This window comes from Oncorhynchus gorbuscha, linkage group LG10 (assembly GCF_021184085.1).
Source record: "Oncorhynchus gorbuscha isolate QuinsamMale2020 ecotype Even-year linkage group LG10, OgorEven_v1.0, whole genome shotgun sequence".
Taxonomy (NCBI): Eukaryota; Metazoa; Chordata; class Actinopteri; order Salmoniformes; family Salmonidae; genus Oncorhynchus; species Oncorhynchus gorbuscha.
Genome location: NC_060182.1, coordinates 39,793,247 through 39,937,425, shown reverse-complemented (window position 1 = coordinate 39,937,425; position 144,179 = coordinate 39,793,247). Strand labels below are relative to the sequence as shown.

Genomic DNA, 144,179 nt, shown 5'->3' with positions numbered 1-144,179 from the left:
AGCTCGGACTTCAATACTATAGCACCCTCTAAGCTCACGGCCCTGGGACTGAACTCTTCCCTACAGAACTGGGTCCTAGACTTTCAGACGAGCCGCCCCGAGGTGACGGAGGTAATGTTGCCGAGCTTCGACACTGATTCCCATCACTAGGATCCCACAAGGGTGCGTCCTCGGTCCCCTCCTGTACACCCACGACTGAGTGGCCTCACACAGTTCCAACGTCGTCATCAGCGAACTTGATGACACGACAGTAGTAGGCCTGATTACCAACAACGACGGGACAGCCTACAGGGAGCAGGTAGACTGCCTGCCCTCCAGGACACCACCACCAAGAGGATCATTTGGGATCTTGTCGCACTAAGAATGAGTCAGTGATTGGGGTTGTTATGTTTAACATGTAACAAGGTCATATTAGGATACTAAACTGAAACGGATGAAGACACCTACAATAAGGTATTTCTACCGTTTTGATGTCAATGACTGTCAAAACAGTCTATTTATTACACTCAAATAAATCACTCTAATTTGTGATCCAGATTCAATTTGACAGCAAATTACGAGTACTCATTTCATATGTACACTACCATACAAAAGTTTGACGTCACTTAGAAATGTCCTTCAATTTGAAAGAAAAACACTTTTTTTGTCCATTAAAAGAACATTGTTAATGTTGTAAATGACTATTGTAGCTGGAAACGGCAGAATTATTATGGAATATCTACATAGGCGTACAGAGGCCCATTATCAGCAACCATCACTCCTGTGTTCCAATGGCACATTGCGTTAGCCTTTGAATTTATAAACTTGGATTAGCTAATTGATCATTAGAAAACCCTTTTGTAATTATGTTAGCACAGCTGAAAACTGTTGTTCTGATTAAAGAAGCAATAAAACTGGCCTTCTTTAGACTAGTTGAGTATCAGCATTTGTGGGTTTGATTACATGCTCAAAATGGCCAGAAACAAAGAACTTTCTTCTGAAACTCGTCTTCTGAGAAATTAGTGCTATTCAATGCGAGAAATTGCAATGAAACTGAAGATCTCGTACAACGCTGTGTACTACTCCCCTCACAGAACAGCACAAACTGGCTCTTATCAGAATAGAAAGACGAGTGGGAGGACCGGTGCACAACTGAGCAAGAGGACAAGTACATTAGAGTGTCTAGTTTGAGAAACAGACGCCTCACAAGTCCTCAACTGGCAGGTACATTAAATAGTACCCGCAAAACACCAGTCTCAAAATCAACAGTGAAGAGGCGATTCCGGGATGTTGGCCTTCTAGGCAGAGTTTCTCTGTCCAGTGTCTGTGTTTTTTCGCCCATCTTAATAATTTATTTTTATTGGCCATCTGAGATGTGGCTTTTTCTTTGCAACTCTGCCTAGAAGGCCAGCATCCCGGAGTAGCCTCTTCACTGTTGACGTTGAGACTGGTGACGTTGAGACTGGTGTTTTGCGGGTACTATTTAATGAACCTGCCAGTTGAGGACTTGTGAAGCATCTGTTTCTCAAACTAGGCACTAATGTACTTGTCCTCTTGCTCAGTTGTGCACCAGGGCCTCCCACTCCTCTTTCTATTCTGGTTAGTGCCAGTTTGCGCTGTTCTGTGAAGGGAGTAGTACAACGCGTGTGCGAGATCTTCAGAAGAAAGTTATTCGTTTCTGGTAATTTTGAGCCGGTGAAACAAACCCACAAACGCTGATGCTCCAGATACTCAACTAGTTCTTTAAATCAGAACAACAGTTTTCAGCTGTACTAACATAATTGCAAAAGGATCAATTAGCCTTTTAAAATTATAAACTAGGATTAGCTGTAACGGTTTTCTAGGTGTGAAGGAGAGTCGGACTAAAATGCAGCGTGTAGATTGCGATCCATGTTTAATAAACAAACGTAACACGAATCTAAATACAAACACTACAAAACAATAAACGTAACGAAAACCGAAACAGCCTAATACTGGTGCACATACACACAGAACAAGGACATCAAGACACTAAGGACAATCACCCACGAAACACACAAAGAATATGGCTGCCTAAATATGGTTCCCAATCAGAGACAACGATAAAAACCTGCCTCTGATTGAGAACCACTTCAGACAGCCATAGACCTAACTAGAACACCCCACTAAGCTACAATCCCAATACATACACACTACATACAAAAACCCATGTCACACCCTGGCCTGACCAAATAACTGAAGATAAACACAAAATACTTCGACCAGGGCGTGACATTAGCTAACGCAACGTGCCATTGGAACACAGTAGTGATGGTTGCAGATAATGGGTCTCTGTACGCCTATCTAGATATTCCATTAAAAATATATATATTTTTTTTTAAACAAAAAATTCTGCCGTTTCCAGCTACAATAGTCATTTACAACATGAACAATGTCTATACTGTATTTCTGATCAAATTGATGTTATTTTAAAACAGACAAAAAGGTGATCTTCTTTCAAAAACAAGGACATTTCAAAGTGACCCCAAACTTTGACTGTAGTGTATATTACTGTATTTTATTCTACTGTATTTTAGTCAATGCCACTCTGACATTGCTCATCTTAATAATGATAGATTTCTTAATTCCATTATTTTACTTTGATATGTATTGTTAGATACTTTGTGTGTATTGTTAGATACTACTGCACTGTTGGAGCGAGGAACACCAGCATTTCGCTACATCCGCAATAACATATGCGTACGTGACCAATAAAATTGTATTTCAGGTGAACGCTCTAATAAATATAGCGGATTTTGCTGCACTCGCATTTCTTATTTACTACTGATTTATGAACCTCAAATAAACCTATAACTAATAGTATAAACTACTTATAAACCCTTATTCCTTCCATAAGTCAATGTTGGTTATCAGACAAAATTAACAATATCTCTACAGGCCTACTGTATATGGAGGCTTTGTACACATAGACGAGAGAGACGAGAGAGAGAGAGTTCTATTGTAAATCAGCATTAAATAAAAAAGCAGAGTTCTTCTCTCAATACCCATTAGAAGCTGAGGAATGCGCTCAGTCAGTCTGGCCCACTTTGTAAGATTTGTCATAATATTTGCTCAAGAAATACCTGAGAGGTGAAAGCCTTTTCACACATCTGTCTGAGGAGGTCACAGGAAGCTACTGTATGTCTGTATCCGTGTTACTAGCCAGTCTGGAGGAAGTACCCTGCCCTGTATTCACTCACACATTCAAGCATCTCAGAGTAGGAGAGGTGATCTAGGATCAGGTTCCCAATGTCCATATACAGTGGGGCAAAAAAGTATTTAGTCAGCCATCAATTGTGCAAGTTCTCCCACTTAAAAAGATGAGAGAGGCCTGTAATGTTCATCATAGGTACACTTCAACCATGACAGACAAAATGAGAAAATAAAATCCAGAAAATCACACTTTAGGATTTTTTATGAATTTATTTGCAAATTATGGTGGAAAATAAGTATTTGGACAAACAAGCAAGATTTCTGGCTCTCACAGACCTGTAACTTCTTCTTTAAGAGGCTCCTCTGTCCTCCACTCGTTGCCTGTATTAATGGCACCTGTTTGAACTTGTTATCTTGTTATCAATATAAAAGACACCTGTCCACAACCTCAAACAGTCACACTCCAAACTCCACTATGGCCAAGACCAAAGAGCTGTCAAAGAACACCAGAAACAAAATTGTAGACCTTCACCAGGCTGGAAAGACTGAATCTGCAATAGGTAAGCAGCTTGGTTTGAAGAAATCAACTGTGGGAGCAATTATTAGGAAATGGAAGACATACAAGACCACTGATAATCTCCCTCGATCTGGAGCTCCACGCAAGATCTCAACCCGTGGGGTCAAAATGATCACAAGAACAGTGAGCAAAAATCCCAGAACCACACGTGGGGACCTACTGAATGACCTGCAGAGAGCTGGGACCAAAGTAACAAAGCCTACCATCAGTAACACACTACGCTGCCAGGGACTCAAATCCTGCAGTGCCAGACGTGTCCCCCTGCTGAAGCCAGTATATGTCCAGGCCCGTCTGAAGTTGGCTAGAGAGCATTTGGATGATCCAGAAGAAGATTGGGAGAATTTCATCTGACCATATGACACCAAAATATAACTTTTTGGTAAAAACTCAACTTGTCGTGTTTGGAGGACAAAGAATGCTGAGTTGCATCCAAAGAACACCATACCTACTGTGAAGCATGGGGGTGGAAACATCATGCTTTGGGGCTGTTTTTCTGCAAAGGGACCAGGACGACTGATCCGTGTAAAAGAAAGAATGAATGGGGCCATGTATCGTGAGATTTTGAGTGAAAACCTCCTTCCATCAGCAAGGGCATTGAAGATTAAGCGTGGCTGGTTCTTTCAGCATGACAATGATCCCAAACACACCGCCCGGGCAACGAAGGAGTAGCTTCGTAAGAAGCATTTCAAGGTCCTGGAGTGGCCTAGCCAGTCTCTAGATCTCAACCCCATAGAAAATCTTTGGAGGGAGTTGAAAGTCTGTGTTGCACAGCAACAGCCTCAAAACATCACTGCTCTAGAGGAGATCTGCATGGAGGAATGGGCCAAAATACCATTAACAGTGTGTGAAAACCTTGTGAAGACTTACAGAGAATGTTTGACCTCTGTTATTGCCAACAAAGGGTATATAACAAAGTATTGAGATTAACTTTTGTTATTGACCAAATACTTATTTTCCACCATAATTTGCAAATAAATTCATTAAAAATCCTACAATGTGATTTTCTGGATTTTTTTTCTCATTTTGTATGTCATAGTTGAAGTGTACCTATGATGAAATTTACAGGCCTCTCATCTTTTTAAGTGGGAGAACTTGCACAATTGGTGGCTGACTAAATACTTTTTTGCCCCACTGTAACAATATTTATTATGATCTAAAATGTTAAACTGATCCTAGATCAGCAAGCACTCTCAAATGCCTTATGAGTAGGATGTTAACGAGGCCTAACAATTCATTGATATCGTGGTTTGTCAGTGCTGTATTTATTTTACATACATTTATATGCATAAGGCACATTTGAGGCAATTACCAATTCAGCACAGATAAAAGTTATTCTCTTCACACTCTGCTGGTGAATGTCAATGAGGTGGCAGAGGGCAGGATGAGACGAAACTAGTCAGCGTCGTTGCTCAGATCACAGTGTGTGTGTGTGTGTGTGTGTGTGTGTGTGTGTGTGTGTGTGTGTGTGTGTGTGTGTGTGTGTGTGTGTGTGTGTGTGTGTGTGTGTGTGTGTGTGTGTGTGTGTGTGTGTGTGTGTGTGTGTGTGTGTGTGTGTGTGTGTGTGTGTGTGTGTGTGTGTGTGTGTGTGTGTGTGTGTGTGTGGTGATAAAGAAGAGGTAGAGAACAAGAGAGAGAGTGCCAGAGCGACAGAAAATAAACAAACTGGAGACAGCATAAAATGCCAGAAGGAGACCACAGCAGAGTATGGGACATTAGAGTGGGAGTTGTTCGTGTCACCACTATTTCATGAGCAGTGCAGGCAGGCATACGACGGAGGCCTTCAGACACCAAGCCCAGCTGGGGGACACCAAATTACGGGCCCACTTTAACTCCCTCCCTTATACTGCCATCCCTGGCCATGTCTCCCTCAATACGCCCATCCCTCCATAACCAACAAATCAAAACCAGACCCTCATAGCACATTCCAGCACCTTTTAATTGATTTCATGTGTAGGATTCTCGCATGTGTAGGGCCCCCCCCCCCAAATCTCAGAGAAGAGCATATGCTTTTGAAGAAGAGGAGCATGGAGTCTTTCTTGGAAGAGACCTAAGGGGCATGCGTTGAAATTTGGAAGAATGAAGGTAGTTAGGGTTTTGCTAAGAGGCTGACAAGTTTATCATCAGTGGAGGGGGTTTAGAACTTCCAGGGTGCAGTATCTGTATGCCACCCATAATCCTGCTGGTAAAATCTCTCTAAGGCAGCAGCTACGGTTTCAAGCTTGTCCTGGTTTTACAACTCAGAAGAGTGTGCCGTGATGCCAAAGAACACTTGCAATTGTCCCCTAAATCAGTGCTCGACTTGGGCAGGAGCTCACCGGAGCAGAGTACCGGCACCTCAAATCTTCTACTGATGGAGCTCCTGTTCCTCTTATAGAATATTAGCTGAAAAGTATTGTGGAGCTAAATATAAAACAATACCGGCACCCAAAGTGAGTACCGGAACCTATTTCAGTCCAAGTCGAGCACTGTCCCTAACTATACAGAACACAACAGACAGCTCAAAAGGTTTACTAACTGAGTACACTCAAAATGTTCAAAACACTTCCACATGTTCTAGCACTGAACTAACCAAAGTGGAACAGCAGCCTTTTATCCTTCCCATTCCCCAGTGGGTCGTTTCCCCGGGCCTGGCGATAGTGATTGGATTATATTACATGCTGTTAAAAAGGTAAGAGCCCAAATGGGAATCTGAAATGAATGGAATCAAATGTATGAGTCATACACACACACACACACAGTCAAAAGTTTGGACACACCTACTCATTTAAGGGTTTTTCTTTATTTTGACTATTTTCTACATTGTAGAATAATTGTGAAAACATCAAAACTATGAAATAACACATGGAATAATGTAGTAACCAAGAAAAGTGTTAAACCAAAATACATTTTAGATTCTTCAAATAGCCACCCTTTGCCTTGATGACAGCTTTGTATTGATGACAGCTTTGCAGCTCTTGGCATTCTCTCAACCAGCTTTGAGGTAGACGCCTAGAATGCATTTCAATTAACAGGTGTGCCATCTTAACAGTTGTGTTGTGACAAGGTAGGGGTGGTACACAGAAGATAACCCTGGTTAGAGCCAGAACAAGAATAGACTGACGAGTTTCAGAAGAAAGGTCTTTGTTTCTAGCCACTGAGCCTGTAATCGAAACCACAAATGCTGATGCTCCAGGTCCTCAACTAGTCTAAAGGCCAGTTTTATTGCTTCTTTAAACATCAGAAGAGTTTTTAGCTGCGCTAACACAATTGCAAAAGCCTTTTTTTAAATGATTAATTGGATTAGCTAACAATGTGCCATTGGAACACAGAAGTGATGGTTGCTGATAATGGGCCTCCCCATGCCTATGCAGTTATTCCATTAAAAATCATCTGTTTCCAGCTACAATAGTAATTTACAAGGTCAACAATGTCTACACTGTATTTCTGATCAATTTGATGTTATTTTAAAAATTGGGAGAAAAAGTGTTTTTCTTTCAAAAACAAGGCCATTTCTAAGTGAACGGTAGTGTGTGTGTCACCCCTAATATATATGAATATATATTAGGGGTGACAGAGAGGTGGAGGGCTCTGCGGGAAAGAGAGTTAAACCAGGGCTGTTTCCCATCACATATTCATTCTCTCCAACCCACCTCACTTTCTGTTATATGGAATTTGGAACTTCCACAGAGTTCAACACAGTTCCAATAACCGAAAGAACAAACCAACCACTAGTATGTAATGACACCCTGGAGGTCAATTTGAAATCATTTCTCTGATGCTCAGTTTAACAGCAATATTACAAAGCAAGAATTCCCCGCTTTGAAAGTAACAATTAAAACCAAACTAGGACCATAAGAAAGAATGAAGAGAAAGAGGGTAGAGAAGCTAGTTGTTATTCCTGGAGTTTCTGTGGTTCATTAAATATACAGTGGGACTTGGCACAAAAAAAATTGCGCAAGAGATTTAAGGAGGTAGTTCGTTAAACAATGGGATGTTATAGATAGATGTGTGCCAAATAAAATATTTGTTAAACTGTCTAGTTTGTTTCCAGATTTCTATGAAATCTGACCTATAATTTATTTACAATATTAGTTAAATAAATTGTTATCCTTCCCCCCAAAAAATGTAATTAAGTATGTTAAAAGCAGCTTATTTGTATTGGAATGGAGGACTGGTAGACTGCTGATTGGCCAGCTCATCCTCCTCAGGAGGATGACATCATCCTCTGAGGAAATGGCAAACATTTCTGAAACGGCCCGTTTGAAAATAAAGTTTGAGGTGGGGTTTTTGAAGTGTTGTGTCTCCAATTTATGCTTTGGACCACATATGATTATAGGACGAGTCCACATTATTATGAGAATATGATCTTTTATAAAGTGAGATTTTCACAGGACAGTTACTTTAACACTTTATATAAAGCTGCTGTTATACCTGTGTAGTAACACTATCGCTGTGTTCGTGTAAAAGTTGCAGTTACAACACAGGTTTGGAGCAACAATGTAGAGTGGAAGGGAACAATGGTAGGGCCCTATAAAATCGGTTGTATTTTTAAACTGATTCCATTTAGTTTTTCGGGATTTTCGTTTTTCCCCAATTGGTTCAGGGTTTCTCTCATAAAATCACACTTTTTTAACAGAAATAAAATAATAAAATGGTTGTTCCAAGTCCACAACAATGCCTAAAACACATCTAGGAGACCACTTTTGAGGACTGGGAATAATCTAAAAGAAATTGATTTTGGGGTGGAGATACCCTTTAATTAAAGTGCGCACCAGCTGTAACTGTAACTGTAGCACTCATGTGATTGCATTGTTCGCAAAACAAATGGCCACTGAATTTATGCAAATAATCCTGATATCATTCTGCCAGGTATGGGGCGGCAGGGTAGCCTAGTGGTTAGAGCATTGGACTAGTAACCGGAAGGTTGCAAGTTCAAACCCCCGAGCTGACAAGGTACAAAGTTTGCCGTTCTGCCCCTGAACAGGCAGTTAACTCACTGTTCCTAGGCCGTCATTGAAAATAAGAATTTGTTCTTAACTGACTTGCCTAGTAAAATAAAAAGGTAGGCATTTTAATTGAGAAGCTCAGGCACACAGGTAACGTAGTGGTTAGAGCATAGGATTAGCAATTTTGAAAGGTCGATAGTTCGAATCCCGGTGCCGACAAGGTGAAAAGTCTGCCAATGTGCCCGTGAACAAGGCACTTAACCGTAATTGCTCCAGGTTTGCTGTTGATAATGGCCGTGACCCCACCCTCCGAGGAGAGTTGGGCTATGCAAAAAAAAATATCTAATTCACAAGTGTATTAATACCCACTTGTACACGTGTGAAATAGGACAAATATAAGCACCCGCCAAATTATTATTACACACACACACACAACCTCGGTCCCAACTTATTCAATGGAGGCTCTGTGCAGTGCCCATCCAACAGGAACAGCCATTTAGCTTTGTGCTAAAGGAGCAACTGGCCATGCAGTTTGACTGCAGCTTACTTTAAGCATTAACCAGCTTACTGTTCTCACACAATATCCATGGGTCATTGAAGGCCATTCTAATCCCCAAGTCATTTTCTAAGTGGTTAAACATGCATACAACAGCTGAACTGTGAGGGCCAGGCAGTCCTCTCGTACCCTGGCTGGCTCCTCTCCCTTTTTGTACCATCAGCACAACAAAGGGGTCTGGGGCTGAACTCTGACGTAACATGATGAGCTGCTGCACGCTGTCACAGGGGGGGAGGGGGGGGTTGATAGACATAGAGAGGAGCCTATAGCGATTACGAGTTGCTGTCAACTCACTCTCTCCAGCAGCCTCTGCTCTCTGATGGTGAATGTGCAGCAGGCTACACCTCACTACACTGCCTTCCACAGATTCAGCTGGTAAAAAAAAAACAGAACACGGGAGCCACAAAATGAATCAACGCTGGACCACAAATTGACTGAGGCCTTCATTCATTGCAGCTCTACGAAAGCCATAAAATAAAATAAAACTCAATGCTTGGCTTACTCTTTACTTCTGAAACCAAGACAGAAAACAAAGACTGGGGGAGGAATTTGGCTATATAGTAAACGTTGTATGAAAATGTTTGACGAAAACAAGACAACTTATTTCAGTTCAAAGGATTCCCACTATATTCAAGGTTTAATGAGGTTGAATGATTTCACCGGATCTCTGCTAGTCCAAAACACTCATTAGAAACACATCAAAGTTGTGGAGGCTGAGCGGTGTGTGTGTGTGTGCCTGGCTCAATAATAGGCAAGAATGAACGATAAATCATTATTTGCGCCTTTCAAAAATACCCAAGGGCAGGAGGACTAAAATTGTAAATATAAATATGACAACAATAAAACGACACCCCAAAAATTGCAAGCTCAATAATACACACAACAACAAAAACAAGGTTATCAAGGCAGTTAAAATGAAGACGATTCGGAATTGGTAGATTAAAAGAAGAAGAAAAAGAGAGCTAGACCAAGGTTTCAAACTATAGGCTGAATCCTAGTCTGAAAAGGGGAGTTTTACGATTGTTTTTGAAGGTTTGGATGGGGTCAGATTCGCAGAGTCAGAGGCTGGAAGGCTGAGGGTGGGGTAGATGTGTAGCATGACAGAGAGACAGAAGTCAGCCAAGCCATACAGGGATTTGTAGGTGAGGGAAAAGGATTTTGAAGTTGATTGGAAGCCAGTGGGGTTGTAGGAGTGTGGCGTAATGTGCTCCCGGGGCTTGGTGTAGTTGAGGAGTCTCAGAGCTGTTTTGGATATGCTGAAGTTTGTTGAGGGAACTGAGCATTGCAATAGTTCAGGCTTGAGGTAATGAAGGCACGTAGAAGGGTTGGTAAGGGACGGGCGGAGTCTTATGTTTTACAGATGGAAAAAGGCAGATTTTGTGATGTTTTAATGTACGTATCAAAGGAGAGTGTGGAATTGAGGACGACCCCCAGATTATTCAGATAGACAGGACAGAGAGCAGAGGTCAAAGATAAAGTCAAACTGCTCCACCTTCTTCGGGAGACATCTTGGCGACCACCAACATGGTCTCTGAGCTTCAGAAAGCTGGAGCTCATTCATGATTGTATTTCTTTTAGACAGCTGGAGTGAACAGGTGTGTCATCAGTGTAACAGTGGAATTGTTGACCGTGTTAATGATGTAGATAATAAAAAGGAGAATCCCCTAGGACTAACCTTGGGGGACCGCTGGCAGACAGGAGCACGGGTGGATTTGAAGTGCCCCAGGGTCACCAAATGCTGCCTGTCCGACAGGTAGGACCTGAACCGGGCCAGGGGCTGTCCAACAGGTAGGACCTGAACCGGGCCAGGGGCTGTCCGGCAGGTAGACCTGAACCGGGCCAGGGCTGTCCGACAGGTAGACCTGAACCGGGCCAGGGCTGTCCGACAGGTAGGACCTGAACCGGGCCAGGGCTGTCCGACAGGTAGGACCTGAACCGGGCCAGGGCTGTCCGACAGGTAGACCTGAACCGGGCCAGGGCTGTCCGACAGGTAGACCTGAACCGGGCCAGGGCTGTCCGACAGGTAGACCTGAACCGGGCCAGGGCTGTCCGACAGGTAGATCTGAACCGGGCCAGGGCTGTCCGACAGGTAGACCTGAACCGGGCCAGGGCTGTCCGACAGGTAGACCTGAACCGGGCCAGGGCTGTCCGACAGGTAGGACCTGAATCGGGCCAGGGCTGTCCGACAGGTAGACCTGAACCGGGCCAGGGCTGTCCGACAGGTAGGACCTGAACCGGGCCAGGGCTGTCCGACAGGTAGACCTGAACCGGGCCAGGGCTGTCCGACAGGTAGACCTGAACCGGGCCAGGGCTGTCCGACAGGTAGACCTGAACCGGGCCAGGGCTGTCCGACAGGTAGACCTGAACCGGGCCAGGGCTGTCCGACAGGTAGACCTGAACCGGGCCAGGGCTGTCCGACAGGTAGGACCTGAACCGGGCCAGGGCTGTCCGACAGGTAGACCTGAACCGGGCCAGGGCTGTCCGACAGGTAGGACCTGAACCGGGCCAGGGCTGTCCGACAGGTAGACCTGAACCGGGCCAGGGCTGTCCGACAGGTAGACCTGAACCGGGCCAGGGCTGTCCGACAGGTAGACCTGAACCGGGCCAAACAGTGTCAAAAGGCAACTGGTAAGTCCAGTAGAATGAGGAGGATGAGATTTCCAGGCAGCAGCTAGTAATAGATCATTGACCACTTTGACCAGAGCCGTTTCTGGGCTTTAAATTGGCCCCAAAGCCTGATTGAAGATGCTCAAAGAGGTCATGAAAGTCCATGTGCTGCTGGAGTTGGGAAGCTACAGCATGCGCAATGACTTTAGCCACAAATGTAAGGTTGGACATGGGTTGGTAGTTGTTGAGGTTAGCTGGGTCAAGTCCTTGTTTTGTTTTTTTGTAACCAAAATGTGCCAGCGCAAATGGGACACACTGACAATGTCAACCATGAGGGGAGAAAGCACAAGACAGGTCTTGACTAGGGTGGTGGGCATAGGATCAAGTGAGCAGGTTAAGGCTTTGGTGAGTAGACCAGAGATGAACGCAGCAGCAACAGGGGAGAAGGCAGAGAGGGAAGAAAGGATTGCTACCATTTATCCATTACTCATTCAATAGCCAAGCATGCTCGAAAGTAAATAAACCAGTAGCCTATTTAAAATATTTCACAGTATGGGTAGGCTACAGTATTGCTGTGTGATAGGAGCACGACATTCTAAACTTTAATCTCAGAGCCTATAACAAGGCAGTAGAAACAATCATGTATTGATGAACAAAATATTGAACGACAACTCGTCTTTTGTGGGCGGTCGCATTCACTTTTAAATTGTGTGAATAGACATTTCATCTTGCAGAATGCGCACTGTAAAAGATTAAAACATTCTGCCCAAACCTCTACAGAACAAATGAGGGGGTTTCTGTTACCATAAAAAGTTGGGGGTTGTAACCGCGGGGTTGTAACGCTCGTTCACGAGCGCACAAATACAGTATGTCTCGGATTTATCAATGAAAACATGCGTATATGTTGCGTGTGACAGTTTGATAAATCCCAATGATCTGTTGCACATGCAAATCCTACAAGCTCCATGTACGCATGGTAGATAAATGAGGTCCCGGATACTGAGCACAGAAGTCAGCTGAAGCAGTGAGGAGTGAGTCGTTAGGTAGTAGAGTGTTGATCGTGGAGAAGAGAGCTCTCTTTACAGATAATGCATTAATGAGCTGCAATGCGATGTCATTTCAACGTGGCAAATCGGGTCATATTGGGTAGATACGTTGATCTTTGAGATTGCATCCCATTTTCACCCACTCAAAAAGACAGCCAAAAGTTGAATTCCCAATGTGTTATCACTATATGCTTTCAAACCATCTAAAAGCACAACCCAATTCCAAAGGAAAATCTGTCAGATTTTTGCTTTAGTTATCAGTATGACATTTTTGGCCTATACGGACATCCAATATTTTCCTTGACAAAAAACTGATGCCGAAAACAGATATTTACCATTTTAGAGTCCTTTTAAGCATTCTGGTACAGTTAAATAGTTAACACACACACACATCGGTCTAAGGCACTGCAAGAGGCGTCACTAGTCCCTGGTTCGAATCCAAGCTGTATCACATCCGGCCGCAATTGGGAGTCCCATAGGGCCGCGCACAATTGGCCCAGCACTGTCCAAGTTTGGCCTGGGTAGGCCGTCATTGTAAATAAGCATTTGTTCTTAACGGACTTGCCTCGTTTTAAAAAAAGGTCACACACACCAAAAAGTTATTTTGTTGGGATTTACGTATGTCCCCATTACCAGTAAAACATAATCAAAACCTATTTCTTTCACTTACTTGCTGTGCTGTTTCGTTGTTCATTTCTTCAGTCGTTTCATTCTCAACCAGGATTTCTATGGAACGCCGTTTGGGTCTTTGCGTGTCAAAAAAGATACTATTTAACGTGTCAAATAAGCTTTTTGACCAATCAGGACCTGAAAGACTGCACATCACATAAAAAAATGGATGAACACGTAAAAGTATTAAGTAGTTATTACACATTACACTATCACTACGATTCATCGATACGTATGATAGATGCTGGTAAAGTTCTCACGCGTACCTACAGTGCTGGTCATTTTTTTAAAAGCTAGCTAGCTCATGGATGCAAACAATGTTCTTCCCCATAAACATTGCAAAATGACAATCTGTTTCAGTAGCTATAGTTAGCTAGCTAACGACATAGCTAGGTGTCATCATCTAAAATAACCCATCTATGTGAAGCTAGCCACAATAGTGACTTTGCGGTTAGGCTTCAAAATAAAAGTATGGCAAAATTCTACTATGTATTAATTTGCATCACTGTCAATGACATACTGTCATTTTTAAGGCAAACCACAAATTCCACTATTGTGCCTAATCTTTATTGCGGCTAGCTTCACAACACATAACCCGGTCCGTTCGAGCCGGACTAGCCAGATGAAGCTAGCTGGCTGCTTATAACTTTAGCTTTGGGCAACAGGGTTAAGTAGCTTGCCAGCTATTTATTTTCATGGACCGAAATTTAATTTCGGTCTGTGAAAATGTGTAAACACATTGTTAGTGGCCGGTATTTGCAGACTTTTTTTGTACAGCTTTGACATTGCTACTGTATCCTTTTTGACCCGGTCGCATTCCGCTTCGCTCCACAGGTAGTATCACATTTTCATTTCATTTCATTACAGTACAACGGTTTGATTTGTTTGATCGTAGCTAGCTACATAGCTAGCTACATAGCCGTCTTTGTATCAAAGATAATTGTGTAGTCTAGAGCGATTTTCTAGGTTAGCTAGCCAGCTATTGTCGTTCTTTTAACGCAACGTAACGTAATCAACACTGCTAGCTAGCCAGCTAGCCCCCGAATAGCAGCACTGTAGAAACTATTACACTCAACGGAACGACTTGATTAGTGTAGTGTCAACAACGCAGCCACTGCCAGCTAGCCTACAAAGTCAACAACGCAGCCACTGCCAGCTAGCCTACTTCAGCAGTACTGTATCATTTTAATCATTTTAGTCAATAAGATTCTTGCTACGTAAGCTTAACTTTCTGAACATTCGAGACGTGTAGTCCACTTGTCATTCCAATCTCCTTTGCATTAGCGTAGCCTCTTCTGTAGCCTGTCAACTATGTGTCTGTCTATCCCTGTTCTCTCCTCTCTGCACAGACCTTACAAACGCTCCAAACCGCGTGGCCGCGGCCACCCTAATCTGGTGGTCCCAGCGCGCACGACCCACGTGGAGTTCCAGGTCTCCGGTAGCCTCTGGAACTGCCGATCTGCGGCCAACAAGGCAGAGTTCATCTCAGCCTATGCCTCCCTCCAGTCCCACGACTTCTTGGCACTGACAGAAACATGGATCACCACAGATAACACTGCTACTCCTACTGCTCTCTCTTCGTCCGCCCACGTGCTCTCGCACACCCCGAGAGCTTCTGGTCAGCGGGGTGGTGGCACCGGGATCCTCATCTCTACCAAGTGGTCATTCTCTCTTTCTCCCCTTACCCATCTGTCTATCGCCTCCTTTGAATTCCATGCTGTCACAGTTACCAGCCCTTTCAAGCTTAACATCCTTATCATTTATCGCCCTCCAGGTTCCCTCGGAGAGTTCATCAATGAGCTTGATGCCTTGATAAGCTCCTTTCCTGAGGACGGCTCACCTCTCACAGTTCTGGGCGACTTTAACCTCCCCACGTCTACCTTTGACTCATTCCTCTCTGCCTCCTTCTTTCCACTCCTCTCCTCTTTTGACCTCACCCTCTCACCTTCCCCCCCTACTCACAAGGCAGGCAATACGCTCGACCTTATCTTTACTAGATGCTGTTCTTCCACTAACCTCATTGCAACTCCCCTCAAAGTCTCCGACCACTACCTTGTATCCTTTTCCCTCTCGCTCTCATCCAACATTTCCCACACTGCCCCTACTCGGATGGTATCGCGCCGTCCCAACCTTCGCTCTCTCTCCCCCGCTACTCTCTCCTCTTCCATCCTATCATCTCTTCCCTCTGCTCAAACCTTCTCCAACCTATCTCCTGATTCTGCCTCCTCAACCCTCCTCTCCTCCCTTTCTGCATCCCTTGACTCTCTATGTCCCCTATCCTCCAGGCCGGCTCGCTCCTCCCCTCCCGCTCCGTGGCTCGACGACTCATTGCGAGCTCACAGAAGAGGGCTCCGGGCAGCCGAGCGGAAATGGAGGAAAACTCGCCTCCCTGCGGACCTGGCATCCTTTCACTCCCTCCTCTCTACATTTTCCTCCTCTGTCTCTGCTGCTAAAGCCACTTTCTACCACTCTAAATTCCAAGCATCTGCCTCTAACCCTAAGAAGCTCTTTGCCACCTTCTCCTCCCTCCTGAATCCTCCCCCCCCCCTCCCTCCCTGCAGATGACTTCGTCAACCATTTTGAAAAGAAGGTCGATGACATCCGATCCTCGTTTGCTAAGTCAAACGACACCGCTGGTTCTGCTCACACTGCCCTACCCTGTGCTCTGACCTCTTTCTCCCCTCTCTCTCCAGATGAAATCTCGCGTCTTGTGACGGCCGGCCGCCCAACAACCTGCCCGCTTGACCCTATCCCCTCCTCTCTTCTCCAGACCATTTCCGGAGACCTTCTCCCTTACCTTACCTCGCTCATCAACTCATCCCTGACCGCTGGCTACGTCCCTTCCGTCTTCAAGAGAGCGAGAGTTGCACCCCTTCTGAAAAAACCTACACTCGATCCCTCCGATGACAACAACTACAGACCAGTATCCCTTCTTTCTTTTCTCTCCAAAACTCTTGAACGTGCCGTCCTTGGCCAGCTCTCCCGCTATCTCTCTCAGAATGACCTTCTTGATCCAAATCAGTCAGGTTTCAAGACTAGTCATTCAACTGAGACTGCTCTTCTCTGTATCACGGAGGCGCTCCGCACTGCTAAAGCTAACTCTCTCTCCTCTGCTCTCATCCTTCTAGACCTATCGGCTGCCTTCGATACTGTGAACCATCAGATCCTCCTCTCCACCCTCTCCGAGTTGGGCATCTCCGGCGCGGCCCACGCTTGGATTGCGTCCTACCTGACAGGTCGCTCCTACCAGGTGGCGTGGCGAGAATCTGTCTCCTCACCACGCGCTCTCACCACTGGTGTCCCCCAGGGCTCTGTTCTAGGCCCTCTCCTTTTCTCGCTATACACCAAGTCACTTGGCTCTGTCATAACCTCACATGGTCTCTCCTATCATTGCTATGCAGACGACACACAATTAATCTTCTCCTTTCCCCCTTCTGATGACCAGGTGGCAAATCGCATCTCTGCATGTCTGGCAGACATATCAGTGTGGATGACGGATCACCACCTCAAGCTGAACCGGAGCAAGACGGAGCTGCTCTTCCTCCCGGGGAAGGACTGCCCGTTCCATGATCTCGCCATCACGGTTGACAACTCCATTGTGTCCTCCTCCCAGAGCGCTAAGAACCTTGGCGTGATCCTGGACAACACCCTGTCGTTCTCAACTAACATCAAGGCGGTGGCCCGTTCCTGTAGGTTCATGCTCTACAACATCCGCAGAGTACGACCCTGCCTCACACAGGAAGCGGCGCAGGTCCTAATCCAGGCACTTGTCATCTCCCGTCTGGATTACTGCAACTCGCTGTTGGCTGGGCTCCCTGCCTGTGCCATTAAACCCCTACAACTCATCCAGAACGCCGCAGCCCGTCTGGTGTTCAACCTTCCCAAGTTCTCTCACGTCACCCCGCTCCTCCGCTCTCTCCACTGGCTTTCAGTTGAAGCTCGCATCCGCTACAAGACCATGGTGCTTGCCTACGGAGCTGTGAGGGGAACGGCACCTCAGTACCTCCAGGCTCTGATCAGGCCCTGCACCCAAACAAGGGCACTGCGTTCATCCACCTCTGGCCTGCTCGCCTCCCTACCACTGAGGAAGTACAGTTCCCGCTCAGCCCAGTCAAAACTGTTCGCTGCTCTGGCCCCCCCAATGGTGGAACAAACTCCCTCACGACGCCAGGACAGCGGAGTCAATCACCACCTTCCGGAGACACCTGAAACCCCACCTCTTTAAGGAATACCTAGGATAGGATAAAGTAATCCTTCTCACCCCCCCCCCTTAAAAGATTTAGATGCACTATTGTAAAGTGGCTGTTCCACTGGATGTCATAAGGTGAATGCACCAATTTGTAAGTCGCTCTGGATAAGAGCGTCTGCTAAATGACTTAAATGTAATGTAATGTTAAATGTTGACACAAAGACCCAAACGGCACGCCACAGTATGTATGTTGTAGAGCTAATAGCAGTGACACTATTACTGCGTAACAACGGGAGGGCAACATCTGAAAAATAGTGCACTTGTGTACCGGTGCTCGACCAGTCGGCGAAAGCCAACATCACCCACGACAGTTAACAGTTGATTGTCACGGGCAATGAAATCCATTATATGGCTTTAATGGATTTTGCCTTTGAGTGGTCTCACTGAAATGTGGTTACTCTTTCAAATGACTACTCGACTTGTTGACTGCTCGATCCACACAGCAGACATTGTGGGCTAGTTTAGGAATGCTGTGTTGGACGTATAGCTCAACATTTTACGTGGCGTCATTACGTCATGTACCAACGTTATATAGGTATGCACGTCCGCTTTGACAATGGTTTTGCAACTCGCCGTTAAATTAGACATCGCCCGATACCGATGTTGGCATTTTTAGCTATTATCGTCCGATTCCGATATGTTCACCGATATATCGTGCATCCCTACTTATCACTGGGATTTCAACCATTTAAAATGCAATTTGAATACAGTTTGATTTAATCCTATTATTCAACTTTTATTTTGGGTTGAGATGGGAGACGTGAATCCAACATATTTATTATTAACTTGTAGATTCTATATACTGTCTATTTTTAGTTGAATCCTGTGTTGAATTTAAACAATAGCTGTTGATGACGTCCCAAATTCTATATACAATAGGCATAAATAGCAGTGGTATGAAGTACTTAAGTAAAAATAAGTACAACTTAAGAAGCTTTTATGGGTATCTGTACCTTAAATCGTTATATTTGACAACTTTTACATCACTATATTCCTAAAGAAAATAATATACTTTTTACTCCAAGTACTTGTCACATTTACAATGCTTAGCAGGACAGGAAAATGGTCCAATTCACACATTAACAAGAGAATATCCCTGGTATTCCCTAATGCCTATGATCTGGCTGACTCACATTCTACAAACAAAGCATGTATTAGTATGAGTGTTGGAGTCTGCCACTGGCTATCCATACATTCATATAACAAGAAAATGATTGCTTAATAGAAAGAATTTGAAATTATTTATAACTTTAGTATATTTACTTTTGATCAGTGATGAGCGAGAGCGAGAGATTCAAGTAGTATTTTACTGGGTGACTTGTACCTTTTCTATAAAAGTATCTTTGCTTTTAGTCAAGTATGACAACTGGGTACTTTTTCCACCACTGCTAAATAGCAACATTGATAATGTATATGATTTGTTTGCTCTGTTGAACCTAACCTTTGGAATGACTTCAATAGCAACGGTGAATCTATTAAGTGGATATTTATCAACCAATCCTTCTCACGACAGTACATTGGTAATAGTCAGTGACAAATATTAAAGCGAAGCAGGGCTGGGAGACTGAAGGGATCGCTGTAGATAGAAACTCTCCAGTAGGACGTGCTATCCAGCCTATATATTACGTTGAAGATCTGACGTCGTTTCAAAGGCACAAAATCAACATTTATACAAGGTTTGTCTATGTTGAAAATCGGTCACCAGGTTTGAATAATCCTGTGGTGGAAACATTACCCTCAAAACAACAGTTTACAATGTATTTTCCACATCACAATGCGTTGACAAATTGCGTTGAAACAACATTGATTTAACCAGTTTGTGGTTAGTGGTCAAAGACTTTCTTGGTGACACAAGGCTGACAAAGTGATCAAGTTGTCACGGACAGTGTAGCCTTTGCTGAGCAAACAAGTCAAACAAACGCCCAGTCAAGGATAACTAAAGAAAAAGCTGAGCAACTGTGTGAAGTCCATACGGCCCACCACCTCCTTAAAGATCTCAGTACCGGGAGAGTGGTTCATTCTCATCCTAATGTATGCCATATGCATAGCCAATCAAGCCAATGGCTGTGGTTGCGTCCCAAATGGCACCGTATTCACTATTCACCAGAGGGATCTGGTCAAAAGTAGTGCACTAGATAGAGGAGAGGGTGCCATTTAGGACGCATGGGGATCTGAGTTCAATAGCTGTGACTAACAGAAGCAGACAAGTCTGACACATGGCAGTAGTCCATGAAATTGGAATCTTTATCACCACACATCAGTTGCCTCTCTCTCGCTCTCCTCTCTCCTCCTGGCCAGGTGTGAAAGCAGGCAGCAGAGTGGAGGAGATTGAACAGGAGGCCCCAATCGATTCTCCAGTCGAGCGCAAAACACACACAGCCATGGAACAGCCTTGGAATAGCCCATGTGTTTCTGGAGGTGGAACCAAGACTTTAAGACTGGAAGAGTGCTCAGTGTAACGGCCGTTCTGCCTCGCTGAGCCTCACTGGTCGTCCCCAGGCGTCGGGTGAAAAGTTCACCATCAGGAGATAGAAAAACAACAAATCTTTAGTCACAAAGCCAGGATTCACACGTTTGCGTCGGATGTCAGGCAAACGTTGCAACCAGTTGCGACATTTGAAGAGCTCGGTTTACTCCTTGGGCACCATTTGAACAAACAGAGAGCAATGGTCAATCTAAGCGCCGGCGTTATAGGTTCGGGGGTGTGTCAAATAGTTTAGCTATTTTCACAAGCACAATTATTGGCGCAGTTGCTGGCATTGGCGCGAAAAGGGCTGTGTTTTGATGAATACACAAGTTGCGGGTGTGTCGAGGCTTGGCACCTCTGCAAGGCAGACTGTGCTCCATGGTTAAATGTGTGTTTGCTTTAGGTTGTGTATTTACGGGTTTTTATATAATCAAATCCAACGTTATGGAAAGGGAAAGACCTAGTCAGTTAAACAGCTTACAGAAACAAACATGTAGACTATCCCATCATTGCTAAATATGTTAACTAGAACCTGTTGGTAGTCCACATTGTTCTGAGTAAATGCATGGCTTCAATGTGGAAATATGCATACTGTAGCATTCACCCTGATATAGGGGCTAGGCCTTACAGTAAATTGCATTATGGCTGAGCATGGTCATGCTAAATGTTGTCAATGAGCAAGATTAAAATTCATTATTGATAAGGCCTAAAAACACAGCGAATAATTCTAATCAAAACGTGTTTTAAATGGGCTGTCTGAATACACTTACCGGCACCATAATTGCATCCTGTGGGCATATAATATTAAAACAACGCCGACTATGAAGGGTTTTACGCATATCCAAAACTTTTCACAACAGCTGGACAAAAGATCCAATATGAAGAGAAAGGGAGAATGTTCACTGCGCCCAAATATGTTTAATATACATATCGAACCCATTTTACAGATCACATTCACACTTCTCCTGAAGTTGCTTTGCATGCGTGCCACGGACATCCTCACGTACATTCTCACCATTAAATCAGGACAGTGAATAATTCGAATAAGTTTGGTTTTAATAAATTGCAACCATTCAATTCCAACCACAATAAGTAGATGTAAAACGTAATGACAAAAATCACCAGCATAAAAAAAGACAACGCATTGTGGTTGAACCGGCCTTCGTTATCATAGGCCTATGGTAAGGGTAGTCTACGGAGGGCTTGAGTTTTTTAAAAAAATATGAAAACGGAAAACATAATTGTTACAAGAAAACCATATCTAAATACGAGGTTCACCGGGTTATCTCGCTTCATGATAGGCATGGATACATGTAGCCTCCATCACGGAGGGGGTTTTATGCCCCTCCAAAGCATGCCTAAAATAATGTTGGCCTGCCTACAATACATAGATGAAAAGGGAACGTCAACTCACTGTTATGCGCCGCTCAAACTTGATATTTGAATAAAGCTTTGGTGATTAAGATTGATTTCCAAGCCGTCTCACGAACTTTATCGACGGTTTTACTTGATTACTGTACATTGAGCAGGACAAAAATAAAAACAGCCTTTATTGAGAGAAGAGGCCATGCTTGGATTTTTGTCAACTAAAACGGGGGAAAAAACTAAGTTTCTAAATCGTACGAATACAGGCACCATGGGCAGTGTGCGTCACAGCTAAAAAACAGTTGTTGGTTGGTCTTATATATCCCCACCAAGCGCTGCCTGAAATTAGCCCTTTGGGTCATTGTTTTAAATGACACACCTCATATTTCCACCGCAAACATGCTAATGTTAAGACAGGTAAATTGCCAAAAGCCGACAAAATAGAGCCCCTTGTGTGAAAATCATGTAAAAGACATAAGCATTGGATTAAGGGATCTTTAAACCTGGGACTAAGCGAGTGTTTACACCTGCACATTCTAAAGTGGGTTAGCACCGACTTTTCGGGGCTAGCCAATCACAGAGTTATTACACTGTTACCTAATTTGAATATTCTACTCCATAAAACATGACATTTGGTTTCAGGTAGCTCTGGTCTTGGGCTAAGAACAGCCCAGGGCTAAGAACAATGCCGTGTGAAAGGGCCTATCGTTTCTATAACCTAAAGGGAAAACCAAGGCATCTTCCTTGTCCTCCCTTCCACATCAACACCCACACGCCCCCCCTCCATTATGTTCAATAAACCAATCTGCTCCTTTCAGGGTCTTATGGGAGCTAAATGCAGAAAACACCAATTACAACACACCCCTGCTATTCACCATCAACAAACACTCTTTCATCTAGCGAGCCTCACGCCTTCGTACAGGGAGAAAACCACACTGAACCATTCATGCTAATCTGTGCATGCGTCTCTAATGGCACCCTATTTCCCTATGGGGCCTGGTCATATATAGGGAGTAGGATGCCATTTGGGACACACGCTGCCTCTAGCCTCCAGTCTGTGCTCGGGCTAAATCTATGATGCTTTACAGGAAGAGGGAGGAAAGAAAAATGGATTTTATACAGTTATTGTCAAGGCTCCCACTATCGCCACATTGTTATTTCGGTTTAGGTTAAACCTGCATTGTCTCCCGCTAAGAAGTATTAGTAGACACCCACCACCATAACCCTGCATTTACTACAGTCTATTCAAAGGCTAAACTGCTGCCTTGTGAAAACATGGGAGACCTGTTTGCATCTTAATTCCAAAAGACACTGCTCCATTTCCCACCCCCTTTTACATAACTAAGATACATGGCTTTTTCACAAATCTCATTCCCGAACAAAAAATAAAATGATAGAATTTGGTGTGCCACCTGAGAGTGCGCTATAGCGGACTACCTAAAAGCTTCATGTTAGGCCAGGATGTTCTAGAATGTTCCTGGCAGATGTTTCCAGTGGACGCTCTGAGTGTTCAGACAGTTATGCCACGCCCAGTTATTTTTGCAACGCTCGCGCACGCACCGCGACCGATGTGGTCAGCATATTAGGGTTAGAACCAGGCCCCAGGTTCTGGAATTCACCCTCTCTTCCCCTCCAGACCCACAGACAAAGATCCAAAAGAAAATGACCCCTGATGATCATAGGGGGTCATTTACTTAGGACCCTTTGTTGTTCATCTTTTTTTTACTAGACACTAGTATGATCCTGGAGATAATAGGATGTTAAGTGGAGATGTCCCTTTAAAAAGGGTCAGGTAAACAGAGTCTCACACTCCACCTCCTGACCCATCTCCACAGTTCACGTAAGTCTGCTCAGTATCATTGGGGCATAGAAATGTACTTGGAAGCAAGACGGGTAGATTTGTGGGAGGCTAGATATGTAGGAGGTAACATGTGCACATTATCTCTAATGGTAACATACAGCCGTGGCAAGTCGGTGCAGTTTTTGATGAGGGAGGAAGATATATATATATTTTTTTTAATGAGCATGGCCTTTATTTCTATTAGAGCATGTTGGATGACTGTCATTCATATTCCATTCACCCAGTTCAATGTAATGTCGATAGGTTTAGGCTACTACATGATACTCAAATTTTCCCTATAACAACCATGAGGTTGCTACAACGTAGGCGCACACAGGTCGAGAGAACAATTTAGGCGCACACAGGTCGAGAGAACAATTTGAGGTGACAGACAGTGACACATTCAATACCGCTTTGATTGGAGCTCTGATAAGTTGGAGGACATCCTCCGGGAAGTTGTGATAATTCATGTGTAAGTCTATGGAAGGGGGTGAGAACCATGAGCCTCCTAGGTTTTGTATTGACGTCAACGTACCCAGAGGAAAACGGAAGCTAGCTGTCCTCCAGCTACACCATGGTGCTACCCTACAGAGTGCAGCTGAGGCTTCTGTAGACCTTCATTGCTAAACAGTCTGTTTTAATCAATAAATTGGGTGACGTGAATATATTTTGGATAGTTTTATTTACAAAGGAGCCTCCAGAGTATCTCTTACAGTAACATACACTGAGTGTACAAAACATTTCCATAACTGACTAGGTGAATCCTGGTGAAAGCTAAGATCCCTTATTGATATCCCTTGTTAAATCCACTTCAAAATCAGTGTAGATGAAGGGAATGAGTCCATTCAAAGATGGATTTTATTGGGGCCTTGAAACAATTGAGACATGGATTGTGTGTGTGTGCCATTCAGCGGGTGAATGGGCAAGACAAAGGATTTAAGTGCCTTTGAACAGGGTTTGATAGTAGGTGCCAGGCACACCGGTTTGAGTGTGTCAAGAACTGCAATGCTGCTGGGTTTTTCACATTCAACTGTTTCCCTTGTGTATCAAGGATGGTCCACCACCCCGAAGGACATCCAGCCAACTTGAGACAACTGTGGGAAGCATTATTGAGTCAACATGGGCCAGCATCCCTTGGGAACGCTTTCGATACCTTGTAGAGTCCATGCCCCGACGAATCAAGGCTGTTCTGAGGGCAAAAGGGGGTATAATTCAATATCAGGAAGGTGTTCTCAATGTTTTGTACACTTAGTCACAAGTCATGCCGTTCATCGAGTGGGGTTAAAATGATCCTGAACCTGTATTTGTAGGAGGCAGAAGCATCATGTGTATCTATTCCTGTAACACGAGTCATTTTGACGGTCAGTTGCTCTGTGTTATTAAATCACTTCTAAGCAAGAGTGGTGGTAAAATGATCCAGATAATTGCTGATGAGAACATTATACTGCACACCATCTTAACCCTTAATTACATTTTAGTTAATGCATTGTAAAGGTATTGCATTTGCTACTTTTACAGCATTCACATGCATGTGATCACCAGGTCACCCCACATTTCTGGTTTGGCATCTTTTAGAGGATCCTGACTCAAAGATCAACAAAGCTGATATACGATCCAGACAGCCGTTTAAAATGTGCAGCTACGGATAAATAAACTATCGAGCTAGGAAAGGACAGTCCTGGAACAGAACAGAGCAGGGGATGGCCTTGCCCTCTGAACTTGGCCTGTCCAACCCCCTCAACCCCTAAATCATGCTGGGGACAGCCAGCGGAGCCCAGTGGTGATGCTGATGAATGCACATGTTTCAGCTCAAGTGGCTGACCCCTGCCCTCTAGCATAGCAGCATCACTCTCTCTCACACACACACACACACACACACACACACACACACACACACACACACACACACACACACACACACACACACACACACACACACACACACACACACACACACACACACACACACACACACACACACACACACACACACACACACATCCCCTCCCTCCTCTTCCCTGGCCTCTAACATAGCAGCATCCAGTCAAACACACACTCACTTATCCCTTTCCTACCCTGGTCTTGCATCTGAACATCTGTGACATGGTTCTTTGTGCTAACAGCACGAGATCAGGTTCCTGTACCTTTTACGGTCCACTGTTTCTCAACACTGGTCATACTGTACATAGTGTTACCCATTCTGTACTGTACTGCTCTGTCCAATGTTTCCCATCACTGGTGATTGAGTCAGAAAGGTTGGGAAACAAAGGAAACAAAATGTTACTCAGATGTCATGAGGAGGAGGGTCTATACTTCAGCTGGTTTGATTCCTGCTGGTAACGTTTGTTTTGTTTTTATCCTCTGTGTGAGTGAGGAGTCAGCTCCTCCCCCCATAGTCACATCCCATACACTGTGGATTAATGGTCTCACTCTGTCCAGATGTTTCCCAGAGCTTGGGAGGTGGGAGGCTAAGACCCGGGAGAGTAGACCTATCTATGCTCGCTCACACGGGGTTCTTTAACAACCTCAAAAATGGTCCGTATCCCAGGACATGTCAAAAATAAAATAAATAAGGAGCCCCCTTATTGCCCCTTTATTGTTAGATCTGGGCTGAAATGTTTCTGGAATGTTCATTCTTTAAAGGTCCAGTGTAGTCAAAATTCAGTTTTGCCTGTATTTTATATTGTACAACATTGTAACACTGTAGAAGTGTGAAATAATTTGATCAGTGTAATTTCCTTATATTTGCTGGTTGACAACACCATCTACACAGGACCTTCTAATCAGCAGGTTTGTTATGGGCGGGAGTTTAATATTTCCATGGTGATATCTCCATGCAGTAAATTGGTTAATTGACCAATAAAGTGAGTTTGAAACCGCTCTGCAAATAACAGATAGATTTCAGTTTTATCCTACCCACTCAGACCACACAGACAGTCCTAGCAAAATTCTTGCTCCAGAAAAGCTTTTTTTGCCTATTTTAATGCTCATTCTTTTTCGTGCATATACACATCACCATACACGTGGTCTGCGGTTGTGAAGCCAGTTGGACGTACTGCCTAATTCTCTGAAAATACATTGGAGGCGGTTTATGGTGGAGAAATGAACAAAATTCACTGGCAACAGCTCTGGTGGACATTCCTGCATTCATCATGCCAATTGCACGCTCCCTCAACACTTGATACATCTGTGGCATTGTGTTGTGTGACAAAACTGCACATTTTAGAATGTCCTTTTATTGTCACCAGCACGAGGTGCACCTGTGTAATGATCATGCTATTTAATCAGCATCTTGATATGTCACACCTGTCAGGTGGATGGATTACCTTAGCAAAGGAGACAATCTAACAGGGATTTAAACCAATTGTGTGCGTATGGAACATTTCAGCATTCGGTGGTCCCGTTCAGTCAGCTTGTGTGTCTAACTACGTCGCGGTGGAGCAGTTGTGGCTCCTAAACATTACCACTTCACAATGACAGCGCTTACAGATGACTGGGGCAGCTCTAGCAGGGCAGACATTTGACAAACTGGCTTCTTGGAAAGGTGGCATCCTATGACAGTGCCACGTTGAAAGTCACTGAGCTCTTCAGTATGGGCCATTCTACTGCCAATGTTTGTCTATGGAGATTGCATGGCCGTGTGCTCGATTTTATACACCCGTCAGCAATGGGTGTGGCTGAAATGGCCAAATCCACTCATTTGAACGGGTGTCCACATACCTTTGACCATGTGGATGTAAAACAAACAAAAAAGTCTACCTGTTGGTTGCCTGTTGTCACTTCTTCTCATTTCGCTACCCCCCCCCCCCCCCCCATTGCATTAGTGAACTCTCACTCCACATTGATCCACTTTGCGGGTTTGATTGTCAATCAACATGGTACAAATGTGAAGGCTACCGGTTGGCTTCTGGTATTTTTATGGGGCGCATGTCATAAAAACTACATTGAAAAGTTTGTTGTTTTATTAAATTAATCATTTCAAATGTCATGGTGTATCCTTCTTGTACGTAGCAATGTCACATGGATATTTTTATTTACATTTAGAAAAAGCCATTTCAGTGTCAAAAATAGGCCTATGTTTTACACACACAAAAAAATGGAATACTCACACACAATACTCGGTGTTCGAATAATAACATCTGTTCGGATATTCATAACCATGCACATCCCTATTCCAGTCCAGACCCAAAATCAACATCCGTGGACATTGAAATCAAGGCCGGTCCATACCACACCAAAAAAAAAGATGGCCAGCCCAGACAGGACCAAAAAAAGACATTGGCGTCAGTCCGTGCATAGTGGGTTCATTCCATTTCATTCAAGTTAACCATGTCAGTGACACTACAAATGATGGTCTACTTGACACTTTCTATTGCCAAGACATTGCCAGATGTTACAAATCATTGGCTACAATGTTCTAGCTCTGAAAGTGCATGGCCACAGACAGAATCATTGTTGCAAGGACGTACTGTAGCCAGTCATTATTCTCAAACTAGCGAAGAGTCCAACGCAGTCCTGAGAAGCACATGAGGATTTTAGGATGGCAATACATTGCAACATTATTTAATTCAGTTCTCTATAGGCTACCTGACTGTCATCAATTTTAGTATCTGTTGTGATTCATGTAGTCGCCCCCCCCCCAGACATAAAATTCGCTGCATGTCGGGACAAGTCACGACAACAGCCTACCTAGGTATAAAGATCACAACTGAAAAACCAAACACAGTTGTTTTTACTGCTTGCAGCTCAAAACAAACATGAAAACGTATATATCACCACAGTGATTCTGTTTGAACTATACCTTCTAAGGTGTAGCCTGGTCACTGCTAAAATCCTTAGTTTACAGCAGCCTGGTCTCAGAGTAGACGTAACGTAGTACATGTAAATCTGGGACACTAAAATGTGTATGATGTTACGTTTGGTACGGTTACATAAGATAGAAGTTAACCCTTTGACACATACCAACACACTGGTGTGTTCATTTTACAGTGGTCCCTGCAGCTCTACGCTCAAACCGGTGTGATTAGAACGCTTATTTAAAACGTCCAGTTTCGATTGATGCAACAGTCAGCGTTTGAGCTGGACACACTTTTTTTTCACAGAAACATTTTGCACAAACACAGATCTTACAATGTTACGTCCTGAATGTGACCAGTTAATTTTTTTAGATGCAATGTTCAGACCTTCACAGAAGTAGCGACAGCATAGCACAATCATCCAAATCCAAAAAATGTGGGCTACATTAGTGCACGCGCTAACTGAGGAAACATTGACATAACACAAGTGGTCATATTTAGCCAACTCTAGCTCACCATTGATCGAAATAGTTTTGTAAAACACTTTCTAAAAGTCAGAAGTACTTCGACGATGGGTAGTTTGTGCACACTGCCATGTTTGTTTTTTTCGTGTCAACCAAAGATTAGGAGACAAGATGAGTTTGGTCTGTTTGTAGTAAGCATGCTAAAGGGATTGTGTCACCTACCATCGTTCCCTTCCCGGAAATCTACAAGAAAGATGAGTGAACCATCCGTTCACCTCATTTTGTCATAAGAACAGAAAATAAAGGCACTGACTTTGATAGGAATGCACACATGTTCAAAGAAAGTTATTGTTTGTAGGCAAAACAACAATGAAAGCAATGCGAGTGCCAGACAGAACATGTGCCAGGGGGAAAGGTTTCTACAAGACTGGGCCAATGTCTGCATACTTGATCTGGGGAAGTGCTTGGGCTCTCGTTGAAGAGAGAAGTTTGTCCAACTCAGTAAAGCCTCAAATATAAATTGTCTGCTACAGTGAAATGGGCTACTTCTATGTAAATGAATGAGGAGGCGGAACATGCCTCAAATAAAACTTGGGTTAACTGTCCTGTTGCACAACAATTACATCGGAACAGTTGAGTGCACTGTGACCTCACAGGCTCAATATTTTATTTTTATTTTTTTAATCACGCTGGGGCAACGTTAGAGCTATTTGGAACTCAATTGTGAAAAGATATTTAGGCAAATACGAAAGGAAGGTGGTTGGTTGGGGTGGATCGTGGGTGTATAACGGCCGTGTGTTCAAATCTCATCACGGACAACTTTTCAACTACTTACTACTTTTTAGCTACTCTGCAACTACTTAGCTAACCCTTCCCCTAATGTTAACCTAACTCCTAACCTTAACCTAGCTAACTTTAACTAGCTAATGTTAGATTTAGCCACCTAGGTAACATTAATCACAACAAATTGGAATTCGTAACATAAGTTTTGAGAATTTGTAACATATTGTAGGTTTTACAAATTTGTAACAATGCATGAATTGCACATTCATAACATACCATACAAATTGCGTAACATCACACGAAATGGATGATCCACAAATGAATACATATCTTAATAAATGTGTATATCGGATTTATGTAGAGAATAATACGAAATGCTCTGAGAGCAGGTTGCAGCCAGACCAACAGCCATCGATTCTGAACCATAAAGGATTCACACATAGAAGGCTACCGTTTAGAACCTGCAAATGATACAAATGTTGGAGGATTCCATAGCGGAGAAATCGGTGAAAAGCAGAGGCATGTTGATCGGGTCCGTATAGCCTACTTATCGAATCAAGGTAGTGTGCTGCTGTGTCGGTCTAGCCTACCTAGAATTGGGGGAAAGCAGGCCTTTCACTGATGTGCTGAGATACCATAATAGCCTTGTTCTACCTGCTGAATGACCTTTACAACATTGAACGACCACCTTCTCCATGAGCATGACAACAACAGAACATGAACAAAGGGCATATTAAATCTGAAACATTTGTGGGGCTACATCTGGGAATGGGAGTAAAACAGAGTAGCGGGCAGCACAACACTGAAGTCAATGTAGCCATGCACCGCTTTGAATCCCCGCTGATTAAAGCCAAAAAAAAACAAGCCATATGAAACTCAACATCTGTGGACGAGCAGTTGTCTTTGTCATGTCAACAACACCCTAAAAGAAGCATGTATGCTAGGCTACAGCAGGTGGTTATGAAATGAGCAATTGCCAAAAGGTGGGCAAGCTAGATCGCCTTTAGGCTGTCACACAAACATGGCACCTCCTAGGTTGATTAGCTTAGCTAGAAGGAAAAGCCCATGGCTCATATCGATCACATCGAGTCTGAAGCCTATTGGTTTTATGAAGGCAAATAGGCTAGCCCACCGTGTGGTGAATAGGCCTACACTGTATAGGCCCTATGTTGCTAAGTGGACATGCAGTTTCACAAAGCCATAGGCTAGAACACTAGAATGTCACTTACCATCAATAGCTCCTGTAGGAGACAGGATCTCCAAACCGAGTAGAAATCCCACGAAGAACAACCTCATTGCTAACACATTTGCATCACTTCTGTAGAAAATAATGGATAGAAAGGTCGATGGAATTCTAAAATCAAAGAATCTATTCAAACACCTCATCCGAACCCCGGAACGGTCCGGTGCGATTGTCCGTTCTCTTTACGCCCTGCAACCACGTACTACGAATAGCAAAGGTAGCTTCACAGTCAGCGGTATGGATAAAACTGCAGAAACAGGGGGGGGAGGCTTGTTACAGCCTAGTTGAAGCTAAGGGTTGTGCTCATGCACAGTCATGTATATTTCTTATATATACATTTCAGCATGCATAATCCATATAAACCCACACACTATTTTTCAAATTAAAATCTATTGTGAACACAATGTGGCTTCAACATTCCTTTAGAAAACGTCCAACTAGTTCTCAAGGTCCTCAGATCTTCGTCACTGCAGCATTGTTGAAAATATCCCATGCCATGAACCAAAAACTAAAAGCGCCTTTTTATTTGGGAGCTCCACTGCCTGTGTTGCTGGTGGTTACAACACGTTGACTGGATGGTGACTCTGAAGCACCAACACACACAGCCCTCTCGAACCAGATGACATCACCAATTAAATTCATTTGGAAATCGCGAAAACTACGAAGCAAGCTCCCTCTGAACAAAGGTTTTCTCCCGAATTTCAACGCTTTTCAAAGCATGAAGCTGGCGACCCTACACCGGCCATGTTGGCGCATGAATAGTTGTGCTCTGCGGTTTTCATTTGACACACATAAAATAATAATAGGCATCAACTTGCAAACAAGTGGACACTCTCAAATGTATCTATCTATTACTTTAGTAACAGGTCAGAAATATTTTAACACATATAAAATACAAAATTTAAGAATGCCACCTGGGTCTTGCAACATTGTAAAAGTGTTCCCCTGAGCTTTTTGCACGTGTGAAGTAACTGAGTAGAAATACTTTGAAGTACTAGGCTACTTAAGTAGTTTTGGGGGGTATTTGTACTTTACTATTTATATTTTTCGCAAATACTCTATACTCCTAAATAAAATATACGAAACAAAAATGTAAAAGCAGTTAGAGTTTTTATAAGTAAATCAGTCAATTGAAATAAATCCATTAGGCCCTAATCTATGGATTTCACATGACTGGGCAGGGGCGCAGCCAATCAGAAGGAGTTTTTCCCCATAAAAGGGCTTTATTACAGACAGAAGTAGGCATTGGCTTCGGCAACAGGTCTGGTGGACATTTCTGCCGTCATCATGCCAATTGCACGCTCCCTCAAATTTGAGACATCTGTTGCATTGTGTTGTGTGATGAAACATTTTAGTGTCCTTTTATTGTCCCCAGCACAAGGTGCACCTGTGTAATGATCATGCTTTTTAATCAGCTTCTAGATATACCACACCTGTCAGGTGGATGGATTATCTTGGCAAAGGAGAAATGCTGACTAACAGGGATGGAAAACAAATTTGTGCGACAGTAGGGATGACATGTTATATTGATAGGTGTATGTATTAGACCATATTGCTGTCCTGCCTGAGCATTCGAAATGTAACGAGTACTTTTGGGTGTCAGGGAAAATGTATGGAGTAAAAGTACATACACTGAACAAAAATATGTAAAGTGTTAGTCCCATGTTTCACGAGCTGAAATAAAAGATTCCAGAAATGTTCTGCTGCTGGTCTTCCATTTTTACTTGAGTCCTTTACTTTTCCCACCACTGACACACAGCTGCTCTCAAAGGTTATGTTGTACACAATCTCTGATAATTGTGCATGGTAGAACTCTCCAGAATCGTAAACTTAGGCTACTATGTTACCATACTGAAAGATGAGATGCATCCAGGCCAGGGGTTGGCGAGTGGAAGGATGTTGTTCTATTTTCTAAACTGTTCGTTGAATTTTCTATTCTATGACATCCAACTCAAGAGAACATTTCTGACTCGGACCCACTCCAAGTGCATTTCTCAGGAGAGAACCCCCTCTGGTGGTAGATGAAGGACATAGCAGATCATTTCGAGTAAGCACCATCTGTTCATCTCAATAGTGTAACGTGCTGAACAATAACTTTAATACCCAAACATTTGCACTGGCTTCAGACAAAAGCACCAAAGTTAATGAAACATAACCAAAACTACAGTACTCTTCAAAAATTTACTCTGGACTCAGACAGAAAATCTGACATCATGGTCAAATCATTTCTGATATATGGATTCCCATCCATCTATGAATGTCAGCTGACTTCACAGTGCTTTATAAAAAAATATATACATTTTCTTCCCAAAGCAGCAGAGTTGTATTCTGGTTTCCAAGGATGTGTACCAAACGCTTCAAGGTCCTTCACTGAGGACCTGAAATGGTCCCACCACACTGACACCATGGGGAAGAAACCCCAACAACACTTCTACAACCTATGGAGGCTTGTGTGCTGCTGCTCAGCCATGGAAACCCATTTCATGAAGCTCCCGACAAGCAGGTCTTGTGCTGACGTTGCTTCCAGAGGCAGATTGGAACTCGGTAGTGAGTGTTGCAACCGAGGACAGATGATTTTTTACACGCATCAGCACTCGGTGGTCCTGTTCTGTAAGCTTGTGTGGCCTACCACTTTGTGGCTGAGCCGTTGTTGCTCAAAGACGTTTCTACTTCACAATAACAGCACATACAGTTGACCGGGGCAGCTCTAGCAGGGCAGAAATTTGACGAACTGACTTGTTGGATAGGTGGCATCCTATGACGGTGACACGGTGAAAGTCACTGAGCTCTTCAGTACGGGCCTTTCTACTGTCAATGTTTGTCTATGGAGATTGCATGGCTGTGTACTAGGTTCTATACACCTGTCAGCAATGGGTGTGACTGAAATAGCCGAATCCATTCATTTGAAGGGTGTCCACATACTTTTGTATATATAGTGTATATTTTGGCGTATACAGTTGAAGTCGGAAGTTTACATACACCTTAGCCAACTACATTTAACCTCAGTTTTTCACAAGCCCTGACATTTAGTCGAAGTAAAAATTCCCTGTCTTAGGTCAGTTAAAATCACCACTTTATTTTAAGAATGTGAAATGTCAGAATAATTATTTGTTACAGCTTTTATTTCTTTCATCACATTCCCAGTGGGTCAGAAGTTTACATACACTCAATTAGTATTTGGTAGCATTGCCTTTAAATTGTTTATCTTAGGCCAAACGTCTCGGGTAGCCTTCCACAACATTTCCCACAAAAAAATTGGGTGAATTTTGGCCCATTCCTCCTGGCAGAGCTGGTGTATCTGAGTCAGGTTTGTAGGCCTCCTTGCTCGTACACACACTTTTTCAGTTCTGCCCACAAATAATCTATAGGATTGAGGTCAGGGCTTTGTGATGGCCACTCCAATACCTTGACTTTGTTGTCCTTAAGCCATTTTGTTACAACTTTGGAAGTATGCTTTGGGGTCATTCTCCATTAGGAAGACCCATTTGCGACCAAGCTTTAACTTCCTGACTAATGTCTTGAGATGTTGCTTCAATATACCCGCATCATTTTCCTCCCTCATGATGCCATCCATTTTGTGAAGTGCACCAGTCCCTCCTGCAGCAAAGCACCCCCACAACATGATGCTGCCACCCCCCGCGCTTCACGGTTGGGATGGTGTTCTTCGGCTTGCAAGCATCCCCCTTTTTCCTCCAAACATAATGATGGTCATTATGGCCAAACACTTCTATTTTTGTTTCATCAGACCAGAGGACATTTCTCCAAAAATATCTTTGTCCACATGTGCAGTTGAAAACAGTAGTCTGGCTTTTTTATGATGGTTTAGGAGCACTGGCTTCTTCCTTGCTGAGCGGCCTTTCAGGTTATGTCAATATAGGACTCGTTTTACTGTGGATATAGATACTGTTGTACCCGTTTCCTCCAGCATCTTGACAAGGTCCTTTGCTGCTGTTCTGGGATTGATTTGCACTTTTCGAACCAAAGTACATTCATCTCTAGGAGACAGAATGCGTCTCCTTCCTGAGCGATATGATGGCTGCATGGCCATACATGGTGTTTATACTTGCATACTATTGTTTGTACAGATGAACGGGGTTCCTTCAGGTGTTTGAAAATTGTTCCCAAGGATGAACCAGACTTGTGGAGGTCTGAAGCCATGACATCATTTTCTGGAATTTTCCAAGCTTTTTAAAGGCACAATAAAATTAGTATATGTAAACTTCAGACCCACTGGAATTGTGATAACAGTGAGTTATAAGTGAAATAATCTGTCTGTAAACAATTGTTGGAAAAATGACTTGTGTCATGCACAAAGTCGATGTCCTAACCGACTTGCCAACAATAAATTTGTGGAGTGGTTGAAAAACAAGTTTTAATGACTCCAACCTAATTGTATGTAAACTTCCGACTTCAACTGTATTGAATTTGTTATTTGGATTGTCAACTGAATTCATTCTGATATTCGTGGTTTTCTTGTTTTTATTATTATTGTTATTGTTGGTGTACTTGGTTGACATTTTTGCTGCACTGTTAGGAGCTAATAACGCAAGCATTTCGCTGCACCCGCTATAACATTTGCTGAACTGTGTATGAGACCAATCAACTTTTATTTGAAATGGCAATCCATTCTCGGTATAGTGCACTCCCCATGGGCCCTGGTCAAAAGCAGTGCACTACACAGGGAAGAGGACGCCAGTTGGGGAGCAGACAAGGCTTGAGGCAATAGAGGAAGTTGGTTTCCATCTGGTGTAGTGAGCCAATGACAATGTCTAAGTCCCCCTCAGAGAGAGAGAGTAAGAGATCTGAAGCTGGCTAAGATAACTAGCCATAACAGAACAAGATTGCTGAGCTTAGTTGGGCCCACCATACTGTGCCTGTAGTCATTACTGAACTCTATCTCTCGCTTTCAGTCTCTCTCTTACAGGCTCTCTCTCAGTCTACTTTGAAGACTGATACTCCAACAATCTGAGTGACTGAGTTGAAAATAAAATGATAACTGCTCCAACTTCCTACACAGTATACTATGTCGTGAGTATGACTGTCCCGGGCAGTGGATTCCAATCGAAAGCATGTAGACGGTGTGTCAAGACATGTGGATGTAGCAAAGTTCGGGCCATTCATAATCCATTATCATGGCCTTAGAAAACATACAGGGATTTGGCCTGGTTTCCAAGGCCTGGAGCGAGAGGGGAAGTCAGAATCCAAACAGAGATCCTGTCTAGATCCCCCCCTCTGAGAGAATCTCTATGTCCCAAATGGCACGCTATTCCCTATATAGTGTACTCGTTTCGTCAAAGGTAGTGCACTATGTAGGGAGTCATTTGAAAGGGAGACAATGTAAGGCTGGGTTAGGCTCCTACTGCTATAAGAAGTAAGCAACTTTTTACAAAATGGAGAGGAGGGATTTGGAGGGAATCTCTGTCTGAGTTCACTGTGTCCCTTACCAGACTTACTAAGTCTGTCATATTGAGACGACAACAGTACTATATTTACCTTACCAGTGATACCTAGGGCTGTTAAGAATACATGTGCTGTACGTAAAACCCAGTGAGGCAGACAAGGGGCAGACCATCAGATCTAAAACACATATTTTGCATGCCTCTACTCTTGACTTCTGCGTACAGGAGTTGACCTGGTTTGTTGCCATAATCAAACTTCAATATCAGCAAACTATCTCAAAAAAGTTCTCGGCACAAAAAAAGTTAATTATATTGTGATGATATGCCTTCTGATGGATTTTAGATAGAGAGCTTATGGTCAGTTGATTTTAGCGTGAAAACACCAACATCATGTAGACTGCAGAAACTCTACTTCTCTAGTAACCCTTCCAGACCTGCAGAGGGCGCTGAACACTTCACATGGTGTAAATGGAATGAACGCTCACTATAGTATAGATTTTCAACGGATATCAAACATCAAGATATGTGGGATCAATTATTATTGATGACAAATGATTATCAACACATATTTAGGGGTCTTTAATATGTTTACTTCTGTTATTTAATCTAAGAGCACAATAGCCATTTAATCATTGTAATAATATACTAATAACATGGAGATTCATTTTAAAAGTGGGATGAACATTTTATAGAAGTAACGGCTGCAGCTTTCATTCGTGACGTTTGCGCTTACTCTCACCGACAAAAGGCTGCATGGTGTGTTTGGTGCAGAAGTGTTCCAACGCATTGATTGGTAGGAAACTAGATTCAGCCACAGTACGTTTTTTTTTTGTCTGAGCAGATAGTTTGGTGGCTCGAACATAATTATAATACATTTTACACTGCAAATTGACCACAACAAAGCCCAAAAAGAGATTGTATTTGAAAATGACAATCATTCCATACTTTGATTACATTGAGACACAATCACATTTGTCTATTTTTTTTATTTGTGGGAATACTTGGTCTCCTAAATGAAACTTTGTTTTTGCTGAATTCACGGTGATTTTTACATTTAAGTCATTTAGCAGACGCTCTTATCCAGAGCGACTTACAAATTGGTGCATTCACCTTATGACATCCAGTGGGACAGTCACTTAACAATAGTGCATCTAAAACTTAGGGGGGTGGGGTGAGAGGGATTACTTAACCTATCCTAGGTATTCCTTAAAGAGGTGGGGTTTCAGGTGTCTCCGGAAGGTGGTGATTGACTCCGCTGTCCTTTTGGGGGGCCAAAATAAAATAGCCGGGGCCACCTGTTACCAACCCCTGCCATAGATGTTTGTTAAGAGACAGAAGTACAGAATGGCAGAATGTGAGGTATGTGGAGAATCTGTGAAAAACAGTGTCTGGGTATCCCTCGACTCCAGCAGAATGTCCAGACAATCACACCTCAGCCCTTAGCTGAGAATAAACAAGCTTGGGAAGCTGAAGTGAATCAACCTCACTACAAAGCAACATATCTGAATGCCTTTTATATTTAGTTTAGCATATACTTGAATTCATTTTATAATCCTGTTTAGTTGTTATCCTGTTTAGTTGTTTGTTCTGTTAATACAAATAACCGACAATGATCATTTTTCACAGTTCAACCTGATAATCCCCCTAGAAGTCAGTGCTGGCATTGTGAAGCTGGCATGGACACAGCATGTGTGGGAGACAGTTTGAGAGAGTGCCAAGGTAAACAGTGCCTGACCACATGTTCTCCCAGGCAAGGCAATCTGGCTCCTTTCCAGACTGCACATCTGCAGCAGTGCACAGTCAATCCCCCTGCTTAACTGACCCGGCCAAGGAGAGGGGACAGGGGAGGGCATGAGAGGAGAGAGTCTAGGGGTGGAAGGGAAGAGAAGGAGTAGAGGGGGAAGGGATGGAGACTAGGCCAGGGGGAAGGAGGGGAGGGGGGAGAGGGAGGGAGTCTATTGGGGGAGTAAAGAGGGAAAAGTAGCAGAGGAGGAGGTGAGGAGGGGCATTTTCCCAGACAGAAAGAACCTGCTTCCGTATCACAGACAGAGAACCCCCCCGACAACCCCTACAGAACCCAGCCCAGGTGAAATGACAAGAGAAGTAGGTCTAACTGCTGATATATGGGACAATTGAACAGATGAGAGACAACACAGGTGGAAAAACCTGTCTTCGAGATAAGATAAGCTAACTTGCCATCTAAATGAAATGTGAATCCATGGACCCATATGCTGACAGTATGGGATTGATGGAGGTCAGTGTCACACAGCGATTGAGATGTGTCCACACATTCGCAATGGTGTAAAAAAAAAACATTATACCAGCTGCTGAATAGTGTCCCACTACTGGAGCTGTGTCAACATTACCCAACTGCATCGGCTCTCAGCCTTGGAATAAGAGGGATTGTTGTTGCATAAAATAAATGATGTTCTCTGTCACACATGTCCAGCTTCCGCTAGTACGCTGTGCTTCCATCTACAGTATGCTTGCAAGGAAACATACAAGAACATGTGCTTGCCTGTACACAAATCCTGGGCCTTGAATGAATTGGAGACAGTTATAGTGTGCGTGCCTGTTCAATAAGCCTGTCCCCTCCTGTCTCAGCCTCCAGTATTTATGCTGCAGTAGTTTGTGTTGGGGGGCTAGGGTCAGTTTGTTATATCTGGAGTACTTCTCCTGTCCTATTCGGTGTCCTGTGTGAATCTAAGTGTGCATTCTCAAATTCTCTTCTTCTTTCTTTCTCTCTCTCGGAGGACCTGAGCCCTAGGACCATGCCCCAGGACTACCTGACATGATGACTCCTTGCTGTCCCCAGTCCACCTGGCCATTCTGCTGCTCCAGTTTCAACTGACCTGAGCCCTAGGACCATGCCCCAGGACTACCTGACATGATGACTCCTTGCTGTCCCTAGTCCACCTGGCCATGCTGCTGCTCCAGTTTCAACTGTTCTGCCTTACTATTATTCGACCATGCAGGTCATTTATGAACATTTGAACATCTTGGCCATGTTCTGTTATAATCTCCACCCGGCACAGCCAGAAGAGGACGGGCCACCCCACATATGCTCTCTCTAATTCTCTCTTTCTTTCTCTCTCTCGGAGGACCTGAGCCCTAGGACCGTGCCCCAGGACTACCTGACATGATGACTCCTTGCTGTCCCCGGTCCACCTGACTATGCAGCTGCTCCAGTTTCAACTGTTCTGCCTTGTTATTATTCGACCATGCTGGTCATTTATGAACATTTGAACATCTTGGCCATGTTCTGTTATAATCTCCACCCGGCACAGCCAGAAGAGGACTGGCCACCCCACATAGCCTGGTTCCTCTCTAGGTTTCTTCCTAGGTTTTGGCCTTTCTAGGGAGTTTTTCCTAGCCACCGTGCTTCTACACCTGCATTGCTTGCTGTTTGGGGTTTTAGGCTGGGTTTCTGTACAGCACTTTGAGATATCAGCTGATGTACGAAGGGCTATATAAACAAATTGGATTTGATTTGATTTAAGAAGAATGACTTCTCAAGCCATTTTGTGACAGTCCGTGTGAGTGTGTACTTCTGTCTGAAGTCCATTGGTATTATCAGATAGATTAGTGGTTCGGGTCATCGGGCTTGCTTCCTAACACTATACTACAGCTTAATTAATATAATAATAATAATAATATAATAATAATATATGCCATTTAGCAGACGCTTTTATCCAAAGCGACTTACAGTCATGTGTGCATACATTCTACGTATGGGTGGTCCCGGGGATCGAACCCACTACCCTGGCGTTACAAGCGCCATGCTCTACCAACTGAGCTACACAGTAATTGACCCATATCTCATTTATTGCAATATTACCTGAGCTCGTACATATGGTTCCAATCTCTATGCGTTACTCATCACACAAAATACATTTGCAAGACGAGCCACCCCCTCTAACTACTTGGCTCCATCTGCTCATCTGTTTAAGAACCTCATTATATTGTCTCTATCTACATTGTTAAAATACTCCAATTATGCACTTTCATCTTCAAATGTACATACCTCCCAGACAGCCTACCTAAACCTTTCAATGGAGTCTGCCAGGATCATTCCCAAATCCATGCATACAACACAAGACACTGCGAAATCCTTCACCCTCTCCACCTCACATAGTCAATTCTTGTCATGCAGGTGAAAGAGGACCCAAACGCGACTTAACAGAAACAGAGTTTATTAAAGTCCAAAACGGAATAACAGAAATCCTCTAGACTTGTAGAGGGGAAACAACTGGAGAAGCGGCCACAGACTGCAGGTCGCTTCGGGTAGGCGCAGGCCGTAGTCGACTGAGACACCTGCTCACACGCAGCATCTGATGAAGGCACAAAACACGACAGGACAGGGTGATACACAATCACGGCAAAAACACGACAGGACAGGGCGAAACTCAATCACAGCATGGTGAATACAATACAAGGAACCGACGGGACAGGAACGGATCACAAAGGAATAAATAGGGAATCTAATCAGGGGAAAGGATCGGGAACAGGTGTGGGAAGACTAAATGATGATTAGGGGAATAGGAACAGCTGGGAGCAGGAACGGAACGACAGAGAGAAGAGAGAGCGAGAGAGTGAGAGAGGGAGGGGGAGAGAGAGGGATAGAAGGAGGGAAAGAACCAAACAAGACCAGCAGAGGGAAACGAATAGCATGGGGAGCACAGGGACAAGACATGACAATAAATGACAAACATGACAGTACCCCCCACTCACCGAGCGCCTCCTGGCGCACTCGAGGAGGAATCCTGGCGGCAACGGAGGAAATCATCGATGAGCGAACGGTCCAGCACGTCCCGAGACGGAACCCAACTCCTCTCCTCAGGACCGTAACCCTCCCAATCCACTAGGTATTGGTGACCCCGTCCCCGAGAACGCATGTCCATAATCTTATGTACCTTGTAAATAGGTGCGCTCTCGACAAGGACGGGAGGGGGGAGGGAAGACGAACGGGGGTGCGAAGAAAAGGCTTAACACAGGAGACATGGAAGACAGGATGGACGCGACGAAGGTGTCGCGGAAGAAGCAGTCGCACAGCGACAGGATTGACGACCTGGGAGACACGGAACGGACCAATGAACCGCGGAGTCAACTTACGAGAAGCTGTCGTAAGAGGAAGGTTGCGAGTGGAAAGCCACACTCTCTGGCCGCAACAATACCTTGGACTCTTAATCCTGCGTTTATTGGCGGCTCTCACCGTCTGTGCCCTGTAACGGCAAAGTGCAGACCTCACCCTCCTCCAGGTGCGCTCACAACGTTGGACAAACGCTTGAGCGGAGGGAACGCTGGACTCGGCAAGCTGGGATGAGAACAGAGGAGGCTGGTAACCCAGACTACTCTGAAACGGAGATAACCCGGTAGCAGACGAAGGAAGCGAATTGTGAGCGTATTCTGCCCAGGGGAGCTGTTCTGCCCAAGACGCAGGGTTTCTGAAAGAAAGGCTGCGTAGTATGCGACCAATCGTCTGATTGGCCCTCTCTGCTTGACCGTTAGACTGGGGATGAAACCCGGAAGAGAGACTGACGGACGCACCAATCAAACGACAGAACTCCCTCCAAAACTGTGACGTGAATTGCGGACCTCTGTCTGAAACGGCGTCTAACGGGAGGCCATGAATTCTGAATACATTCTCAATAATGATTTGTGCCGTCTCCTTAGCGGAAGGAAGTTTAGCGAGGGGAATGAAATGTGCCGCCTTAGAGAACCTATCGACAACCGTCAGAATCACAGTCTTCCCCGCAGACAAAGGCAGACCGGTAATGAAGTCTAAGGCAATGTGAGACCATGGTCGAGAAGGAATGGGGAGCGGTCTGAGACGACCGGCAGGAGGAGAGTTACCCGACTTAGTCTGCGCGCAGTCCGAACAAGCAGCCACGAAACGGCGCGTGTCACGCTCCTGAGTCGGCCACCAAAAGCGCTGGCGAATAGACGCAAGAGTGCCTCGAACACCGGGATGACCAGCTAACTTGGCAGAGTGAGCCCACTGAAGAACAGCCAGACGAGTGGAAACAGGAACGAAAAGGAGGTTACTAGGACAAGCGCGCGGCGACGCAGTGTGCGTGAGTGCTTGCTTAACCTGTCTTTCAATTCCCCAGACTGTTAACCCGACAACACGCCCATAAGGAAGAATCCCCTCGGGATCAGTAGAAGCCACAGAAGAACTAAACAGACGGGATAAGGCATCAGGCTTGGTGTTCTTGCTACCCGGACGGTAAGAAATCACAAACTCGAAACGAGCGAAAAACAACGCCCAACGAGCTTGACGGGCATTAAGTCGTTTGGCAGAACGGATGTACTCAAGGTTCTTATGGTCTGTCCAAACGACAAAAGGAACGGTCGCCCTCCAACCACTGTCGCCATTCGCCTAGGGCTAAGCGGATGGCGAGCAGTTCACGGTTACCCACATCATAGTTGCGCTCAGATGGCGACAGGCGATGAGAAAAATAAGCGCAAGGATGAACCTTATCGTCAGACTGGAAGCGCTGGGATAGGATGGCTCCCACGCCTACCTCTGAAGCGTCAACCTCGACAATGAATTGTCTAGTGACGTCAGGAGTAACGAGGATAGGAGCGGACGTAAAACGTTCTTTTAGAAGATCAAAAGCTCCCTGGGCGGAACCGGACCACTTAAAACACGTCTTGACAGAAGTAAGAGCTGTGAGAGGGGCAGCAACTTGACCGAAATTACGAATGAAACGCCGATAGAAATTAGCGAAACCTAAAAAGCGCTGCAACTCGACACGTGACCTTGGAACGGGCCAATCACTGACAGCTTGGACCTTAGCGGAATCCATCTGAATGCCTTCAGCGGAAATAACGGAACCGAGAAAAGTAATGGAGGAGACATGAAAAGAGCACTTCTCAGCCTTTACGTAGAGACAATTCTCTAAAAGGCGCTGTAGAACACGTCGAACGTGCTGAACATGAATCTCGAGTGACGGAGAAAAAATCAGGATATCGTCAAGATAGACAAACACAAAAATGTTCAGCATGTCTCTCAGAACATCATTAACTAATGCCTGAAAAACAGCTGGCGCATTGGCGAGACCGAACGGCAGAACCCGGTACTCAAAATGCCCTAACGGAGTGTTAAACGCCGTTTTCCACTCGTCCCCCTCTCTGATGCGCACGAGATGGTAAGCGTTACGAAGGTCCAACTTAGTAAAGCACCTGGCTCCCTGCAGAATCTCGAAGGCTGATGACATAAGGGGAAGCGGATAACGATTCTTAACCGTTATGTCATTCAGCCCTCGATAATCCACGCAGGGGCGCAGAGTACCGTCCTTCTTTTTAACAAAAAGAACCCCGCCCCGGCCGGAGAAGAAGAAGGCACTATGGTACCGGCGTCAAGAGACACAGACAAATAATCCTCGAGAGCCTTACGTTCGGGAGCCGACAGAGAGTATAGTCTACCTCGAGGAGGAGTGGTCCCCGGAAGGAGATCAATACTACAATCATACGACCGGTGAGGAGGAAGGGAGTTGGCTCGGGACCGACTGAAGACCGTGCGCAGATCATGATATTCCTCCGGCACTCCTGTCAAATCGCCAGGTTCCTCCTGAGAAGTAGGGACAGAAGAAATGGGAGGGATGGCAGACATTAAACACTTCACATGACAAGAAACGTTCCAGGATAGGATAGAATTACTAGACCAATTAATAGAAGGATTATGACATACAAGCCAGGGATGACCCAAAACAACAGGTGTAAACGGTGAACGGAAAATCAAAAAAGAAATAGTCTCACTGTGGTTACCAGATACTGTGAGAGTTAAAGGTAGTGTCTCAAATTTGATACTGGGAAGATGACTACCATCTAAGGCAAACATGGGCGTAGGCCTGTCTAACGGTCTGAAAGGAATGTTATGTTTCCGAGCCCATGCTTCGTCCATGAAACAACCCTCAGCCCCAGAGTCAATCAAAGCACTGCATGTAGCACCCGAACCGGTCCAGCGTAGATGGACCGACATAGTAGTACAAGATCTAGATGAAGGGACCTGAGTAGTAGCGCTCACCAGTAGCCCTCCGCTTACTGATGGGCTCTGGCCTCTTACTGGACATGAATTAACAAAATGTCCAGCAACTCCGCAATAGAGGCACAGGCGGTTGGTGATCCTCCGTTCCCTCTCCTTATTCGAGATGCGAATCCCTCCCAGCTGCATGGGCTCAGTCTCAAAGCCAGAGGAGGGAGATGGTTGCGATGCGGAGCAGGGAAACACCGTTGATGCGAGCTCTCCTCCACGAGCCCGGTGACGAAGATCTACCCGTCGTTCTATGCGGATGGCGAGAGCAATCAAAGAGTCCACATCTGAAGGAACCTCCCGGGAGAGAATCTCATCCTTAACCACTGCGTGGAGTCCCTCCAGAAAACGAGCGAGCAGCGCCGGCTCGTTCCACTCACTAGAGGCAGCAAGAGTGCGAAACTCAATGGAATAATCCGTTATGGACCGTTCACCTTGGCATAAGGAAGCCAGGGCCCTAGAAGCCTCCCCACCAAAAACTGAACGGTCAAAAACCCGAATCATCTCCTCTTTAAAGTTCTGGAATTGGTTAGAGCAATCAGCCCTTGCCTCCCAGATAGCTGTGCCCCATTCTCGAGCCCGGCCAGTAAGGAGTGAAATGACGTAAGCAACCCGAGCTCTCTCTCTAGAGTATGTGTGGGGTTGGAGAGAGAACACAATCTCACACTGCGTGAGAAAGGAGCGGCACTCAGTGGGCTGCCCGGAGTAGCAAGGTGGGTTATTAACCCTAGGTTCTGGAGGCTCGGCAGGCCAGGGAGTAACAGGTGGCACGAGACGTAGACTCTGGAACTGTCCAGAGAGGTCGGAAACCTGAGCGGCCAGGTTCTCCACGGCATGGCGAGCAGCAGACAATTCCTGCTCGTGTCTGCCGAGCATGGCTCCTTGGATCTCGACGGCAGTGTAACGAGCGTCTGAAGTCGCTGGGTCCATTCCTTGGTCGGTTCCTTCTGTCATGCAGGTGAAAGAGGACCCAAACGCGACTTAACAGAAACAGAGTTTATTAAAGTCCAAAACGGAATAACAGAAATCCTCTAGACTTGTAGAGGGGAAACAACTGGAGAAGCGGCCACAGACTGCAGGTCGCTTCGGGTAGGCGCAGGCCGTAGTCGACTGAGACACCTGCTCACACGCAGCATCTGATGAAGGCACAAAACACGACAGGACAGGGTGATACACAATCACGGCAAAAACACGACAGGACAGGGCGAAACTCAATCACAGCATGGTGAATACAATACAAGGAACCGACGGGACAGGAACGGATCACAAAGGAATAAATAGGGAATCTAATCAGGGGAAAGGATCGGGAACAGGTGTGGGAAGACTAAATGATGATTAGGGGAATAGGAACAGCTGGGAGCAGGAACGGAACGACAGAGAGAAGAGAGAGCGAGAGAGTGAGAGAGGGAGGGGGAGAGAGAGGGATAGAAGGAGGGAAAGAACCAAACAAGACCAGCAGAGGGAAACGAATAGCATGGGGAGCACAGGGACAAGACATGACAATAAATGACAAACATGACAATTCTCTAGCAGATACAGAGGTTCCATTCTTTGTAATTTTTATCTTCATATTGCCAAAACATCATCAGTCCCCTAAATAACTTAAAGCGTAGACTAGGGGTCAGCCTGATGAACCAAACTACCAAGTACTCCCCTCCGTGTAGCCTAGCTGTTACTATCACGTTTCAGGTAAGACCCAAATGCAGACTGTGTTGAAGTAAAAAATGTTTATTACAACAACAGGGGCAGGCAAACGCCAGGTCAAGGCAGGCAGGGGTCGATAATCCAGAGTAGTGGCAAAGGCACAGGCTTAGGGTCAGGTCAGATCAGATCAGACAGAGTGGTCAAACAGGCGAGCTCAGAGTCAGGACAGAAAAGGGTGAAAACCAGGAGAGCGAGAAAAAGAGAGATTGGCGAAAAGCAGGAGCTGAGACAAAACGCTGGTTGACTTGACAAACAGGACGAACTGGCAACAGACAAACAGAGAACACAGGCATAAGTACCCAGGGGATAATGGGGAAGATGGGTGACACCTGGAGGGGGGTAGAGACAAGCAAAAGGACAGTTGAAACAGATCTGGGCGTGACAGTTACACTCATATACACACACATGCACACACAAACATTATCAAACATATGTTTTTATAATAATTTTCTAGAGGGAGGATCAGCTTTAATATTGCAAATAGATTGTGGCTTCTATCAATGTAATATATAATAATAATATATGCCATTTAGCAGACGCTTTTATCCAAAGCGACTTACAATCATGTGTGCATACATTCTATGTATGGGTGGTCCCGGGGATCGAACCCACTACCCTGGCGTTACAAGCGTTACAAGCGCCATGCTCTACCAACTGAGCTACAGAACCCACCTGCACATTTCCAATCCGCCATATACATATGTTTTATAAATACAGTGTATATATATATATATATATATATATATATTATTATTATTAATTTGATTTATATATATACACTACCGGTCAAACGTTTTAGAACACCAACTCATTCAAGGGTTTTTATTTATTTTTACTATTTTCTATATTGTATAATAATAGTGAAGACATCAAATATATGAAATAACACATATGGAATCATGTAGTAACCAAAAAGGTGTTAAACAAATCAAAATATGTTTTATATTTGAGATTCTTTAAATTTCCACCCTTTGACGTGATGACAGCTTTGCACACTCTCGGCATTCTCTCAACCAGCTTCATGAGGTAATGACCTGGAATGCATTTCAATTAACAGGTGTGCCTTCTTAAAAGTTCATTTGTGGAATTTCTTTCTGTCTTAATGTGTTTGAGCCAATCAGTTATGTTGTGACAAGGTAGGGGGGTATACAGAAGATAGCCCTATTTGGTAAATCTCAAATAAGCAAAGAGAAACGACAGTCCATCATTACTTTAAGACATGAAGGTCAGTCAATACGGAACATTTCTTCAAGTGCAGTCGCAAAAACCATCGAGCACTATGATTAATCTGGCTCTCATGAGGACCGCCACATGAAAGGAAGACCCAGAGTTACTTCTGCTGTAGAGGATAAGTTCATTAGAGTTACCAGCCTTAGAAATTGCAGCCCAAATAAATGTTTCACAGAGTTCAAGTAACAGACACATCTCAATAGCAACTGTTCAGAGGAGACTGTGTGAATCAGACCTTCATGGTCGAATAGCTGCAAAGAAACCACTACTAAAGGACACCAATAATAAGAAGAGACTTGCTTGGACCAAGAAACACGAGCAATGAACATTAGACAAGTGGAAATGTGTCCTTTTGTCTGGAGACCAAATTGGAGATTTTTGGTTCCAACTGCCATGTCTTTGTGAGATGCGGTGTTGGTGAACGGATGATCTCCGCATGTGCATTTCCCACCTTTAAGCATGGAGGAGGAGGTGTTATGATGTGGGGGTGCTTTGCTGGAGACAATGTCTGTTATTTATTTAGAACACTTAACCAGCTTGGCTACCACAGCATTCTGCAGTGATACGCCATCCTATCTAGCTTGGGCTTAGTGGAACTATCATTTGATTTTCAACAGGACAATGACCCAACACACTTCCAGGTTGTGTAAGGGCTATTTTACCAGTAAGGAGAGTGATGGAGTGCAGACGACCTGGCCTCCACAATCCCCCGACCTCAACCAAGTTGAGTGGTTTGGGATGAGTTGGACCGCAGAGTGAAGGAAATCCAACAAGTGCTCAGCGTATGAGGGAACTCCTTCAAGGCTGTTGGAAAAGCATTCCAGGTGAAGCTGCTTCAGAGAATGCCAAGAGTGTGCAAAGTTGTCATCAATGCAAAGGGTGGCTATTAGAAGAATCTCAAATATAAAATATATTTAGATTTGTTTAACAGTTTTTGTGTTACTACAGGATTTCATATGTGTTGTTTCATAGTTTTGATGTCTTCACTATTATTCTACAATGTCAAATAAAATAAATAAATAAATAAAAACTCTTGAATGAGTAGGTGTTCTAAAACTTTTGACCGGTAGTGTATATATATATATATATTTTACCCTACCACCCCTCCCCTAATTGGAGTAAACTAATGGACAACAACACTTAGGCTTCTACTTCCAGCTTATACATACTGAATACTATTTACGGCCACATTATATTTTATGTTAGTTTTCGTTAGTTTATTTTTAGTCCCATCATTCAGCTACCCTCAACGTCTCCCATCTATCTCTGAACACCATCCAGTCCCGTCATTCAGCTACCCTCAGACCATCCCATCTATCTCTGAACACCATCCAGTCCCATCATTCAGTTACCCTCAACCCCTCCCATCTATCTCTGAACACCATCCAGTCCAATCATTCAGCTACCCTCAACCCCTCCCATCTATCTCTGAACACCATCCAGTCCCATCATTCAGCTACCCTCTGACCATCCCATCTATCTCTGAACACCATCCAGTCCCATCATTCAGCTACCCTCAGACCATCCCATCTATCTCTGAACACCATCCAGTCCCATCATTCAGCTACCCTCAGACCATCCCATCTATCTCTGAACACCATCCAGTCCCATCATTCAGCTACCCTCAGACCATCCCATCTATCTCTGAACACCATCCAGTCCCATCATTCAGCTACCCTCAGACCATCCCATCTATCTCTGAACACCATCCAGTCCCATCATTCAGCTACCCTCAGACCATCCCATCTATCTCTGAACACCATCCAGTCCCATCATTCACCTACCCTCAGACCATCCCATCTATCTCTGAACACCATCCAGTTCCATCATTCAGCTACCCTCAGACCATCCCATCTATCTCTGAACACCATCCAGTCCCATCATTCAGCTACCCTCAGACCATCCCATCTATCTCTGAACACCATCCAGTCCCATCATTCAGCTACCCTCAGACCATCCCATCTATCTCTGAACACCATCCAGTCCCATCATTCAGCTACCATCAGCTGTGATGTTTCACAAAAGTTCTGAACCTTTCTATTCTCATAGTTTCTACAGATCGTAAATGAAATTTAAACAACTTTGCGAAGAGTATAATTATACTATTGATTGGTTGATTATGACTTTTCATATCACTCAGCAGTGCTACTTGCAGAGTTAACTCCGGGTAAATGTTGCAATTCTTCAGCCACTCCGAAACCTGTGACCAAAAACAAGCTACATATGGACAGTACCAAAACAATATAATGATTATGTCTCTTCGCAGAAAGGTCTGCAGAACTGGGATGGTTGTATATACAGTGCATTCGAAAAGTATTCAGACCCCTTGACTTTTTCCTCATTGTGTTACGTTACAGTCTTATTCTAAAATGGATTAAATAGTATTTTCCCCCTCATCAATCTATGCACAATACCCCATAATGACAATACAAAAACAGTTTTTTAGACATTTTTGTACATTTATTAAAAATAAAAAACTGAAATATCACATTTACATAAGTATTCAGACCCTTTACTCAGTACTTCCTTGAAGCACCTTTGGAAGCGATTACAGCCTCGAGTCTCCTTGGGTATGACGCTACAATCTTGGCACACCTGTATTTGGGGAGTTTCTCCCATTGTTCTCTGCATATTCTTTCAAACTCTGTCAGGTTGGATGGGGAGTGTTGCTGCACAGCTATTTTCAGGTCTCTCCAGAGATGTTTGATCGGGTTCAAGTCCGGGCTCTGGCTGGGCCACTCAAGGACATTCAGAGACTTGACCCGAAACCACTCCTGTGTTGTCTTGGCTGTGTGCTTTGTTGTCCTGTTTGGAGGTGAACCTTCGCCCCAGTCTGAGGTCCTGAGCGCCCTGGAGCAGGTTTTTATCAAGGATCTCTCTGTGGTTTTCTCTGTTAATCTTTCCCTTGATCCTGACTAGTCTCCCGTTCCCTGCCGCTGAAAAACATCCCCACAGGATGATGCTGCCACCACCATGCTTCACCGTGGGGATGGTGCCAGGTTTCCTCCAGACGTGACGCTTGGCATTCAGGCAGAAGAGTTCAATCTTGGTTTCATCAAATCAGAGCATCTTGTTTCTCATTGACTGAGAGTCCTTTAGGTTCCTTTTTGGCAAACTCCAAGTGGGCTGTCATGTGCCTTTTACTGAGGAGTGGCTTCACTGGTCACTCTACCATAAAGGCCTGATAGGTGGAGTGATGCAGTGATGGTTGCCTTCTGGAAGGTTCTCCCATCTCCACAGAGGAACTCTGGAGCTCTGTCAGAGTGATCATGGGTTCTTGATCACCTCCCTGACAAAGGCCCTTCTCCCCCTGATTGCTGAGTTTGGCAGGGTGACCAGCTCTAGGAAGAGTCTTGGTGGTTCCAAACTTCTTCCATTTAAGAACAATGGAGTACACTCTGTTCTTGGGGACCTTCAATGCTGCAGACATTTTTTGCTACCCTTCCCCGGATATGTGCCTCAACACAATCCTGTCCCGGAGCTCTACGGACAATTCCTTCGAACGCATGGCTTGGTTTTTGCTCTGACATGCACTGTCAACTGTGCACTGTCATCTGTGGGACCTTATATAGACAGGTGTGTGCCCAATCAGTGTCCAATCAATTATATTTACCACAGGTGGACTCCAATTAAGTTTTTGAAACATCTCAAGGATGATCAATGGAAAAAGAATGCACCTGAGCTCAATTTCAAGTCTCATAGCAAAGGGTCTGAGTACTTATGTAAATAAGGTATTTGTGTTTTTTAAATTTTTATACATTTGCAAACATTTCTAAAAACATGTTTTCGCTTTGTCAATATGGGGTGTTGTGTGTAGATTGACGAGGAACAACATTAATTTAATCAATTTTAGAATAAGGCTGTAAGGTAACGAAATGTTGAAAAAAGGAAGGGGCCTCAACACTTTCCAAATGCACTTTACATCAAAAATCTCTTCCCAACTCTTCAGCAATCTGTATGGCACAGGTGTCCATTTTTTGGTCATTAAACGAAACTGGTATTCTTTTTTATTTATCACAATTTTCCTCAAAAATTTTTGTCTTCAATGCAGGGCCAACAGACAAGTTCCTTACTTTCTCCCCCTTCCTCCTTCCTCTTCCATTTTTTAGGTAATGCTGCGATTAGTTGGTTGTGTTTATTTAAAAAAAAATGTTTTACCTTTATTTATACAGGTTTTTCTCATTGAGATAATATCTCTTTTTCAAGAGAGACCTGGTCCAATAGCAGCAGGGGGAACAACGTTTCATTGTGTATTTGTGTTGTGTATTTGTTTTAAATATATATATATTTATATATATTTATATTAATCAATTAGTATATTTGTGTTTAAGCATAATATTTGTTGTAATATTTCTTTCTGTCTTTTCTGGTGGATTAAACTGAAATTGCAACTAACTTTCAATGGCTTATTTTGAAAATAATGCTTTCATTTTTGTACTATCTGCCCTCCGAATTCATATCAACTATATAAATAGGCCATTTTAATTTTGTCTGGCTTGCCATTACAAATTAAATGGAATATATTTTCCTCATATAATTAACAAAAAACAATTAGTTAGGTGTAGGCAGGACCGTAAGCAAATAGGTAAGGTTGATTTTTCCACAAATAGACAGGTATTTTCCTTTCCATGGTAGCAAGATTTTAGCTATTTTTGCTAACTTTCTAAATCTATTGTAGTGAGAACCTTTCTTTCTTTCAGGATATGAAAACTGGGTATGTCCACTTCACCGTCAGACCATTTTATTGGTAAATTGCAGTTATGTAAAAGTAGTATTTTTTTAGTGATCCAATACATCATATAGAATTTAATTTGGCTGTAATCCAGAGAGATTGGAAAAAATATCTAGATCCTCTATGAGTTTATAGTTTGCTCAGAATTGTGGATTTAAAAGAAAGCAGGAATCAATAGCGTCCAATGACACCTTTGCTTATAAGCGTTGGATTTCAAGCTCTTGATATTGTTGTTGGTTCTCATTTTAATAGCTAACATTTATATGGCCATAATAAAGAAACATGTCAATAGTGGACAACCTTGTTTTACTCCTTTCTAAGAAGTAGCCATTATTTACTATTTTATACGTAGGGTTACCATACATAACTTTAACCCATTGTATAAGAGATTTTCCAAAATTGAAATATTCTAGGCATTTATATATAAATTCCAGTAGTACTTTATCAAAAGTCTTTTCAAAGTCAGTTATGAATACCAGGCCTGGTTTCCCAGATGTTTCATAGTGTTCTATTGTTTAGAGTGACCTTTGATTATCCCTGGTGCAAGGTGCACCTGTGTAATGATCATGCTGTTTAATCACTTCCTTGATATGCCACAACTGTCAGGCGGATGGATTATTTTAGTAGAGGAGAAATGTTCACTAACAGGGATATTAACACATTTGTGGACATTCGAGAGAAATGAACTTTTTGTGCGTATTGAACATTTCTGGGATATTTTATTTCAGCTCATGAAACATGGAACCAACACTTTACATGTTGCACTTATATTTTTGTTCAGTGTATGTAATCTCCTGAGCTGCTTCCCTAGGCTGCCTTTCAGGCACTAGGTTGCCTTTCAGGCACTAGGCTGCCTTTCAGGCACTTTCAGGCACTGTAGCTATAGCCTAGTTAAGGGTGTGTGTGTTTGTGTGAATCTGGTACCTACCAGGGTATCTAGCCTTGTAAAGGGAGTATGTGCATGTTATCACAGATAGGTAATTACTTAGCTGGCAAAGCTGACCTCAGGAATGTAGACTTCTCCCTTCCCCCTAACCCCGCCCTTACCCCTCCCGCTACACCCCTCCCCCTCTGCCCTTGTCTCCCGTGTCTCTCTTCCCCCGGAACTCATTCACCTTTACCTTCCCCCCTGCACTCTTTCACCTTTCCCTTCCCTCCACCCTACACTGGCATCCCCCTACCTCCTTTCTATTACACTCACCCCCTTCCTTCCCTCGCTTCCTCCCTCAACCCCTCCTTGACGGCACACCCCCTCTCCCTTGAGGCTCAAAGTTCATCCCAACGCTTTCACAGAATTCTTAGATTACCTGTAATCTTCTTCTTTTTTAAGGAAAGGGAGAAAAAAAACCTGTCGGTACAAGGCTGAATGGAATGGAATTATCCGTGTTTTGGTCATAGCAAAAATTGTATATCGAGGGATGAATGTAAAAAGTACACCATTGCACAACACAACAGTTTTCCCCAAAGACTGAAAAGCATATCTGGGGAATCTGTTTTCGTCTGCTTTTCACCAATTGAGGAATTTGACGACCTCAGTCACTGCAGCTCGGCTCCTTTCCTGACTACTTCTTTCCCGTTACTTGTGATGAGGAGAGTTCTGCTGAAGTCCCAGGCTTGCCTCCCAAATGGAACCCTATTCTTTACATAGTACACTACTTTTGACCAGAGCCATATAGGTCCTATAAAGGGAATAGAGTGGCGTTTGAAATTCAGAGAGGTTGGAAAAAGGCTTTATGCTGGCTCTGACGCATACTGACTGAGTCACTCTACAAACTGTCCTTGAGCAGAGGGAAACACACTCCTTCTTGCCAGGACTGAAACATCAACAGAGCCGGGCATAGGCTCTGCCAGATTGAACACTAGCCCTCCCAATCAGGATGGCTTAAAATACATTTTTTTCAATATAAAATGAAATAAATGATTTTGACTTGTTGTTTGTATTGCCTCCTTACTAATCATACATGTTGAAAAATGCAGTAGGAGGTTCCAGGGATATAACTGGCTATATCGTAATTATATGGTACAACTTATTGCAATAGCCATAGATATGGATCATTGTTATATTGTTTGTGGTAATAACAATAGCGGCAGGCTACATACATTGTAGTCTACTTACAACTGTTACAGTCTACCTGTCCCCATGAAAACGAAAGAATATACTCTCAAAAGGATAATGTTGATTTAAATGCAGGCCACTTGCACCCAGCCAATAATAACATTTCCTAATTTTGGTTTCAGTCACTTTAGTCACACGGTCCTGGCTCAAGACGGAAACAAATGATCACACTGATGATGACATCTGGATGAAATCCCACGCGCCTTATATTCTGTATATCAAGGAGACGAGAGCTTGTTTCTGTGTGCTGACTAGCCTAAGCTGGCATTTAAACGAGGTTTAAACGGTCATTTTGTGACTGTTCGGTGTATTTCTCTATCAGAAAGAACACTAGTAGTTGTATCTGTCATGTGCATTCATGAGTTATGCTGTTGTGTGTTTATTATCTAATATGAATGCCACAACCAAAGTTCCCCCTGGGAACAATAAAGGTATTCTATGTTTTACTCTATTCTATTCTGTGCACATTCATACTACTATGTGGCCGAGAGTACGCTTTTGCATACACACGTTGTGCACACTTGAGGGCTAATCAGGGTAGATACACAAGGAGTCAAGGCAGAGGGTTGAGGGACTGTGTTGCCAAGCAACTTGCAGTTGATTATAACAATACTTGTGCCATTACATGATAATACGAGCCATCCCAGGACATCAGTTGTCCTGATAATGACTAGGTTTTGAGATCATCCATGACCCACTGCCATACTTTTTTTTTTTACAGATGGTGTAATGCCATGTACCTTTACCAACATATTGGGCCATGGTCAAGGTTAGGCCATGGTCAATGTTATAACATTAGTCTATTAGTCCCTATGTTAGATGTGATTAATGATGTGTATTAATCATTGATCATGTTATTGAAGACTATACAAGCTGCAAAAAGCCTTTATAAAATGCCAATAAAAGTGAAATGTGTGTCCAGACTTTCATAGGAAATAGTAACATGTCCAAAGTCATACGTGTTCATTGTCTGGTGGTTTCCAGGTTTACAAAATAGCCTACATGGAAAAAGGAACACAGAAACGCGCGCTTTTTTTTTTTTTTAAAGCAAAGTCACATAGAAGGCTACACAATACCAGTGGCTGGGAGCTGGGAGAGCGCTAGTCAAATCACAACCCCAGTCAGATTCTAAACTGAATTTCCCTGTCTGACGTCAGCTGACTGCCTGCCTTGGCTGTGCTCTTCGCTCCAGACATAGTGCTGCTGCTGAAAAAAATGCTGCTCTCTGTGCCGCCGAGGACAGGATTCAACCCATACAACGGCTACACTAACAGAACCAGTAAAAAGGTAAAGCGCTGCTGTATTTTACTCCATCTGAATAATGTGCTATATGTTATATGTAGGCTATATGCCGGTCTCATTCCTCCTGGATTGTTTCTGGCAGTTAGGTTGCCTGGCTATTAAGCTGCAGTGTCCTTGAAAGTGGACCATTTATGCTACAAAATAACTATAGGCTATTTTGTCGATTTTAAATAGCTTGTAACTCTTGTCTATCCCCCAAACAAGATTTGGAAGAGATAATAGAATAGAATACCGGTATAATGCATGGATTTATTGTAGGCTATGCGTCGGGGTGAACGTTAGTGCTCTTCCTCGCTCTGGTCATTGGCACAGAGAAAGTCAATGTACGGATTAAACTTGCGCGGCGAATAGCCTAGATCATTTTTGCGTTCGTTCTCGGGTTTATCCCAATGTCTAATTGTTAACTGAACGACCAATTGTTGGATGTGTCAAATACATTTTTCACCGTGATGAGAGTAAGATCTCTCTTTGAGTAGACCGTAACGTAAGTTAACCAAATAAGTTTATTTAGTGTAAAGATTTACACCACCCCTTGAAATCCAACCTGGTCTCAGAGTATTTCGTATTATTCTTTATGTAAATTCGAGATACGCCAATTAAAGGTAAAGGGAAAGGAAACTGAATGTATTCACCTGGAATTAGTATGATATATTATGTTTCGTATAATATGTATTAATTTGTGGCTGTCCATAACTAATTTTGTATGTTATGTTATGAATTTGCAAAACGTATGATATGTTAGCAAGGTGGCTAGGTGGCGAACATTAGCTAGCTGGATAATGTTAGTTAGACTAGGGGTTAGGCGTTAGGTTTAGGAGTTAGGTTAAAGAGTTAAGGTTAGGGGTAGGGTAAGGGTTAGCTAAAAATTTTAGGGTTAGGGTTAGCTAACATGCTAAGTAGTTGCAAAGTAGCTAAAAAGTTATAAGTAGTCAAAAAGTTACTAATTAGCTCAAACGCTAAAGTTGTCTGTGTTGAGATTCGTACTCACCTTTGGGTTCCTAGATGTTTGCTTTATACGCCTATCCGTCCACCCCAATGTGCGTAACCATACCAAACATAATACATCATACTAATTTGCATGTCCCGGATTCACATTTACTATGTTACGTGTAGTCTATGAGACCAGGCTGTGAACCCCTATATTGTCCGATGGCTGGTAACATTGGTCAATATAAAACAGTGATTTATAGATATGAAAATATGAATATGCACTGCTGTACATAGTGTAGCCTATTGAAATTGTTCAATTCAATATGCTGATTATTATTTAACATATTTGTAACAACCTAACGGTTTGTAATGATAAATGATATTTTGGGGAAGTTGATAAGATTTTTTTATTTTAAGATGAACATCCAGAAAAAAGGAAAAATATAATGATGAAGTTGAATATGGAGTGTTGGATTGGGTGAGATATTACGGGAATTGAAATTAAGAAACGATAAAGCATATATTTTTTTCAAATGTAGCCTAATTGTAAAATTATACATTTTAATAAAACAATTTGTGATCCTAGTTTTGATCCTGATGCTTTCACATTATGGATGGGGGAAAAATGCATCTTTCTTTTGTCAAAAGCATATTCTATTATTCTGCATTGTGAATCTTGGTGTTGACTTGGTGCAACATTGCTAAAATACGCATTGGTAGTGTTCAACTTTCCTGAAACATAACCCTAGCTCCCACCTCCCAGGGCTGTGTTATTCCTTTCCCTGCGTCATGGTTTGCAGGAATTTAGATTGCTCAGATTAATGGCCTGGAATTCCTGGAATTCTGCATGCATCCCAGATGGCACCCTATTCCCTATACAGTGCACTACTCTGCCTTCAAACAATGTGCTCGTGTCAGGATAGAAGGGGTGTCTGCTACTCTGCTTTTGCAAACTCATGCCTTTTTTTTTGCTCATCGTGAGAGCTCAAACGTCACTCTGAGGGAAAACATGTAAACCCAAGGTCAAGTGGTAAACCCTGCTTTTTTATACCAGGAAAAAAAGGGTGGAGGAAAGAGAGGGATTAAGATTTCTTTCTTTCTTTCTTCTGCTTTCAATTACGCACCCCTCCCTTACCCTCCTCTCTTCCCTCCCCCATTTTCTTCCTTTTTTCCCTCTCACATACCTTGATTTCTTTGGTTGTTAGGGGTTCAGTTCCTGTGGACAAGGGAGCCACCAGACCTTTCCTCTGTATAGAGTAAAGTGAGCCACTTTTCTCAAACCCAATGTGTTTGTCTTATTCATCAGATTGCTCTGTCTTCATTTTCTCTTTCTTCAATGTCTTTTCTGCATATCTGAAAAAAAAAAAAAAAACGGTTTCGTTTTTTGTTGTTGTACTTTTGAGTGTAGAGTTGGATCGACTCAGAGAGGGAAGAATGAAGACCCACCTGCCGTCTCTATGTTGTTGAAGAGTTGGTGAGGTTGCAGGTTGAAGTAGAAGCACCAGAAGAGTGCCATCGTTGTGTTTCCCCCCCCAGAACCTTTTCTGCACACTGTGGCAGAATACAGTACCAGGCATCAAACACAGAAAGCTTATACTTTCAGAAACCTGATCTTTTGTACCGTGCCTTTGAAAATCTCTTGTGTCAAGCAGGTAGGCCTTTACTTATTTAGACAGATAAAACGTGTATTTATTTTCGCAGAAAGGGAGTGTCATACAATGTGTGATGTGTTTTTGTTGACAGATTTTGAAAATGTGTTTATGGAGAACTGAGTATAACTAGAACTGGGATCATTTCAGTGGGAGATCAAGTTTTTTTCTCTCTCCTTGGATCTTCTCCTCAAAAAGCTTTCCTTGCTTCCCTGTGACGATTTGAGAAGGAGGCAAGGAGGGTGGATGTGAGGAATCGAGGAACATATTTTTGAGACTCCAGCTGTGGCCTGAGGTGCGGGAGCAAAACTCTGTCGCTTGCTGTGTACAGTAACATACTGTACATTGTGGAAACATACATCCAATAACCTCCAGGGCTAATACTTACAGTGCTGTAGTTCAGTGAGAGAGAAAGGACCAGCTCAGAGCTATCACCCACACTTAAAATGTCTCTTAAATAAGTCCTATTGTGTACTGGTAAAGAATGGAAAGACTGCACTCAGATGGGATATTATCTATATCACCGTATTACAATACATTCTAAAGGCTCTACGTGCTTATAATGATATATAGAGCATTGTATATTTAGGTAATAAAGTGTAAACCATGTGATTTTAAAAGTAAGGTTTTCCTAGCCTGGTGTTGCATCCAGTCTGCTTGTGCTATAAGCCAACTCCTCTCTATGTTCGATGCCTAAGATGTTTGGCTTGCCAATGGTAGAAGTGTCGCCTACAGCACATACAAACAGTATGGGGCAAGACTAGGAGTTTCCCAGTACTCACTCTGTCATATTTAAAGGAAAACTCCACCCAAAAACAATATTTTGATATTTGTCTCATTAGTCCATTGTTGATTTTTTTATTGTATTTATTTTAATTGAACCTTTATTTAACGAGGCAAGTCAGTTACGAACAAATTCTTATTTACAATGACGGCCAACTCCGGCCAAAGCCTAACCCGGACGACGCTGGGCCAATTGTGCGCCGCTCTATGGGACTCCCAATCATGGCCGGTTGTGATACAGCCTGGAATCGAACCAGGGTCTGTAGTGATGCCTCTAGCACTAAGATGCAGTGCCTTAGACCGCTGCGCCATGCAAAACATTTTGGGACTATATCAACAATGGACTAATGAAACAAATACTAAAAGATAGTTCTCGAGTGGAGTTTTCCTCTAAGCCTTCTTTGTCTTGAGAGACACATTCTTTAGTCTGTGTTCCGGTACTAATGAGGCTTTTAGGAATGTGGAGAACGTGAAAATGGCCGTAGAAAAGAAACCCCCTCTGTCTTACCCCCAATTCTGAGGGTAACTAACTAACACAAACATTTGTTTATGGCGTGGGAATGTAAAGAAATCATTTAACTCCACATTCTAATGCTGCTGCTGTCTGTAAGGAGCAGGGTGAACAAACATGTAGGAGGCTGTGTGTTTACAGTAGGGGAACAGGACAGGAAGGACTTCCATCAGATGCCAGTGTGGGTCAAACTCAGTGCAGTGATCAAGAGTGCATATAAGAGCACACATTGTTCACACAATGCTGCAAAACCAACCTACCGGTAGCTACCGAATGGTAATGACACAAGATTTGTGATTCTGAAGCATGTTCAGAAACAAATGAAAGATGGACTACACACACTGACTGCACACATTGCAGCACATTAGCTTCCCCTATGTATATTTGGGATGTACCTAGTTACAGCTAGTGTATGCACCTATACATCATGGAAATTCCACAAATTAATTTATTCATACCAATGCTATTAATCATGCACTGTGTTTTGTTTGTTCTTTATCCAACCAGGTGAATCCCATTGAGATATCAATCTCTTTTTCATGGGAGCCCTTCTGTACTGTTTGGTAGAACAGAACACCTGGAGCTGGCAGGCAGGCCGCAGACAGGCAGGCAGCAGGCAGGCAGACAGACAGACAGGCAGGCCGCAGACAGGCAGGCAGGCAGGCCGCAGACAGGCAGGCAGGCAGGCCGCAGGCAGACAGGCAGGCAGAGAGGCAGGCAGGCAGGCCGCAGACAGGCAGACAGCAGGCAGGCAGGCCGCAGGCAGACAGGCAGGCAGGAAGGCCGCAGATAGACAGGGAGGCAGACAGGCAGATAGACAGAGACAGACAGCAAACAGACAGACAGGCAGGCACAGATGGGAGCCTGGTGGGTGTGGATCCATCTCATTCTCTGGTTCTCTGCCATCTTCCTTGTCTCAGAACGAGCAGAGCAGAGCATCCTTAATGAGACAGTACCTTCTGACTGGAGAGCACATGAGAGGGATTAGCGCCTTCCGCTAGCAAGCTCCCCAATTATCTCCCCAATTAGATAGGCTTCAATGGCCCAGGCCCCATCCATCCATCCCCATTCATCCATCCATCACATAGATCCAGACAGGTCTCGTCCAACAGCATACAGCTCTATTTAGCACCAGTGCCAGGCTCCATCCTCTATCAAGCAGCACACCAATCCTTTAGCCAGGCCCAGGCCACATCTATCCAGCTCCATCATCCACCCAACACACAAATCCAGACAGGCCTTTTCTAGACCTAGGCCCCATCCAGCATACATATTATATCTACCACCAGGCTTCATACAGCTCCATTCTGTACCATACAGATTCTATAGCCACACCCAGACCCAGCTCCATCCATTCACCAGCCACATACAGATCCGAGTACTCAGGCAGGTGCATCCCTCCTGATAGGGTTTACATGCAGGCTGGTATGCTGGGAGTGAAGGCAAGAGCTAGCCATAGGGAGAGGTTGCGGTTGTGGGAAAACAAACAATGTGCTGCCCTGCTACTGATGCTGAAAAGAGGCAGATTAGAGGTGTAGAATGGGTATGGTGAATGAATGGGCTCTGTGAGAGTAACAACAGTGATTAATGACAGGGTGGTAAAACTCCTATGGAGGGGTTCAAGGCTGCGTGCTGCTGGGTGTTGTGAAGGCCATGATGAATGCAGAACTGTGGAAAAACAGACAGAATGGTATAGCAGTAGAGCAGTGGTTTGGGAAGGATGTAAATTGTTAGAGAGAGAGGAGGGGGAGGAGGAGGAGGAGGAGGGGAAAGAAGAAGAAGAGGAACTGTTTCATTAGAGCGGGTTACCAATCACACTTGCAGGAAACAATGGGCCAGCTAGTTGGACACCATTAGGTCAGCACTGGAGCAGAGTGGGAGGTGACTACTGAGGGCTGGAATCAAACTCATTCGGGCTACTTTAGAGACACTAGGCGCTTTCCAGTATTTGCTGTGTCTAATATGCTCTCATTTTCGACCGAGCTGACCACATCGATTCACAGGGGGACTGTTATAGGTTAAAACAGTAACTGATTTCCCCTCCAAAGCGGTGTCAGCTCAGTATTGATATAAATTGAGTTGTGGCTGTAGCAGCCCTGCAGAGTGCCGACTCGACTGAAATGTGATTCATGCGAGGAGTCCTCTGTCTAGAAGTGTATCCATGGTCTGGTGTTTATAGGTCATGATGGTAATGTTTTATGTTATTACTGCCCCCATTAGCAGACCATAGTAGCCTTACACTGAAAGCCTATCTTGCAGACAGTTAAGTACACTGAAATCCTATCTAGCTGACAGTTAAGTACACTGAAATCCTATCTAGGAGGCAGTGTAGTGAAATAACCAAATTGCTATTGATTTCGCAGCCCTGGCCCCGGATTTGTCGGGTACTATATTGACATGTTGCCCTTTGCTTAACCACCCACTGTAACAGGTTATCCTGCTAATTGTTTCCTGAATAGATTTTTGCAGATTAGGTTACACTCTAGTTAAATATAAATCGGTGGATCATGAACAGCCTGGAGAGTTGACTGATAACAGCCCAGATGTGATCTAATGGACGTGCCTATTCAGGACTGTCGAGGAGTGTAGCATTTTACAGTGACAGATTGGGGTTCAAATCTTGGTTTCCTGCACATTTTAGCCAAAGCCTATAGGCATAATGTCTCACGCAAGGTTAGCCTACTCATCATGCAAATAGGTTTTTACCAAACCATCTCACCCATAATCAAATCTTGCATACATGCTAGCCAGCGACTGCCCAATGTAATCATATCCTGTTTCTGATGTCATATCCTGTCTCTGCCTCGCTCCAGCCGACGTATGTGTCTTCCAGCCACCAGATGGCTCTACCCAGCCCCAACCACACCACCACCAGCAGCAGCAGTAACGGCAGCCTCAGCGCAGAGCAGCTGAGCAAAACGAACCTCTACATCCGCGGCCTCCACCCGGGAACCACAGACCAGGACCTGGTCAAACTGTGTCAGCCGTGAGTAACTCATGAACAAATCACTCCGCCAACACACGTCTCAGTGAATCTATGGCTCTGTGTAAAATGAACGAACTGTGGTGGAAGAGAATAGTGAGAGAGATGAAATTGTGTTAATGGGGATAGACAGGGCCTGAAATAATGCTTGAGCTGAAAAGGGCAAGCAGCGGGTGCACCTTTCACAAGTGTCTCACCAGTCAGTGGCCTGTGGACAGATCAACTGGACGTTTCAGGCAGGCACAACTGAGGGCAGACTTTCCAACAGCTAGCTTACTAAGCACGTTTTGTCTCTCTCCCTGGCGCTTCCTCTCTGTATGATGGTATTGTCATCACCAGAGAATGGGCTCACTCAGCTTCCAGTGGTCTGAGTGGTTGGTATCTCCACATTCAATTAAATCATATGATTACAGCATTTCCAATATGCATTAGACACACTGCAGTGATAAGCAGAACTGTCATGCCAGAGCCACTTGGTCTGTGTCTGTTCGATCTTCCATGAAACACCAAATGAAAAAGCCCGTTGGGTGAAGATGAAGGAGTTGGCTGCCCATCATTGAATACTAGAGCCTGAGGAGAAACGAAACAGTAGAACGAGTGAGACGTCAAGATAGATGCTGAGGGAAGGAAGGAGGAAGAGGAGGGGGAGGGAGAGGGGAGGAGAGATTAAATGGGGAGAAAGTGAATGAAGGAGAGAGAGAGAGTGTGGGAAGTAAGAGAGGGTGAGGAAGGGAATCAGATGGAGAGAAAGCGAGAGAGAAGGCAAGAGGGAGGGGGGAGGAGAGAAGCAAGAGTGAATGAGGCCTGCTATTTTCCAGCTGTCTGGAAGATATGGCTCATACGAGGCTGCCCAAACCCACAGGAAACCCTGAGCCCAGGGGAAAGGGAAATACAAACAAGGCCAGTGGCATGAAGAGGGGGATGGAGAGAGACAGCGGGAGAGAGGGGGGGTGGAGGGAGAGGGGGAATTAGGCGGAGGAATGTTGGGAGTTAAGGTTTTCTGTGTGAGGTGGTATGTGGGTAGTTCTGCTGTTACAGAGTAGATACAATCACTGCATTTGCTTGTGAGTAGAGGAGGGCATTAAACAAGGCGTACGGTTTTGCATACCATTGTTGAGATGAAAATGTGCGTTTGTTAAAAATAGGCAATAAGAATGGATGGCGCTATGCAAGGTCTACTCTACTCTCCACTGAGTGTACAAAACATTAGGAACACTTGCTGTTTCCATGACATAGACTGACCAGATGAATCCAGGTGAAAGTTATGATCCCTTATTGATGTCACTTGTTAAATCCACTTCAATCAGTGTAGCTGAAGGGGAGGAGACAGGCTAAAGAAGGACTTATAAGCCTGGAGACATTTGAGGCATGGATTGTGTATGTGTGCCATTCAGTGGGTGAATGGGCAAGACAAGATATTTATGTGCATTTGAACAGGGTATGGTAGCAGGTGCCAGGCGCACCGGTTTGTGTCAAGAACTGCAACGCTGCTGGTTGACGCTCAACAGTTTCCTGCGTGTATCAAGAATGGTCCACCACCCCGAGGACATCTAGCCAACTTGACACAACCGTGGGAAGCATTGGAGTCAACATGGGCCAGCATCCCTGTGGAACCCTTTCGTCACCGTGTAGAGTCCATGCCCCGGCGACTGTTCTGAAGGCAAAGGGGGTACAACTCAATATTAGGAACGTGTTCCTAATGTTTTGTCCACTCAGTGTATGTAACTATAGAGAGCTTGGAAATACAGGGAAGAACATGAATAAAGTGACTAAGTGAAAACCACAGGGAACATAAATTTGACATAACTAACTAACTAACTGCCAGTTGCTCCATGTGAGGCGAGGAGCTTTGAGCACTGATGGGGGTATCACATCTGGGTTCAATAGTATGTTAAGTCCTTTAAATACTTACTCTGTGCTTGATTAGGCTTTCCTGGTGCAATTGAATCAATGGATGAGTTTCATAAATACCAACCTTGCTCATCCGGCTCACAACTGACATGCTTAATCAAACGCTCAAATTATTTGAAGGAAAACAAATACCATTTGAACCCAGGCCTGGGGGTTATGGAAGGGAGGTTGTTCTGCCTCCTAGCCCCAGCAGCGCACCCTCTTTGGGTGGCTGGTTCTGGCCTGGCTCTAGCTGACTATGGGTGCAATGCTAGACACTGTACTCTCTGCTCTCTGCTCTCTCACACATGACAGAGTCTCCTGCCCCTCCAAGCTCCCTCTCTCCACACCATATAGCCACAGGGTTAGACCTCCCAGCTGAATGCACTAGTAGATGGGCATCTCTCCATTGCACAATTAAGGAGGCCAGCAAATACTGTACTGTACACAACTAGTACCCTGGAGGAGAGAGAGAGCTTGTAGCAATCTTTCCCTCATGCAGTATTCTATGGGGATATCCATAGTTAAACTAAGGAGGCCTGCAAATGCGATAGAACAGAGAGCTAGTAGCAACCAGTTTCCCCCATGCAATTGTCCTATTCTAGGGATTGCTTTTCATTTGCACACAGAACAGTACTATGCATAAATAATGTTACTAGAAAACAGTGGATATGTTATGCCAAAGCACAATGTATTTGTTGGCATAATGTATTTGACGGCATAATGTATTTGATGGCATAATGTATTTGATGGCATAATGTATTTGATGGCATAATGTATTTGACGGCATAATGTATTTGACGGCATAATGTATTTGTTGGCATAATGTATTTGACGGCATAATGTATTTGATGGCATAATGTATTTGACGGCATAATGTATTTGATGGCATAATGTATTTGATGGCATAATGTATTTGATGGCATAATGTATTTGACGGCATAATGTATTTGATGGCATAATGTATTTGACGGCATAATGTATTTGACGGCATAATGTATTTGACGGCATAATGTATTTGAAGGCATAATGTATTTGTAATGGCATAATGTATTTGACGGCATAATGTATTTGACGGCATAATGTATTTGATGGCATAATGTATTTGACGGCATAATGTATTTGACGGCATAATGTATTTGATGGCATAATGTATTTGACGGCATAATGTATTTGACGGCATAATGTATTTGATGGCATAATGTATTTGACGGCATAATGTATTTGATGGCATAATGTATTTGACGGCATAATGTATTTGATGGCATAATGTATTTGACGGCATCCTGCATAGATCAGCAAACGTAACATGAAACACTAATGTTACATTAGAGGTCATATGGGACAAGTTTGCTTTAGAGCATATTGACTGTATGGCGGAGAATGTCCTTTAGCTAATTCAAATCTCTAAAGTTGTTTGGAATTGTAGTCACCAGTGTAATATATGCAGAATAGCTTCATTTCCTGTTAGGTTTTAGTAGCCTGTTTTTGGAAGATGCCAGTTGGAGGAACATGTAATAGAATGAGCAGGGGACACCTGTCCGGTCTGTCTCTGTTAGTAGGTTGAGAAACCATGAGAGGATTTTCAAAACAACACCCTTAAACAAGTGTGTGATGTTCATGTGCTGTAGTAAAACAAAAAGTTCAAGGGCAGCCCTTACTCCTTTGTTTCGGGGGGGGGGGTATGAGGCTCAGAGATGAGGCTCTGTTCTGGGCGTTGTGTTAGCTAACAGAGTGTGAGAGAAAGTGTTGCTGTGGATCCCAGCCAGCCAGCCAGCCATGCAGGGTTGCTTGTACAGCACAGAACAGCACAGCCAAGGCAAGGAGAGTGAGATCAGGTTACAGAACATACACATGCCTTAGAGAGATCCAGGGAGCTGATATCCTGCTTCTGCAGTGTTGGTGCAGAAACAGGGGAGATTGTAAAGCTAGGTCTACAGTACAAATAATTAATAGATGGCAATGTACAAGCCCAATATGTTCCTCCTGGAACAAAGATGATAAAGCCAAGACTTTACATACACATATACAGTGAGCTCCAAAAGTATTGGGACAGTGAAAAAATGTTTTCAACATTTTTCTTTTTTTTGGGGGGCGGGGATTTGTAATGATACAATGACTATGAGGTTAATAAAGTGTAGACTGTCAGATTTAATTTGAGGGTATTTCCATATCGAGTGAACCGTTGAGAAATTACAGCACTTTTTTTTACACCGTCCCTGTCACGGATCCCTCCGGAACTTTCATCCCGCACACCTGTCCCCTATTATCACTGATTAGTACTTGTATAAGTGTGTTCTTGGTTTACCATTGATTATGGTTACAATGTCCGTTGGTTTGTGTGAGTACCTGTGCTGTGTGTTTTGGCTTTCATGCCATTGTGGATTGCGCAGATAATTACTAATCATTGTGCGCTTGTGTTATTTATTCGAGGTACTCCTCACTCTTTTGTTTGGTTTTCAACCCTGTGTTTGTGTGGTGTTTGTTTGGTCTTTGTCCCCGTGCCTTTACACGGCACGCCGTAATTTGGGTATAATAACAAAAAAAACTATTAAGCATTCCTGCGCCTGTCTCCCGACCCTTCATACTAGTTTTTTGGTACCAAAAGTATTGGGACAAATTCACTTATGCATATTAAAGTAGTACAAAGTTTAGTATTTGGTCCCATATTCCTAGCACGCAATGATTAGATCAAGCTTGTGACTCTACAAACTTGTTGAATGCATTTCCTGTTTGTTTTGGTTGTGTTTCAGATTATTTTGTGCCCAATAGAAATGAATGGCAAATAATGTCATTGTATCAGTTTAAATCCAAAGTGCTGGAGTACAGAGCCAAAACCACAAATGTTTCACTGTCCCAATACTTTTGGAGATCACTATTTCCAACTACAACAACATAATTAGCAATCATGCATTGGGTCATTTGTTATAAGCTAGGTCTATAATATGCATTAATAGACAGCATGTACAGCCCCTATATGTTCCTCCTGGAAAGAAGATAATTAAGTCAGATGAGTAAGATAGAAATGTACGGCTGCCAGGGAAACAGAGATCGTATTGGTATATTTATGTTTAGTACTACACAGTGTGTAATGTAGTATTGCTTATCTACAATCTCAGGAAATACAACCGTACACCAACACTCCATTTCAGTGTGTTCCGCCTTGTGATGACACTGTTGCTTGGTCCCCAGAAACCCTGACCATCCATCCACCTTTGTGTTTTCCAGGTATGGGAAAATTATGTCCACTAAAGCCATCCTGGACAAGACCACCAACAAATGCAAAGGTGAGGAGAGATACACCCACCCAAACACACTCACACCTACAGTACACGCAGATGTATATCACATGACTTGCAGACATCCCAGAGAGCCTCGGTCTGTTTATTCTCAACGGGTGTTTTCGTGATGTGACCCAGAACGTGGGCAGCGTCGCATTGGTTACATGCAGGAACTCCACATCTGGCCACAGTAGAAGGCTAGACTATATTCTCCTAAACCTGCCTCCACCACAGAGGTTCTGTTCTGCAGCGTTATCCTAAACCTGCCTCCACCACAGAGGTTCTGTTCTGTAGCGTTATCCTAAACCTGCCTCCACCACAGAGGTTCTGTTCTGTAGTGTTATCCTAAACCTGCCTCCACCACAGAGGTTCTGTTCTGTAGCGTTATCCTAAACCTGCCTCCACCACAGAGGTTCTGTTCTGTAGCGTTATCCTAAACCTGCCTCCACCACAGAGGTTCTGTTCTGTAGCGTTATCCTAAACCTGCCTCCACCACAGAGGTTCTGTTCTGTAGTGTTATCCTAAACCTGCCTCCACCACAGAGGTTCTGTTCTGTAGTGTTATCCTAAACCTGTCCACAGTGCAGTAGTGGAGAGATTATGTTCTGTCATATTATCCTTAACCTGTCTGCTGTTTCAGCCCCATTCAATGCTTACCTGCACAGGACCTGCATGATTTGAGGTGTCATGGCCATAGGTAGATACTGTATCTCTCTCTATGTTCATGCCTAAGGACAGGTGGTTTTCATTATCATGTTACCTGGTAAGGAATAACCCTGGTCCCTAGTTACAGTCTATAGTTTTACTTTTTTCCTGGTCAGGTCACATAGTCCTAGTCAGAAAACTCCCTGCCCTAGGCCTGTTGCCATAGTATGTACTTCTCAGTGTCACAACTCAAAGTATATTTGTCTGTCGTTGTCCCTGCAGGCTATGGCTTTGTTGACTTTGACAGTCCGTCCGCGGCACAGAAAGCAGTGACAGCACTGAAAGCTGGTGGAGTCCAGGCTCAGATGGCTAAGGTAAGATGTCTACTCTCTCTCTCTTTCTCTCTAGCTCCCTCTGTTTCTATATCGCTCCCCCCTTTCTGAGAGCAGAGCTCTCCTTGTTGTGGTTGTTCTTTGGTCTTTGTGTGGTGACCCTTGAGAGAGTAAGTAGTGTGTTGACCAATTAAGCCCATCGGTGTGTGTATGTGTGCCTGCGCTTGCCTGCGTGTGTGTCTTACAGAGGTGCTCAGGGAGTGTGTCCCAGGCAGGCAGCTCCTGCTCCCTCAGCAACCTGTACAAAGGGCTAGCCTGTTCTCCCTGGTGGAGGGAGGCAGGAGGCTGAGTCACTGTCTGAGCAGCTCTCTCCCCAGCCTCCCCAGCCCAGTACCAGGGCCCAATGCCCAGCCACGAGCCTTGTCACACCGGCTGGCCTCTCGGCAAACTCTCAAACCACACATTTGGCATCTGCAAACACTCACACACAGACTGCTCTAACCTCAGGCCCGCACCATCTCTGACACACTCTAAACGTACACTTGGCAACTACAGACACACATACAGTCCGTCCATGGCACAGAAACACACACACAGCCCACAGGATCAGAACGAGGCAGATGCGAATTTCACCAGAAATGACTCACAACACATTTGGCAACCACGCACGCACAAACTGCTCCAACCTCAGCCCCACACCATTTCTGACACACACTTAACTTACACTTGGCAACCACACACACACACACACACACACACACACACACACACACACACACACACACACACACACACACACACACACACACACACACACACACACACACACACACACACACACACACACACACACACACACACACACACACACACACACACACACACACACACAGCATCAGAACAGAGCAGATGACATTTCACCAGAATGACTCACAATGAGTCAGAAATCTGTCTGGGTAGGAATCAGCCAAGGTTGTAAACCTCCCAATGAACACCAGACATATATACAGACTGAAATATGGGTTATTCAGTATGTGAGAACACTTGTGAATGTCAGTAAACCAGCACAAATGGAGATCAGCTTCCCAGCTAACAATTCTCGGGAGAGAGAACGTTTTTGTAATGTTACCCATAATGTTCCCCTAACATTTGAGTGGTCCAGTTCTCCGTTAGTCAGGGGAACATTTTATCTATTTCTTCTGAGTGGCGCAGCGTTCTAAGGCACTGCATTGTAGTGTTAGAGGCGTCACTACAGACCCTAGTTGGATTCTGGGCTGTATCACAACCGGCCATGATCGGGAGTCCCATAAGGTGGGGCACAATTGGCCCAGCATCGTCCGGGTTAGGGCTGGGGTAGGCTGTCATTGTAAATAAGAATTTGTTCTTAACTGGCTTGCCTAGTTAAAGAAAAGTTGAAGAAAAATAAATATATGTTAGCAAAAACGTTCCGAGAACCTTTTTAGCATATTTTGGTGTTAACGTTAGGAGAACATTCCCTTAATGTCAAGAATAACTTATCTACAATGTGGTTATAATGTTCTCAGAATATACCTCATTAATGTTCTAGACACGTTGAATGGGACATTGCTGCAACATTCATGTGTCCAGTTGTCTGAGGGTTCGAAAAAATATTCCATCAAGGTCCCATCAAACATATACAGGACAGGGATGCAATGTTCTCCAAATATAAGATATGAATGTTCTGGAGACCATTCATGAGAACATTGCAAGAACAAAGCTGGTGTCCAGTTTTCGGGGGGGGGGGTTGGGAGAATATTCCATCAACGTCACATCAAACATACACAAAATATGGTTGCCATGTTCTCAGAATATAAGACATGAATGTTCGAGACAGGTTTTATGAGAACATTGAGAGAACATTCTGGTTTCCAGTTTTCAGGCCTTGTTACTGTTTCCAAGCCTATGGGTTTGTAGCTTCAACCCTGCAGGACACACGCACACTAACACACACCAACGGATTAATGGCCTGCTGAATGTTTTCTCTTTTATCTTGATTAGTTTGTTAATTTCCATATTATGTCTAACTCTGAGAATCTACCCAGGGCTGAAAATAGCCCATATTAATATATGTACCCTTAGAAATAAGGTTCATGACATCAATAACTTGCTAACGTCACATAACATTCATATATTAGCCATTTCTGAGACTCACTTAGATAATTCCTTTGATGATACAGCAGTAGCAATACAAGCATATAACATCTAAGAGACAGGAATGCTCATGGGGGAGGTGTTGCTGTATATATTCAGAGCCGTATCCCTGTATTGCTTAAAGAAGATCTCATGGCAATTGTTATTGAAGTGCTGTGGTAGGTAGCAGGTTCATTTGCCTGGTCTAAAGACTATTATTTTGGGGTGTTGCTATAGGCCACCAAGTGCTAACAGTCAGTATCTAAATAATGTGTGAAATGCTTGATAGTGTATATGATGTAAACAGAGAGGTCTACTTTCTTGGGGACCTGAATATTGACTGGTTTTCATCAAGCTGTCCGCTCAAGAGGAAGTTTCTCACTCTAACCAGTGTCTGTAATCTGGTTCAGGTTATTATTCAACCTACCAGGGTGTTTACAAACACTACAGGAACAAGATCATCCACATGTATCGATCACATTTTTATTAGTACTGTAGAACTTTGTTCTAAAGCTGTATCTGTCCCCATTGGATGCAGTGATCACAATATAGTGGCTATATCCAGGAAAGCCAAAGTTATAACATAGTGTATAAGAGATTATACAAAATATTTAGCTGTGACTTATGTGGATGATGTAAAAATATTTATGATTATTAAGGAGCATCCAGATGCTGCACTTGATGAATTTATGAAGTTACTTCTTCCAATTATTGATAAACATGCACCTGTTAAGGATCTATATGTTACAACTGTTAAGGTTCCATGGATTGATGAGGAGTTGAAAAGTTGTATGATTGAAAGAGATGAGAGGTGGCTAATAAGTGGCTAATAAGTGGCTAATAAGTCTGGCTGTACATCTGACTGGCAGACTTACTGCAAACTGAGAAATGATGTGACTAAACTCAACTAAAAGAAGAATAAACTGTTATGAAGCCAAGAATGATGGAACAAAAACATTTGAGTACTTTAAATGAAATTAGGTGCAGAAAGACAAATTCAACTCTTTTATCGAAGGTTAAGCTGCAGCTGGCCCAGAATAGAGCAGCATGTCTTGCTCTTCATTGTAATCAGAGGGCTAACATAAATACTATAATACCAGTCTCTCTTTGCTAAGAGTTGAAGTAAGACTGACTGCATAATTTCTTATTTTTTATAAAGAAACATTAATGGGTTGAAAATTCCACAATGTTTTCATAGTCAACTTACACTCAGCACTGACAAAAAGCTCAAAGTATTATCTAGAGCCATGAGTACATGGAACTCCCTTCCATCTCATATTGCTCAAATAAACAGCAAACCTGGTTTCAAAAAACAGATAAAGCAACACCTCACGGCACAACACCTCGCCCCGATTTGACCTAGATATTTTGTGTGTGATATGTAGGTTATGAATGTCGTTTTTAAATGTATGTAGTTCTGATCTTGAGCTGATGCTCTCTTTATTATGTCATGTTTCACAACAGCTAGTTGGGATTTTGCAACAGCTAATGGGGAGCCTAATAAAATATCAATACCAAGCCCATCAAGGCCCTGATTGGTGAAACACTGATCCATTCATAGCTCTTACCGTCTGTTGGCAAGTTTAGGGATACACACACACACACACACACACACACACACACACACACACACACACACACACACACACACACACACACACACACACACACACACACACACACACACACACACACACACACACACACACAGTGCTTTCAACACACAGTGTTTTCAACGTACATATTTCTCAGACTTCGTCATACATGATTACATGTTCATTTATACAGTAACTATAGGTGTAAGCAGTAGGGTGAATGCACTTTGAAGTATTTCTTTACTTCTTTATTTATTTCACCTTTATTTAACCAGGTAGGCCAGTTGAGAACAAGTTCTCATTTAGAACTGCCACCTGGCCAAGATAAAGCAAAGTAGTGCGACACAAACAACAACACAGAGTTACACAAGGAATAAACAAACATACAGTCAATAATGCAATAGAGAAAAAGTATATTTACAGTGTGTGCAAATGAGGTAAGATAAGGGAGGTAGGCAATAAATAGGCCTTAGTGGCGAAATAATTACAATTTAGCAATTAAACACTGGAGTGATAGACGTGCAAAATATGAATGTGCAAGTAGAGATACTGGGGTGCAAAGGAGCAAAAAAGAAATCATAAATAACAGTCTGGGGATGAGGTAGTTGGATGGGCTATTTACAGATGGGCTATGTACAGGTGCAGTGATCTGTGAGCTGCTCTGACAGCTGGTGCTTAAAGTTAGTGAGGGAGATATGGAAAGCTCTGTTAAAAGTATATTCAAGAAAAACTTGTATTGGTCATAGTGATTCAGGAGTACAATTTAAACAGGTTAATATGCCCCACCAACATCAGACAACTATACTGAAAACCCTTAAATTGTTGAGATAAATCAATCAAAGTCACTGATGAGGACTGTCAGATTAAGTGGTAGCTGCCATGGACATGGTCATGTAGTAGGAAGATCGGCATACCATGAACCAGGAGGTTGTGAGTGCAAATCCCAGGTGAGGATATGATGAATAATAATTACTGTATAAATGAACATGCAGAATATAATCATGTATGTCACATATGTAAGTTAAAAAATGTATACACTGAGTGAACAAACGATTAGGAACACCTGCTTTTTCCATAACATAGACAAACCAGGTGAATCCACTTCAATCAGTGTAGATGAAGGGGAGGAGACATGTTAAAGAAAGATTTTTAAGCCTTAAGACAATTGAGACATGGATTGTGTGGGTGCCATTCAGAGGGTGATTGGGCAAGACAAAATATTTCAGTGCCTTTGAACAGGGTATGGTAGTGGTTGCCAGGTGCACCGGTTTGAGTGTGTCAAGAACGGCAACGCTGGCGAGTTTCTCGCACAACAGTTTCCCCGTGTGTATCAAGAATGGTCCACCACCCGAATGACATGCAGCCAACTTGACACAACCGTGGGAAGCACTGGATTCAACATGGGCCAGTATCCCTGGGGAACGCTTTCCACACCTTGTAGAGTCCTCGCCCCAAAGAATTGAGGCTGTTCTGTGGGAAAAAGTAGGGGGTGCACCTCTATATTAGGAAGGTGTTCCTAATGTTTTGTACACTCAGTGTATAATAAAAAGCACTGTGTGTGTGAGTATCCCTAACTTTTTCAACTGACTAAGAGGGGTACGGATCAGTGGTTCACCAATCAGGACCTTGACTGGCCCTGTAACAAGACGTGATGTGTAATTTTTCTTGGGACACAAACATTCTCGCAACGTTCCCATGAAACGTGTCTAGAACATGAATATCTTAAGTTCTAAGAACATGGTAAACAGCTTCTGGGTATGTTCTATGTTACATTAAGGGGATGGTCTCTTGGAAACATTCCTTGCACATCACAGGAACGTTCCTATGAAAACATCAGACTCTAGGGGCAGTATTTCATTTTTGGATGAAAAACGTTTCCGTTTAAACAAGATATTTTGTCACAAAAGATGCTCGACTATGCATATAATTGACAGCTTTGGAAAGAAAACACTCTGACTTTTCCAGAACTGCAAAGATATGATCTGTGAGTGCCACAGAACTGATGCTACAGGCGAAACCAAGATGAAACTTTAAACCGGAAGTGAGCAAAATTTTTGTGGCACTGTTTTCCAATGTCTCCTTATATGGCTGTGAATGCGCCCAGAACGAGCCTACACTTTCTGTCGTTTCCCCAAGGTGTCTGCAGCATTGTGACGTATTTGTAGGCATATCATTGGAAGATTGACCATAAGAGACTACATTCACCAGGTGTCCGCCTGGAGTCCTGCGTCGAAATTGGTGTGTAATCTCCGGCTGCAAGTATTGTTCCATGTGATTCAGAAGAGAAACCAAACTTCCATGAACGATATATAATCGAAGAGATAAGTGAAAAACACCTTGAGGATTGATTCTAAACAACGTTTGCCATGTTTCAGTCGATATTATGGAGTTAATTTGGAAAAAAGTTAGGCGTTTTGATGACTGAATTTTCGGGGTTTTTTGGTAGCCAAACGTGATGAACAAAACGGAGCGATTTCTCCTACACAAATCATCTTTTTGGAAAAACTGAACATTTGCTATCTAACTGAGAGTCTCCTCATTGAAAACATCCAAAGTTCTTCAAAGGTAAATGATTTTATTTGAATGCTTTTCTTGTTTTTGTGAAAATGTTGCCCGCTGAATGCTAGGCTTAATGCTATGCTAGCTATCAATACTCTTACACAAATGCTCAGATTTTGAAAATCTGAGATGACAGTGTTGTTAACAAAAGGCTAAGCTTGAGAGCTAGCATATTTATTTCATTTCATTTGCGATTTTCATGAATAGTTAACGTTGCGTTATGGTAATGAGCTTGAGGCTGTAATTACGATCCCGGATCCGGGATTGCTAGCATCAAGAGGTTTTAATGACCTTTTGAGACGGTCGTACCCCCCATCACAACCAATAATATAAGCTTGTTTACACAATTGTTGTGAAAACAATGCAATTGTAAACCAACACTCCATAGCCTCAAAACATGATTAAAACAATATTTTGGATATCATGGATGGTCAGTCCTTGCATCCATACCTCTGTCTATGAATTTGAGAGGGGTTATATTTCTCCAGCCCCATCCCTCAGCTGTTTACCAAACAGCTTTGTTATTGTTTGAACTGCAGATTACCTCGAAGGGAACGTTCTCTAAAATAGTTGGGTTCTCAGTGGTGTTGGGTGTGTGTGTCTGTGATGGTTGGAATAGTGTGTGTTTGTGCTTGCAAAGTGTCGATTTGGTGTTGGTTGTTGTTGATGTGGCAATGAGAGGTGTGTGTGTGTTCCTCGGGGAGAGACAAATCACCTTCACTGCAGGTCGCAGTGATTGCACTATGCATAATTCATGAGCTTGAGATGAATATCAAATGCATTTTACAGCTTTTTAATCACATCTGCACACTAATGAATATGCAAAACAGTTATGGTTGAAATTCAGATACGCTATCATACAAGTATCTTACTTTGCTGTTATTTCAATTCAATTTGTTTGGGCAGGCAGGTAGTTTACTGAGTAGAAGTGGAAGATCTATCGAATTAATCAAAAGTATATGACATCATCCAAGCATTCCTACTTAGGAAGGACTACTTTGAGTTTCAGATCGTATTTGTCACAGCTGCATAATTTTACTGATGCCTGCATATGAATTCAAGGTCAGGATTATGCATGTGACTGACATATTTGGTCATGCCCTGGTCAGAGCCCCATTGGGAATATGATGGTGCATGGAACCATAGGAATGAATTCAGTTCCAGTCTCTGTCCAAATCTGCCCTCACACAGTGTATAATTCTCCACAAAGATCACCCAATTATCGTAGAGACTCAGAGCCCATTGAATTGCAACTATTCTGTGATATCACATTACTTCACTGACGCATGAACACTCAGTGCTGTTAACACAGCTAGTCTCACACAATGGGCCTGTCTTCTTCTCTCTCGGTGACTGGCTGTCTAATAAAGTGTTGAAGGGGGGGGACTTGAGAGAGACGTACTTGAGAGACAGAGAGAGCGAGTGAGGGAGTGAGGCAGAGAGAGAGAGGGAGTGAGACAGAAAAAGGAAGGCAAAGAGAGGAGTAGAGAGAGAAGTCCAGCCAGACTCACAGCTAACAACAAACGTTCCCACAACTGAGAGAACATGTCCTTAAGAATCTCATTAGGTCATTAACTAACATTTTCATAGGAATGTTCCTGTGATGAGCAACTGTAATATCCTATGAATCTCCGAGTCATGGATGAACAAGGACATGGAAAATATAAATCGAACACGGATTACAAAGGGAAATCCAGCTGCAAGCTGCCCAGTGACACAAGCCTACCAGATGAACTAAATTCCTTCTATGCTTGCTTCGAGACTAGCAACACTGAACCATGCATGAGAACACCAGCTGTTCCGGACTACTGTGTGATCACACTCTCCGTAGACAATTTGTCTTTTAATTGTTTTAATTTAATCTTTATTTAACTAGGCAAGTCCGTTAACCTCTTAGTCCGCCCCATCCCGGATCCGGGATCGTGACTACAACCTCAAGCTCATTACCATAACGCAAAATTAGCGATTTCTGAAAATTGCAAATTAAATGAAATAAATATGCCTATCCTCAAGCTTATCCTTTTCTTAACAATCCTGTCATCTCAGATTTTCAAAATATGCTTTAGAACCAGAGAAAATCAATAATTTGTGTAAGAGTGGTGATAGCTAGCTTAGCATTTAGCGTTAGCATTTAGCACGCAACATTCACAAAAACCAGCAAAGGGATCAAATAAAATAATTTACCTTTGAAGAACTTCAGATGTTTCAATGAGGAGACTCTCAGTTACATAGCAGATGTCCAGTTTTTCCTGAAAGATGCTTGTGTAGGACACAACGTTCCGTTTTGTTACTATGCATTTGGCTACCGAAACTAACCGAAAATTCAGTCACCTAAACGTCAAACTTTTTTCCGAATTAACTCCATAATATCGACTGAAACATGGAAAACGTTGTTTGAATCAATCCTCAAGGTGTTTTGTCATATATCTCTTCATTGAAATCCCTTCCCTGGAAGCGTGCATTCTTCTCTGATTCGGATGGAAAAATACTGGTACCTGACTTTTGCGCACCAATTTCCACGCAGACACCGTGCGGGACACTTGGTAATTGTAGGCTCTTATGGTCAATCTTCCAATGATATGCCTACAAATACGTCACAATGCTGCAGACACCTGGGGGAAACGATAGGAAGTGTCCGTTCATTCCTGTCGCATTCACAGCCATATAAGGAGATCATGGAAAACGTGCCTCCAGAAATCCTGTTGATTTCCTGGTCACTCAAACATCTTGGTTTTGCCTGTAGATTCTGTTCTATGGCACTCACAGTGAAAATCTTTACAGTTCTGGAAACGTCAGAGTGTCTTCTTTCCAAAACTATCAATTCCAAGCATAGTCGAGCATCTTTTCGTGACAAAATATTGCGCTTAAAACGGGCATGTCTTTTTATCCAAAAATGAAATACTGCCCCTAGAGTCTTAACAGGTTAAGAAAACATTCTTATTTACAATGACAGCCTACCAAAAGGCAAAAGGCCTCTTGCAGGGACGGGGCTAGGATAAAAAAATATATATATAGGACAAAACACACATCACGACAAGAGAGACACCGCAATACTACATGAAGAGAGACCTAAGACAACATCATAACATGGCAGCAACATAGCATGGTAGCAACACTACATGGCAGCAGCACAACATGGTAGCAGTACAAAACATTGTACAAACATTATTGGGCACAGACAACAGCACAAAGGCAAGAAGTTAGAGACAACAATACATCTCGCAAAGCCTTTGAATGAAAAGATGGAGATAAAACTGTCCAGTTTGAGTGTTTTTTGCAGCTCGTTCCAGTCGCTAGCTGCAGCAAACTGAAAAGATGAGCGACCCAGGGATGTGTGTGCTTTGGGGGACCTTTAACAGAATGTGACTGGCAGAACGGGTGTTGTATGTGGAGGATGAGGGCTGCAGTAGGTATCTCAGATAGGGGTGAGTAGAGCATAAGAGGATTTTATAAATAAGCATCAACCAGTGGGTCTTGCGACGGGTATACAGAGACCAGTTTACAGAGAAGTATAGAGTGCAGTGATGTGTCCTATAATGAGCATTGGTGACAAATCTGATGGCCGAATGGTAAAGAACATCTAGCTACTGAAGAGCACCTTTTCCTGCCGATCTATAAATTACATCTCCGTAATCTAGCATGGGTAGGATGGTCATCTGAATCAGGGTAGTTTGTCAGCTGGGTGAAAAAGGAGTGATTACGATAGAGGAAACCAAGTCTAGATTGAACCTTATCCTGCAGCTTTGATGTGTGCTGAGAGAAGGACAGTGTACGGTCTAGCCATACTCCCAGGTACTTGTATGAGGTGACCACCTCAAGCTCTAAACCCTCAGAGATAGGAATCACACCTGTGGAGAGAGGGGCTTTCTTCTTACCATACCACATGACCTTTGTTTTACAGGTGTTCAGAACAGGATTAAAGGCAGAGAAAGCCTGTTGGATACTAAGAAAGCTTTGTTGTAGAGCGTTTTAACACAAAATCCAGGGAGGGGCCAGCTGAGTATAAGACTGTATCATCTGCATATACATGGATGAGAGAGATTCCTACTGCCTGAGCTATGTTGTTGATGTAAATCGAGAAGAGCGTGGGGCCTATGTTCGAGCCTTGGGGTACTCCCTTGGTGACAGGCAGTGGCTGAGACAGCAGATGTTCTGACTTTATATACTGCACTATTTGAGAGAGGTAGTTCGCAAACCAGGCCAAAGACACCTCAGAGACACCAATACTCCTTAGCCGGCCCACAAGAATGGAACGGTCTACTGTATCAAAAGCTTTTGCCAAGTCAATAAAAATAGCAGCACAACATTGCTTAGAATCAAGGGCAATTGTGACGTCATTTAGGACCTTTAAGGTCGCAGTGACACATCCATATAACCTGAGCGGAAACCAGATTGTATACCAGAGAGAATACTATAGACATCAAGAAAGTCAGTCAGTTGATTATTTACTAGTTTTTCAACACAGTTAAGATCAGCTTGATCTCCCTCTCTAAATAAAGGACACACGTGGCTGCCTTCCAAGCAAAGGGACCTCCCCAGAGAGGAGAGACAGAGATAGGCTTGGCGATGATAGAGGCTGCAACCTTAAAAAACAAAGTGTCTAAACCAATTGAGCCAGATGTTTTTTGGGGGGTCAAGTTTAAGGCGCTCCTTTAACGTCTCAGACTCAATGACTTCCTGCAGGGAGAAACTTTGTAGAGAATCGGGGCTAATCGCATTAGAAGGGGTGGAAGATGAGGAAATGTTGGACGGGCAATGAGGCATGGTTGAGTCAAACAGGAATCCTGACTTAATGAAGTTGTGATTAAAGAGCTCCTTGTCAGTAACAACCACATCATCAACATTAAGGGATATGGGCAGCTGTGAGGAGGAGGGTTTATTCTCCAGGTCTTTAACCGTTTTCCAGAACTTCTTGGGGTTAGACCCACAGAGAGAGAACTGCTCCCTAAAGTAACTAACTAAGGCCTTCCAGATAGTCTGAGTGCACGTATTTCTCATTTTCCTGAACGACAGCCAGTCAGCCTGAGTATGTGTGTGCCGAGCCTTTCTCCAAATGGAATTCTTGAGGTGGAGTATCTCTGTCAGATCACGGTCGAACCAGGGGCTGAACCAAATTGAATTCAAATTTTCTTTATGGGGCGTGTTTGTCAACAATACCACTGAAAATGTCAAAAAAGAAGGTCTAAGCGTGTTTGACAGAGGGGATCATGCTGATTCTATACCATTTTAAAGAGGCCAGGTCATGAAGGAAGGCTTGCTCATTAAAGTTTTTTAGCAAGCGTGTATGACAAATCAGGACAGGTCGTTTCAGTGAGCAGCCATTACGAACACAGGCTGTAAAACAGTGATCACTAAAGTCATTACAGAAAACACCAGACTGATACCTATCAGGACTATTTGTGAGGATAACATCAAGGAGAGTAGGCTTTTCTGGGTGTTTGGAGTCATACCTTGTGGGATTGGTAATAATCTGGGAAAGATTTAGGGAGTCCCATTGTTTTAGGGCTTGGTCATGAGGTTCCAGTTTAGGACAAATTCAGACATAGTGTAAGGGGCCAGGGAAAGTTTAGGGAAGGTAAAGCACAGGCCGGTGTTGATGGTGGACAATGACACCCAGCAACAGTCAACAAGAAGCTATTTTAAAGTGTAATGCTTAAAACCAGCAGATCAAGTTGTTTGGGGACAGACTTGGTGGAGACAACCGAGCACTGAAGGTGTTCCTTGGTAAAGATTGCTACTCCACCCCCTTTGGAAGATCTGTCTGGCCAAAAAAGGTTATAACCAGAAAGGTTAACATCAGTGTTCAAAACACTCTTTCTTAACCACGTCTCAGTAATGACCAACACATCTGGATTGGAGCTGTGAACCCACACCTTCAATTGATACATTTTAGATAATAATTTCTAGTGTTAATGTGCAGAAAACCCAGACTTTTACGAGAGCAGAAATCTGTGGAACAGATATCAGAGCACAAGTCAGATTGGGGATAGCAACAGTAGATGGCCCAGGGTGTACATGCACATTTCCAGATATCATCAGCAGTAATAAAATCAGGGCACGGCAGAGGGGCGAGCTCTGCAGTGTTCATTTTTGATGACATTTGAATGTGCATCAGATGGCAACAAGATTATATTGTACAGCAATATCATCAGATAACATGAATACAAAGCCGGCGAGAGGTGGTTAGCATAGGATGAGAGGCCGAGAGTCTGTCAAACCAATAGAGAGTCAGAGTCCCTAGTGTGGGAACAAACATAGTCTGTCCCACAGTTGGGTAAACAAGCACGTTCATAGTCAACAAAGCACACAGGAGTCATGAGGCAAATAGAATAGAGCACAAGAAATAGATATAACGGCCATTGTAAGTTCAAAGAGTCACTCGCCCCAACAAGACAACTTGAGAGAGTAGCTCTCTGAGTCCAGAAGGCTACAAAAGTCTGAGATAAAATCAATATATAGTAGTCGTATTCCAGTTAATTTAAGTGCTTCTGATAAAGCTCACATAATAAGCTTCACAAGTTAATTAGCCTACCTAAAATTCTGATCAGTCCAAAGTCTGCAGTGTGTGTGTGTGTGTGTAAGTGTGTGTGTGCAACAACATTCACAAGGCCGCAAGGCCAGATGGATTATCAGGAAGCATACTCAGAGCATACGCTGACCAGCTGGCAAGTGTCTACACTGACATTTTCAACCACCATAGACCCTGTGCCAAAGAATGCCCAGGTAACCTCTCTAAATTATTATCGCCCCGTAGCACTCACATCTGTAGCCATAAAATGCTTTTAAAGGCTGGTCATGGCTCACATCAACACCATCCTCCAGGACACCCTGGACCCACTACAATTCACATACCGCCCCAACAGATCCACAAATGATGCAATCGCTATTGCACTCCACACTGCCCTTTCTGGCCTGGAATGCTGTTCATTGACTACAGCTCAGCGTTCAACACCATAGTGCCCTCCAATATCATCACTAAGCTAAGGACCCTCTGGGACTGAAAACCTACCTCTGCAACTGGATCCTGGAATTCCTGACGGGCTGCCCCCAGGTGGTGAGTTTAGGCAACAACACATTCGCTATGCTGACCCTCAACATGGGGGCCCCTCAGGGGTGCGTGCTTAGTCCCCTCCCGTTCACCAATGACTCCAACACCATCATTAAGTTTCCAGATGACACGACGGTGGTAAGCCCGATCACTGACGATGATGAGACAGCCTATAGGGAGTAGGTCAGAGACCTGGCAGTGTGGTGCCAGGACAACAACCTCTACCTCAATGTCAGCAAGACAAATGAGCTGATCATGGACTACAGGAAATGGAAGGCAGAGTACGTCCCCATTCACATCGACTGAGCTGCAGTGGAGTGGGTTGAGAGCTTCCAGTTCCTCAGTGTACACATCACTAAGGACCTATCATGGTCCAAACACAACAACACAGTCGTGAAGAGGGCACAACAACACCTCTTCCCCCCCAGGAAGCTGAAAAGATTTTGCATGGGCCCTCAGATCCACAAAAAGTTCTACAGCTGCACCATTGAGAGCTTCTTGACTTGCTGCATCACCGCTTGGTATGGCAACTGCTTGACATCCGACCATAAGGCGCTAAAGAGGGTAATGAGTACAGCCCAGTACATCCCTGGGGCCAAGCTACCTGCCATCCAGGACCTCTATACCAGGCGGTGTCAGAAGAAGGCCCTAAAAAGTGTTAACCACTCCAGCCACCCTGGTCACAGACTGTCCTCTATGCTACCACACGGCAAGTGGTACCGGAGCGCCAAGTCTGGGACCAAAAGGCTCCTTAGCAGGTTCTACCATTAATCAAATGGCTACCCTGACTATTTGTATTGACCCCCTGTTTATCTGCACTGGCCCTCTTGCACCGGCTCTATGCACACTCACTGGACTCTACACACACTCAGACATACTACAATGACACTCCAACACACACATAGGCTACATACGCTCACACACACAAAAACACACACACATGCATATTGATGCCACACACACATAGACACACTTTCACACCTTTCACATACTGTATATATATATATATATCTGCTACTCTGTATATTATCTATCCTGATTGCCTAGTTACCCCTACCTACATGTACATATTACCTCAATTATCTCAATTATCTCCTTGTATATAGTCTTGTTATTGTTATTTTATTGTGTTACTATTTCCATTTATTTCCATATTTAAAAAAATATATATTTTTAACTCTGCATTGTTGGGAAAGGGCTCATTTCGCGCTAAAGTCGACACCTGTTGTATTCGGCACATGTGATACATAACATTTGGTTGGTGTTCTCAGAAGGATTTTGCTAACATAGATACAAAATGTTCCCCTAACTTACAGAAAACTGGACACTCAAACATGAAGGGAATGTTACAGGTAACATTACAAGAACATTCTCCCTAGAATAGTTTTCCTCTACATCTCCAGTGCCCTTCTTTCCTCTCCACAGCCTCCTCAAAACGTTGTCAGGTTTGAAAGGCACGTGTGTATATTGTTAAAGGCCCCTCTATCTCTTCTCCCTGTCTGTGATCCAGCAACGGGAGCAGGACCCCACTAACCTGTGCTTCTCCAACCTGCCTGTGTCTATGGACGAGCAAATTTAACCTTGTATTCCTCCCTCCCTCCCTCCACAGCAACAGGAGCAGGACCCCACTAACCTGTACATCTCCAACCTGCCTGTATCCATGGATGAGCAGGAGCTGGAGAATATACTGAAGCCCTTCAGTCAGGTCATCTCTACACGCATCCTCAGAGACGCCAACGGCACCAGCAGAGGAGTGGGCTTTGCCAGGTAACCAACTTTGACACCTCTGAAATAAAGTCTTAGGTCACAGCTACTTTAGGAAATGTAAAAAATAGATCCCTGCGTACTGTATAATGTATACAGTGGGGCAAAAAGTATTTAGTCAGCCACCAATTGTGCAAGTTCTCCCACTTAAAAAGATGAGAGAGGTCTGTAATTTTCATCATAGGTACACTTCAACTATGACAGACAAAATGAGAAAAAAAATCCAGAAAATCACATTGTAGGATTTTTAATGAATTTATTTGCAAATTATGGTGGAAAATAAGTATTTGGTCAATAACAAAAGTTTATCTCAATACTTTGTTATATACCCTTTGTTGGCAATGACAGAGGTCAAACGTTTTCTGTAAGTCTTCACAATGTTTTCACACACTGTTGCTGGTATTTTGGCCCATTCCTCCATACAGATCTCCTCTAGAGCAGTGATGTTTTGGGGCTGTTGCTGGGCCACACAGACTTTCAACTCCCTCCAAAGATTTTCTATGGGGTTGAGATCTGGAGACTGGCTAAATCTTGCTTGTTTGTCGGTGACCAAATACTTATTTTCCACCATAATTTGCAAATAAATTCATAAAAAATCCTACAATGTGATTTTCTGGATTTTTTTTCTCATTTTGTCTGTCATAGTTGAAGTGTACCTATGATGAAAATTACAGGCCTCTCTCATCTTTTTAAGTGGGAGAACTTGCACAATTGGTGGCTGACTAAATACTTTTTTGCCCCACTGTATCTCCACACTTAAACATTTATTGACAAATGCAATGTTATGATCATATATATCTTGGCTTTGAAAAGGCATGGCTAGCTTGCCAGGGTCATATTCAGTTGCCAAATGTTGTCAAACATTGCAGATAGAAATGCCATGAATAGAGTGAGGTGATGTGATTCTGTATGTTAGAGAGGCATGTTTGTTCTACATAGCCTATTTCTCCCTGAGCGTTCCAAAACATTGTGTCCTGCTAGACGTGCACCTGGTAAACTCACCTGTCTGCTGAGCCCTCTGCTGGTTACTGGGGATAGTACAGCATCCTGTAAATCAAGTTTTATTTGCAGGATGGAGTCAACAGAGAAATGTGAGACTATCATTCAACATTTCAATGGCAAATATATCAAGACTCCACCTGGAGTACCCGGTGAGTCATCTTTATCTCATCATGTTTTCAATTTCTTTTGAGAACAAAGTTTATTCTGTATGATGCCTTGGTTGAAAGGGTCAGGAGCAACAGAAAGGCTTCCACAGTATCTTGGTTCACTGTCATATTTTAATTAAGCAATAAGGCCCGGTGGTATATGGCCAATATACCACGGCTAAGGGCTGTTCTTAAGCACGACGCAATGCCGAGTGCCTGGACACAGCCCTAAGCCATGGTATATTGGCCATATATCACAAACTCCAGAGGTGCCTTACTGCTATTATAAATTGTTTACCAACGTAATTAGAGCAGTAAAAATAACTGTTTAGTCATACCTGTGGTATACGGTCTGATATACCACAGCTGCCAGACAATCAGCGTTCAGGGCTCGAACCACCCAGTTTATAATGTATAATAAATATACAGTATAAACACACAGATTATACACCTTCAGTGCTCCACAGTCACTCAACCCTCTTCTTCTCCTCTCCTCCCAGTGCCCTTGGAACCCCTGTTGTGTAAGTTTGCAGACGGAGGACAGAAGAAGAGACAGAGCCAGGGAAAGTACCTGCAGAATGGCCGTCCCTGGACAACAGATGGGGAAACGGTGAGTTCTCATTCAGACAGTCAACAGTCTGCCGTCTTCCCTGTAGTCTTTCTTGTTGCCATTTCACCAAGGCGATTCAGGTACTTTCAACTGTTTTTAAGTACAGTGACATTAAAGTAACTATGTTGTTTCATCTTCTACAAGGAAATAGCAAGCATTTTTTAAATGGTCGGTTTGAGATACAAGTTTGAAGTGTTTTCTCTCCATTTTATGCTTTGGCCACAAATACGAGTATAGAATGAGTCAACAACATCATTTGGGTATGAGGTAACAGAACATGAACTTTTAAAAGTGAGACAGTTACCTTAAAGCTCAAGCGGGATTTTTTTGTCCCAATTTCTTAATGGTTAGATAATTCTCATTCAAACGCATGTATTACTGTATGTGTGCTTACTGCATTGTATCTGAATGTGTTTGACCACAGGGAGGAATGACACTGACCTATGACCCCACCACAGCCTTACAGAACGGGTGAGCGAATACTCCACCACACCGTCGGCAATCATTGCATTTTGGTACACCGTTCCAACGGAACGCTGCGCTTTGGCCGTAAATGGTGGCAGAAGGCGAATGTCGAACTTTTGTCGCGCACAGAGCCAGATGATGTCGCGTACCATTTTGCACCGCGACGCTGTCGGTTTGATCAAAGGTGTTAAAACCTCAATGAGATGATCCTGGACATATGTACAGCAGGGATGACCGTGTGTGTTGGATACTGATGGGTTTCTTCTTCTTCGCTCTCTCTCTGTGTGTCTGCAGGTTCTACTCCTCTCCCTACAGTATGGCCCCTAACAGAATGATCGCTCAGACATCCCTCGTGCCCTACATGCACTCTCCTGTTAATACCTACCAGGTCCGTCTGTTGTATTTCTGTGGATACATTACTGTGTCCAGAGGATTTATTTCTTGTTATAAACTGGGCGGGTTCGAGCCCTGAAAGCTGATTGGCTGACCACCGACTGTATGCCAGGGGTATGACAAAATGCTTGTTTTTACTGCTCTAATTACAATGGTAACCAGTTTCTAACAGCAATAAGGCCCTTCGGGGGTTTGTGGTGCATGGCCAATAATGCCACGGCTAATGGCTGTGTCCAGGCACTCCGCGTTGCGCCTAAGAACAGCCCTTAGCCGTGTTATATTGGCCATATACCACAGGCCTTCGGCCCTTATTGCTTCATTCTGAACATTTGCAGAGAGCACACATCTTATGTTGTGACTGTCTTTCTTCACCACTGCAGATCCACAGTCCACAGTCCTGGATGCATCATCATCATTCGTACCTCATGCAGCCCTCAGTGAGTTTTACCCACTGCTACTGTGGGTCTGTTACTGCCTATCAGTGAATCAGTGTGATCTGCCTGTCTCTCACTTTCTGTGTCTGAGAGAAACACCTGTTAGACATAAACATACCGACACTCTGTGTGATGTTTGCACTCGATGTTTGAGCTGCGTGACAAACAATTGTGTGTGTATGTGCATTCGTGCATTTTTGTTTGTGTATGTGAATGTTAACTCTGTCTGTGTGTGTGTGTGTGTGTCCGTAGGGCCAAGTCCTGACGCCAGGCATGGACCATACCATGTCCATCCAGCCAACCCCTATGATGGGGCCTCTCACACAGCAGCTCAGCCACCTCTCTATGGGCAGCAGTGGCACGGTCAGTCCCAACGGAACACTACTGTCCCGACATACAGTAGATACTTTGGACAAAGACATTGTGTTGTCAGTGCCATTCATAACGCCACTTTCTATCCCTCAATGAAGACAGTTTTACTCAGAAAAGAGACAAATGTGAATAAAATTCTAGAATGATTACCAGGGGCGCAATTTTGGATTAAGAAGTGGGGGGGGGGGGGCATAATCCATTTTTTTCCCTCTATATTTTTTTATCCAGTTGGATAAACACTCCAAACAGCCTACCCGGCCGCTTGGAGGCATCCACATGGTCCTAAAGCACAACGTTGCCTCATTTTGTCTCACATTCCAATGATAAAACAAATGCAATTTCAGAATGTGGGTGGGGGGGACATGTCCCCCCCGTCCCCAGTGAAAGTTGTGCCCCTGATGATTACGTTCTAATAGTTTCCTCCTCTCTATTTTAGTATATGCCTGCAAACACATCTATGCAAGGGACCTACATCCCCCAGTACACCCAAGTGCCTCAGACCACTGTTTCAGTCGAGGTAAGAAACATCCTACTACAAGTTACTTTACTGACTTGATTGTCCCCGTGGGGAAAATGTGTTGCATTTACACATTTAAAACTATAATGTGGTATGAAACAACTAGTCTCTTTACTGACGATTGATTGATGAATTCTTCTTCAATATGTTAACAGGAAAGTGCCATCCAGCAACAGGTTTCCCTGGAGACTCCCACAGAACACACAGGTTACTCCTATCAGCTTAGAAAGTGAAGAGGAGGGACAGGTGGGTTATACTAGAGTCTATTTCCTGGGCCACCTGCGGTCCCGTACAGCTCAGCGCATAGTGACTATGGACAGAAGCACCAGACAGTCACACTATGGACAAAAGGATATTTCAAAATCAGAGGTTGTGTTAAACTCTTGAATACAGACGAATGGATACTGTGAAAACAAACAGAACATGGGGCATCTATTTTGACCACAGAACACGACTCTACAGTCGAAGAAAGAGAAACCACACACAGGATTTTTTTTGGTGCACATATTAACAAATTATTTTCCTAAATATTCTGGGGAGTCAGAATGAAATCAGGATCATAAAAGTTACAACAACATGTGTTGTCGATTAGCTGTACTTTTTTTGTTGTAAAATATGCTGATTTCGTTTTTCATTTCATCATCTGTTATTTGTAAGCTTTTCACCTGTATTGTTTTTAGTATAGATTCAAAAAGTCAATAATCAAAGATTTTTTTTGTTCATTTCACAATGCCATTGTTGTTTTTGTTCAGTTCACAGTATTTTTACTGGTAAATGTTTGACGAGAGAAGGCTGAACCAACTGCTTAAGTTACTTAGATCATAGATGGTCTCATATCTGGTACTATCAACTCAGATACCGTTTTTAGCACTTGGGTCCCTAGTTGAAATTCTCACAATAATTCTCAGAATCTAAATAGATATTTAGAAATAAAGCTTAAGACAATCAAACATTGAATTGATTATTTCCTGATTCTGGCCAATTATAATAAAATCATGCAGGGAATAAAAATAAATATATGCATGATTAAATTTGACATGAAATACATTTAGTTGCTGGTTATATTTGGGGAATTTAATCTTATATTTCTCCAATGCCAACCAACAACATAAATAAGTCATAACATTTGGTTTTAGTGGGTTAAGCTGCTACCCTTTTAAACAGACCCAACGTTGTTGTCAGGAGTTCACATTATTGTGTTGCGCTCGTAGTTTAAACAAGTAAATTCGAGATCCAACGTTACTTTCTCTCTGTCTGTTTATAGATGCCTCTGTTTTTGTTTAGATTCCGAGTGAATGTTTTTTTTATTTAAAGAAAGTTTGTGAGATCTTTTTTATTCGATTTAATACTTTTCAGATTATTTTTTGGTTGTGTGCAGTGAGTGGTTACATGTTTCTATGGACAAGTAGATTTGTTTTTGAAAGATTTGTTGGCTTTTTCTTGTTCTCAATCTCTGTTTTAATTTTCAATCACTTGGAAAATGCTCTAAATGTTTGAGAGATTTCAAATCAGTCTGTGTCATCAGTTTTGGCACGTTCACCATTTTAAAGAGGTGTGCTCAACTACTCATCACTCCAAGATAATTATGGGCTCGATTCAATCCCAATTGAAATTTAAAGGAAATGTGACCGCATTCACGGTAAACGCTGCATGTTGGCTCAATTGGAAATGGCCATTAAATGTCTATTGCGCAATCGGTAACAATTTCAGCTTCGCTGACTGAATCGAGCTCGAAGTGTAATGCCTCTTAGAAATGATTTCAGAAATGTGTCCTACGTGGTAGAGTAGTCACTAAATCAGTGGTTAGGGAATGCGGTGTGAAAAGTAACAATACCTCCTACCCAACAAGAGCAATATAAAGTCAGCTGAGTGTTCGTGTGCAAGATTCGGAGACGTTTTCTAAACTCTTAACTTCTATGGTTCTTCAGGCTGCCCCGCACAGTCACAGCGGGTACTGTCTCCATAGCTTCACTCTTCCGTCAAACGTTCACAAACCAGGCCTAAATCCCAGGTCAAAAATCCAATCAGACTGTTTTGTTTCTTAAAAAGGCCAGTGATCTATGCAATTTTAAAAAAACACACACATCCACAATAATGCAATACTTACGCTATAGATTAATTTCAGAACTTTTTCAGGTGACAATGGGCTGTTTGTCAATAGTGACTTTTGAAACTTAGCATTCTGCTATTGGTGGCTTTCATTTGAGTTCATCCAAAACGTTTAGTTGTAAAATTACACGCCTCGCTGTTCATCGAAATGACAGTGAGATCGCTGCATAGAAAGGGAATTTCTGTATATGCTCTACAGGCTATCTACTAACCCTAACCTTAAATCGGTGATTGTATGACCATCTGTAGAAAGAGCATCGACAGGTGGACTATCCAAATAAAGTGTTACCATGTACAGCATGGTTCATGAGGTTGAAGAAAAATCACTCGGCTACCTTGCTAAAGGCCTCACACCATCTCCTAAAAATGGGATACACAGTCCTTATTGGTCAACCAATTGATTTTTTTGTTTGTTACCAAAGACATCATCCGGTAAACATTTCTAAGTGATCAATGCTTGGTTTAGAATACATCTGTAGTTCATTCTTTTGTGACTGTACATGAAAAGGTTTGTTGACACTAGTAATAAGCTTTATGAATTGTCTCATGAATTAATTTGTGGTAGGAAGAATATTATCAGAAATGCCTTGTAGATTTCATCAAGAGAGGATTTAAAAAGGGTGCTAATCTGGAAACATTTATGCACTGTCTGCAAAGTGTTTGATAAAACAGGAATTATTTTATTGTAATATTTACGCCCACGTAGTATCAGTCTTAGGAAACCCCAATGTAACATTTGTTACACTCGTTTAATTTTGAGGACATAATCATTCCAGATTTGAGTTTAAATCAAAAATATTCAGCATTAGTTTGAGATGTCGGAATGCCCTTGCCCTTTGCTGTAGTTCAGACAATCATTTACATGAAGTCCACTTGAAACATCTTGCTGCTAATTTAGGATTTTAAAGGTTGCGTAGGAGTGGGCTCTACTGCTTTGTCTTTCATTGTACAATGCCAACTAGAGGGAGGAAATATTAGCTGACGCTCCGTCCAGCAATAAGTCACCGTCATGTCAGGTTAAAAAGGAAGACATTTCATAGTCATTGGCTCACAGCCTTAACATCTACTATCACCTGGCTTTATCAAGTCCATTATAAAGCAATTATGTACAATCTTTTTCACTTTTGTCAATCATTAATTTGCCCTTATGTGCCACACTAGCAGGTCTATGGCGGTGTTTTAAACACCGCCTTTAAAAAAAAATCCACCTTTCTAGACTAACAGCTTTTCAATATTATTATTTTTTTTGGGGGGGGTTGATGTTATTTTTGAACTAGGTCATTTTTTTAATTAAAAGGAATCCACATTATTTTTATTTTTACACTTTGTCCATGTGCCTTTTATTATTACCAAGTGTGTATGTCATGTAAAGTACACCTTTCCAAACAGATGCACACACACACACACACACACACACATACTTGAGGAATTTATTTCTAAAAAGACTTTGTTCTAGATACAAAACAGATAATAAAAAGGTACAAAATGTATATTAAATACATTATCCAAGAAACTGTATACTCATCAGTATATACACATGTTGAAAATATCCAGAGAAAAATGCACTAAAGGTTTTTTTGTTTGTTGCTTTGCTTATTAAAACAAAATAGACTTTAAATTTCAGGTTACACAATTTAGTCTTGGAATAACAGGTCTCTTGGTCAAGGAAGCATCACGGCTGCTTATCTGTTGATAGGGTCCAATTAACCAATGAGGATACTCGTGTCAACTCAAGTACCACACAATAGCAATGTATGGAAACACACCACTGCCATATCTAGGCCTACCCTTTTACAAATTATATTCTGAGGTCAGTTGCATATATTTTCCATTTAGCTAAAAACCACTATCAAATGTGGGTTTCCCGATATAAAGCAAAGAATGTCACTGCATCTCGAACTCTGTTCTCTCATTTAACCAGTTTATTGAACCAAGTAAGGGGTGTTGACCATAGACTAGAAAAATAAAAGGTGTTAACAGTCATCACGTCACCAAGCTCTCGTCGAACTATACTTCTGAGTAGTTTACAAAAATATCCAGTGACAAAAATATAAGCAGTTGCACTGGTTGGCCCAACTTCACTAGACGGGAGGCTCTGACGGGAACATTTCAGAGTAATCATTTGTAAATGAGAACAACCCCCCAATTGAAAGAGAGACCTTTGCTTGCTAATACACAGGAGGTTGTGGTTGCAATAAATGTATCCTCCTGTAATGGAACAGCCACAGCGTCATGGGCACCGTCGTCATTTCAGACACTTCCTCGCTCTTGGCCTGTTCAGAAATCTCTTCCCAATTTCATCACAATAGTTTCCGATTCAATATCTCCCAGACCATGCGTCTCCTGAAGTAGGGCATGTGTTTCTGTCAATTGGAGGGAAGGGAAATACGGAGTTAAATACTGGAGTTAGTTACTCATAGGCTCAATCCCAATGCCCCCCCCCCCCCCCCCCCGATATATGGGCGTTTGACATTTGTATGAATTGTAATTCGTGTTTTAGGGACTCCTGAGCAAACAAGCAGATTTAAAAGATTCTAGCTAAAGCATTTAACGTTTCTACAAATGTAAAAAAAAGAAGCTTGCCTTCATTAAAAAAAAACCCGTAAAATCCAACTTGCCATTGTTCTTCATTGTGGTAACGTTAGAGATTTAAAATATTGGTCAAGCAATGCAGTTGAAGTAATGTAGCTAGCAAACTGCTGTTATGCTATGTTGTGCTTCAGTACTACTCCACATTGGGCTACAGCCAGAGGATGGGTGACGCGACAGGCACATTGTTATTTTGTAGTTCTCATACTACGGCGAGAAATGGAAGGAAAGCCATTACCACAGCAGCTACAGGCACTGTGGAAAACAAGGCTCGTCGTCAGTGAATTGCGTGGTAGGTTACACTTTGGCCCGCTTCTGCTGTTCCCGAGTGATGTCTTGTTCCACAGGGTTATTCATCTCTCCCTACCACTAGTTGCTCTGTTTGAGGGACACTTTTCCACCGGGGGGGGGGGCAGGAATGCTCATGCTTACCGTTACACTGCCATTAAAAGCAGAGTCGCCAACAAGTGCCAATCTCTTATAGTAACCGGGCATCACATTTGAGCAAATAAACAGCGGTCTCTTACAAGTGCAAAACATCTTTAGGCCAGTCTGCTCTGGTGGAATTTCCCAGCATCTCTCTACCTCGCGCTACATGATTGATCCCTGCATTTCAAAACGCAAGTCTGTCCGTATAACCAGGGAGAAATACTGATCAATTCAATTGCTTTGGCAACATATGCAGTGCATTCTAAATGCAGCCAGTGTTCCAAATATAGAACAGGGCTGTTTTAGAGTCTATTGACACACCCATATGTCAATCCAAGTAATATAATAATAAAATCCATCAAAATCCAACAGTTTAAGCTAAAGATATCCCTTTATTTGCATGGGCTGCATCTCAATCCATTGCATCGGTGTTTGTCAGACCATGAAACATCCCGGAAAAATCAGTCTTCTCACAAAATAAATCCTTAACGTCCGAACGGTTAGGCCTACAAAACAAATATGAACCATCCATTGAAAGTTGACTCTCACGAACACGATGGTGTTCTCTGTTTTGCTCTATGACCCCCCACAGGTGTCACGGGACTCGTCTGAAGCTAACCCAAACAAATGAATGGAAGTATAGTGGTAGTTTTGTGCCTACAAAAATAAGGGTTTAAATGTGTGTCAAAAAAAAGAAAAAGGCTGAGGAAATATTTTGTTTATCTCCCAGATATAGGACAGACACTGACACCGCATATATTTCTTTGACTGTCTTTGCCATTTATGAATGTGTTATTCACTGCGTTATGGGCTGTAGTAGTAAAGGCCAAATTCAACATTTTATCAAATAAAACTTTTTCAAAACACCTCAAGATGGTATTAAACACGGGCCCCCCCAACAGACACAGTGACAGATTGGCGGTTGAAGTACTTACTTGTGTAAATGTGATTGGCTTGTCTTTGGTGATGTACTCAGCATATTTGCAGGTGAACATTCCACAGTCACTTCCATTCATCTGCTGAGGAATCTCCTGTTGGGAGAAATGGCTTGAGATCGATTTTTCAAAAAGATGGCAACATCTATCAGTGAAGTGTCAAAGCATGTTGAGTTGAGAGAGATCTCGGGTTAGATATAGTGTAACACGTACATTGCGTTTCTTGCTTTGCAGAGTCCATTCTGACGTATCCAGGTCTTTGCCCTTCTTGTCCTTGCTTTCCTGCTGCAGGTATTGCAACAATATCCTGCAGGCTTCGTCATTGTTCCCTCCCATTGAATCAAAGTACGTGACAGTCTTCTTACGGAGATCCACCACCTGAGAGAATTATTATATATATATATATTTTAATATTAAAAATTATATAACAGTCAATATAAACATCATACGACAGATTCTGTCTAGTGTGATTCCCACTATAGAACCAATCTAAACCGTACTGTGCTGGCTCCGATTGTTTTCCATTTTCACATAGTCCTTTCCCAGCATGGCTCCAGCAACTATGGTGGATGCATAACCAGGCCAGGTCACTGCACCCCCCCCCCAGGTAGACGGGCAGCAGCAAAGTACAACATATTGTATGTTAACTCACAGAGAGGCACCAGTGCACCCCGAGGTGGACGGGCACCAGTATGACGTCCACTGAGAAGATGTCCATCTTTTTGGTCCAGCGGCGTACGGCAGAGTAGCCTGCGCCGCGGAGCTTGGGGAAGAAGAAGGTGTTGAAGGTGTGGACCGTCGGCAGGCCGGGATCCTTCCCGCGCTCCACTAGCAGGTTCATGTAGAAGTTGATCACCTTGGAAAGAGGAAGCGGGGGGGGTCAAGCAGAGAAAACAGCATAGAGCCACAGATAAACCCCTTCTGTATTAGTTATTCTCTTTTCTGTGTAGGCACAGACACACAGAGAGAAGAAATGACTAGCCGTCTCCAAAAACAGTGGTATGAGACGACGATATAAACAGAAGCAGCGTGTGACGTACTCTCACCTCGTCGTTGAGCCAGTTGAGGTGGCTGAGTGTCTGGAGGTCTTTGCGTGTGATGGTGAGTCTGAATCCTTCACTCAGCATCTCGTCCTGGCTGCCTCCCCTCAGCGCCCGGCACACCTCCCCCTCCATATCCTGGCCACAGACACGCAAACATGCCGGCTCAGCTAAAGGCTGCACGCTATGTACATTCCTGACGCACACAGTGAGCAAATCCATTTAACTTATTTAGAAACACACCTAGTACAATTATCTCAATGCATTCTTATTGGTAATGAGCTTGCTCACAAACGCAAAGTGCAGAAATAGGCACAACATACGGAGGTAAAAACAAACGGTGAATTGTACCTCGGTGAGCTCAGGGAACTCGTCGGCGGGTTTGGGTCCCTCGACAAGAGGAGCCAGAGGAACCTCCTTCTCCAGAGGGACTCTGACATGCAGCTCCACGGACCTGTTGCCCAGCTGGCTGTCATCTGACAGACGCTGGACCAGACCACAGGACAAGAGGGTTAGACAGACCACCAAATCATTTTCTATTGAGTACAGGCTTAGCAGGACAAGTTGAGTTGAATGCTGATTTCAGAGGGGTCCTCCCCATGTAAAAGAGCATCCTCATTTCATATAGTTAATAACCTACAGGTTGAACGAAGCATAGAGGGGAAAACTTCCTATATTTTCCCATTGGCCGCATCGGTGGTAAATGTGGGACTCGGTATAGACATGAGGGCTGACGTCACACCATTGAGGGCAGAGAAGGGGATGCTAACTACCTGTCTCAGCAGCTGAGCAGCTAGGGCCTCCTGCTCCTCGATCTGCCTCCGTCTCTCCCGGGCACGAGAGTCATACATGCTCGTCCTGGAAAACACAGACACACACATCCGACTTGAGGACTTCTAGAATGAGCTAGAGGAGGATTTAAATTGTATTCAGTATGCACAGGCGCACAGCAACATACGCCGTATGGATTTATCAAGGAATGGTAACAAATTAGGGGACTTACAATTCCTTGATCCAGAGTTCAGCTTGGAAGCATGGCACACTGGAGAGACAGACAGAGAGTAAGCAGGCGAGATGGGAAACAAAGTAAATAACGCACAACAACATAAACGATTCAAAACACATACCTTGAACTGCATGGCTTTTTGCCCTTCTGCTCTTTCACAATGATTACGGAGTCCCCATCATGCACTGCAGAACAAGCCATGGTCCAAATTAGTACAAGAGAGACAAACAGGCTTTTATAGAAACACAACACATAAAAAAACTAAAGATGGCACTGCGGCGTTATCATGTCCTGTCTCTGTATACTGCTGGTGGTGATAAATCAATGTCCCTCCTTGGGGTCAATAAACTACTACATCAACTCTGATAAAGTGGAAACGGGCTAAGACGTTTCACCTGATGATTGTGTGTCCTGAGAAGAGGTGTCTTGTAGGGTAGCTGGAGAGAGGGCAGACTGTAGTGTCTCTGGTCCCCTGGGGCTGAGGTCTGAGTCGGGGGCCCAGGTGTGGTTCCCTGCCCCACTGGAGGAGCCCTTCCCTGGGCTGGGGACGTTGCTGTAGCCCTGGCTGAACTCTGGACGGGGGCTTGAGGGTTCACTGGGGCCCTCGGAGGCATCTCCTGCCCCCGTAGGGGACGAACACTGGAGCAGATGCCTGCTGGTGCTCAGGAAGCTGGTGCTGAGAGAGAGAGTGAGAGAGATTATTAGAAAGGAGCACCAGCACACCAAATGGCCAAGACGTAGGACAATCAAACCCCGGGGAGAAGTAGAAAAGGGTAGATTTCCTGATGACAACGTGTGTGGTTGCATCAACGTGAGAGTACAGGTCCTTGAGCACGACTGAACTGTCAGTTATCCTCGGGGACTTGAGGAGAGCGAGAGGACTGTAGCATTAGCGGTGTGCTTGTTGTACTCACAAGTCTCTGTGTGAGCGCGGAAAGCCATGGGGGCTGCCGTTGTGGAACGACAAGGACTGGCCACCTGAGACCATGGCCAGCAGCTGTCTGTACACAATCTTCTCCTCCTCACAGACAGACTGGAGCAACACAGAGAGGACCCATCACTCTATATTATAAATAAAGCTGGATATGAGGTAGAGGCAACAACACTCAAATGTGACATTCCCCAGGTATATACTACGTGATATGAGCAGGTCGTAACTGAACTTCCCCCTGGGGAAAAATACTTATTCTATTGTATCTATATGGACTTATGTTAGTTGAGACACACACACACGGATAGACACAATAGAATAAGTATTTTTTCCCCAGAGGGAAGTTCAGTTACACCATGCTTCTATCACGTAGTCCTGAATATACCTGGAGAATACCTGGATCCTTTTAGCTGTTGGGCTGTTTTCAAATAACTCTGTTACAAAACAGCATTATTTGAAAACAGCACCAATAGCAAAAGTTCAGCAAGTGGGAGCCATAAATATTCTGGTAGCTGGTATCTCACCTCTTGCGCGGTGCAGCGAGCCCCGGCTCTGAGGAGGCGGTTGGAAGGGCTGCCATGTGAAGGACTCTGCACAACGCGGATGGGGAAGGACTTCTCATACATGCTGGTGAAAGAGCTGCATCCTGCTGAGCTCAACTGGCTACAGAGAGAATTAAATTACTGCACCGAACATGTTACTCATGTTATTGTGAATAGAACCATATCAAGCACAGGAAATAGAACACTTTCAAACACTTTGAAATTCAAGCTCTTTAACAACCTTGCAAAGGGCCCTGTTCAAAAATCAAGCCTTTTCAAGGTTTTCAATGCTTGATTAATAGCAGAATGCATTTTTTACCCAGTGAGAAAGGCAGGCCTAGATCTACTGACAATATGAACAGACCTTGTTGATGCAGGTGTTCTGAGGTGGCTCCTGCCCAGACGGGTAGAGGGACATGGCTTAGGGGTACTGCTGGAGGAATGAGGCAGACTGACAGAGTGCCCATTTGTTTTGGGCGCATCACGATGTGTGAGAGCCATGCACACTTGCCGTCTGCAAACCTTCGATCCTATCATCGTCTTCTCAATTCTAAAGGACTCTGCCGTGAACGGAGGAAAGAAAGTGTGTCAATTAAACAACTGTTCCATTTCCATATCAACATTACTGACATTTCCAGCCGGCAGCAGGAATGGTTTCAAAGACATTCTTAGAAAAGAGTATTGCCTGATTTAGAGTTTCTCCATTCCAGAGTTGTCAGGGGAGCGACACACATCCCATCCAGGGGATCAGAGTACCTCACCTCAAGGACCTGAAAACAATACCATAAAAACAAATGGCATCATTGTTCAATATGAATATAACAGAGCGCTGGCCTGTAATAAACTGGAGTAATGAATATGTATGAATCTACTACTAGATCTGGGCTCATATTCAAAAACTGTCACAAAAGTGCTGATCTATAGTCAAGCCCCCCCCCCCCATTCATTATGATTTAAAACTCGAAAACTTATCTAAGATTAGCACTAATACTTTGTAAATTAAGAGCCCTGAAACATCATAAAGAGATCCAATACCTCAGTCTCTTCCCAGACAGATGAGGGACGAGGTGCAGAAGTTGAGGGTTCAGGCTGAAGCTCTTTTGCTGGCTCTTCATGAAAGTGTTCTTCCGGAGGGGGGTCTGGGGAAGTGGGCAGTATGTTCCTCAAGGTAGGAGTCACACTATTCCGTACCCAGGATGCCACGTTGGAGCTATGGCTCTTCACCCCTTCAGCTGCAGTCTTCACTGTGTCAATGAAGACCCCTGTTGTCATATGCACAAACACATCATATCAGTTCAGATAGGGAACCATGGACTGTATACACTACATGACCAAAAGTATCTCATTCCAAAATCATGGGCATTAATATGGAGTTGGCCCCCCCCTCTACTGCTATAACAGCCTCCACTATTCTGGGAAGGCATTCCACTAGATGTTAGAGGGACTTGCTTCCATCCAACCACAAGAGCATTTGTGACACCGGGAATGTTGGGCGAGTTGGCCTGGCTCGCAGTCGGTGTTCCAATTCATCCCAAAGGTGTTCAATGGGGTTGAGGTCATGGTTCTGTGCAGGCCAGTCAAGTTCCTCCACACCGATCTCAACAAACCATTTCTGTATGGACCTCGCTTTGTGCACGAGGGCCTTGTCATGCTGGAACAGGGAAGGGCATCCCAAACTGTTGCCACAAAGATGGAAGCACAGAATCGTCTATGCTGTAGTGTTAAATTTCCCTTCACTGAAACTAAGGGGTCTAACTCGAACCATGAAAAACAACCCCAGACCATTATTCCTCCTCCACCAAACTTTATAGTTGGCCCTAAGCATAGGGACAGGTAGCGTCCTCCTGGCAGCCGCCAAACACAGATTTGTCCGTCGGACTGCCAGATGATGAAGCATTCATCACTCCAGAGAACGTGTTTCCACTGCTCCATAGCCCAATAGCGGCAAGCTTTACACCACGCCAGCGACACTTGGCATTGTGCATGGTGTTCTTGGGCTTGTGTACAGCTGCTCTGCTATGGAAACCCATTTTATGAAGCTCCCGGCGAACAGATCTTGTGCGGACATTGCTTCCAGAGGCAGTTTGGAACCTGATAACTTGTGTTGCAACCGAGTACATACAATTTATGCGCCACGCGCTTCAGCACTCCCGTTCTGTGACCTTGTGTGGCCTAGCACTTCACGGCTAAGCCGTTGTTGCTCCTAGATGTTTCCACTTCACAATAACGGCACTTACAGTTTCCCGGGGCAGCTCTAGCAGGACAGAAATTTGACAAACTGACTTGTTGGAAAGGTGACATGCTAAGATGGGGCAGCAGTGTCGCCTAGCGGTTAGAGCATTGGACTATTAACCGAAAGGTTGCAAGTTCATATCCCCGAGCTGACAAGGTACAAATCTGTCGTTCTGCCCGTGAACAGGCAGTTAACCCACTGTTCCTAGGCAGTCATTGAAAATATGAATGTGTTCTTAACTGGCTTGCCTAGTTAAATAAAGGTATAAATAAAAAAAGATGGTGCCATGCTGAAAGTCACAGAGCTTTTCAGTAAGACCATTCTACTGTAAATGGTTGTCTATGGAGATTGCATGTCAGTGTGCTCTATTTTATACACCTGTCAGCAATGGGTGTGGCTGAAATAGCCTAATCCACTCATTTGAAAGGGAGCCCAAATACTTTTACAAAAATGCACAGCCAAGATTGCTGTTAGCTTACCCATCCGAAATCTCTTCACTGCCAGTGCCTGGTCATCTTGGTCACCATCCTCCAAACTATAAAAACAGGGGGGGAAAAAATATCCAACATGAACATGTGCCAGAGAATCACTGACAGTGCGGGGGGGGGGGGGTCTTGCTGAGTACGCACTTTGGTTGCTCAACCCAAATGTGTCAGACTGTGCCATACTTCTGTAACGTTAGCTAGCTAGTAGTAGCTAACTGGCTGGTCGAAATCTCACCACCATCTCAAATAGACAGGTCCGCAAGTTTAGCTACAACTCACACATAGTTGACAATTAGCTAAACATAGCATCTAGTTAGGTCATCCAGTGCCACCACGAGCAGGTACACTAAGCTAAATTAGCTAGGTAACGTTAGCTTATTAGATTACTAACGTTAGTAAACTAACGTTAGCCAAGTTAGATTACTACACAACAAATGACAGATAAGTTAGCTAGCTAACATTAGAATAACCTTAACTTACCAGTCGATGGGTCTTTTTGTCCTTATCCGACCACCTTGTTGTACTCCGTGTGTATCATTATCTTGTTGGTCGGGAGCTGGTACTCCATTGCGGAGATTAGCGAAACCCGTTCCAATTAATTCATAAAATTTATTGAACATGTTTAGAGAAGTTTAAAACCTCCCGCCCGCGAAAATGTGTATCGCTATGGTTGCTTCCAACCCGCCTGCCAGCGCAGGAAAAAGCACATAAAGCCACCCAACGTCATTCGACCGGGGAAAGTAAATCGTTGCTAGTTAGCTAAACAACACTGCTAACCAGCTAGCTATCAAGTTACCGTTCTCCGTCCCTTGAAATTAGCTAGCTTGTGGTTAGCTAAACTAGCTAGCTAACAATCCTGGTTATGTGGCTGTAGCGACTAGGATTTCAATCACTACTATCACATTCGACAATGCCATGTATATTTCTTAAATAACAAAGAAGTCCAAAGTAACTCAATGTGGTACTTCAAATAAAAAATAACTCATTAAACGATAACCTCTAACCTCTCCCGCTTCTTCCTCATTCAAAACCACAACATGGTCGTCACTAGTTACCACAGCCACTAAGTAAAAAACCATCCCTATTTCTAAAATGTATATTTTTAAAATGTGATTTTAAACCTAACCTTAACCACACTGCCAACCATATGTATAACACTAAACTTAAATTCGGACCAAAAAGCAAATGTCTTACAAACTAATTTGTAGGAAATAGCCAAGTTTGATTTGTGGCTGTGGTAACTAATGGAAACCACACAACATGGCCGACCTTGGCGTTCTACCATGACACGTTTTCATTGGATGAGCAAATTGAATAGATACAGTTATTATGAAACGCGATTGGCTGGTTGGAATGCTTTTTTTATGGCGCTTCTTTGACGAAGTCAACGTCAGTTCAACTCGTATCAAAAAGTAGAGGCGGAACGAGAGGGTTTACTCCATCCGAAATCTGTCCGCCAAAATGAGACCACAAAGTGAGGAATTTTTCTATGGAGGATAAAATGAGTGTCGAATGTGGAAAATGTCCATTTGTTAGAGCGGTCCCTCAACTATCTTGTCAATATAATATAAATCGTTGCTCGTATCTAGTTTAGTGTCGGAGATACAAAAAAAACTAGAAGATTGGTGAGTACATTTATTTTATTTTATTTACAGCAAGAATTGTAAACAGAAATTAATGTTCTAACACACTATGCAATAACACTCAACGCACTTAACCAAGAGAAACATTTTTTTTACAACAGCAAATTAAGTACAATTTGTTCAGATAAGACTATTCCAAGGCCACATATTTCATACACAGATGAACCATTCAGGGTTTTATTAAGAAAATATATGTACGCTTTTTTTCAGGCCAAATACAATGTAGTATTATTTTCTTGCCATGTACACATCAAGAAAGTTTGCAAGCATGTTTAAAGTGAACTCTTTCTTGTCACAATAATCAAAACTCTTTGCTTTTACAAAAAAATATCAACTCTTTCAGTGTCTATAAAAACATTATGTCACGAGGTTAAGCCATCAATTTACAGTGCCCTCTGTAATTATTGGGACAGTGATTTTGTTGTTGCTCTGTACTCCAGCACTTTGGATTTGAAATTATACAACGACTTTGAGGTTAGAAGTGCAGACTGTCAGCTTTAATTTGAGTGCATTTTCATGCATAGCGGGTGAACCGTTTAGCAATTACAGCACTTTCTGTACATAGTCCCCCCTATTTTAGGGGACCCAACGTGTTGGGATAAATTCACTTATATGTACAATAATTTCGCTTAATAACATCTGCTAACCATGTGTATGTGACCAATAAAATTCGATTGATTAAAGTAGTCAAAAGTGTAGTATTTTGTCCCATATTCCCAACACGCAACAATTACATTTAACTTTTGATCAACAACTTGTTGGATGCATTTGCTGTTTGTTTTGGTCGTGTTTCAGATTATTTTGTGCCCAATAGAAATGAATGGCAAATGATGTATTGTGTCATTTCGGAGTCACTTTTACTGTAAATAAGAATGTAATGTTTCTAAACACTTCTACATTAATGTGGATGCTACTATGATTACCTCCCCTGATATTGTAATGGTGAGAGGTTAGCATGTCTTGGGGGTATGATATTTGTGCGTCTAACTTTCTCACTCATCGTTATTCACGGTTCATTCAGGACTATCCGTAATCATGGTAGCATCCACATGAATGTAGAAGTGTTTAGAGACATATTATTTTCTTACTTACAATAAAAGTTATTCTAAAATGACACAATCCATTATTTACCATGAATGTTACCATGAATGTCTAATAATCAGAAACACAACCAAAACAAACAGCAAATGCATCCAACAAGTGTGTAGAGTCACAAGCTTGATCTAATCATTGCGTGCTAGGAATATGCGACCAAATACTAAACTTGACTACTTTAATACACATATAAAGGGAATTTGTCCCAATAATTTTGGTCCCCTAAAATGGGGTGACTATATGCAAAAGGTGCTGTAATTTCTAAATGGTTCACCCGCTATGCATGAAAATGCACTCAAATTAAAGCTGACTGTCTGCATGTTAACCTCATGGTCATTGTGTAATTTAAAATCCTAAGCGCTACAGTACAGAGCCAAAACAACAACAATGTGTCACTGTCCCAAAAATTATGGAGGGCACTGTATAACTAACTACTGGAGCAAATACATATATTTTCCACATCCCCACATTGTAAAGGTTTTCAAGATTGGCCCCCAAAACATGCTTAGCAAAGCATATGTATCGAATCATTGGTTTAACCCAGTCCCAGAGCCATATATTTAGATTCTAAATACATTCCACTGGGCACACACTGGTTGAATCAACGTTGTTTCCACGTCATTTCAACAAAATGACGTTGAACCATTGTGGAATAGACATTGGATTGACATCTGTGTCCAGTGGGATGACTCCCGTTTAGCTATCTGTAAATAAATAAAAACTTAAAAGAGTTAAATAGCAGCCAACCTAGCTGGAAAATTGTAACATGGAGGGAATAATACAGAACAGAATGATACAAAGAAAGAGAAGGGTGGTGAGTAAACCCCTACTGACATCATTGGACTATGGCTCATCATATTGACAGGATTGCATTACATCTCCAGTTTTAGTGCAACTAGATGAACTCATGTTTCGTCTAAAGCAGCTAAGGAAAGCCAAGCAATTTGCCTACGTTCAAATGAAATCAGAATTGGATTGACTTGCCTGCATGCATGCTCCGGATCTAATGTTCCTTTGAGATTTCAACCAGTAGGCTAAGAGTTGACAGACTGGAGGAGAAACAACAAACCACTGTACATGCTGTGCACAGATGCCATTGATTTAAATGTGTCTTAAGATGTGTTTAATTTATTTTGTCATGGATACGTGTCTTGTCCTTTTTGGATTTATTGACGATGCTGAGTGATAAAACAATTTCCCATGTTTGGATCAAAAAAAGGAACTACTTTACTCTCTCTCGCTCTACTCTAAAGCTGAGGGTCACCACAATGTGTTATGCACTGATGGAATTGGATGTAGCCTAGTGCACTACTGATGAACTAAGCACAATGATGTCTACGTTGCTACACTGAAAGATATTCAGATATTCATGCCTTTCGGGGCAGATACTTTTACGTTCCTCTTCATAAGAGGTGATAAGCTCCTGTAGAGCAGTGTCATTCATGACTGTTGTTGTTAAACGACGGGAGAAAGCAAGGACATCACATCTGCATAAGACAAAAACACCTACCGTTCTAGCTTTTAGACAGACTCAGTGTTTTGCATGTGTTTTTCACACCTATCTACCGTTAGCAATGTAATTCTATAGATCGCCGACCCTATAGGTGAAAAGTACTGTACATTCTGGAGATTGACAGCTAAGCAGACAATAAAGTAGTATAGGTCCATATCATGCTAGAGGGGGGAGGAAAATCACACTAAGCTGAGACTGTGGGAAGAAGTGGTGGATCAATGGGTTGTGTACAATACATCTGGTGAGATCAGAGCCTGTATTCATACCGTGTCTCCGAGTAGTGTCGACCTAGGATCATATCCCCCCTGTGTGTATGACACTTTTCACAGTGATCTAAATGCCAAAGCAGATCCTAGATCAGCACTACCACTCTGAGACTATGAATACGGGCCGTGTTTGGATGGAAAAGCTGAGATGCTGGCCTGGAGGTGGATTCAGTTTGTCCTCTCTGTTCCGAACAGGGACAGGAAGAAGGAGAATATGTAGATAATGTCGAGGTAGATGTTGAGAGTGGCAAAGACGTATTCCTCTGGACTTATTGTGTAGCGCTTGTTCCCCATCAGTAGCTGGGTGTCAAATGCCAAAAACTGAAACGGAGAAAAGAGTTTTAAGTATTACAGTAGTTGTACATCTCTCTTTGTCATTGATGGACTGTCAAGTAAAAACAGACTATATAGGTTTTACACTTACCATGGTAAAAAGTAACGCTCCCAAGGCACCATAGACACCATGCACCCAGGGGACCTGGAGCACAAAACAAGCTGATATGATATATCTGACGCAGCTGTATGCTTGATGGTTTTTTTTTCTCACTAATTGGTCTTCTGACCAATCGGATGAGCTCTGAGAAAGATCTGATTTGTCAAAAGACTAGTTAGTGGGGGGGGGGCTGTCTAAACGCTGCCAATTCCTCATGTTAGTCTCCACTTGCATTTACTCATTCACCTCATTCATTATATAGTTTCTGATTAGGGTAGTTATACTTCCTGCTATGTATAGCACTGTACTTTGCAGGCTTTCATGTGTGACAATGTGCTCTACAAATAAAGTGTATTATTATTAGAACTTACATATCCGTAGGGCAATGCAATGGCCAGGACCAGTCCAGACACCATCATGACCATGCAGAAGGTAAACAATACGCCTTGGCATGATGTCACATCAAACTGAATAGGGGAAAAAAGGGAAGATAGGGCAGCAAAAGAGAAGGTAACTTGGCCATTGAGGAATAATAACAACCTATAACCAATTGTGAATCATAGAAGCACAGAGATCCTATTAAATGATAGAATTCCCTTTTTCACAGGCAGACTGACCTTGGTTTGGAAGCTGACGAGGGTGACAGTAAGACAGACCATAGCAGTAATACCCAAACACATCACCACTGACTTGGTGTTGTAATAACTATTAGAGGGGGGAAGATATGGTACAGAAATTATTTTCCAAGTATTTATTTACTAAGAAATAACATATATATTTTTTCATACAGGAATAACATATTAATGACTTATTTTGGTGAATACGCAGTAACTAAGCAAGCCTAAAATGTATAACAGTGTTACTAAGCCCAAGTATACCTGTGGCATATCTGATCGACACTGACACTGGTTAAAGCAGGGCTGCACCAAACCTCTTCCTGGACATTTACCAACCCATACGTGTTTTCGATCCAAAACTAATTTAACCCACCTGATTTTACTTATTAGCTGTTCACCAAGACCTTAGCTGAATTTAATGTAACACGTTAGCTGTTTAACTGGCTGCAATTAACCATCATGCAGCCATACTGAAAGTCTGAAGAAGCAGGCATGCAAAGCACAGTGGACAACGGAGACAAAACAAACTGTAGACACAGCTATGGGAGACTGTACCTGGATAGCATCCCTGTCATATAGGAGAGAGAGAGGGTCTGCAACAGGAGAGATTACAAAGTGAACAGACATTACCGAGAAAGAGGGGTCACACAAAGGAGAAGTCTGTGATTCTGAATTATGTGTAGTACTTCAAAGTCTTTGGACAATGTGTATAAATGTTGTAAAGATATGGATTGTTTCCAACACTCTATGATACGTACAAAGATGGCGAGCAGGATCAGATTCCATGGAAACTGTCTCCTGTAGGAAATACAAATCAAACATAATAAGTACTGTCGTTAAATTCTGCTAAAATGATACATTCTCTAGTATCATAATAACTGAAGGTGTGTTCACCACACACATTAACACTGTAAACTCACCTTGGTCCAGGACAGCAGACGAGTGTAATATATGTGACAAAGAACACAGCACTGTGTGAAGAAATAACACATATTTTAGTACTTTCAGAATGAAATCAACATAGTAGTGATGTATGCAAGATCAAAGCTGTGACTTACTAGGAAGCCCAGTACCATCCAGGGTTGGTCTGAATGTAGTTCTTCACTGGCTCACTGATGAAGGGACCAAAAATAATTGTAAATATGCAACGTTTGACCATTTTCATCAAAGTACTTGTTCCTGTGTGTGTTTTCCTGCCTGTTATGGTAAACTGCTGCTTCCTATCTAGCACCTGTGACAGGTTTATGTCTGGTGCACAGTGATGTAACACCACTGTATCAAAGTGTAGGACTTCCTGCGATTGTCATGACCATCTATTGCCTGACCAGGTAAAACTATAGAAGGATGGAGAGTAGCATCCGTATTTAGAGGTTATAGAACACGTACCAGAATGTGAAGAGAGCCACAATGGAAAGAGTGACAAGAAGTTGAATCATCAAGATGGCGTAAACCTAAAACGGGGGTAACGGGGACAACCAAAAGGAGGTAATGAAAGACACAGCTTAAAAAATAGCATATAGTATCTGTATGGCCTTAACATACGGTAGTAATAATGTAGTAATGGGGTAGTGTTATAGTAGTAATTGGCTTGTATAGGTAGTGCAATGTAATAGGGTGATAAGGTAATAAGGTACTAATAGCTATAGTCATAGCCTACCTTGCGGATAAAGATCCGTCGGATGTTTTTATCACTCCAGCTGAATTCTGTGAGCATCTCCCCATCACTAGGATAAGCCCCACTGTAACAGGGGCTGCCGCTGATGCCTGCTGACAAGTTCAACACAAGCACACACACAGTAAATGGTCAGTTGTTTTTTCACACTTTTGTTCATAAAGAGAGAGGAGTGAAGAAATGACAGTTCTTTCTGCGACACTGACATACCTTTCTCACCTGCGCCAGTGGCCTCCTCATAGGTGGGAGGGGCTGGTGGCCCTCCTGCTTCTCCACTTGAAGTGCCATACTGCTTCTCTCCTGCTTCAGCAGCCTTGTTTGCGACTGTAAGCTGAGGGTACATAAGATAACGAATCAGGACTAAATAGCTGTTTGGAAATAAAAATATATCTTAATAAAACAACAGAGGATGATTATGAGCCACTAATCAACGGAGAAACTTGAGCTGAAACTTTTTAATCCAAATTCCTTTTTTTAACAACAATATATATATTTTTAAATCCACATTTTAAAAGCAAATACGATGAATTCAGATTTACAATTTGGGACTAATTTGAAATCTGATCTGATGCTCTGATTGCTGACTACGATTTGGACTGAGATCGGTCCTTAGACAAACCCTCTGCTGTAGCATAGCTCCACACTGTGGGTGTAGACGATCCAGGATCAGTGAATGAGTCATCATTACACAACACTGTCCAGATGGCTAATGAATGTGCCAATGAATATCCCTCTCCTCACTCTCCATATTTCCTACATAAAAATAGAAATCTGTTGTGATCTCATTTACAGTCATTAGTACGGGTAGGCTAATACAATTTCTTTAACTTCCTCAGCTATGATTCAATGCATAACAGCAACACTTACGGTTATATATAATGGGTGGGTTTGTCCGTGTCTCCGGACTAAAGGATAGTGACGCAGGTTGAACATTACCCTCTCTCCATCTCCATACAATTGAGTTTTATAGCTGTCATTTCGTCAACTCTGCCATTCTCTGATGACAATACTATCCTCTGCTGCCGAAGAGACGTTGCGTCATTACTGAGCAACACAAGGAGATGAGCTCCTCAACAGAGGCAGGTGAGAGGATGGAGCGACAGGTACAGCCTACGTACATGCTGCCACAATGATTACGTAACATTGTGGACCACAGGCACTGAAATGAAAAAATATAAGCCAAGAACCTTCCTTTTTTTTGACTATGGGTTTACTGCAGAATGAGCATGGGAATGAATGAGGATACAGTGAGATCTATAGGATGTATCTGTAAAGCCCTTACCTTGCCCTGGGTCATAATGGCTGTGTCTGGTGTCTGCAACAGGCACTAGGATGCTTTATTTATCTCTGCTCCAGTCAAACAAGCTCTGTTTTCCTCCTTCCTTTGATATTCTATCCTCTCTTGTATGTGTCCTTGATGCCCAGCAGTTCTTGTACAGTCAAGTAAAAGAACTGACAACAGGGTAAGATAGAGCCTGGGAAATAGTGTCTCTCTCTGCTGCTGCTTCTCGTAGATTAAACCCCTTCTGATGCTGCAGCAGTGGCTTAATCCAACAGCCCACGCAGTTAGGATTCTCACAGACCCCCCACCCCCCAAAAAAGGAACATTCTAGCAAAATCCAGGTGAAGCAGCAGTGCTGTGGGAAGCTTGGACAGTACCAAACTGCTTAGCAAAAAGGGGTGGGCAGATGCTGTATCGGTATGTGAGGATAGGGCCAGAGAGAACTGGAATATTGGGTCTGCAGTAAAAATAAAAAATAAAAGGAGAGAGGGTGACGTAGATGGGAATACATGATCTGAATGTTACATCTTTGCCCTCTACTTCTCTGTCTGTAGCACTTAGGCTAAAAATAAAACATTTTTTTCTCTCTCGTTTTGAAATTACATATATTTTCTCCATTAACTAAAGAGCCAGAAAAAGCATCACTGGTTTAAAATGTTCCATGTTTAGGTAATGCACTGATGCAGCGTTCGGCATTCATTCATGAAAGGCTAATAACATTCACGAAAATATTTGAAGCTCCTACTAATAACATTCATGTAACACTAGAAGAGGCCTGCATTTTATCTACATACACCAGACAGTTTATTAGGTACACCCATCTAGTACCGGGTCAGACCCCCCTTTACCTCCAGAACAGTCTGAATTATTCAGGGCATTCTACAGGGTGTCGGAAACCTTCCACAGGGATGTTGGTCCATGCTGATGCGATGGCATCGCGCAGTTGCTGCAGATTGAATGGTGGTACATTCATGCTGTGAAAAGCCTGTTCCATCTCATCCCAAAGATGCTCTATTGGGTTGAGGTCTGGGGACTGACCGGGCCACTCAAGTAAACTGAATTTGCCGTCATGTTCCAGGCAATGTTTTTCCACATCTCAGTTGCCCAGTTTTGGTGATCATGTGCCCACTGGAGCCGCTACTTGTTTTTAGCTGATAGGAGTGGAGACCGGTGTGGTAGTCTGCCTCAATAGCTCATTCGTGACAAGGACCAACAAGTTGTGTTTCGAGATGCCGTTCCTCACGCCCGTGGCCGCCGGAAGATGTTGGGGGTGAAGTCAAAGTTATTATAAATGTTTTCATTTCAATTTATCAGGAGGTGCTGCAGCAACCTCAGTAACTGAATACCTCAATGCCTGTCTTCTAGATTTTTATAATCAAAAGAGAACCATAGGGCTCTTCCAGAAGCTTGGCTGGTGCGCAAAACCTGCGAATTCAGATAAACATACAGGTTCACACTCAAAAAGTTGTCACAAAGCTTACTTCATTATTCTGTTGAATTATTTTCACTGCCTCAGGGAGAGTACAGACGTTTTGGCTTTACAGCCTTCTTCAGCGTGTGTGAGGTACAATATTCTTTCATTCAAAACAGCATTTGTAAAGATCCACAGATGAGCAGCAAGTGCTTCTAATCAGGGTTGCCAGGGATGAAGCTTTTCCGGTCTACAAATTATTCACAAAGAATTAGTCCATATCAAATTTTGCATGTCGTTTATGAGTTGACCCCACATACTTATGAATGGCTTTGCCTGATGTCCTTGAATTGATATGATGCATTTAGGTGAGCGGACACCTTGGGCCATTGATTTGTGAGTTGCCCATCGTGCCCAATCTCATAATTCTATTTCTTTGTGACTAATTTGTACACAGGTAGACCAAAGAAAAGCCACATTCCTGATAGTCAAATTAAAATAAAATTGTACCTACACATACTGAAGGCGGCTGTAAAGCCAAAACGCCTGCGTACGCTATCCCTGATGCAGTGAAAATAATAAAACACATAGAATAACGAAGTAAGCTTTTTGAGTGCTAACCAATCACCCCTTTATATAACAAGCCACGGGCCAAGTGACTCACTGTCTGTTGGAGCGATCCATTTTTGAGAACGGGGTGGTCTACCTAATAAACTGGACAGCAAGTGCATGTGTAGTATCACAACCTGAATCTGTCTAACATTATCACTGCAATTCAAAAGGATCACACAATGACAAAGACGATATTAAAATCATATTTATTCCATATTTACAATATGTCCTATTTTACTGAAGGTTCTGGAGAATAGAAAGCGAAAAAGAACAAGGGAAATATACACGCCTCTCCAAGACACATTAAGTATCCATTCAGAATCTAAACACCCTTAACATTGGTGTTTAATTACTACAATGTACCTAGCAAGCCCCATAAGTCAAAATAGCAAATGTTTGTATACCAAAACAGGCATTGATAATGGAATGGCCCCGATATTCATCCACGCAACAAGCTAGTTATAATATTATTTCTCCCCCTTTTGGACACTACTGACAATGTCAAGAACTAGTGTAGCTACACATGCCCACTGATTGACTTCACAGTTGCTTTCATCATAAGCAGTAAGACTGAATTGATATATTTGTACTTGTTTTAAATGATATGAGAGTGGGTGATATTTCTGCCGAAGCGAGCAGCTGGGCTAGTGATGTAAGCCCCGTTCTGCCGTGGCTGAGTGGTACATCCTGAACAACGCAGTTGATAAACACTACAGCATGTACAGGCTAGAATATGAAGAACATCCTGGAGCAAGACTGGCACCACCTACTGGCACAACATTATTACACCAGCATGTGCGTCAGTGTGTATGCAAGTGTGCTTCAAAATAAGAGAGATGACGCAGACTGCAGTATAATAACTTAAGAACATATTTTTCTTCATATACTCAACAATATAGCGAAACAATTGCTAGTCCCAGTTAACAAAATGAAAACAAATATCAGGAAATCTTGTAACCAAAAATATATACCTTACCGGTACCAGATTATTTTAAATCATTGTCTAATATTGGTCAATCCTTGGTTGATTAAATGTCAGGTTTCAGTCCCTCAAAAGTTCATTTTAATTTCCCAAATGAGTCTTCATCTGTCAACAAAGCAGTAACTGTATTCCTAGTCATTGTCCATTGTTGGGACAATAAAGACCTCTGAATGTCATATCTCTCCCTCTCCTTTGGGCCCCTCTAGTCTGAGATCCACATCATTCCTTCCCAGAGTAAAGAGACTAACCACAGCCAAGAGTGCAGCTAGCATCATAACAGCACAGCCCCCAAACATGTTTCTAGTTCCACTACCACTCTCACCCCCTCCAGTCCCAGACACCTCTCCATGGAGCGCCAGGAGCCCCAGGCAGGCCAGAAGGTGCAGAGGCAGCCTGAACCAGGCCAGCACCCCGGCCCTCTTCTCCTCCGGGATCACCCTCCCCTGGAGGAAGCTGACAGCGGGAAAGTAGAGGCCACTGGCCAGCTCCAGCAGCAGGAAGGCCAGCAGGGACTCGCGGGGTCTGGGCTGGCCCGGGGCAGTGGAGAAGATAAGCATGAAGAAGGAGAAAAATGCAAGCAGCATGGAGAAGCAGAGGAGGTGACCAGGCTGGAGGCGGTAGCGGGTGGATGTGGCCAGGCGGTAGAGCAGGGACCCAGCCATACTGGCTGCCATCAGGCAGGAGAAGACAATGCCCAGCGGAGGGCCGTGGGGGTCCAGGACTGGGGTCCACAGGAAGACAAATATATAAAGTACACTCTCAAACAGAGCTTGGACACCTCCTAGCAGCATCACCCGTCTGTCTGATAACAGACAGCGGAGACATTCCTGACAGCTGCGCCAGAACCGGGCCCGTGCTGATGCCCGGGCCAGGGGCACTGAAGCAGCAGGACCAAGCAATGACGTCTTGTCCCCCTCCAGGCCTCCCTTCTCCTCCGTGCCCCAGTCAGTCAGCACCACCCAGCCACAGGCCCCCAGGCAGGGCACAGCCAGGAGGAAGGGAGCCACAGGCCCCAGGTGGAGCCACTCAGCCAGCATGTTAGCCACCAGCCCAGCCCCCACTGCCAGTCCATGGTTCCAGCTAGCAGCCTTGGTGAAGGTGCTGGGGATCCATTCTTTAGGGAAGTCGTGGGCGTTCACATGTCGATGCACGTACCAGGCCTCGAAGGCTGTGGAGAGCAGAGAGGTGGACAGGCCCCCTAGCATGCGACCCGCGATAAGGACAAAGTAGTCTCGGGATAGCTTGGTGAGGCAACAGGCTGAGTAGGCTACGCAGAAGAGCAGGCAGGTCTGTCTGCGCCCCAGGACCTGAATTAATGCATAAATAAATATATATATTTAGCCATACAACAATACATACATAAAACAATTATTGAGGATACACATTTTAAAAAGTCTTGAATGTATTTATTTCGTGGTTTTCGTTATTGTTACCTGAGGGAGCCAGCCGGCCACGGGGGCAAACAGCACACAGGAGGCCAGGCCAACGACATACAGGATGGCTATCTGGGACTCCAGGAAGCTGTAGTGACGGTACAGCTTGTAGAGGTATGGCCCCTGCAGCCAGTCAGCCCACAGGGCTAGGAGGTAGCCTCTTAGGAACAGGGTCTGGAAGCGGCGGAAAGCAGGGTTGGTGCCCACAGCAGAGGGAGTGGGTTGAGGCGGGGTGAGGCGACGTGCCGTGAGCTCCAGACCGACACATAGCGCCAGTAGGACCACGATGGCCAGGTAGGCTGTCACCAACATGGTGAGTTTGTCCAAGTGAGACTGTTGGGATGAGGGAGGTCTATTCACTCCGGTCTTGTAGCCCTAGGAGGATTAATCAAAGGCTGTGGAGAAAGAGACATAACCTTTACTTAAAGACAGAAATATTGAATATCTGGTAACACAAATAAGGTAGGCCATGTCAACGTGGCATCCACACTTGACAGATAAGTTGTTTGCTTAGTGTCATCATCCTTCATGGTAACATAGAATGTAACCTAGTCTATACTGTGTTCAAGATGTTCGAGGCTGAAAACTGAACCAAAGATCAGTACGGTGGCAACATCACTGACCACCAACGTAAATGGTGTACGTATGCTGACGACAATCAGATATTTCACAAGTTAAAAGCAGCTAGCCTAGGCAGTTAGTTAGTAACGTTAGCTTAGCTTAGTTATATGCAGCCAAAGTCTTCTTTAACGCCGTGCGCATTTCCATTTATCCCTCCATTATATTATAATTTTCGTAGTGACAACGAAGTTTTCTATGCATGTGCAAACTATCGTTTTCCTAAAATACGACCTAAACTTTTGAACAATTTGTTTACCGCCAGTCTAGCTGTGGTGTGGTCAATGCGCTTACAACACATGCGCAAGGACAACAGCTAAACAGTCTACTTTGGCGACATTGAGATACAAGTTCCTCAGCAACATTTATACTTTGGTGAGTAACAAAAGTATGTTGAAACCAATCATTAAACCAAAGCGTGAAAAACATACTATGGAGGCATGAATGAAAAAGATTCAGGGAGTTGATTTGATTGAAAGTTCAAGCCTCGCGTAAGGGTCGTCAGTAGTTACCACAGTCACAATTATGGCTAAACCTCGCCTTTTTCTAAAATTTCTTAAAAATCTGATTTTGAACCTAACCTAAACCAAACTGCTACCCCTATGACTAACCCGTATTTCGAAACTAAATAAGTACTTTTACGATATAGCCCATTTTTGACTTTGTGGCTGTGGTAAACTAGTGACAACTGCACTGGGCCAGAGCTAGGCAGATAGCATAATTAGCCATTTTGCCATGTGACGCCACCTAATCGGCTACAAACAAGCTGACTGATTTGCTTACCATCTTGTTTGATACTCGCATCATACCACTTTACATGCTCAAAGTCGTGTTAAAATCATTAAGAACGGAATTAGCTAGCTTCGAAGTACGATAAAGCGCGCTCTACAACAACATCCTCCTTCAACTTCCGGGTGTTGCTGCAGTTCTCTTTTCAACTTGACCACCGAGCGGCAGCCTTTCTCTATACTGATGGTGCGGTCAGACTTCTTCTTTGGTATTATGGCGGTCCGCAAACAAATGTTATAGGTGCACGCCGCCACCTATTATATTGGCTGTGTATCAGCCCACAATGCTGTAGTATGAATTCATTACATTTTGTGAAAAAATTGCCATACCGACTAACTCTGCACCCATTAAAACCCTCATCCCTATTCCACTAATTTGGCCTTACCTGATCCTACTCCAGGCCAGCAGCCTGGGAGGATGGGACACTATCTTTCAAAACATATTTTAACTATTCGGCAGTAAAATCTTGTACACTCAAGTGCTTCTCTGCAGCTGTCACGGCCAACATATATCCTCTGTGATTTCCGTTCCATTCCTGCGGTACTATTGACAACCATGGCCATGACGGCCAAATAAACAACCTCGAAAATGCTATTCCTATCACTATTGTCCTCGGCCTACTCACAGATCCTCTTAGGATCCCTCGCCCTGGACCCATCTTCCTCTACTACTCTCTTCACTGACTCAACATTCGACACCTTCTGCACTACTCTGATCCTGGTAAGCTGAACCTGCCTTTCTATCACCGGACACCTCTGATCTCCAGCACCATGGGTAGCCCTACAGTTTACACACACAACCTTTCCCACTGATACTACACATTCCTTTGTCTCATGTCCTCCTGCACACTTCTCACATCTAGGAGTCTCCTTCCTACACACTGCTGCCACATGACCATGAACTTTACGCCTAAAACACCATAATGGATTTGGGACAAAAGCTCTTACAGGATAACTGACACATCCCAACTTCACTTTATCTGGTAAAGACTGCATCAAAGTTCAGTAGTACAGACAGTATCTTCTCTGTTTCACCACACTCTCCACCGGGTCTGCGTTGCACCAAATGGCGGGAGTCACAGACACTGGGAATCTTCAACTCCAGATATCACTCCTTTCAATGGCGCCCTGCTCCGGAGTGGAAAGCAAGTCACAGTTCTTGTCTCCAGTTGTGTGATGTGGAGCACACGTGCCCTCTGGATGGAAGAAATGCAAAAAATCAACACGATTCCACTTTGAGACACTTTCGCCAACCCTTTGGCTGAAACAGCATTTCAGCCGTGTCTATATCAGACAATATACCACGGGTTTGATCCAAAAATATGTTTATTCTACTTATATTGGTAACCAGTTTAGAATACCAATAAGGCACCTCTGGGGTTTCCGCTTAGCATCATGCCTGAGAACAGCCCTTAGCCGTGGTATATTGGCCATTGTACTACTTTGAATAGGTTTGTCATTACTAGTTTGAAATTCTTTAAGGCATAGTTTTATTTATTGTGCCTTCGGAAAGTATTCAGACCCCTTGTGTTTTTCCACATTTTTTTACGTTACAGCCTTATTCTACAATGGATTAAATTGACATTTTCCTCGCCAATCTACACACAATATGAATAATGACAAAGGAAAAACAGGATTTTGACATTTTAGCAAATGTATAAAAAATATAAATACCTTATTTACACAAGTATTCAGACCTTTTGCAATGAGACTTGAAATTGATCTCAGGTGCATCCTGTTTCCATTGATCATCCTTGAGATGTTTCTACAACTTGATTGGAGTCCACCTGTAGTAAATTCAATTGATTGGACATGATTTGGAAAGGCACACACCTGTCTATTTAGTGTCCCACAGTTGACAGTGCATGTCAGAGCAAAACCAAGCCATGAGGTTGAAGGAATTGTCCATAGAGCTCAGAGACAGGATTGTAGAGGCACAGATCTGGGGAAAGGTACCAAAATGTTTCTGCAGGTCCCCAAAAACACAGTGGCCTCCATTATTCTTAGACACTCTAATGTAATTTTCCTACTGCTCGGTTGTGCACTGGGGCCTCCCACTCCTCTTTCTATTCTGGTTAGAGCCAGTTTGCGCTGTTCAGTTTCTTAACAATTTCTCACATGGAATAGCCTTCATTTCTCAGAACAAGAATAGACTGATGAGTTTCAAAAGAAAGTGCTTTGTTTCTGGCCATTTTGAGCCTGTAATCGAACCCACAAATGCTGATGCTCCAGATACTCAACTAGTCTAAAGAAGGCCAGTTTTATTGCATCTTTAATCAGAACAACAGTTTTCAGCTGTGCTAACATAATTGCAAAAGGGTTTTCTAATAATGAATTAGCCTTTTAAATGATACACTTGGGTTAGCTAACACAATGTGCCATTGGAACACAGGAGTGATGGTTGCTGATATTGGGCCTCTGTATGTCTATGTAGATATTTCATTAAAAACCTGCCGTTTCCAGCTACAATAGTCATTTACAACATTAACAATGTCTACACTGTATTTCTGATCAATTTGATGTTATTTTAATTGACAAAAAAATGTGGTTTTCTTTCAAAAACAAGGACATTTCTAAGTGACCCCAAACTTTTGAACAGTAGTGTATATGTACAAATGACCTTGACTAACCTGTACCACCGCACATTGACTCTGTACCGGTACCCCCTGTTTATAGCCTTGTTATTTGTTATTTTTTACTTTAGTTTATTTCTTAAATATTTTCGTAATTCTTTCTTGAACTGCATTGTTGGTTAAGGGCTCATAAGTAAGCATTTCACGTAAGATACACCTGTTGTATTCAGCGAATGTGACAAATATAATTTGATTTGATAATGTCCAAAGGCAACAATGTTGTAGAAGATTTATTTTCACTACCAACCTCTATACAATCAGCCTCTTTGTGTTACAAAATGCTGTTAAAGGTTAGTAATGACACCTGTGAAAACGTGAGAATTGTGTGGCAAAGGGATTTAGAATGGTTGTATATTATTTCAAATATTGGGCAAAATGTTGTGCACCCCCTATGGGGAAAAAGCCTCACAGTGCATGGGAGATGGCCTTGGATACCATGGCTGGATTCCACCAAGACTGTTGAGTGACAAGGCTTAAATAAGAGGGATTAACCAGACAGAGGTTAAAATAGTATGTTTAAGTATAGTGTCTGTGTTAAGGCAGGTCCTGAAACATTGGAAAAGCTCTAGTAAGCCAATGTTCATGAGTATGCTGATCAAAACAATATCATATTAACTCATCTTAGCAAAGAGGCTGGAGTAAAGTAATACAGACTCCAAAAATATATGGGAATGATTCTTGTGTTTCCTTACTAAGGGCACAAAAAAGAATACTATGGCATGAAATAGCATAGAATTTATCAGGAAAGATCTCCCTATGTGGTTTTGTATTTGTGTTGTTTTGTTTAATATGTTGGTTGTTGTTTTGTGTTTAAAGATTTTACATATAAAACTGGCTACACAATAAAAAAGTAAATATGTATCTCATGGATTGTTTGTCAAATCTCCTGTAATGTTTACATGCTGATTTTTTTATTTTATTCTGTTCATAGGAAAGAATGAACACCAAAGAAGCAACACAAGAGGCAGAATTCAATAGGTAGATCATTTCATCTTTATATCTTATTATATGGAAGAAATAACCCTTTACAAAATGTAGAAGATGTGCTCAATCAACCATAATCTCAACTAGCAGTGAGTGGATCAGATCTCTAGCAATCAAATGAGATCCTCCACCTTGAAAGTATCTTTTTTTCAGTTTGTATGACAAACCTTGGGGATGGGGATAGGGGAGAAGGTGCATTTTGTGGGTTGTGGAGTGAGGTGTGCTGGTGAATGCAGGTATTCCGCTGGTTTGGTACCTCATCCGATCTGATCTGACACCATGGTGAGTGTTACTGGCACAGTCCCCTCTCACCAATACAATACAGAGCCCTCCCCAACATGATTTCCTCCTGTGCATAACCCACTTCTTCATTGCCAAACCCCACCCTTTACAGATGTGCCATTATGTTCCTATAATCTCTGATCCATAGGCTTATTTTATACACTCTGATCTTGCCCAGCAGATCTGCCATACATTGTTATTAATACAGAGACATTTGAATAACACAATATTATTTACAACAACAAAAGAATCAAAACAAACCTAACATGCTTGGAGACAAAGTTCTGGTTCTGTCTCCATTACACATGATGTGATTCCTGATGTAGACTTAATATACCCACACAGACAGTGTTGTGAAGAAAGCGCAACAGTGCCTCTTCAACCTCAGGAGGCTGAAGAAATTTGGTTTGGCACCTAAAACCCTCACAACCTTTTATCTATCTCAAGGCCATCAGACTGTTAAAAAGCCATCACTAGGCAGTTTCCACCCAGGTTACGTAACCCTGCACCTTAGAGGCTGCTGCCCAATATACAGTGGGGAGAACAAGTATTTGATACACTGCCGATTTTGCAGGGCAAAGCATGTAGAGGTCTGTCATTTTTATCATAGGTACACTTCAACTGTGAGAGACGGAATCTAAAATAAAAATCCAGAAAATCACATTTGTATGATTTTTAAGTAATTCATTTGAATTTTATTGCATGACATAAGTATTTGATCACCTACCAACCAGTAAGAATTCCGGCTCTCACAGACCTGTTAGTTTTTCTTTATGAAGCCCTCCTGTTCTCTACTCATTACCTGTATTAACTGCACCTGTTTGAACTCATTACCTGTATAAAAGACACCTGTCCACACACTCAATCAAACAGACTACAACCTCTCCACAATGGTTTCTGTACCAAATATTAAGTTCTGCTTTTCTGATGTATCAAATACTTATGTCATGCAATAAAATGCAAATTAATTACTTAAAAATCATACAATGTGATTTTCTGGATTTTTGTTTTAGATTCCATCTCTCACAGTTGAAGTGTACCTATGATTTTTAAAAATGCAGACCTCTACATGCTTTGTAAGTAGGAAAACCTGCAAAATCGTCAGTGTATCAAATACTTGTTCTCCCCACTGTACATAGACTTGAAATCGCTGGCCACTTTAATAATGTTTACACTACCGTTCAAAAGTTTGGGATGACTTAGAAATGTCCTTGTTTTCCATGAAAACATACATGAAATTTGTTGCAAAATGAATAGGAAATATAGTCAAGACGTTGACAAGGTTATAAATAATGATTTTTAATTTAAATAATTGTGTCCTTCAAACCTGGTTTTTGTCAAAGAATCCTCCATTTCCAGCAATTACAGCCTTGCAGACCTTTCGCGTTCTAGTTGTCAATTTGTTGAGGTAATCTGAAGAGATTTCACCCCATGCGTCCTGAAGCCTCTCCCACAAGTTGGATTGGCTTGATGGGCACTTCTTACGTACCATACGGTCAAGCTGCTCCCACAACAGTTCAATAAGGTTGAGATCAAGTGACTGTGCTGGCCACTCTATTATAGACAGAATACCAGCTGACTGCTTCTTCCCTAAATAGGTCTTGCAAAGTTTGGAGCTGTGCTTTGGGTCATTGTCCTCTTGTAGGAGGAAATTGGCTCAAATTAAGCGCCGTCCACAGGGCGTTGCAAAATGGAGTGATAGCCTTCCTTCTTCAAGATCCATTTTACATTGTACATATCTCCCCCTTTACCGTCACCAAGGCACCCCCAGATCATCACATTGCCTCCACCATACTTGGACAGATGGTGTCAAGCACTCCTCCAGCATATTTTCATTTGTTCTGCGTCTCGAGAATGATCTTTGTGATCCGAACACCTCAAACGTAGATTCGTCAGTCTATAACACTTTTTTTCCAATCTTCCTCTGTCCAGTGTCTGTGTTCTTAATCTTTTATTTTTATTGGCCAGTCTGAGTTATGGCTTTTTCTTTGCAACTCTGCCTAGAAGGCCAGCATCCCGGGGTCGCCTCTTCACTGTTGACGTTAAGTCTGGTGTTTTGTGGGTACTATTTATTGAATCTGCCAGTTGAGGACTTGTGAGGCATCTGTTTCTCAAACCAAACACTCTAATATACTTGTCCTCTTGCTCAGTTGTGCGCCGGGGCCTCCCACTCCTCTTTCAATTCTGGTTAGAGACAGTTTACCCTGTTCTGTGAAGGGAGTAGTACAAAGCGCTGTATGAGATCTTCAGTTTCTTAGCAATTTCTCGCATGGAATAGCCTTCATTTCTCAGAACAAGAAAAGACTCACGACTTTCAGAAATAAAGTTATTTGTTTCTGGCCATTTTGAGCCTGTAATCGAACCCACAAATGCTGATGCTCCAGATACTCAACTAGTCTAAAGAAGGCCAGCTTCTTTAAAATCAGCACAACAGTTTTCAGCGGTGCTAACATTATTGCAAAATGGTTTTCTAATGATCAATTAGCCTTTTAAATGATAAACTTGGATTAGCGAACACAATGTACCATTGGAACACAGGAGTGATGGTTGCTGATAATGGGCCACTGTACGTCTATGTACAGTTGAAGTCGGAAGATTACATACACCTTAAACTGAGTTGAAATGTGTTTGGTTTTCACAATTCCTGACATTTAATCCTAGTAAAAATTCTGTGTCTTAGGTCAGTTAGGATCACCATTTTATTTTAAGAATGTGAAATGTCAGAATAATAGTAGAGGGAATGATTTAATTCAGCTTTTAATTATTTCATTACATTCCTAGTGGGTCAGAAGTTTACATACACCGAATTAGTATTTGGTAGCATTGCCTTTAAATTGTTTAATTTGGGTCAAATGTTTCGGGTAGCCGTCCACAAGCTTCCTACAATAAGTTGGGTGAATTTTGTCCCATTCCTCCTGACGGAGCTGGTGTAACGGAGTCAGGTTTGTACAGTTGTACTCCTTGCTCGCACACGCTTTTTCAGTTCTGCCCACACATTTTCTATAGGATTGAGGTCAGGGATTTGTGAAGGCCACTCCAATACCTAGACTTTGTTGTCCTTAAGCCATTTTGCCACAACTTTGGAAGTATGCTTGGGGTCATTGTCCATTTGGAAGACCCATTTGCGACCAAGCTTTAACTTCCTGACTGATGTCTTGAGATGTTGCTTCAATATATCCACATGATTTTCCTCCCTCATGATGCTATCTATTTTGTGAAGTGCACCAGTCCATCCTGCAGCAAAGCACCCCCACATCATGATGCTGCCACCCCCGAGCTTCCGGTTGGGATGTTGTTCTTCGGCTTGAAGGATCCCCCTTTTTCCTCCCAATATAACGATGGTCATTATGGCCAAACAGTTCTATTTTTGTTTCATCAGACCAGAGGACATTTTTTTCTGAGGTCTTGGCTGATTTCTTTAGATTTTCCCATGATGTCAAGCAAAGAGGCGCTGAGTTTGAAGGTAGGCCTTGCAATACATCCACAGGTACACCTCCATTTGACTCAAATGATGTCAATTAGCCTATCAGAAGCTTCTAAAGCCTTGGCATCATTTTCTGGATTTTTCCAAGCAGTTTAAAGGCACAGTCAACTTAGTGTATGTAAACCTCTGACCCACTGGAATTGTGATACAGTGAATTATAAGTGAAATAATCTGTCTGTAAACAATTGTTTGAAAAATTACTTGTGTCATGCACAAAATAGATGTCCTAACCGACTTGCCAAAACTATAGTTTGTTAACAAGAAATTTGTGGAGTGATTCCAACCTAAGTGTATGTAAACTTCGGACCAAGGCTTTAGAAGCTTCTGATAGGCTAATTGACATCATTTGAGTCCATTTAAAAAATAAGCCGTTTCCAGCTACAGTAGTCATTTACAACATTAACAATGTCTACACTGTATTTCTGATCAATTTGATGTTATTGTTATGGACAACAAAAAAAATACATTTCTATGGGACCACAAACTTTTGAACGGTAGTGTACATATTTGAGCTTTACTCATCTCATATGGGGCGGCAGGGTAGCCTAGTGGTTAGTGTTGGACTAGTAATCGAAAGGTTGCAAGTTGGTGGTCCTTCTGTAGCTCAGTTGGTAGAGCATGGCGCTTGTAACGCCAGGTTAGTGGGTTCGATCCCCGGGACCACCCATACGTAGAATGTATGCACACATGACTGTAAGTCGCTTTGGATAAAAGCGTCTGCTAAATGGCATATATATACATATATATAAATCCCTGAGCTGACAAGGTACAAATCTGTCTTTCTGCCCCTGAACAGGCAGTTACCCCACTGTTCCTAGGCAGTCATTGAAAATAAGAATTTGTTCTGACTTGCCTAGTTAAATAAAGGTTAAATTAAATATGTATATACTGTATTCTATTCTACTGTATTTAGTCTATACCACTCTGACATTGATCATCCTAATATTTATATATTCCTTAATTCCATTCTTTTAATTGTAGGTTGTGTGTGTATTGTTGTAAATGGTTAGATACTACTGCACTGTTGGAGCTAGAAACAAACATTTCTCTACACCCGCAATAACATCTGCTAAACATGTGAATGTGACAAATACAATTTGATTTGCCAATATACAGAATATCACATTTCTATATGCAATTTCTCTGTTGAATATATTCGAGTCTTAATTGTATATTTAAACCCCAGATGTGTTTATAAGTGAAATGGGAGTCATATGATCTTAAGTGTAAATTGTATGTATTATTATATACAGGGTCCCTTTCTCTTATACAAACACTAAACACCCACACATTCAGTCACCAATAATGGTCCCTAAACTTATCATTTTCCATAAACATCTTCCTCTCTTATTCTCTCTCAACTGTGGTTTGGCAATGGTCAGGAGATTAGGAATAAGTTAAACAAGTAAGTGAACTTTTGGCTTTTGGTCTCTTAAAGACTGGAAAACAACGGGTAAACTGCCAATACACACCTGTCCAAAAGGGTAACGTTAAGCCTAATACACTGATGTACGTTCTAAAAGACTATCTTTGCCCAAATGTGTGTGTGTGTGTGTGTGTGTGTGTGTGTGTGTGTGTGTGTGTGTGTGTGTGTGTGTGTGTGTGTGTGTGTGTGTGTGTGTGTGTGTGTGTGTGAAAACATGATGGAGATCAATATATTAATTATTGTCCTTTTTCAAACATGCATCGTGAACATTTGTTGTTGTGTTGTTGTGTTGTTGTTGATTGATTGCCCAAGTCAGTGTTCCTCAATCTCCTGGGAAGTCTTGCCCTGAGAGAGTGGTGGTGGTCGGCGAGTTCTGAATTGCTATGTGTGTGTGTGTGTGTGTGTGTGTGTTCAGGGCTGTTCACGAGTCAATCCGGAAGGCCAGCAGCTTGTCGGAGTGCAGGTTGTTGAGGGTGCGCAGGTCGGGCAAGTGCAAGAGCAGCTTGGGGAAGATGGAGGCGCTCTCGTCGGGACGACGGCAGTGGATGAGGGATTGCAGGGCACGGATTAACCCCTCCTGGAGCTGTTCTACTGCCCCCATATCAACGATGCCAGAAAGGTCTAAGGAGACAAGAAGAGAGGGCGAGAGCTTGTTTGAGAGACACAGTAGCTATCTATCTATGGATGTCTGCACAACTTTTGTCGGTTTATCGGTATGCTCATATTAAGCTCTTCATGCTTACTCGGTCACATTTTCTTATCATACCATTTAAGATCTACATCTCTTCTATGACTTCCTAATGCCATGTTGTTCATATTGACACTGCTTTAGTGATAAATTCAATGGCAATTTCCCCCCCTCACCTGCAGAGACCAGCACCACGGCCATGAACAGAGCCATCTCATCAGGCTCCAGCCTCAGAGTTCCCAGCTTCTCACTGAAGTCAAAGATGGCGTCGAGCAGCGCCCCCATCCCCAGCGCCCGCAGGGTGGACAGAGGGTACGTCTGGCCATTCAGGAAGGTCACCGTCCGCTCCTCAGGGTTAAACATTGTACAAAACCTCACCATCAACACCTGACCGAGACAGAAGACCCAGTGGAAGGTTAGTCGATATGGATCGGGATTACATTTATTGGGAGAGAGAATTAAGGCGTTTTGTCCTTTTCGTATTTCTATTTTCACAGCTGAAATAATCAGATTTAGGGCCAGTTTCCTGAGTACATGTAAAGCCTAGTCCTGGACAAAAAGACTACTTTACTAGACTACTTTTAAAAAACAAGCAGTTATTACCTGGAAGGTGCCTGATTTGAGCAGCATGACCTGGTCGTGCTGGCTGAGCTCCTGGAAGCCAGGGATACCCTTAGCAAACTCCACCACTTCCCTCACTGCCGGGGTGAAACACTGGGAGAAAGACTCCCATATCTGTTGTCCAGAACGACTGGCCGCAGATACAGGACACGCATTGAGAGGACAGGCCTGAGGGATAGAGAGAGAAAGTTAGATTCAAATCTATACTATACTGTTTTTTAATTTTATTTGTATTTATTTTTAAAAGTCACATATTTAAAGCTTCATAACAACTTTCTAACGACTCTTGGTTTACCCACCAGCACTTTGGTTCCAGCAGCTAATTTCCATGGACAGGATGTCTGAGTTTGCGGCTCTTTGGTCTCTTCCTTCATGGAGATACTGTTGTGATTGGCCGAGCTGCCGCGTTGAGTTGTGCCCACATTAGACTCTCCGTGGTCATGATTGGACAAAGTAGCGGGGCAACTATAGCAACTTTTGTCCACAGAGGGGAACGTATGGTGGTTGTCATTGGTGTCTGGGCAGTGAGGGGCAAGGCCTGCAGGACAGGACTGGTACCCCTGGGTGGAGTCAGAGCCGAGGTGGGAGGAGCCATTGGTGTAGCTGGTCTCCTGAGATGTGTTGCTCTTGAACAGAGATGTTGTTGGTAAGTTGGTGATGTCGAGTTCACTCTTGGCTGCCCTGTCTTGGCTGCTGGAAGAGATGTCCTGATAGGCCCGCGAGATGGCTCTGATGGCCTCTTTAGAAGGAACCTCTGCTGGGCTGGGAGGGGCTTCGGAGACGGGGGAGGACTCTATGTCCATGGTGGCAGACTCATTCAGGCTGTTCATGTAGCTTTGCATCTCATCCAGAAGCCTCTGCTTCTCCCTCTTAGGGATACGGCCAAAACGCACAGCTGATGAAGACACAAACAGAGGGGACTGGTCAACGTCTGGCCATAGTTCTCTTATAGATATTAAGTCTTAAGGTCCAGTCTACACAGAAACAAACAGAGAATGTTCATACATTCCGCTTCGTAACAAAAATGCATTAATTGCATCTTGTGTATTTCATGCATGAACGTGTAAGCAGTCTTTTGTGGGTCCCATCCCTCGTACTCTCCATCCCCCTCGCCAACAATATCCATCAGCTGAAAATGATATTTATAGACCTCCATCTCTCTCTCTCTCCTCTCCTTCCCTCCCTCTCTACTTTGTAAGTAGGGCAGTGGCTCATCGTGAACGTGATGTCACTGCTACTGCGACGGAGGGAGAGAAATAGAGGTGGGCTAGCACGCAAGGGGGAGGAAAGAGGTTGCAGAGAAGTAAGGTGAGAGTGAAGAGTAGTGTTGAAAATAGGAGCTTGCAGAGAGAATGTAGTGAGTGAAACACCAAAGTGGAATGTGACATAAGAGAGAAGCTTCAAATGGCGGTCATGCTGCCGAGAGTTCTTCAACCAAGCCAGCACAATGCATGAGGCAAGATGTAAATGTTCTATAATTCATAGAAACAAACTAACTTAAAGTGTTTGAGATCAAAACAAGATACTGCACTAAGCTATGACATCGGGAGAAAATTTTTGCGGTTCTGCTTCAGTGAAATGTATGACTGTGAACATCTGTGTTAACACATCTCTGGCACCATTACATGATCTCGTGGGCCTCTCTCTGCAGTGTGCAATGCACTGTCCCTAAAGAGCATAGGATCTAGATCATGCTAAAAAAAAGGGGCTATAACAGTGACATTCTGTTACAGAAGATCTATGGAATTCTGCTATAGTCATTCGCATCAATCCACTTTGTTACGCGTACATGGATAGTCTCTCGACTTCAGCTGGTCATTACAGTTGTGAGAATGGGCTTTAATGCACTGCGTTGTGGATGAAAGTGTTGGCTGTGTCTTTAAGAAGATGAACTGGTTTCGGGGAGGGAAAGGGACTTCAATATTTGCCTTGTCTATATGGTAATCCCAAGACCCACCAATCCCAGGCTCCTGAGAAATCAGGACGTCTCCTGTCATGTGGACTGCAGGCAGTTGACTGAGAGGTTTTTCTGTTTTCACAACAGCTGCAGTCGAAGGAATGAGGTTTCTAGGTTGTGGTTCTTGACACTTTCGAGATCGTGCCTTTAACAGGGTCAATATGAGCGTTTTTCCTTCCATCAAAACATCTTCACTGGCCTCGTTTCTCGTACCCCACCATTTGAGCGCCCAAACTGTCGACTGCATGCAGAAATCACACTTGGTTCACTTGGTAGATTAGGCAATGGATTAAGCACGAGAGAGAACACAGGAGGGTTGAAGACACACTGAGAAGACACTGAAGGCAGGCAAACTATCCCAACTAGGTCACCATGTACCAGCATGCTATAGGTAAAATGCTTGCTGTACTTTTTTAGGTCAACGGAAACCATCCCACACTATTTTCGTGATCCGTTATGATGGGGCAATTTATCAATACTTAGCTATCAAGGCTAAAAGTAAAGTAGGTGAGATTAGCTTTGCATACGGCTGATTAATTGTATGACAAGGACGGGCTGTTTTGTTCTGCATCTCAAGCTTAATTGTTTGCCGTTTCCCTCATTAATTGTTAAAGATGTTATAAGGGTAAACAGTATACAAGGTAATCAAGTTGCCCCTGTTCCAATTCCCCAAAATAATTCCTGTGTTTGCTGCAGTTTCCTGTATGACAGATAGCTTCAGGAGCTTCAGGGACTTCAAGGCTCCCGTTCTCATAAATCACTGTCGGAGAGGAGAGAAGAGCGGGATAGAGGGAGAGCTCAGGGAACACGGAGGGGAGGAACATGGAGAGGGGAGGAATCTGAACAAGAGGAAGAAAGCCTGACTTTGAAACTTATGAAATTGCAAGAGGCTGTGTGTATATAGGTTATTTTCCAACGTGTGCCCTTCAACAGTAGGTCAGTGCAATGTCTCAGGCGAAAGATAAGGCTGGTGCAGTGCTGAGAAACTCGCATTGTATGGCCTCTAACGATTGTCTGAGCCTGCACTCTCAGTAAGATTTCACTCCAACTCTTACCATCTCTGGACATGCCCACGGAGAGGCATTTCTTGAAGCGACAGTGTTGGCAGCGGTTGCGGTTCATTCTCATAATGAGGCAGTTCTCGTTCTTCACACACATCTTGTAGTTGATGTTTTGCTGAATGCTGCGACGGAAGAAGCCCTAGACAGGATATTCAAGCAGATGTACAGTTAGTTAGCATCCTGGTTAGTTTGAAATGGTGAACGTGAATGTGACCCACCACCTTATTATACACAGGAGTGCAACTGAAATGGTCAAAAGAAATGTGCTATATAGGAACTTGGGAGCCATTTCAGGGGCACTTACTGTATGCATTTAGTCATCATGGTCTTCTTACCTTGCAACCCTCACAGGCGTGCACTCCGTAGTGGAACCCAGATGCAATGTCTCCACACACTGTACACAGGAGCACCATACCGCCAGTCTCTGTAGATATATATATATATATAGAGAGAGAGAGACAGAGGTACAGCCAGTCAGAAATGTGATCATAACTGAAGGTGACTACCGACCTACGTCACAAGCAACAAAAGACGTTGTGTAGTGTACATTACAGAAAAGGATTGTGGGATGAGATGAGTATTGGATAGGGGTGGATGTTTTGGTTTAGGCTAGAAAGAGTAAGGAGGGATGACAAAAGAAGGCCGGAAGGAATGCTACTCACTGGTGAAAGGTCCTGTGAATCCACTAGGCCTTTTCCCAGCGATGGGGTGTTGGTACGAGTGCTGGTGGGTGGACGTTGATGTAGCCACATTGTAGACTTCTGGGAAGTGGAACACCAGCTTGGAGGATGATGGAGGTGTACATCCTCCCCCTCTCTGGCCCTTCAGGGACCCGAGTTCTGTGAAGGTGATCTCCTCTGGGGAGGAGGGCTGGGAGAGGGTGGAGGAGGGGGACTGGGTCTGGTACCCACTGGACGGGCTGCCAGGGCTGGGGCTGCCGGAGGAACGCGCATACAGAATAACACCTCCTGTTGAAAAAACAGAGACCGAGGTAGTGGGGTTAGTCAGATAGCTGAAAAGAAGTTTACTCTAAAAAAAGGTCACAGAGTTCAGGAAGTGGTGCAGAATGCAACGTTTAAAGGCATGCAAAAGCATACCGTGGTTCTTCCTTTAAAAGTTGAGGTTATGCCGCTACCATTTGTGGTAGATGGTGGCAAAAGACAGCTCTCTGTAGGACTAATAGGTATAATTGTGCATCCAGGGAGAGAAAAGGTGGCAAAAATGGTTGGAAGCACAGTAACAGAGTGAGTGCGGATTCTGTCTTAACCAAACTCACACTAACCACGTTTCCATCCACAGTTTTATGCGCGTAAAGTCATAAAAAACGTTTTTCACAACAGCAGTGATGGAAACAGGAAGTGTTGGTACAATTTCATAAATGCCAACAGATGATTTGTTTGACAAGGGGATCTTTTTGTGTCTGTAAAATAAATGAGAAATAGCGGTGGAAATAATTTTATGCGCAAATATAGATATAATAACCACAATATGGAAGTAAACTTGGAGTCACACGATTACATGTTGTGTGGTCCTTCCACTATGACTCGTTGGGAAAGCATACAAGTTTATTAGGCTCCCAGAGGTTGAGGCTAAAGATTAAATAAGTTCCGATGTACTTCACAGGGTGGTGAAAGTTGATGAGCTTGATGGTCCTTTCCAATAAATAGCAAGGGTCTTATTCTGGTGACATAATCATCAATGCTTGGCTACCATTTTAATTTATTTTTTTACCTTTATTTTACTAGGCAAGTCAGTTAAGAACAAATTCTTATTTTCAATGACGGCCTAGGAACAGTGGGTTAACTGCCTGTTCGGGGGCAGAACGACAGATTTGTACCTTGTCAGCTCGGGGATTTGAACTTGCAACCTTTCGGTTACTAGTCCAACGCTCTAACCACTAGGGCTACCCTGCCGCCATGTAAAAATAAAATGTTGCTCTTTTGTCCACAATAATCTCATCATGTAGGCCAAGGTTCCCCAAATGCCAACCCGCGGGCCATTTGGTCCCCAAGTTCTGAGAAAAATAAAATTGTGCTTAAATTTTTTAATTCATTGTTGTACATAAAAGACTGTAAAAACACCAGGAAATCCACTCCAAGTGATTTTTGTTTTGGAAATATTTTCCCATGCATAATAAAGAGATGTAGAAAGTATTCACAACCCTTTGACTTTTAACACAAAAATGTTTTGTTACAGCCTGAATTTAAAATGGATAATAGTGTTCAACATGTTTTTGAATGACTGCCTCATCTCTGTACTCACCTCACAATCTATTGGTAGATGGGTCAAAATAGTTTAAAAAAAGCAGACATTGAATCTTCCTTTGAGCACGGTGAAGTTATTAATTCAACTTTGGATGGTGTATCAATACACCCAGTCACTACAAAGATGGTGTCCTAACTCAGTTGCCGGAGAGGACGGAAACTGCACAGGGATTTCACCATGAGGCCAATGATGACTTTAAAACAGTTAGAGTTTTAATGGCTGTGATAGGAAAAAACTGAGGATGGACCAAAAACAGCGTAGTTACTCCACAATACTAACCTAAATGACAGAGTGAAGAGAAGGAAGCCTATACAGAATGCAAATATTCAAAAACATGCATCATGTTTGTATCAAGGCACTAAAGTCGTACTTCAAAAAATGACAAAGCAGTTTGTAAGTTTCTATTTCTAAGTGGCCAAATTACAGTTTTGACTTAAATCTGCTTGAAAATCTATGGCAAGACCTGAAAATGGTCATTGATCATTGCTCAACAACCAATTTGACAGAGCTTTAAGAATTTTGAAAATAATAATGGGCAAATACTGCACAATCCAGGTGTGGAAAGCTCTTAGAGATTTACCCATAAAGACTAATCTCTGCCAAATGTGCTTTTACAAAGCATTGCCTCGGGGTGTAAATACTTATATATTTTTGCAAAAATTTCTAAAAACACATGTTTCTACTTTAACATGATGGGGTATTGTGTGTAGATGAATGAGAAAAAAAAGTACATTTAATCTGTAACACAATGTGGAATAAGTCAAGGGGTGCGAATCCTTTCTGACTGCACTGTATGTGATCGTATACAAATGTAAGCAAGGGATGAAATTATTGTTTTAGTCAAATATTATGTCTGTTTTGGCTTCTTTCGATCAATTTGCAATCTAAAATTTATTTTTTATTATGTTCCGGCCCCCCGACCATCCGCTCAAGAAAAAAAAAATTGGCTGAATCTAGTTGATGATCCCCGATGTAGGCCAAACGTGTGATATATAACAATATTTTTAAAAAATGAGAGAAAACCATCAGTAAAATTGCGATGAAAACCCATTTAACTTGCTTTTTTTAAATTCGGTACATGGGAATTTAAATGATATGGAAACACATTTCTGGTAGGAAATGTGTTTCCTACCAGAAATGAATATTCATTTGACAATCTGTCGCCAATTGAATGGAAACCTAGCTAGACATTTTTTTTGCTTCACGCAAACAACTTCAGTATTTATATAGGCAGTCAATATAAATTACAGTAAATAAATCAACGTTGCTCTTTTTCTGTTTTTCATGATTTTTTAAAGTTATCCTCTGTTCGTCTGCCTTCGCATCCTCTCTAAAAAATATTTTTTGCATCTCTTGCATCTCCGAGGCACGGCCGCGCGGGCTATTCGGTGCTTCCGCTCCCTCCTTTTTGCAGTATCGTGTAGACATTTACAACAATCAACAACACATTTACAACAATGTCCAACAGAGCTGTTGCTAGAGAATTTAATGTTCATTTCTCTACCATAAGCCGCCTCCAATGTCACTTTAAAGAATTTGTCAGTACATCCAACCGGCCTCACAAGCTTAGACCACATGTAACCATGCCAGCTCAGGACCTCCACATCCGGCTACTTCAAAAAACAGATAAAGCAACGCCTCTCCCCTATTGGATCTATCTTGTGTGTATGCATTGATATGTAGACTACGTGTGCCTTTAAAAAAATGTAGTTCTGTCCTTGAGCTGTTCTTGTCTATTAATGTTCTGTATTATGTTTTGTGTGGACCCCAGGAAGAGTAGCTGCTGCTTTTGCAACAGCTAATGGGGATTCTAATAAAATACCAAATACCTGTGGGATTGTCTGTGGGGATGCTGAAGAGTTTCTGTCTGTAATAAAGCACTTTTGTGAGGAAAAACTCATTCTGATTGGCTGGGTCTGGCTCCTCAGTGGGTGGGCATGGCTCCCAAGTGGGTGGAACGATACCCTCTCAGGCCCCATAATGGCAAAGCAAATTTATAAAACATAACTGAAATATCACATTTACATAACTATTCAGACCATTTACGCAGTACTTGCTGAATCACCTTTGGCAGTGATTACAGCCTTGAGTCTTATTGTGTATGATGCGACAAGCTTGGCACACCTGTATTTGGGGAGTTTGTCCCATTCCTCTGCAGATTCTCTCAAGCTCTGTCAGGTTGGATGGGGAGTGTCACTGCACAGCTATTTTCAGGTCTCTCCAGAGATGATCGATCGGGTTCAAGTCCGGGCCACTCAAGGACATTCAGAGACGCGTCCCGAAGCCACTCCCGAGTTGTCTTGGCTGTGTGCTTAGGGTCGTTGTCTTTTTGGAAGGTGAACCTTCATCCCAGTCTGAGGTTCTGGGCCCTCTGAAGCAGGTTTTCAACAGGGATCTTTGTACTTTGCCCCTTTAATCGTTGCCTTTATCCTGACTAGTCTCCCTTTCCTTGCCGCTGAAAAAACATCCCCACAGCATGATGCTGCCACCACCATGTTTCACTGTAGAGATGTTGCCAGGTTCTCCCAGACGTGACGCTTGGGATTCAGGCCAAAGAGTTCAATCTTGGTTTCATCAGTCCAGAGAATCTTGTTTCTCATGGTTTGAGAGTCTTTAGGTGCCTTTTGGCAAACTCCAAGCGGCCTGTCATGTGCCTTTTACTGAGGGGTGGCTTCCGTCTGGCTCTACCATACAGGTCTGATTGGTGGAGTGCTGCAGAGATGGTTGTCCTTCTGGAAGGTTATCCCATCTCCACAGAGGAACTCTGGAGCTCTGTCAGAGTGACCATCGGGTTCTTGGTCACCTCCCTGGCCAAGGCCCTTCTCCCCCGATTGCTCCGTTTGGCTGGGCGGAGAGCTCTAGGAAGAGTCTTGGTGGTTCCAAACTTCTTCCATTTAAGAATGATTGAGGCCACTGTGTTCATGGGGACATTCAATGCTGCAGACATTTTTGGGTACCCTTCCCCAGATCTGATCCTCGACACAATCCTGTCTCGGAGCTCTGCGGACAATTCCTTCGACCTCAAGGCTTGGTTTTTGCTCTGACATGCACTGTCAACTGTGGGACCTTATATAGACAGCTGTGTGCCATTCCAAATCATGTCCAATCAATTGAATCTACCACAGGTGGACTCCAATCAAGTTGTAGAAACATCTCAAGGATGATCAATGGAAACAGGATGCACTTGAGAGCTCAATTTCAAGTGTCATAGCAAATGATCTGAATACTAATGTAAATAAGGTATCAGATTTTTATTTGTAATAAATTTGCTAAAATTGATAAACATGTTTTCGCTTTGTCATTATGGAGTATTTTTGTATAGATTGCCGAGAGAAAAAAAACATTTAATACATTTTAGAATACGGCTGTAACGTAACAAAATGTGGGAAAAGTCAAGAGGTATGAATACTTGTCGAAGGCACTGTATATTCCCAAATACTATGCACCTGTCACGGAGTCTTACATTTGTATGAGAAACATGAGTAAATCTGCCCTGGGCTTGTATTTCTTTCCTCTTATTGACTTCTCCGTTTTTCCCTGTGGTGCTGCTGAACCAAGTATTTGTTTATCTCGAGTGTTTTTATAATCCCTCAGCCAGCACGTGCTACAGGATTTATTATTGACACACTGCAGAGCCAGAGATCTAGAGCAAGTCTTAGCAGACATATGACAGGGACCTGCTGTCCTGTTCTGGCCAGCCACTACCTGAGACTGGAAACAGACTGCCTCCAGACCCAGCCGGGGCTTGCCAAACCTCCACACCCACCCAAACACATTGCATATCCACTTGAACACTCACATGTGAGCTACTTCTGTGTTTATGTTTGTGAGCGCCCTTTAGGACTGAACTACTATGCTATAAATGGTAGCCTAGTCAATAAATAATCAGCTTTTACAGGCCTCTCCAAGGCTAAGCTTGACTATACTGCCATATACTGTTCGGTGCTCCCATACCATTACATAGAGCTCTTTGCCAAGTATAGGGCCTGGCCTTTTTTGTCAATTAACTCCAATTCAGAGGACATCATGCTATGGCCCTCATGACAGGAGAGAAAATATAGGGGGCCATAGGAATTTGTGAATTGTCTTTGATGTTCACCCAGTAGGATTATACTACATAGCCCATAGCAAACTCCAGAGGATGCCCCATGTAACTCAGAGAAGACAAAAGAGCCATACTCTCACTGGCAAGCCAGTTAGAATTGAGGTCAGTGCGGACAGACACTAGTGTTAATTGTGGAATCGGCAGCAGGTTGGAGAGTGAGGCGAGCAGCTTCCCATCGTGAGGTCAGTAACCCCTACAGCCACTAATCTGCCTGAGTAGGTGAGTAGAGCCAGGCAGGCAGAGAAATGTGAGCATTGAGCACTTTACAGGCACAACAATCCTTCCGCCCATCTTCCTCCCCCCTATTCTATCCTTCCTCTTGTTTGCGCTCTGCTGTGCTGTGGGTCAGGAAGACACACACAACGCTGTAAGGCTGCTAGTGTTTTGTGCAATGACCGGTCATGGAGGGTGGCACACATTCGGCTCCATACGATGTTTACGCCACATAAATGTTAGATTATAAGAGTCAGTGAATTAATGTTGATGTATTATTAAAGCCAGGATCCAAATGTACAGTTGCAAATGCATCCTATGTAATACGAGGATGCAACAGGATGATGAGCTAAGTAAATACTGTACATTACAGTAATCATCATATACCCATGAGGAGTGTGTTTTGATGTCTATAACATTAACCTAGCTAGGAGTAGAGAAGTAGGTCACGGTCTCAGTTAAAGGTGAATTGTCTTTGGATGTGCACTCTGTGGCTGAAACAGATGCTGCAGCAGGAGGGAAGCATTCACAGCTTGTCCAATTTCACCTGCCCCCAGTGGGCCAAAGGGCCTCAACGGGGTTGAATAGAATGAGTTATTATGAGATTGCCTGCATGTATATTTAATGTACGAGTTTGGGACAGATGTTTATGCAAGGGACATACGCTATAGGAATCAGGACTAATGTATTTGCTTAGGATACAATAAAGCGCGCATGAGGTGGGAAAACGTGACTACAGACAAAGTTAATGCATGAAATGGCTGATCCACTGACCAACCCCCCCCCCCCTTCCATCACCTCAGGCAGCATCACAACAGAAGTGTCCGAGAGAGAGAAGACAGAGCTGAGAGAGATAGAGAACTGCAGTGGAGGAGGTCCTGGGAAATCACGCGCCGCACGCGGCTCTGCAAGTGCGTCAACGTGAGGATGAATTGAGAATGCGAGGAGTGCATTCAGTGGGAAGACTCGCGCTGCATGGAGCTCCCATCAGAAGTCAGAATTTCTAAGCACCCCACGCGGCATATAGTCTCTGTCATAATTAAAGAGGAAAAATAAATAGAGCAGGATGTAGCGTTGGCTGAGGATGTTCTGAGTTCGCTCCAAGGAGACCCATGCACCGCATAGCACAACCTGGTCTCAGAGCACTTCGTGTTATTCTGTATGTAAATCAGGAACACTCCATTTAGTATGATATGTTATGTTTGGTATGGTTACATAAGACATAATGGATGGGTGGGTGTGGTATGGTTATATAATACAGGGTGGATGGGTGGGTGTATAACACAAACATCTAGCAAACCAAGTTAGAATCTTATCACAGACAACATTAGCATTTTAGCTAATTAGCTACTTTGCAACTACTTAGCATATTAGCTATCCCTTCACCTAACCTAAATCCTAAATTTAACCCTAGCCTAGCCAAATGTAGGCACATATATAAAGGCCAATAGTTACTGAATACGTTATTGAATGTATTTTTTTACCAATAAATTATTAAGATAGTAAAGTATGCAGAGCTCTGACGCACCCAATTGCCCTCTACAGATGATAACTGACATGGAACCCATAGAACAAGTTCTGACATGGAGCGTGAGCCTTCCCACTGAATGCACTCCTTGCATTCTCAATTCAAACTCATGTCGATGCACTTGCAGAGTGCACAACGGGTGCCTTGGCCCAAGCCGTTTCCATCCATGTACTGGAACGTGACTGCAGAGTTAGTAAATGAATTACCACTCAACAGCCGGAAGTGGAATAGGTGAACAAATATTATGATGCCTGGTGTACTTTGGCTAACCTCAATGAAACAACGCCCAATGCTCCATGTGTAACTGTAGAGCTTCCCATGGCCATAAACTTTGCCTTATGAACCAATATCACTGCTCCTGCCTCCAATAGTAATCACAACACTTCTACCTATTTATTATCTCAATGCCAACTGGGTGGTATAGAGCAGGGGTTTACACACTTTTTCACTCAGGCCCCCCTGCCATCATTGGGGAATATCCCATGGCCCCCTGCACACCCGCGCCACGTCTATTTCTGTGCACACAGGCACTGTTCTTGACACATTGTTCACACTCCTCTTGTTGGTGGAGACAATTTTGCCAGTTTAAAGCTTAGTTCCTGCAATTGTATACATTTTGTCATGTGGTGCGAAGAATTTTTAGCAGTTTTAAAGCTTCTTTTTGTGCAATTCTATAATGAAATTCTATTTAAAAATTGTTGTAATCTATGGGCTAAAATGAGTTGCAAAGAAAAAGCCATATCTCAGACTGGCCAATAAAAAGAAAAGATTAAGATGGGCCACAGAAACTGGACAGAGATATGTCTTTTTCTTTGTAACTCTGCCTAGAAGGACAGCATGCCGGAGTCATCTCTTCACTGTTGATGTTGAGACTGGTGTTTTGCGGGTACTATTTAATGAAGTTGCCAGTTGAGGACTTGTGAGACGTCTGTTTCTCAAACTAGACACTAATGTACTTGTCCTCTTGCTTAGTTGTGCACCAGGGCCTCCCACTCCTCTTTCCATTCTGGTTAGAGACAGTTTGCGTGGTTCTGTGAAGGGAGTAGTACACAGCGTTGTACGAGATTGTCAGTTTCTTGGAAAGCTCTTGCATGGAATAGCCTTCATTTCTCAGAACAAAAATAGACATGACTTTCAGAATAAAGTTATTTGTTTCCAGCCACTTTGAGCCTGTAAACAAACACACAAATGCTGATGCTCCAGATACACAACTAGTCTAAAGAAGGCCAGTTTTATTGCTTCTTTAATCAGAACAACAGTTTTCAGCTGTGCTAACAATAATTGCAAAAGGGTTTTCTAATGATCAATTATTCTTTTAAAATGGTAAACTTGGATTAGCTAACACAACGTGCCATTAGAACAAAGGAGTTTGCTGATAATGGGCCTCTGTAGATATTCCATTAAACATTTTTTTTTTTTAAATCAGCCGTTTCCAGCCACAACAGTCATTTACAACCAGAACAATGTCTACAATGTATTTCTGATCAATTTGATTGGACACTTTCTTTGCTTTTCTTTCAAAAACAAGGACATTTCTAAGTGAAGCCAAACTTTTGAACGGAGGTGTATATAAAAAAAGGGGTCGCCCCACAGTTTGGGAACCACTGGTATAGAGATTAATTTGATTTAGATACACACGAAAACAAAATAATCTACCTGCTGCTTGCAAAAGGCATCGAATGCGTTGGAACCAATGACAGGTCGCTCCACGTGAGTTTGTTTTTATGAGGAAAAACAGGAAGTGGCTCAACAAAGCTGCGTGAACTTCAATCACTGTCAAGTATCATCATCGTCAAACTTTGTAACATTTTCGGAGTGCACCTTTGCAGGCTTAAAAGAAAAACACCCACTTCTTGGGATGTTACAACTTTCATAATGTATATCAAATCAGGGTTGATTTCATTTTCCAGGTTCATGCATGGGAGGTTAATGCACAAAAAGCATGACGGTCCTGCTATAAAGATGACTTGTTCTCAGCTCGCTATTTGATAAACATATAGAATTGGACATGCAGTGCTATAGCCTAATAACATTGTTTTCAATCGTATTAACTCGACTGCCTTTCTAACATATGCTGATGAGGAGACACTTAATGCAAAGCCTCATAATGGGAACGTATTTGCGCACAATTACGCACGACTGCAAAGAGAAACCATACCAATGCAACACAATAACAAAAAATGTAAAAACCATTTTTAAAAACCTTCAGCATTCTCAACTAAGCAGGTATAACTCCAACGCCAAATGCAATATTGAACTACAAAAAAAAAATGCAACAAATATGATCACAATCATAATACTAACCACCTGGAGTGTCCATGTTTCTTGATGTGTCTTTTGCTTGCTGTGGTGAATGATGCTGACTTTTCGATATATAGCTGCAGGATCAATACTCAAGTGGAGACAGGCAGGAGTCGAGAACTAGTTATGCGTGGATAACTGACCCATAGAACGAGCGCGCGGTTGAAGACAATCGTATTGATCTGCCAATCGACTGAACTTCCGTCGTATACTGTAAGCACAGTTATGTCCAGCTGTATGCTCTACAGAACAGTTATGTCTAATTGTCTCAGGTGTGCAGGAGAGATTTTCTCGGAAGCTACCTGAATCCGTTCTGCGCTCTGAAGAACTCTAGGCTACTAGACTAGTGAGTTGCTTGGTTCAGCGGATTTGAGTGTCACAAGCCGAGAACAAACAAGTGATTTTCTGAAATCCCAAGAATACACAGCCCCATCAGCATCTCCGAAAATGAACTGAATTTAGCCAGGATAGACACACCCAATAATACACCAATCCACCACTCCCACATCAATAACGTTTTCAGGTAACTGAAATAAATGGGACTTGCTCCCGGTGTCCTCTCTCAACTTCGGTTGTGTATGTTTGGTTAAAGGGGTGCATCTCATCTCACTATATGTCCCCTGTTAATTCACTCAACTGTCACTCTCTCCCTCCTTCCTTTTACTATTGGGTGTGTTCTCATTGGCCGGTACCCAGAGCGGAGGGGAGTTTTAATGTGCTTATTCAACCTGACCTGCTATGTTTTTACTAAAGCCACGATGCATGTGCACTTTGCATGTGCCGGGGCGAGCGCTCAGCGCTGCCCTACTGACATAGATTTTATGCATAATACTGAGCGTGCGATAACGAGAGGTGGGAGGATGAGGCACATGCACAATGGGCAGGGCTCACCGTGACTGGTATGGTAGTTGTTACAAAGATTGGTCGCGTTGCATTACTGACACATGACAGATCTTACAAGGCCTGGATAGGTATTTTAAGTATCAGCAAACCATATTATATGTTAAAGCAATCGGTCAGTCGATGACACTGTCGATTATGTGGCACCCAACCATTGGTTGATGCATGCAATGTCTGAGCAGGGGAGTGCGACCATTATCTATTATATTGACAAGATACTCGAGGGACCGCTCTAACAATGGAAATACATGTCCTCAAAAATGGAAGGCAGGCGGGAGGAGGCGAGATTAGGTAGGACCATTCTAGCCAATGAGAAGGCAGATAGGCGCCAACAGGCACAGCTCTGATATAATGTCGTTTTTTTCAAAGTTGCCGAAATGCTACCTAACCATTATGAAACTTCTATTTGATCAAATAAGCCTCACGTAGGAAATTAGCGATTATTTTTTGCTGTTAACTAAATTAGACATTTATTGACCTCCATACACATTTTTTTTCGCTTCTTCCTCTTTTGTTGTTAGTAGCTGATGGCCAAACGTTCAGATCATGTGTTTTAGGAAAATGTAAACAAACAAGTAATACACGTTGGGGCCATACTTGCGAACATAAGCAACCATTTAAATGTAAATACTTTCTCCAGCTCAAAATGCCTATCAGCCAATTCAAATCATCGATTTACTTGCACGTGACAGAACGCTAAATTGTAGCTGGTCCCATCAGATAACATGGCACACGTTAGCCCTAATGCTAACCTCACCAGGTGGCAGTGATTATATCCTGTAACAAATTCTTCATCAGCCTATCAAAGATCTTAGTCTTTATATGCACCAACCAATGGCATTTCTTAAAATAGATCAACTGTCGCCACTAGAGGGCTATTCTAAACCTACAAATTTAAGGTTTACTTCTGTTATGTTGGTCTGAAACAAAAGGTCTGAAACAAAATGTTGTGAGCCGATATTGCATTGATACATGCTTGACTAGGATTCTAGCTACTACTAACATTAGACAACATTTTGGCTTATATGACAAAATCCTGTGTTTTTGTTCATCTGTTTCACACACCTCCATGTGCTTTTAAGGCAAAAAGATAAATTAGTTCCTTACAACATGTATGTTTATTGTACATCGTAAAAATAAATAAAAAACAGAAGAGCCTTAGGGATTTGTCAAACAGCAGTCATGAAGGCTACCATTTTTTTGTAGGAAAAAACTGTTCACTGCTGGTCCTTGATGCTCGATTCAAAACGCATGTGACGAAATGGATGATTATAATAATGCATAGCCTATAAAACGCTGTAGGCCTACATGTAAGTGTAGCCTACATAACAATAAAGCTTACTAATGGTAGCTTACATTGATGTCTCCTCGCCAGGAGAGGGCGTAATCAGTCTATGGGTAGGATCCACCAGGCTTTCACCCCATCAGCCTGGAAGCAGAGGCTCCATATGGAATACAACCAAGGTGGCTAATGGGGTTCATCATGAAATGAGGTGTACCATATACACATTCAAGCTGTTGGGTGTAGACTATGTCCCTTTTCAACACACTAACACAATACATGTAAATCAAAAAACAAATGGGGGGGACTCATGTGAGATTCGAACCCTTTGCAAAAATCTGCGACAATTACATTGAGCCGCCACTTTACACAGAGAGCAATTTGACCAGTCTGTCAAATACAAGGGAGAGTTGCTTTGATGATCAGAACATGCTGTTGGACTGAGGTACTGTATGTTAAGGATGCTTACGTGAACAATTGTTGGAATACATCCATCTACGTTAACGATTTAATTGGTTGTTTCAGGATATAATCCCTGCCATCTGGTGAGGTGCGCATAGCGCTAATGTGTGCCATTATCTAATGGGACCAGCTACAATTTAGCGCTCTGTCACCTGTCACGTTAATTGGTTGATAAGCATTTTGAGCCAGAGAAATTGTTTACATTTAAATGGTTGCTTATGTTTGAAGTATGGCCCCTTTGTCATATGTTTATATGTGTGTGAGAGGGAGAGAGAGAGTTTGCGCGCGCGTGTGTGTGTGGACGTGTTTATAAGCTATATTTGTGGGGAACAGAAGTCCCAACGAGAATAGTAAACAAACAAAAATGTGACCAACTACGGACATTTTGTTAGTCCCCACAAGGTCAGATGCTATTTCTAGGGGGGTTACGGTTAGAATTAGTGTTAGGAGCTAGGGTTAGGTTTAGGTTTTCGGTTTAAGGTTAGGGTAAGGTTACGGGTTAGGGAAAATAGGATTTTGAATGGGACTGAATTGTGTGTCCCCACAAGGTTAGTTATACAAGACTGTGTGTGTGTGTGTGTGTGTGTGTGTGTGTGTGTGTGTGTGTGTGTGTGTGTGTGTGTGTGTGTGTGTGTGTAGGAAATGTAGACTATGCCAGTATAACATACAGTATTTTAGTTTTAGTCAATTCAGGGGCCCATCAAGTGCAATTTATTCTTGTTATAGATAGGGCCTACTATGTGCATTTACTAAGTCAGATGCCCGCAGTGGTCAAAATGGTCAAATGTGGCTTGTGTACACATAATGGTCTTAAAGAAGGTCTCTTCCTTTTGAATTTTGTTCTCACCTTCTGTGGAGCCTGCACAAATAAATGCCTGCTGGTTTGCATGAAGAATGCAACCCTTGGTGGCTGGATTATAAATATGGTAACAATCAATTGCAGTTCATTCTTTTGTCACTAGAGAGAGCTGCAATCCCATCGTTGTCATCTCAACCCCCCCCCCCCCATGCTTGCAGCTTTCAGACTTCTTTAAATTTTGGGGATGATAGTCGAGATGACCCATTGAGCAGACAACAAATGTAGGCCTCATTGATCAGATAACGTTTAAATTAATATGCAGGGCTTTTTTAGGTACAGGGCCTGCTCAAGGCATGAGTGACATAAGCAGTTGCTTAGGGACCCAGGTTGCTAGAGGGCCCCAAAAAATACGAATGAACAACTTTAAAAAAGAATAAACAAATTGGGGTCTCATCTCACAGTTGAGCTTTAGAACAGTAGAATACACAATGTGCGTGTACAAAATTTGGTTGCACATCATCCATTTTTTTGTCTTGTTATACCTGTCACTGACAGTCACTCAGTTAGCCATGTCAACTAACAATTTTTCGATTGACCGGGAGGGCACATGCCCAGGGGCCCTAACCTCCAGGGGATCCCTATAGATTTGGTTAGTCACTCTCACTCATATATCATTAAAATGGCATAAGGGTGGCTATACAGTGCATTGGGAAATTATTCAGACCCCTTGACTTTTTCCACATTTTGTTACGGGGGGGAGGTCAACCAAATCTTGTTTAGGGTTCCCGAAAGGCAAGAGCAGGCCCTGTGTAAGTATGAAGATTGAGATAGGATACCATGATATTAGGGCTAGGCCTACTTGACGATGATGTTGTGTAAACACGTTGTTTATCTGTTTGTCTTTCTCAAGCAACATGGCATGAAGACTTGACTGGGTCATTCTACGCTTGTGCTGCCTTTTTGTCACTGGTGTTACCTATATTGTAGATGACAATTCAGGCTTTCCAGAATGTAATTTGACTATTTCATTTGCATATATAATCGAAGACAGAAAGGGTTAATGATAATATTAAGAACATGTTTTGATTAGTAATAATGTACTGTAAACGGGTATGTGTAAAGTTATATTGTATAACATTATTCTATTAACACCAGTGACAGTAACACCAGACCAGTAACACTATTAATGCTACTCCCATTACCACCATACAGTGACTAGTAAGACCAGTGACAGTAACACCAATATGACAAATAAGCAGACAAGATGGCAAAGCTAAGATGGTGGCCACAGTAGCTCAAACCACACTTCTTAAATTGAAAATAAATCACTTAATCATGTGATTTGATCAATTGATTTTAAACACGTAGATTTTTTTCGTTACTATAAACTGGGTAACCCCATTGACACATATTAAGGCCTTGCATAAAATTACAAAATTAATAATCAAATTGCCAACATATGAAGAGAGTGCAGACTCATGTGCTTTTCAAAACAGCCCCGCCTCCAATGAACCTTTGACCCAGGAAGAAGTTAAGGTTGTAGAATTTTTTCTTGGTGGTGGTTTTTATAAAGGGTAACATCTTTTGTCATGTCTCGTGGGTTTCAAAACCATGTCTATAACAATTCAATAATGATGTGACGGGAGATGGGAATCAGTTTAACCATTTACCTTGAAGGAGCTCAGTCTACAATACATAGAACCCATAGTAAGGTGTGTTCCTATAGGATATCACAAAGCTGTTCAAGTCCCTTGACCCTGAGGTGCATTTAAGGCGTGTTTCATGGTCTACAAACCTCTCCGCCAACCCTTTGGGAGATGGATGATCCGGCGAGGACCTGATGGATTGTACGCCATTCACCTGTTGCAACGTGACCATTTCTTGTGACACTGGCTGTGGTCCGTTGTCCCTAACGAGTTGGAGTGGCAGCTAAACACTTCTCCAAGCATCTCGATGGTCTTTACAGCAGTAGGACATGATGGCAACATCTGGCCACTTGCCATGAGCATCCACGACCACAAGAAACATTCTGTCTTCGAATGGACCTGCAAAGTCGATGTTTATGCGTTGCCATGCCTCCTCCGGCCAATCCCACGGATGAAGAGGTGCAAGTTGTGGTACGTTGCGCACCTTAAGGCACGAGGAACATGTTTTTACTTTTCTTCAATGCTTCCATCTAATCCAGGCCACCAGAAGTGACTTTGTGCGATTTCCTTCATGCGAACCATTCCACAATGACCTGAGTGTAGCTGTTGCAACACTGGTTTCCTCAACTAAGGCGGAATGATATCTCTCCTTCCCCACAGCAGACAACCGGACTGTACTGACAGCTCAGTTTTCCTCGAAAGGTAAGGTTTCAGTTCCGGAGCATCCCCCGAGGCTCTACCTCTGATGACGATGTCCATCACTTCAGATAACACTGGGTCATTTCTGGTGTTTTTCCAGTCTTATGCTGGTGTATTTTCCACTTGTTTGAAGTAGAAGATGTCCACTTGGCATGAATCTGGCTTGACCACAGGCAACCTGGAAAGTCCATTTGCGTTGCAGTGCTGTTCTGACTTGTGGTACTTGATGTTGTAGGTGTGTGCTGACAACAACAAAGCCCACCTTTGCATTCAGCTTGCAGCAAGTGACGGAATCACAGTATGCGGTCCACAGATGCTCGTCATCTGTAAGAAGGGTGAACTTTCTCCCATAGTTACGAACTCCATAAACAATGGTTGGATAGGAAGAATCTTGTTTCTCCTGGTTGGAGAGTCCTTTGGCGGCCTTTTGGCAAACTCCAAGCGGGCTGTCATGTGCCTTTTACTGAGGAGTGCCTTTCGTCTAGCCACTCTACCATAAAGGCCTGATTTGTGGAGTACAGCAGAGATGGTTGTCCTTCTGGAAGGATCTCCCATCTCTACAGAGGAACTCTAAATCAAATCAAATTTTATTTGTCACATACACATGGTTAGCAGATGTTAAATGCGAGTGTAGCGAAATGCTTGTGCTTCTAGTTCCGACAATGCAGTGATAACCAACAAGTAATCTAACTAACAATTCCAAAACTACTGTCTTATACACAGTGTAAGGGGATAAGGAACATGTACATAAGGATATATGAATGAGTGATGGTACAGAGCAGCATACAGTAGATGGTATCGAGTACAGTATATACATATGAGATGAGTGTGTAGACAAAGTAAACAAAGTGGCATAGTTAAAGTG

The 144,179-nt window shown here is 43.0% G+C and overlaps 5 protein-coding genes and 1 pseudogene across 9 annotated transcripts in view; 1 reads left to right on the top strand and 5 right to left on the bottom strand.

Moving 5' to 3' along the window:
* LOC124046086 overlaps positions 1–31,405 on the bottom strand; it is a 145,630-nt pseudogene extending 114,225 nt beyond the window's left edge. The window contains exon 1 of the transcript XR_006840943.1: positions 30,724–31,405. The product of XR_006840943.1 is annotated as a low-density lipoprotein receptor-related protein 1-like (transcript). The remainder of the gene's footprint in view (positions 1–30,723) is intronic.
* Positions 31,406–55,063: 23,658 nt separating this feature from the next.
* LOC124046083 (RNA-binding motif, single-stranded-interacting protein 2-like) lies at positions 55,064–90,847 on the top strand. The gene is made up of 13 exons (XM_046366072.1): positions 55,064–55,240; positions 61,942–62,114; positions 67,230–67,288; positions 68,209–68,300; positions 83,221–83,378; positions 84,447–84,526; positions 85,024–85,133; positions 85,558–85,604; positions 85,893–85,986; positions 86,372–86,428; positions 86,678–86,788; positions 87,234–87,314; positions 87,470–90,847. Exons 1-13 carry the CDS (start codon positions 55,169–55,171, stop codon positions 87,545–87,547), a joined length of 1,212 nt encoding a protein of 403 aa, XP_046222028.1. The 5' UTR covers positions 55,064–55,168; the 3' UTR covers positions 87,548–90,847.
* On the bottom strand, positions 90,836–100,757 carry LOC124046081 (sentrin-specific protease 1-like). The gene is made up of 17 exons (XM_046366071.1): positions 100,094–100,757; positions 99,608–99,663; positions 97,931–98,157; positions 97,581–97,665; positions 97,260–97,455; positions 96,878–97,016; positions 96,337–96,455; positions 95,818–96,098; positions 95,544–95,607; positions 95,420–95,458; positions 95,190–95,274; positions 94,768–94,902; positions 94,423–94,554; positions 94,029–94,232; positions 93,590–93,754; positions 93,377–93,472; positions 90,836–91,786 (listed from the first exon to the last, which is right to left on the bottom strand). Exons 1-17 carry the CDS (start codon positions 100,231–100,233, stop codon positions 91,724–91,726), a joined length of 2,226 nt encoding a protein of 741 aa, XP_046222027.1. The 5' UTR covers positions 100,234–100,757; the 3' UTR covers positions 90,836–91,723.
* A 1,442-nt stretch (positions 100,758–102,199) lies between these two features.
* Positions 102,200–110,119, bottom strand: LOC124046080 (protein lifeguard 2-like). Of its 4 annotated transcripts, none has more exons than XM_046366070.1 (12): positions 108,135–110,119; positions 107,072–107,183; positions 106,838–106,944; positions 106,567–106,631; positions 106,239–106,292; positions 106,101–106,151; positions 105,939–105,978; positions 105,736–105,773; positions 105,181–105,268; positions 104,935–105,030; positions 104,555–104,608; positions 102,200–104,451 (listed from the first exon to the last, which is right to left on the bottom strand). In XM_046366070.1, exons 1-12 carry the CDS (start codon positions 108,147–108,149, stop codon positions 104,299–104,301), a joined length of 873 nt encoding a protein of 290 aa, XP_046222026.1. In that variant the 5' UTR covers positions 108,150–110,119; the 3' UTR covers positions 102,200–104,298. The 4 variants fall into 4 exon arrangements, with proteins under 4 accessions (XP_046222026.1, XP_046222024.1, XP_046222025.1 ...); XM_046366068.1 differs by having other exon boundaries at positions 107,063–107,183; positions 108,135–110,118; XM_046366069.1 differs by having other exon boundaries at positions 106,838–106,947; positions 108,135–110,118.
* Positions 110,120–110,347: 228 nt separating this feature from the next.
* On the bottom strand, positions 110,348–114,150 carry LOC124045154 (molybdate-anion transporter-like). Its single transcript, XM_046364397.1, has 3 exons — positions 113,974–114,150; positions 112,573–112,967; positions 110,348–112,446 (listed from the first exon to the last, which is right to left on the bottom strand). Exons 2-3 carry the CDS (start codon positions 112,882–112,884, stop codon positions 111,313–111,315), a joined length of 1,446 nt encoding a protein of 481 aa, XP_046220353.1. The 5' UTR covers positions 112,885–112,967; positions 113,974–114,150; the 3' UTR covers positions 110,348–111,312.
* Positions 114,151–122,351: 8,201 nt separating this feature from the next.
* Positions 122,352–138,181, bottom strand: LOC124046079 (nuclear receptor subfamily 1 group D member 1-like). The gene is made up of 8 exons (XM_046366066.1): positions 137,530–138,181; positions 127,777–128,082; positions 127,450–127,538; positions 127,109–127,253; positions 124,396–124,991; positions 124,079–124,264; positions 123,652–123,862; positions 122,352–123,408 (listed from the first exon to the last, which is right to left on the bottom strand). The coding sequence occupies exons 1-8, from the start codon at positions 137,543–137,545 to the stop codon at positions 123,209–123,211; spliced, it is 1,749 nt and encodes a 582-aa protein (XP_046222022.1). The 5' UTR covers positions 137,546–138,181; the 3' UTR covers positions 122,352–123,208.
* Between the last annotated feature and the right edge of the window lie 5,998 nt (positions 138,182–144,179).

Coding starts and splice junctions, on each gene's coding strand:
- LOC124046083 (XM_046366072.1), top strand. CDS start 55,169: ATGCTGCTCTCTGTGCCGCCGAGGACAGGATTCAACCCATACAACGGC. Junction 86,429..86,677: donor CGTACCTCATGCAGCCCTCA/GTGAGTTTTACC, acceptor GTGTGTCCGTAG/GGCCAAGTCCTGACGCCAGG. Junction 87,315..87,469: donor AGACCACTGTTTCAGTCGAG/GTAAGAAACATC, acceptor ATATGTTAACAG/GAAAGTGCCATCCAGCAACA.
- LOC124046081 (XM_046366071.1), bottom strand. CDS start 100,233: ATGTTCAATAAATTTTATGAATTAATTGGAACGGGTTTCGCTAATCTC. Junction 99,664..100,093: donor ACAAAAAGACCCATCGACTG/GTAAGTTAAGGT, acceptor CTGTTTTTATAG/TTTGGAGGATGGTGACCAAG. Junction 98,158..99,607: donor AGTGAAGAGATTTCGGATGG/GTAAGCTAACAG, acceptor ATATGACAACAG/GGGTCTTCATTGACACAGTG.
- LOC124046080 (XM_046366067.1), bottom strand. Junction 105,031..105,180: donor TCGTCAGCTTCCAAACCAAG/GTCAGTCTGCCT, acceptor TCCCCTATTCAG/TTTGATGTGACATCATGCCA. Junction 104,452..104,554: donor GAGCGTTACTTTTTACCATG/GTAAGTGTAAAA, acceptor TCTCCGTTTCAG/TTTTTGGCATTTGACACCCA.
- LOC124045154 (XM_046364397.1), bottom strand. CDS start 112,884: ATGTTGGTGACAGCCTACCTGGCCATCGTGGTCCTACTGGCGCTATGT. Junction 112,447..112,572: donor TGGCCGGCTGGCTCCCTCAG/GTAACAATAACG, acceptor GCATTAATTCAG/GTCCTGGGGCGCAGACAGAC.
- LOC124046079 (XM_046366066.1), bottom strand. Junction 127,539..127,776: donor ATTCACAGGACCTTTCACCA/GTGAGTAGCATT, acceptor ATATATCTACAG/AGACTGGCGGTATGGTGCTC. Junction 127,254..127,449: donor ACGCCTGTGAGGGTTGCAAG/GTAAGAAGACCA, acceptor TATCCTGTCTAG/GGCTTCTTCCGTCGCAGCAT.